The sequence below is a fragment of the Uloborus diversus genome, chromosome 3, assembly GCF_026930045.1.
Source record: "Uloborus diversus isolate 005 chromosome 3, Udiv.v.3.1, whole genome shotgun sequence".
Taxonomy (NCBI): domain Eukaryota; kingdom Metazoa; phylum Arthropoda; class Arachnida; order Araneae; family Uloboridae; genus Uloborus; species Uloborus diversus.
The window spans coordinates 69,724,308-69,868,486 of NC_072733.1; the positions used below are offsets into that span (position 1 = coordinate 69,724,308).

A 144,179-nucleotide genomic window follows, 5' to 3' on the forward strand; every position below is an offset into this window, starting at 1 on the left:
CCAAGTTTTTTAAATGAACAAAGTCGTTCAAATGAACGAATTCAATGCTCTCTGAAAAACGAATCATTGAAAAGAACGATATTGCTCATCTCTACTGGCAAATCTATTTGTGCAGTTTGTTTCCCGTAAAAATGTCAATTTTTCCGTGGAATGATCTTTATTCTGTTTTTTTAAAAAAATCTACCTATTATTTACGTTATTGATGCGTTAAATAATTACCAAAGTGCTTAATAATAGCTGTAAATAGTTTTTCACCTCGAATTTCATCATGAAGTGGAAAACTTAATTTAATTTTTTCCTTCACGATCCGTACGTGAATGGAAAGCTACCCACGTAAGCAAGCGGAAGGCAAGTGTCATATCATGAGCGATTAAACATTTTGGACCATTTTTGAGCTTAGTTGAAACATTTTCCGTTCGATCAAACTTATGATGAATCTTGTAAAATAGTGTGCCTCTTTTATTTTTTATGAACACATGAAGTGGCATAGATGCATAAATAAATATGGCTTGGTAATGTTATTGAAAAGATTTGCTTTGAAACAATAAATAGCCCGTAATAGATGCAAGTAGTTTTTTTTTTTTAGAAAATTTCAACATGAAACGGATAACCCAATTTAGTTTTATCCTTCACGATCTTTACCCGAACAGAAAACTACCCACTAAGGGGAAGAGTAAGGCAAGTTTCATATCATGAGTGATTAAACTTTTGGGCAAACCTTTGAAAGCTTTAAACTCAGATGAAATATTTTCAGTTCGATGGAACTGATGATGAAGCTAGTAAAAACGTATGTCCCTTTAATTTGTTATACATGTAACGCATGAAGTAGTATGAATGCATAAATTAATATGGCTTAGTATTATTGAAAATTTTATATTTTGAAACACAAAAGTCTTTTTTCCTACTTCTCTTCTCCTTTTTAGCAATAAATTTCACCATGGGTCAAATTCACTGGTTTATCTTTTGCTGTAAGCATGTCTCAAGTATATGATTTAGGTTTTTTGTTTTAAAATGAATGATAAAATATCTTTGTAACTATTGTAAAAACATTTCCTAAATACACGGTGTCTTTTAATTAACCTACAACTTTATACTGAAATAACACAAGAATCATAGCAGATAGAACTGTAAAACCTTTTTTTTATTGAAATGAACATCGAATAGGAAATCATAACAGAATATTTTCGAAATCAGAACTTTCAGAAGCGATACAGTGGCGTAACCTAGTCACGAAGTCATCAGTACCTCCTTTAAGTTTTCTCTTTTAACACTTGCAAATGAATCAGATATGGACGCCTTGAGGCTATTGAGGTCAGTTGACTTCTTCATGTGCACTAAGTCCTTCATGTGATCCCAAAGATAGAAGTCGTACGGATTCATACTCGGTGAATACGGTGGCCAATGCAATGCATCAGGATGGTTGTTGGGGTATTGGTAAGCAATAAGCCTGGTTCCAAACACACTGTTATAGTTGTCAAACACTCAACCACAGAAATACCAGTTTTTAACAAAGAATATACAGTCTTCGGTTCAATATCGCACTTTGGGAAGCATACTCGTAATGGCGTGAAACCAACGTGAAGCAGTTTCCTTTTATACTTTCCGCCACTGCATTAACCAGCAGTGTCATGTAATGAGTCTCTGTGAAGTCATTTCATATTAAAGTCGTAAGTTAATTAAAAGACACCATATATGTATATATATATATATATATATATATATATATATATATATATATATATATATATATATATATATATATATATATATATATATATATATATATATATATATATATAGAGGGTGTCTCAGTTAAATGTTTCAGAACTTTTAAGAGGGGTAGAATGCAATCCAGTCAACTCGAAATCATATAGCAATACACGGTCGGAAATGTTTTCGCGACCCGAGAAATTTGAGATATGCCAAGAGTATTCCAGACTGTTCGGAGTTCCATGCGCTGAAGATGTGAGGTGTTCATTCAAGTAGATTGAAAAAACTTCGAACACTTACTTGGACCGACGCACCTTTTGCTTTTTTACACGTAGTAGAGATTTTTTTTCTTACGGTCACTTTTCTTTATGGTGCTTCTGTGTACATCACCGCTTCATGAAAGGCATTTATGACACCGCATTGCTACATGATTTGAGTCTTCGGGATGCACCCTAGCACTAATAATAGTTCTAAAACGATTAACTGTAACACCCTGTCTAATGCAATACGCAGCTTGCACATCTTTTGGTATCTCCTCTCGCTTATATATAACTCATCAAAACTAAACATTCGTTAAAAGAAAAAAAAAAAAAAAAGGCAACCAATACATGTTAATCTGCTTTTTTTTAATGGTACTTGAACCAAGCTCAAAAATGCAGTAAATGTGAAAGTAAGGTTTCAAGTTTTACTTTTTTCAAAACCTATTTCAGAAATAATAATATTTATGAAATGCTAAATGATTTGATGTGATTAGTATTCCTACAGCATTTATAAATATAAGGCATTGGTGACGGAACTGCGTTCCACACTTTTTTAAGCATGTCTCTATAATTTCATTAAATCTTTTGTTAATATTTAAAAGCCCCCCCCCCCCCCCCACCCGCCGTTTTTACTTTTAGCATTACTATAGTGACACAAAAGCAAAAGCAAAGGCATAATTATTTTATGAGGTATTTAGTTTTTGCTCAAGTTTTGAATATTTTTTATAATTATATCACTTTTAAATAAAAACTGCGGAAATCGTTTAATATTTCTATCTTATTGAACATTGTGGCAAAAAATCATGAAAAAGAATAAAATGCCAAAAAACAAAAACAAAATAGCAAGTTCTCTGATGATGCCTCATAACATTATCGTGCTCTGTCACGCGAAGCAAAAAGAGGGATCATTTTTGCTTCTCTGGTGGTATTCGAAAATATGGTCTCCTGATTCCGTTCTATTTTGACATTGAAACATCAATTTCTTTTTACACATAAGAGAATCACGATTTTATTATCTACATCTATTTTCCAGATCTTGATACAAGATGGCGCTGCGAAGCGCAAACGCTACGGCGATTGCAATAAAAAACCCATTGTTACTATTATGTCACCGCCCATGGCGGGTTATCTGAGTATTAAAAAGATGAGGTTATTGAATTATTCGTTCAGATTTCGTTTCACATTTTCATCAGGTCAATAGTCCTGCTGAGTCTTGGACATAGCGCTTTTTTGCAGCTGTCATAGAGGATACTGAAGCAACTTGTGGACGTAATTTACAAAATACTTTAAATTTGGTGAGTAAAATCTTTAGATTATATTGTAAATGCATTATATTAAACTATGTATTATTTTGTATAAGATTGAAATTAAAGTTACTGGATATACTGGTGCATAAATTGTAAATTAAAGTGGCTGGATATATTAATGCATCAGTTGCAAATTGTACTTACGCGGAAAATTCAGCAATATTATTAAAATCTATTTCTTTCGGAATCAGTAAAATAAATGTGATATAATCGAAAGGTGTTTTTGTTTTTGATCGAAACATTTTAAACTTACAATAAGAAAACGGTGCAATTGTTAAGAAATAATATGAGGAGCAATGTTTGACAATAGAACAATTATTATTATAATTATAATTATTATTAGTATTTCAAAGTACTGCCAATATCTGAAATAGAGAAACCTGATTAAGTAACACGCTCTATAATGACTTGCTTTTATTGGAATTCACGATGTTTTTCGAGATTTTGAAACGACAATCAACCCATACAAAACATATTACGTAAAAATTTGGTAGAGTCGGAAGTGTAGCAAGTCTTATGTATATGTTTGATATTTAAAAATAACGATGGGCATGGAACACGGATTAAAAATTATATATATAGAGAGAGCGAGATATACATATAATAAAAAAAAAAACAAGGAGTTTAATATGTTACTAATATCACCTTGCGAGTAAGGTATATACTATAAATTTGTGACTATTTTTTAAAAAGTGTTGTAGGTTTTTTAACCATGTAAGCTGTACAAATTTTTAGGGATAAATAAATAATTTAATACATTAGGTTTGTTTAATAATAGCAGTGGAAAAAGCATTATTCCTGAATGTTACATAGATTGGCTGTTTTAATGCACAGTGCGGGCAGCTTGAGGTATTTTTCTCACGGTTCATTTGACCTTCAAGTTTCTTTCGTGAAATATCATCTTGGATTTCTCCTGTGCATTTCAATGTATGAACAAATAAATAAATGCATCCCTTACTAAACTGAAGTAATAACTCTTCAACTGGAGTACCACAGTAATATTTCTATACGATGAAAGGACATATATAAAATTAAACCTAATATTTACTTTTGTTCTTAACTTATCCTATAATATATGGAACGCAAAACCAATCTAATGCGAATAAGTAGTATTTTAACCTTCTCTGTATTCCTCTCATTTAAATCATTGCTTTCAGGCAACAATTTATTTAGAAGCACTTAGATGGCTATAAGAAATGCGTGGATTTTCTAATCTCTACTGTCTTGACAGCTAATATTAAACGTTCAACGTAAAGAGATTTGCGAGGTTATAAACACACTATAACTCTTAGAAATGTAAAAATGGCCACATGTAAATCAGCACACAAAAGTTAAAAAATTTCGGTTTTATGCATATTTTAATATTTGCGAATTTTGTCCTGCCTTCGTATATTTTTCTCCGCGGATTGTATACATAAAGTCAATTTATTACCTATTAGAATAAAAAATAAATGCATTATTTGTAACAAAGAGATCGTACAGTGTTTAAAATTTAAAATCCTTCTTCTGTCTGCATGTGTTGCAATAAATACATAAAATTGTGCGGTTTTGAGATGTACTTAAAATGATTTAATTGCTTCAGTGTCATGTACAATATTTTTATTTGAAAATGTATTAATCTAAGCATACAAGGGATTGATATTTCATGAAATTTAACAATTAATAAAATATTAAGTCAGTGCTTTATAAATCCGGCGTAATTGAAGCCCTTATGCTAAACAGGTGAAAGATGAAATATATAAAATATTTAAATATAATATGTTATCGTGAATTCATTTTTATAAGAATGTTCTTTTTATAAGTATTTATATCCTATAAAACCTGAAAAAATACCATTAACGTAAGTCACAAGTTTTCGTTAGAAATATACTTTTTTTAGCGATTGAGTTAAACTGTAAAAAAAAATCCGAAAAGTTTCTAGAAAATAATGGACAGCTAATGTGCATAATTTCAATCAGTAACATATCTGGCAAAAACCAGGAAAGTTTCAAGCGAAAAAGTTAGACATCTTCCTAAAATTAACCTGGAATCTTTCTGAAAAAATCAGAAACCTTTCCAATCAAAGCCAGTCATGTTTCTGGAATAATTCGGGAACCTTCAGGGAAAACTTGTATATGTATATAGTAATAGGAAGTCTTCTACAGCAAATATGGCAGAAGCTAAGGCGGAATTTCAAGCAATTCCTTCAAAGCTACAATATCCAAGGACTGGCACATCGCCCCTTGACTGGGGCTTAGTCAATCCAGGGGAATCGTAACGAAGTTGAAGGAGAAACATCTAATAAATAATAATAATAATAATAATAATAATAATAATTTTACATTGGTAGATGAAAATGTTTTTCATGACAGCGTAAAATCGGCATTCATGGAGCTTGTTGCGATAAGGATGAGTTGTTTTTTGCTTGTTTTACAAAGAATGAATAGTGTAAAATATAATAAAAGAATCGCACTATTCATGGCATGTTTTATTTTTAACTAAAAAATATCGCATCATAAAATATATATCAAAAAATAAAAATTTTTGATTTTCGTCAAACTGGGAGTTTTAGTGTAACTGGTCCTTTTCTAACAACATTTTATTATTTTGAAAAACGGAATGGAATGTTAAGTAAGAATGGGGGAAGGGGGTTGAAAACTCTTACATACCCTTACATGGGAAAGGAGGGGGGGGGGGTCAAAAATTGCCAAAATCATCCTTTCGTAATTAATGAATGGCCCCTTACTTACTATTATTATATGAATATTTTATATCTGTGCACATGCGTATACTTAAGTTGCAAAAGTGATTTTATAATCATCTTACTTAAATTTACCAGTAACTGATAACTTGTATATATCTATGAAAATATATTTCCTTCCCTTTATTTAAAATAAACTTTTAAACAAGAACATGATTATCGCAGCAGAAGTCTAGGGACAGCTTGAAGACGACAAAATAAATAAATAAATAAATAAATGAATAAATAAATAAAATAATAAATAAATATTTAAAATAATAAATAAATATTTAAAATAATAAATAAATAGATAAAATAATAAATATAAAAAAATAAATATAAATAAATAAATAAATAAAATGATAAATAAATAAACAAATAAATAAAAGTTTAAGAGTCGCTTTACTTTAGATATTTTTTTTTTTATATTTTGAATACGTACACTTTCTCACTATACATATTCAAAATATAATTCCATCCTTTGAGTTTTACTTGCAGCCGCATTTTTTTTTTTTTTTTTTTTTTGAGCTTGTTGCGATTCAGGAAACTTTTTCGCATAAAAACTTGTTTTTCACAGGAAACTGGTGTAAACCCTTGAAATTTTGGAACATTACCGGGAAGTAATCAGTGATGTTTCGTTTTTTTATAGAGCATGATTGATTTATTTTCTCCATTATAAGTTTTTAAATTGCACGTATTAAAGTTTTTAAAAATTATGCACTACATATCAAGGTTATGTATTATGATTTTTAAGAAAATGGTATTGAAGATTATGTAAAAGGGATACAACTTGTTTTGCTCACATTCATATGCTTCATATGAGTTACACAAAATATTGGAGATCTTGATTTCTAAATTTTCTAATTTGTTTTCCAAATGTTAACAAATTTTGTGTTACAACTTACAATGTTAACTAAAATGTGTATGTCAGATGAAAACCGAGAATAGAAATCTACTTTTGTGCATGCGATGTTAAAACTCTAAAATTTTTACTGAGAAGTTAGCAACGAAATCTATGAAAACATTGTTGACTTTTAATAGATATTTCATTATTATTATTATTACTGTTATTGTTATTATTATTATTATTTATTGTTATTATTATAATTCGTATCAGTATTAGTATTATTAATTTTAATTGCTATTGTTTTTCAAAGATTTTTTTAATGTAAACTTATGGTTATATTTTATTTTCATTACATAACTTTTTTATCTTGAAGAAAGCTTTTCACGATGCTTAGACACTTCTAAATATTGAAACTATTGATACTGTCTTAAATGAAAAGTAATAAACGTATTTTCATCTATAATATTTTTAAGCTTAAAATTTTACTTTGATTACTGTATAAAATTTTCTATCTATAAAATATTAGTTCTATAAAAAATAACACACTTTCGCTCAAGTGCATTTAAAATGTATTTCAACATTTGATAACCAGACACTGCTAAGCAATTTAAGTTGCAGTTCTAATTATCTAACACATTTTAAAACTTTACAAAAACATTGCTTAGTGTTTACTCTTACTACATTCTGAAATAAAGTATCCTTTAATTGCACAACACTTACTACAAATCATTACGTTTTTAGTATTCTTTCTATTTAACTGTGTTTTTCATAGTAAAAAGTAATTCATTATGACAGGCAACTAGTGTTTTCAAAGTTACATTATTTTATGTTTTTGCACTTCGTTCTTAATTACTTCACTCAAACTTTAAGCCGTATGATAACACTATGCATATGCTCTTATTGTTATGCAATTTCAAATAATTAAAACATTTTGCTCTTTTACGAACTCCTTAGTAGTTCGTTTATTTTTAAATCACTAAAAAAACATCAAAAACGATGCTCAATGTTAATTTTATGTACTATATTTTGAAATAAAATATCATTTATCTGAGTCCCATTTACTTCAGTTCAAATCATTAGGGTTTTAGCATTTTAATAATGTTCAATTGTGTTTTTCTTAGGAAAAAGTAATTATGAAAGGTGCCAAATGTTTTCAATATTACATTATTTTGTGTTTGTGCACCTTCGTTTTTAATTAATTCAATTAAAATATGTGCTGCATGATGACAGTTAGATAATTACAAACATTTCGAGCTTTTTGCCCTTATATGAACAAATTCATTGAAAAGGACTGAGTATATTATGTTATTCTATCTACTTATACGCCTCATCTACTATTAGTGAAATATATTGGACTATCGTAGTAATTTAATTGCTTGAATATAATATTACAGCGCTGTAACATCTTAGGCATAATGTATAACATTGCCTTTACTTTGATGTTAAAAACTTAGTTCCTTGGAAGCTTTACTGTAGTAGTGCAATTTTTATGACTAAAAACATTTTTTTCCCTATAAAATCAGTAACTGGTTATAAGAATCCTATTAATTTTCAATCAGTTTTAATATTTAGATATTTACGCTGCGCTCCTTTTTTTTTTATAGTTAAAAGAGCAGTACAGTCGAGTCCCGACTTACGCGAGGGATGCGTTCCAAGACACCTCGCGTAAGTCGGAATTTCGCGTTGTGGAACAAGGTATGTTTAGTAATTTTTTATAAGCATACCCGATTGTTTCAGACGTTTGTAAACACCTCTCATATTGTTTCAAACCATTTATTAACTATATATTGCAGTATCTTTTACAAAGAAACGACTTTTTCTGTATTTTAGAAAAAGCGTTGTAATTTGACATAAAATTCTGTAATTTAGCTCAAAATCAATGATTAATGGGGGAGAGAAACTTAACATAAAGCGGTATGGTACTTACAGTATGTACACTACAGCATTATTATAGCACTTAACAGTATAGATATAGTATATATATTTTTAATTTAACAACTGAAGGAGAAGGTTTATGTAACTCGATCAGAATGTTATCAGAATGTATTTTATCAACGTTCATATGTAAATGAAAAACAGAAGTTACGAATCGGAGCGGTTATTTGCATAAACTAAAGCAAAGCGTTGTTTAGACTAATACAGTGTGTGACTTCCGCTTTCAGTGATGCTAAAGGGATGAAAGTCCATTCACAAAACCAATATTTTTAGTGTCAACGAAGCCCATTCTAACCGAGGCCTCGTTCTAACTCTCCGCTCGCTCCGCCGCTCTTTTCCGAAAAATTTCAATTGCAGGCGAGTAATTTGTGTCCGCACTAAAAAAATCATTACTCATGAAAAACTCGCGTTATAGTCATATCGCGTAAGTCGGATCGCGTTGTAGCGGGATCCGACTGTATTATATAAACTTTTTTCACCTTTCTATGAACATTAACAACGGGAAGCAACCAGGTTTTGCTTCAGCTTTGCATGTATTTCGCAAAACGAATAATTAGCGGTTACAGTGCTAAAGTTGAATCATGTAATAAGCTAACAAACGAAGTAAAAATCTATATTCTAATGACGTACTTCTAGCAATGGAATTTCGCCCAATTTTTATTATTTATCTAAACGTTTTATATATTTTAATTAAAAAGGAAAAACTAAGTTCGTAGTCTGTGTGACAGTGGCGGTTTTACGGAAATGGAAATGGTGGTAATTGGGGTTGATAGGGAGGGGGGGGGGGGAGTTCAGTTTTAAAAACGCAATTTTAGACTTTTTTTGGTGATGTTGGGGGTGGGGGGATGTACAGGGATCTCAGCGGAAATTTGTAGAACTTAAAATCATGAAAAGGCAATTATAGGTCATGTTACTGGCGTTAGGTTAAGGGATGGAGTTCAGGGACTAATTCCGATCGATTAAAAAAGAAAAAAAAAGATCGAAATCAATTCCTACTCCTAGCTCCGATTTTTCGAAATCGAAGTGCCAAAAACGCAATTGTAATCAAACTTTTAAAACTTTACGGGAAGGGGGGCTCTGGCGCTCTCAACTGGAAAATTTTTCAAAATTTTGGTCTGAAAGCTTAAGCAATATTCTATGCTATTAGAAGGTAGGGTTCAGGGACTATTCCACTTAAATGTTTTGTAAGTGTAGTTTAAAGAACTAGATTTTTTATGATATTAGAGAAAGGAGGCTCGGGGGGCCTTGCCCAAATATTTTCTCAAATTCAAGTCTTAATAGAAAAAGTCTTAAATTCAATTTCCAAAAACGTAATTTTAAACGATTTTCGATGTTGTACTTTCCAGTAGAAATTTTGGGAAATTGAAGATTTGGAAACGATATTTCAGATGCTCCATAATGCTTTCGGTATGTGTGTGCGAGGGATGGAGGATTTTCGGAGGAGTTGCTTTTTAAAGACTTTCTTATTTTCAGACGAACTAGAAAAAAAAGAGAAATTAAATAGGGCCGGAGGGGGGCGGGGATTTAACTGACCAATAAGTTGCAATAATTGAATATTTTTAATTCAAAGATTTCATGTTTTCCACTACCATTGTTAGTTTTTCCTGAGAAATCACTTTGTTTGCCCAAGACGAGTTCTTCTCTTCAACTATAAAGAACAGTTTTGAAAAGCATTCAACTCGGCATTCTGGGGGGAGGGGGGAGAGCACGGGCCATGTGAGCTCCTCCCCTCTAGTTGCGCCATTTCTGCGGGATTCTTCTCTCTGACACTTAAACTAATGCTAATCTTTTCCAAACGAAACATATTTTAACTGGAAGCAATCATAAATTTCTGACGGAAATATCAGTCATATATGACATATTTCCATATATTAGACGTCTTTTGTTAGGGGCCATTCAATAACTACGTAAGGGTCCCAAGGGGGAGGGAGGTTACACAAATCTCTACATACCCTAACTTTAAGGGAGGTAGGGGTCAAACCTATTATTATGTAATATTTCCCATGTCGATATTTTATATTAGAAATCGCGCGGTAAAGTGGTTTTGAAGAGATTATATTTCATTTGCTTCTGGAAGGTAAAAAAGGTATAAGGATGAGTTGTTTTTTGCTTGTTTTACAAAGAATGAATAGTGTAAAATATAATAAAAGAATCGCACTATTCATGGCATGTTTTATTTTTAACTAAAAAATATCGCATCATAAAATATATATCAAAAAATAAAAATTTTTGATTTTCGTCAAACTGGGAGTTTTAGTGTAACTGGTCCTTTTCTAACAACATTTTATTATTTTGAAAAACGGAATGGAATGTTAAGTAAGAATGGGGGAAGGGGGTTGAAAACTCTTACATACCCTTACATGGGAAAGGAGGGGGGGGGGGTCAAAAATTGCCAAAATCATCCTTTCGTAATTAATGAATGGCCCCTTACTTACTATTATTATATGAATATTTTATATCTGTGCACATGCGTATACTTAAGTTGCAAAAGTGATTTTATAATTATCTTACTTAAATTTACCAGTAACTGATAACTTGTATATATCTATGAAAATATATTTCCTTCCCTTTATTTAAAATAAACTTTTAAACAAGAACATGATTATCGCAGCAGAAGTCTAGGGACAGCTTGAAGACGACAAAATAAATAAATAAATAAATAAATAAATAAATGAATAAATAAATAAAATAATAAATAAATATTTAAAATAATAAATAAATAGATAAAATAATAAATATAAAAAAATAAATATAAATAAATAAATAAATAAAATGATAAATAAATAAACAAATAAATAAAAGTTTAAGAGTCGCTTTACTTTAGATATTTTTTTTTTTATATTTTGAATACGTACACTTTCTCACTATACATATTCAAAATATAATTCCATCCTTTGAGTTTTACTTGCAGCCGCATTTTTTTTTTTTTTTTTTTTTTTTTGAATTAGGAAACCATAAAATTTTAAAAGTAGCCCAACATTTTTTCAGTATGAAGGAACTGTTTTATTTCTTAACATGAAGTTTTCATTGCAAAACAACTCCAGATCTTTTAATGTTTGTACTTATTATACTATTTTTGAAAAAAAGAAAAATACACTACAGCTTTCCCATTTTGCATCGATAAATGTTGTCAGATCAAATAGTGAAACTTTCCGAGTTGGTCGTCTTTTTTGTGGGGTGAAAATGTATGTACATCATAATTCAAAATTCTTACTAATAAGGCCTTTAACCGATTCGTAAGTTTAAATTGATAATTTTAGGATAACTCGTTTTTTTTCAAAACATGTCTTAAAAAATTCTCTTCCGCAACAATTCAGCAGTTAATTCTTCAAAATTTTTGATTTAATTAATAATTATATCCTATAGGTAAGCAGTAAAACTACTATCTAAACAATAAAATGAATACAGAAAAACACATCGATCACATTTATACACAAGAAACATAGGCTTAGAGTGTAGCAATGCACTACATCCAGTAAAGCACGTCTATCTAAAACATATCGATAAGGTTTATCATCTAAGGTAAGTGAGCCAAAGATGGTCACTCTTAAGCTGTACGATTTTTCATAGATTTCTGGTGAGGTGCATTTGGGTGATTTTTTTATGGTGAATTTTACACTTATCTGTTACATATTACAGGGGTAATTTTTTTATAAGATAAAAATTAACAATTTATGTAATACAATTTCAAAACTAGTTTATGGGTCACCATTGCGTTGGAGCAAACTGTTCCGAAGGTTTCCCATGTGTTGAAATGCCTTTTTAAATGTGAAAAAAAAATATCAGCAAGATATTTTTACTCCTGGAAGAGTAATTAGATGTTCAATTCAAAGAAAAAATAGTAACTACTAGAAAATTACAAGGAAACGAGCTGATGTGTGCACCACATGACTTCCTTTTACTCCAATGTAATGTCATTTCCCCATTATTGGCAATTTTAATGTGATTCAATTGTTTACTCTCTAAATATCATCAACAGTGTCCAAATTGAAACCAAATTTTAAATTTAAAAAAAAAAAATTGCAAATTTATCGCCAAGTTGGCGACAAAACTTGGTGTCCAAAACACTGGCGATATTTCGCCAAGTATCCGACAAATTATAACACCACTTGAGTTTACATCGAAATTAACAATGATTTCAACCCAAAAAGGGGCGAAAGATCCCCTCAGGAACATCCGAATGCAACCAAAAGGAAACATGCACAACTAGGTCCCACTGGGATTCTATGTACCAAATTTCAACTTTCTAGGACATACCGTTTTTGAGCTATGAGAGATACATACACACATACGCACATGTATACACTGTAAAAAAAATCCGGAAACGTTTCTGAGTATATCGTGCAGCTGTGGTTCATGAAAGTTTCAAAAACGTTTCTGAGTATTTCGGAATCCTCTTTCTGTAATGTCCAGAAACGTGTCTGAGTATTTCGGAATCCTCTTTCTGTAATTTTCAGAAACGTTTCTGAGTATTTCGGAATCCTCTTTCTGTAATGTCCAGTAACGTGTCTGAGTATTTCGGAATCCTATTTCTGTAATTTTCAGAAACGTTTCTGAGTATTTCGGAATCCTCTTTCCGTAATTTCCAGAAATGTTTCTGAGTATTCTGTGCAGCTGTGGTTCATGAAAGTTTCGAAAACGTTTCCGAGTATTTCGGAATTCTCCAAACAATTTTCAAAAACGTTTCCGAGAATATCGGAATCCTTTTTCCGTGATTTTTTCTAAAATATAATTCTTTATTATAGTATTGCATACCATATCAGTTTCAATTCTTTCATATCTAAGAGCAATAATAATTTTAGAATCATTCGTGGATTTTTTTTTTTTTTTTTTTTGGAATTTCTAATGACAAATAGCATGGTTAACAGCATAACATATGCACAGTTATAAATTTTTGAAAAATTATGAAATAATCTAGTAGTTTCATTCCTAATCACAAAATCGTCGGGGAATTGGAGTGGGGGTACCTTCTGAAAAGTGGGGATTGTTTGTTAAACAATCTTAAACTTCAGTTTTTCTCTCAATATTTTCAAGACAAAACTATCAACATATTGTATTTTTAATGCAGAACTTAAAAACATATCTTGTATCAAACTTGATAGCTTTTATCTTCGGATAAAATTTGACAGGACTTACCCACCCTTCGCGTTCCTAAATTCGTTCACCTCAAGTCAATTTCTCTGACAAACAAAGTGTAGCGAAAAGTACCAACAGAGAAATTGATGAATTTAAATATGACACCAAGTCCCCCTGCTGGAACCATTCGGGTTGATTCTTCTGTTCTTGCCCTTTTCCAGCTCATCACAAATATAAATACTTATTCAAAATAGGTTACTGATTTTATTTTTACAGTGTGCGCAAAATGCATTATATATTTTATTTATTAAAACATTGAACTCTATTACATGATTATTCCATTTTATATATACGAGAATACCCCCCCCCCCACCATAAGAGTGATGGTGCACCCATAAAATGCTATGAAGCGCCCACCCCCCCCTTGAAAAAGCAACATCATATACATTATAAATCAAAGTATCATATAAATTATAAGTCAAATACTTTAATATGGTGTAAAAATACAAAATTATTTTATTAAGTCTTTTTTTTTTTTTTTTTGCTTTTGGTAAAATTGAGGCTCGTAAAACGAAAAAAATGAAGACACTTTTAAATACATATATGTATCTATTTGTTAAAAAAATTAATACACATTTAACTAATTTAAAGCGTTTCGCTAATGCAAATATTTAAAGAGATATCGTCATTTAGATAATACTGAAGCACTATGTTCCTAATTACAAGAGATAGTTTTTTTTTTTTTACTTCATACAATCTAGCTTGTTTACAAGAGAATGAAAACATGCAACCTTAAAGACGAACTATCAAACCTGACAATTTGCATATTATAACATTTAATTCATAATGCTTGATACATAAATGTTCAGCCAAATATTAACTGAGATTGACACATAAAAACAAAGTACACAATAACACTTATTTAAATTTTTTTATAATCTTCAATTCATAAATTTTACAGAATAAAACTAGACACACTTGTACTTTAAATATGTGTTCTATGTAATGTAAAATATTTTCAAATTGCAATAGTTCACAACGAAAAAATGATACTGAAGAAAATAGTTTTTTTTAACGAGATTTATATGAACTAAATCTCTTTAAAGTAATAGAGTTGCAAAGCGACTTACCTATTCGTCGGTGGTGGTCTTTTGCAGGCTTTGGTCACCAAAAAGGTGATTTTTATGACAGAATAAAATTCTGCCAACAAAAATTACCCATTTGGTATAGAAAGAAGAAAAGTATCCAAGAAAAAAGTAAATTACCTACACAAGTTATGCGACGCAATGAATTTAGATGGCGTCCTCTCGGCAGTTATTTGGTTTTTAATTTCAGTTTGTATTCCTTCCGCGAGCATGCGTCGAGAATTTGCACTTCGTACTTAAAAATAAGTGACATAGCTTCAAATTCAATCTCATGACGATACATATGCAAGAAAATATAAGACTTTAAAATTATCTTCAGTGAATTCATGCGAGGAACAAAACTTCTACTAATCCCCTTGATGAGTGTTACTTCGCATACATGAGTCAGCACTTGTTTTCATTGCGTGCTTTCGAAAGTTTCAGTTTAGATTTACTGCTGGACTATAAAATTGCCGCGTGAGCTGCGCATGCGTCGACTCTTACTTTCTTGCTAAACGAGAAACGTTTTTGATTATAGCAGAAACCTGCGGAGGGCGTACGAATCTGTGTATTACGGAAAACTTTTTTGTATATTCAGAGAGTTTTCTGAGATTTTTTACAGTGTACGTACATACGGACGTCACGAGAAAATTCGTTGTAATTAACTCGGGGGTCGTCAAAATGGATATTTCGGGTGTCTGTAGGTTCCCAGGCATATATCCACGCGTGGTCGGGTCGAAAAAAAAAACTCAACATTCATTCGAGGGTGAGAAAAATGGAAATTAAGGCCGATTTTTGAGTGAAAATTTTTTCGCGAATACAATACGAATACAATATTTTTGTAAAAGAAAGTAAAATAAGTTGGAAAAGTGTTTCTTCGATGCTGCACTCTGTCATGGCTTCATTTCCTCTGGGGGAAAAAAAACAAGCAAAAAAATAAAAAGAAAAAACGATAGTAGAACGATATGTAGTGTTAAAAATAATATAATACAGTGGAGCTTCAAAAATGACCGTATTATATTAGTTCAAAAATTTTTTTTCTCATTGTGGCTACCTTGGAACAATCATATCGTCCCCATTTGTATGATGTAGAACTGTTCATTTGTTAAATTTATTAGAGTTAAATTCTCTTGAACTCCCCCATCCGAACCTGTGTTAAGTACTCCAAATATTAAAATTAATACATTTTATTTTTCACAATTTTCAATATAGGTATGATAAACTAATAAGCTCAGATAAACAATAGATGGAGAATACTTTATTTTTAGCTTAAGTAAGATATTTCTTTGTCCACATGCACGATTTTAGTAAATATAAAAATACGACCGACAGCAACATAGAACATCTGATGAAATGAAGTCAAGCATGATATTATTTATCATGACCTTTTAACGCGATCCTAAATACTTGGAAAAGTTTCGGAATTGGCCCAATCGGATATCCATTATTTAAGTTTGCTGCATTTGATCTATTTTAGTATTAATTTCTATTGACCTCAGTGGGAAAAGCAACAGAAGCTGCTTTGGTGAGAAATTCTTTCAAAAAACTGCTGATATATATATATATATATATATATATATATATATATATATATATTGAAATTTAAGTATGTGTGTAGTAATCTTTGATGCGAAATTTTGAAGGTTTTTTTTTCGTTTCTCCCCCCTCCCCTATCCACATCTTAGACAGGAATTATGTTGAGCAAAACCATTAGTCGAAAAAAAAAAAAAAAAAAGAAATAAAGAGAACGCTAGAGAATGCAGATGACATAATCGAACTATTTATTATGGCTTGTTATTTTTTACTGTTATTTTCATTGCTTTTTAAATGAAAAATACACGTCTGCTGTGATTTATACAGCTATTTATTGATCATTTCTTCGATAATTATTTATTTATATAAAGTATTATAATTTGCTTTTAGCTATTTTTTTTAGAGAAAAACAACCAATTAATATCATTCACTAATCGAGTGAAACCAATTACCTACTTAATTCAAAAATTGTGCGCAGTTTACCTCCAGGGATTTCTTTTTACTTCCATCTATTTCGTAAGTTTTAAAAACTAACTTTCAGGCACTAATTTTGGTATATATTTTAAGCTGCACGTACTGCAATTTCGGTGATGATAAATTTTGAATTTTCTATTTAAAAAAAAGATTTTAAAGTTATGGTAAATATTTCTGATGATTTAATTTGAATTTTTCCAATGAACTCATTCGTTTTTAATCGATAATCGAGTGAGTGGTTCATTTTTCTATATTTTTTGGTGTGTTTCTACTAGTTTCTGATATCAAAACAAATATTTTTTTCGCAGGATCAGTTTTATGCAGTGTCATCCTTTAACAAAGAATAACGATAATAACGACAACAGGATTTAATTACCGTTATAAATTCAGGATAAGCTTACGAAACCAAAAAGATTAATGCTGGTTTTAAAGCAATAACACCTTTCAAAGCTTCCATAACTTTAAACATCAACCATTTTCATCTAAGTTAGGTCATGATAAAAGCACGAAATACATCTTTTGTTATAAAATATGTTTCTCTCCCGTCACACAAGATACCAGAACATAATAGAGCAATAACCTAGAGAAAATTATTGATGTTGTTTATTTACTTTTGTACTACGAACCAGCGTTGTGTGATTCAACAGGATGTGTTTTGTTCCCTTCGCCACTTCCCGGAAACTATGTGACAGAGACACTAGTGTCACTAGTGTTTAGTTAAAAAATGCATTTGTGCTCGATGTTCTTACTGCAGCTAAAAGCACTGGAAGCGATTCAGATGTAAATGTCGTCAAAAGTGCTGAAAGTTTACGCGATAAAAGAATCATACCGGTTCAGGCATTATGAATTATTTCCCATTTTGGGAACATGAATCTCTGAACTCTTTACATCATCGTACTTTTATGCGCTTTTATTGTGTCCAATATTTAAGGAAACTCAGATTGGGGCTTTGGAGTTACTTTGGATAGGTTTTTTTTCCCCTGAACTAAAGTTAATTTTTATTTCATGCTATTAAAATTTGTCAAAGCTGATTAAAAAAAAATCCTGGAAAGCCCATACTACTAACACAGAAGCTAACTTCGGGAACTGAAAAGGTAAAGTATTTTTGCTGGTATATTTTTTTTTTTTTCTTTTGACTTCTCATCTATAAGATGCTTAAAGAGTCTAAAGAGAATGTCTTATTGGGAAGAAAAATTATGGAGTCTATATGGCGTTGCATACACATTATCTATATGATACAATAACATAGATTGTAGCAATTGTTTTAGAGTCTCTTCTAAAAATCATATTACTAATGCATATGGATTCTATGGAAAATTGCTTACACAATGTTTGTCTTATGCTGCCGCGGGAAGATAACGAAAAGTAACTGCATTTTTGTTTCTTTTTTTTTTAATTGCATTTTTGTCATTTATTTTTATTTATTTTTTTCTTTGCTTTTTTATTCAATCTTGCTTATTTAGTTTGCGCTCAAAATAGAGCACAAAACAAAGCGTGAAATTCCAACATTTCTCTATTGTTAGTATAAAATCGAAAACGCGTTTCTTCCAAATGTCTCAAAAACGTATTTCTGCAGATACTGCGCTTTATGATCCCACGGCAGTATACTTTTGAGATTAGTAACGATATTTACAGCCATTTTCTGCAATTTCTGTAATCTCTACAATGCAAATCTGAGAAAAATCATAGGGAAATTTGTCTATTTAATCGAACATGTACAAAGATCTTAAAAAGATGGTCTTAATTATGAAAATATATGCTAGAAGTCTGCGTCGTATATTTTCAACTTCTAGGTTATGCACCACACTTGATTGTGTGATATGTTTGTAGTCCATTTTATGTCAACAAAGTTATAGCACTAATATTTATACAATCTGTGGAAGTTTAAGCGTATAGATAATGTTTGTAGATCCGGTACAAGTAGATTGAAAAGTTCGAAGGCAATTTGTGTTTTCTTCTGTGTGCAATGCAAGTTTGAGTAAATCTGGAGGAATGACCTTGAAATTTGTTTATAGAGTTTATGAGAATATCTTTATGTCTTTGAATAATTAGCAGAAGTTGCGGGTTTTGTTTGAAGTCAGTCAATCATTTCTGCAAATTTATTTATGTACATAGTTTATGGCTGACTCTTCGCAAAATCTATAAAGTATTCCCGCAGAGTTTAAAGAGATTCGTAAGCAAATTTATTTCAAATGATTTGTGCTTGAGTCTACGAATGCTTATCTCTTGGAACGTCTAGCGTTTTAGAGAACAATTATAAATAATACTTTAGGAGAACACACAGATGGAAATGAGGATGCGAAATGAAATAAACTTCCAAATTTTTTTAATAAACATAATAAAAATAAACTCCAAAATTTTTAACTTTAAAAATTTTGTCGATAAATTAATTAGGTTTTGAAAGTTTTAATCTTGAAAGAAGATGTGAAAATATAAATTATTAAACAAGATGATAACGAAATTTACTCTTTTGATAAGAACAATAACTATGTTTAGCTTTCTTTATGGAGGAAAAAAAAATACCGAAGAAGGGCGTGGGACGGAAACTTGATTTTGTTTTAAAAGAAGGGGATGATGAAATTAAACTCTTAAAATAGGCAATGAAAAAAATGATAATTCTTAAAATGGGCCGATGAAGAGTTTCATTTTTTTTAAACCTGGACACTTTTGATAGTTGATGTCTTCAATTTTCGTAAAAATTTCAGGATGTGTTAGTGATACTATGATAAGGAAAAGTGGAGTTTCTTTTTCTAAAAAAGAGATTTGTTTGTCCTTGAGCAGGGATCAAAGTTTAAGGTGTGAAAAAAAAAAGAACTAAATATATGATTGCTTTGCTTCAAAAACAATGAGTTCAAATACTTTTAAATGTGGATATTACTTGATACTAGGTACATGCTAGCATAAATACTTTCGTGGCTCACTCATGACTTTGAGGGCTAAGGTCAATTAAAACTGCTACTTTCTTAAACTTTTTTTTGCCATGTTTAGTCCCGGATATCTGCTAAAGCCGTGAGTAACCCTCGAAAATAACTACTACATGATTAACTACTCACCACAGTATAGAAGAAAAATATAACGCAGCTTTTGTTTCTCTTGACTTTAGTAGTTAAACGGTCTCAAAGTCGATGATTTTTTTTTAAATGCCCAAGTTTAGAGATCAATAACTTTCATCGCGACGGGTCAACAACTTTCGGACACAGCGGTAGTTATAGTCCGAGTGGCGTAGTTTTAGATCCAGGTTATAAATCCATGGCAACTAATCAACTTTTCTAATTACGTGGTCTCAAAGTTGATAATTTGAAGCAAAAAGAATCACAACTTTAGGTCAATTGCTCTAAAACGCCTGAATCAATATCTTTGAGCAAGAGCTGTAATTATGGTCTACGTGGTGTAGTTTTAGGCTCATGTCACAAAACCATGAGATCTAATCATTTTACTTAATTAAACGGTTTAAAAAATGATTTCAGTAGAAAAGAGTGTTTTTTCACAAGTTTATATACGTGCTACTCAAAATCTTATGAGCTCAAACTCGCATAAATACTAGAACGAATCAACAGCCTTTTGTACTTTAAGCTCCTAAAATTTCATGCTTCCAGTGTAATAAAATTTTCTGTAACCTTGACCACAACATGGTAATTCTTCTCACAAAGCTGATCCGCACAATTTTGGAGCACTATATATTGGAGATCCTAGATCCTCAGAATTCGGCTCTCGGAAGCTGAAAATCAGCATCAGGTTAGTTTCAAAGACATCTCTACGTCTATTCAAAATTTCATCCCATTCGGGGATTATCGAGCTGGGACAGTTTGAAAAATCAGGTCAGTTGACGTGGAATTATTCTGACATAATCATTTTGCACATTTCACCTGCATCTTCTGTTATTCTCTAACAAAAGCCTATGTTTTTTCTTTCTTTTCTTTTCTTTTTTTGACGTTATATTCATATTTTTACTTTTGAGTCTTATTTAATAAATTTGTTTATTTATAAAAGTTTATTACTAAGTAGTGTATATGCAAATTCTGCTGTAATTATGAACTCAATCTCTTACCTAATTGCAATCCTCTTCCTAAAATAAAGCATTGATTAATGAACATTATAAAGTTAAAAATAACAAAAGATGCATGTGAATTGTCACAATGTTATATCAGGCAGATTCCACGTCAACTGACCTAAATTTCTCAAATTGAGCCTGCTCGATCATTCCCGAACGGGATGAAATTTTATAGAGGTGAAGAGATGTCCTTGATCCGAATCTCGAGTATCTAAGATCTCCAAAATGTAGTCACTAAAATGGCGGATTAGCTTTGTGAGAAGAATTGCCATGTTGCGGTCAAGGTTACAGAAAATTTTATAACACTGGAAGCATGAAATTTTGAGAGCTTAAAGTACATTTGGCTGTTGATTCGTTCTGGTATTTATGTTAGTTTGAACTCACAAGATTTTGAGTAGCCCGCATATAAACTCGTGAAAAAACGTTCTTTTATACTGAAATCATCATTTTTGAGACCATTTAATTAAGTAAGATGATTAGATCTCATGGTTTTTCTGACATGAGTCTAAAACTACACCACGGAGAGCATAATTACAGCTCTTGCTCAATATTTTTGACTCGGGCGTTTTAGAGTAATTGACCTAAAACTGTGATTCTTTTTGTTTCAAATTATCAATTTTGAGACCGCGTAATTAAAAAAGTTGATTAGTTGTTATGGGTTCATAACCTTGACCTTAAACTACACCACTTGGACTATAATTACAGCTGTGTCCCAAAGTTGTTGACCCGTCGCGATGAAAGTTATTGACCTCTAAACTTGGGCATTTTTAAAAAATCACCGACTTTGAGACAGCTTAACTACTAACGTCAAGAGAAACGAAAGCTGTTTTATATTTTTCTTAGTACTACACTATGATGAGTAGTTAATCATATACTTATTTCCGAGGGTTACTCACGGCTTCAGCAGATATGCGGGCATAAACAAGGCAACAATAGTAAAAAAAAATTAACAGTTTCAATTGCCCTTTTCCCTCAAAGTCATGAGTGAGCCACCAAAATATTTATGCTAGCATGTACCTAGTATCAAGTAGTATCCACATTTAAAGGAATTGCCTTGGTTCACTCATTGCTTTTGAAGCAAAGCAATCATATATTTAGCTCTTTTTTCTCACGATCTTAAAATTTGACCTCCACTCGGGGACAAACAATTCAAATTAGAGAGGAAAGAAGCTTCACTTTTTCTTATCACAATACTAGTAAAATATCCTGAAAGTTTCAGGAAAATTGAAGGTGTCAACTATCAGGTCCCCATTCACTTTGTCCAGCTTAAAAAAAAAAGACTCTTAAAGTAGAATTGGGCTTCTTTGCATCTTTTCCCCCTCTATGTATGGGCTTTTCTTTTGTAGGTTTCTTTAAGAAAAAAAGAATATCGAAGAACGGCGTGGGATAGAAACTTGATTATGTTCCTAACTGATGGGAATGAAGAAATTAAATTCTTAAAATAGCCAGTGAAAAAAATGTTAAGTCTTAAAATGGAACAATGAAGATATTAGGGTTACAATGACGAGTAGTTCACAATCAAGAAGCACCACAATAAAGTAGCAAAACACGCTACTTCATTATAGCAAACATAGGCTGAAATTGTGATATAGCCCCAAAATGGCGGACGGTTGCTAAATAAGCTACGATCCAAGGCTTTAGGAGCTAATACCCCTGGTAAGTGTTTCTACACACAGGGCCGATCCTAGCAGGTGTGCAGAGTGTGCGCCGCACAAGGGCGGCCAAAGCAAGGGGCGGCCGCAGGCCGCATCATATAGTTCTTATAATCAAGCAAAATTCCTCAAGATATTCTCACAAGATAACTTATAATAAGTAGAATAAATATGCTGATTTTTAAATGTTCAATTGTCAAAATATATGTCGATTTCCCGACAGCATAGCATAGTTTAAGAAAAATAGAATGTTAGGGAACATTGTGTTAGTTCATTGTCCATTAATATCTACTCTTAACACACATGCTTCGTTTGGTTGCAAAGTTTGTGACAGAACCGGTAATCAGGCACGGATACAGGGGAGGGGAAAGGCCCCCTTCTGAAGCATGAAATGGTGGCGTCTAAAAGGAGCACCGAGGGCGGCCACTAATGTTTAACCCCCCCAAGCTTTTATAGACCTAAACAATGAAGACATATTTTATTTATTTAAAAAAAGGCTATACTGATTAGATACTCTCGCAAAAGCCTTTCAAACCACAAACTATGTAATAAACTCTGTTTAACAATCGTGGATGCGTGGAGAGAAAGTGGAAAATTGCGACTCCCTTGAGTAACATATATGAATGACGAACTAAAAGTTGTACTTTTCCCCCTTTACGACAGTTTTTCTGATTAAAATCTTGAATAAACTTCCCGGTTTCAGATCAGGTAGAAGGACAGGACCCTTGCCCCGGGAAGCAAATTTAAATGTAGCTCCAAAACGAAGATCCAAAAGGATGCCATGACCTCCTTGACGAAACTAAAGAAGGCTTGAAATTGCGTTTCTAGGACTTGACTTTCGGAAAACTTCGCTGGTTGAACCATCGATCTTAAGGACCCAATTAAGTCTCTGATTCACCTCTTCCACAATAACTTAATCAAATGTAGCCTAAAAAGATTGGCTCGAAAATCCAAAACGTGTTTCCAGACGACAGCCCTTCCTACCATCAAACGTCATATAAAATTGCTTTGGCATTTTTCGAAATCTTTGTAGTGGAGGACCCCGAAATCCATTCACGAACATTACTACAAAAGACAGTCTCAATTAGCGTCTTTAGAGAAGCCCCTAATTCCACCCCCTCTCACTTAACGTATTGAAAAATAAACTAAAATTGCGTTTTTCAAAATCAGTTTCAAGAACTTTTGGGGAAAGACCCCGGATCCCCCTTTTCTCTAACGCAATCATTATACCAGAAAATTTCATTTTTAGACGGTTCCGTGGAGCCACAGCTTCCTGCCAAAACTAGCCTGAAATTGACTTCAGTTTCAAAAACGCAGTTCGTGAGGGCACACTGAACCCCCGCCCGCTCTTAGTCCCATCGTTATCAAACAATGCTTAAAATACGATTGTGGGACTTATATTTCTAAAGAATTCCGGAGGAGAACTGCCAGGCTTATGTAACTTTTTACGGCGCTAGGGCATATCTATTAATCGTCGAGGTGAGGTGGACAAAAGTCTATAGTTATATTTTTCAGATATTAATGTTGAAAAACATCCGAAAGATCCGTAGAAGCTTCCCAATTTTGTTAACGTCACCAAAGATAATATAAAATTGCGATTTTAGAAATATCCGCTTAAGAGCTCCAAAATCCTTTCTTCCCAAAAATAGCCTATAAATGGATTTCAGTTTCGAAAAATATTTTGATTCGGAATATTTTTACGTTTCCCCTATTGTTTTCAACTCTAGCCAAAAACGGGTTTTTGAAAAAATAGTGCCGAGAAATTACCGGAGGATAGCCGCCAGATCCCGTACCGTCATCAAAGACGGCATAAATTTGCGTTTTAATCTTATATTTCGGAATCTTTCGATGGAAGACGATTGAATCTCCCTCCCTCTTGCAACGTCAACAAAGGTAACCCAAAATTGCGGGTTTAAAATTTCAGTTGCGGAGATTTTTCGGGAAGAACGCCGATCCTTCCTAAGCTACGGTCTTAAAAAAATAGTTTCAAATTGATTTCAATTTTGAAAGAATTTTAGGAAAGAACTGCAACATTACTTTCACCTAAAGTCTCGAAAAAGTTCCTAAAATTGCTATATTTAACGTCAATTTCGAAAATTTCTCCACGCACCTTGAATATACTTGACTCTTTTGTCCTTGCAACCAAACACAACTAAAGATTAACTAAAAATATTTTTCATACGCCGATTTCGATAATTTTCTTGGAGCAATCCTCCTCCCCTGAACCCCTGACACCTCCCCCCACGCTTCCCCCTTCCTCCGTCCCTTTTCTGATGTCACCGAAGAAAGACTATAAAATGCGAAAAGTAACAACGTATAAAAAGCACAAATTCGCAGATGGTAATCTGCCAAATTTGTGCTTTTTATACGTTGTTACTTTTCGTTTCTTTACAACAGCACAAAGGTATTTATTTATCTTACTATAAAATGCGTTTTTACGACTAGTAAATTTTGGTATCTATTACTTTCTTCAAAGATATAAATTGTACCTAAGGAGTTTCTTACTATAAAAATTTCTTCCTTTTTATAAGATCATTCTAAAGTCCCCCCCCCCCTTTTTAAATTCGAACTTGGCATAGAAATTTAAAGAAAGATTTACATAGACGTTAAAGATTAGTCAAAATATGCGAATTGCTCTTGAGGGGCGGCACATTAGGTCTTTGCACACGGGCGGCCGACACCCTAGGATCGGCCCTGTCTACACAGCATGATTGAGAAAAACGTTTCAATGAGGGCCTACACAGAGTTTGAACTTTGCTCGCGGTTCACACAAACCTTTGAAAAGTGCTTTCATCCCTTTGCTTATCACTGCCTCGTATGCACATTTTTACGTAGATTCCTTTAACACTTACAGCTGAATTTCTTATAGCATGTAACAATTTAATAAGTAGACAGTCGAAGAAATGAGCTTTTCCCGGATTACCGTAGTGAGAAATAAATATGCTTATTTTATTAAAAATGATAATTTGAAACAGTGATTTTTTTCAGAGCGTTGAAATTGTTTTCCATCGATCCCTGATTCGGAGACCTATACAAAGATTTGAATTAAGGAAAGGAATCCGAGCTATGATATATGTAAGTACTATTTTCAGATACAGATATTCTGAGGGCAATTGAGAGAATAAGTAAGATTTGATTTTTTATATTGGGACAAATGTTATGCTGTGGAGGAGTTACTTTTATCACCGAGTAAGTAAAATATTTTATATTTGCTATTGCAGAAACCGTTTGACCTCAGTTGTCTAGCAATAAAACAGTAAGTAATTATCTGCTGCTTTCTGATGTATGGAACCTATTGGTTCTAGAAGAAGTCATTATGCATACTGTCGAAAAAAGAACATACCAGCTTATCAGATCCAGCAAAACATGGCTGGCTTTTAGGGGAAGTCATACTTCCACCAAGATACTATAATATAATCTCAAAAGAAACTTACAATGACATTTCTGATGAAAAAACGGCTCAACCAATGCCAATATCTCACCCGTTGTGTTTAGTTCAATTATAGTATTTCCTGCTATCGAAAATATTTTTTTTCGATGAACTTATACTACTGATAGTTTTGATAGTTTTCATTTATTAGCGACACTGTATAATTGCTACATGTAACCATCACCAAACTATTGTCGACAATATCCAAAAACGTTATTATGTTGGATGTGAGGAAACGTTACACAGACGATAATAACGTAAAAAATAAAGAAGAATTCAAATGAAACAATAGTGAAAACTTGGAGTAGCCAAAGAATGTTCATTTGTGATACCAGTGCTATTACCTTTAACATGATTGGAAACCAAGACCTTCCCAAGATTTGAAAGAAGTTTTTTTAATTCTTGTATGGCAAACTACAGGATTCATTGAAAGTAAGCATTTGTAGGTCAGCCATTTAGGGGATCAGAGGTGTAAATTGTCCCCTGGATTTTATAACCATTATATTTTGCTATTCATCCCTATAAAATATATTCAGGATACCCCCCCCCCCCCCCAGAAAACTTTAAAATGACGGGTCTGAGCACTAAAACTTAAAAACATGATCTGTTGACTTGATAGGCAGTCTTAAACATGAATCATGATGACATTAAATCTTATCAGAGATCAACTTTTTCATTATTCTGTGTTCAAGGCTTTGATACACGTATCATACGGACAAGCAGAACCTCATTAGCAGTAAAAAAAAAAAAAAAAAGACTGAAATTAAAATGCATGGAAAACTTTCTTTTTGAAATAGGAACACTTGATTGTGATACGAAAACATTAAATCTTTAAATATTTTATTTGTCACACTCATTGATGTGTGGTTTCTTGATGTGATACTTTCGTTCCTGTGATGGAATAAGTAAAATTTAATATTTTAATGATTTTGGACAATTAGTGCGATGGACATGTATTCTAGTACAGATGTACAAAAAGGTCGTTATATTAAAATATCATTTTGCTGCGCACCAAAAAATAATCAAACATTTCAAGTGCTACCCAGAACTTCGGCATGTGATTAAGTCTGCCTCTGTAGTTTTTAATAATCAAAATACTGCAAGTTCGCGATTTACCATAGACGCAATGAAAAAATAATAATAAACTGAAAATTAAAGATATTTCGGTTTGAGCAGCTGTGGATTCAAGACTGACGTTGTGCGCATCAGGACTGCCGAAGAAAAGGTAGCAGGGACACACACAATCCCCAGGACTCGAACCACTCGAGTCCACTCCTCTTTTAGTAGACAGTTGAGGCAGTATTAAGACTGCATGATTGATGCGAAGAAGGCAGCGATTTCTTTGTTTTTTTTTTTTTAAATGTTTTCCTCTTGTGCATTTGGTAGTACCAATGCAACATGAAAAACTGATTGCGGGAATAAAACCTTCTTCCGTTTTCCTTTGCAAAATCTGGGATTGGTGAAAGAATGGTTAATCCAAAAAAGACGTCCAAAATTATGAATACATGCATAAGTGTGACTAGATATTTATGGAGTAGGTGATGGCAGGAAGGCGAAAATATCAGTATTTTCTCTGGGTCCAGTTTAATTCTTTCGTGCCTTGCGCACTGGCGCTCAAATTATACCCCCAAAATATTGAATGAAATATACTTGAGTTTCAGTAGAAAAATCTTCTTAATGCAACATTTAAAATGTGATATATATGCAACATTTAAAAATATTTGGCATGTTTATAGATTCGTCTGGCCATGGCTGCAAACATTTCTTTTCTTGCTTTAGTTCAACAAATCTCAAACAAATTTTCCCTGGAATATTTAATGATAAATTCTTGCATAAAGAAAGGTATTAGAAAGGAATTAGAAAGACGGAATTAGAAAGGATTAGAAAGAATCGAAGGTATTAGAAAGTATCTTACCGAGAAAGGGAATAAACACATCGATAATTGATTAAGAATTATTTACTGATAAAAGATTTTGTCCTGAAAGTATAATTACATACAGGGCTTATGTAATTCGGAAAGTTCTCTTACCCCAAAAAATAGCATTTTGATCTTAAAGAACAAACAAACTAAACATGTGTTTCTCTGCTAAGTGATCATATCTCTAAATTTAGTTAAATAAAATTTGAAAGTCACAACACTTTACTCTTATGTATTTAATGACAATCTAACCTCATTCAGATCAAAAATATTGAAATCTTTGCTTATTTTTCCAAAGAAGATTCAGTTTCGCATTGAGTTGGAGCCATATTTTCATTCAAATCATATTCGTGTGAACGACCTAACCGCAGCTCTTCCGCAAGTCAAAAGGCTGCAAACCATAACCTGAATCGCAAAAAAAGGATCACATTTTATCTGCGTCCGGTCGTAAAATCACACGTTATAAGTCCGTTATGTTCGTACAGAGGAATGGCCTTTGATATAACGGATGACGCGTTTTAACATTTCACGGTTAATCAAAAAAGGAAAGGGAAGACAAAAGCTTACTATAATATGTCTTTTGTGGTAAAACACTTTCCGATGAAAATTTAATTAAAGCACAGTAACGAGTAGAATAAATTAATGGGAGAATTTAGAGTAACATTACTTTCTAGATGAGTATTTTCCCGCTATCTTTAGAAAATGTGTTTATGCTGCAACAACGTGAGGTCAGATCGGTTAATTACGAATACGTGATGGCATGTGGTTATTGGAAAATGCAATAGGGTGTGAAATTCTGTGTGTGAAGTATCATCTAATGGCGAAAGGACAGTGTGGTGTTGAGGATTTTAAAATATCCATAAAATGCTTGAGAAAGATGAAATATATGACAAGCGTCACTTATCTAAGACATTTTTAAACCATAGAGAAAACATGATTAGAAATTTTATTCAAAACTAAAATGTCACGTTAACGCAGTATACGTTAATGTAATGAGCTGTATGAGCAAGAAAAAAAAAGTGATTAAAAATTATGATAAATATGATAATATTAAGTATAGAAGTGCACTCACAAAATTTAAAAAAAATAAAGCGACTTCAAACTAATAACTTAGATCGCAAAACAAATTGTTTTTATTAATTGCTTACATTAATTACTTTTTAAAAACTCTAAAAACTTTCTTGAAAATAATTACAGTGCTAAATTAGCCCTAAGCATTAAAAACGTTTATTTTCTATTAAAAATTAAACTTCTTTAATTAACTGATTTCTTTAGTATCACGTACATTTTTTTAACTTATTTGTATTGAGGAATAAAACCTTGAAATATAACATATTTTTAAACAAATTTTGATGCATATTACCGATTCAAAGGTAGTTCTACAATCACGGCAAAGTTGAAGTGCTTCCGTACGAAATGCTACTGATCTGAAATTTATGGGTCGGGGGAAAAAAACCAGAAAAAATAATTGGGACAAGAAATCAGATTTAATAGTTCGGTATTGTTTCGAGGGAAGAAATGAAAGAATTATTCGACTTTAGTGAAATGGATACAAAAGTGATATTCAATAACAGCACACATAAATTATTAAATTTAAGTGCGTTATTATTGTTTGTTTTTCTTGTGTTATGTATGTTTTTTTCGAAGGCAAGTGCTGGGTTCAAATTATTTTGTTTACTGTCGTGTTTTTAAATTAATTAGTCCATAAAAGTATTTCTTTTGTTTTGGTTTCATTATATGGCGTTAAATACTATATAAGAACACGGGGATGAATAATACCATCGTCATGCTTGCTGAATCAACTGAATCGGGTTAAGCCAAGAGTTTTGTACGCCTTAGTAAATATTAAACTGAAATTCCTCTTAAAACATAAAAAGTTCTCATGTTTTTGCTGAGATGTCCGCAAAATGGACGGTTTGTTTTATTCAAAAATAACCATAAAATTATAAGATAAATGAAATTTTTTTAAAAATTTCAAGCAAATAATTACCATCTCAACTTAGTGTTGCGGTGTGTAGTTAAAGTCAATACACCGCAAAAGCTTAAAATCAATGGCAGGTTTATTTGTTATGATTTTTATTAATTATGAACTTGAAATGAGTCGATGAAGTTTTACTTGAAAAAAAAAAAAAAAACTACCGTTTAGGTTTTAGAACTTGCATTCGTGTTTCAATTAGTATTATTGATATATGAATACTTTTTATTTGTTTATTGTTATTTTCTTTCACAGATTAATACAATGGCAATGTTTCGCATCTTCACCGCGTGGATTTTGACTTGCGTTATAGTTTCGTCACGATACTTAGCATCCGAAGCCCAGATTCGGCCTCTGACATTTGCAATGCGAAAATTGGCATTTTCCACGAACCAGTTTGGAATTGATCTGTACAGAGCTTTGAAAGTACCGAAAAATGAAGGAGTTGCTTTCTGTCCTTTTTGCATCAGTACATCTTTGGCGATGGTCCTTCTTGGAGCACAAGGGAGATCAGCGAATGCTTTGCAACAGGCCCTTTATTTATGGGGCGTAAGACAAGAAGACGTTCACATTGCCTTCCATGACTTGTTAATTCATCTTCGGGACAATCTTCAAGTAACTCCTGGTCATCACATTGCAGATCATATGGCAAGTGGCAACGGAGGTTACCGTCAAGAATATGGTGTTCAAGACTTCGAGATATTACTTTTCAACAGCATCTATGTGCAACGAGAATACAGCATTTTGTATCACTATCAGAAATACTTACATAGCTTTTATAATACATCTGTTCATCCTCTAGATTTTAGCATGTATGGAGAAGAAAGCAGATTACATATAAACGCTATTGTTGAAAAACAAACGAAGAGTAACATCAAGAACATACTGTCTCAACCTTTGCCAAAAACAACAAGTGTTCTTCTACTAAACGCTTTATCCTTTGATGGTGTGTTAGACATGACTGGTTCAACAGTAAATCCTGCACCAGAAGATATTCACAGAAATTCTCAGTACAATCCATTTGGACCTCCAGGACCTTTCGCACCAAACGGACATCACTCTTTTGGTTTAAACCACGCTTTCCAACCTACCCACAGCAGGCTACCCCCTATGAATGGCCCAGCTTCTTACTATGCCCCTTCATTTGCTCAGGTGATGCCATATGCTGCTGCAACACCATACAACTCTCACAATTTCATAACAGCTCCAACAAGAACAAGACAAGGAGGTCTCCGACATGGAACTTATGATTATCTCGGATGTACTGGTGTAGAGGTTCCATTTAGAAGTGGTATGCTTTCTTTGGTTCTTTTGATCCCCTCTGATACCAGCAGTATCAACATGCTAGAGACCAGACTAAATGCTCAACACATTACAGATATTTTGGGAACAATGCAGTCAAAGCATGTCATACTGGAAGTAAGTCAATTTATTATCTTATGAAAATTAATTACATTTTTAAACTTCACAAAACCGTGCTAATTACTTAAAACTATTTACATTGATCTTGCACTGTAGAAAATTTAAATGTTTGAAAATATTAGCTTTATCATTCGTACTCTCTATGAAATTAATAAATAACTGAAACCTTGAAAGATAAAAGCGCCTTTGAAAGCTTGAAAAGTAATCAAAGTAATCATTGCACCTTTAAAAGTAATCAAACTATTACGCGTGCTTAAATAAATTATTATAATCATTTTAAATATACAAATTTTATATTAAATCATGTGAAACTTAAATAAATGTAAGTAAATGTTAAAAAACATTTTCATATTTTATTCTCGTTAACGCCTAAGCGCAACAGAACACTGTAATCTGAGATCAAATGGTTTACATTCATATTTCAACGGTAAGGCACAAAAAGAATGATCTTAAGTTTTAAAAATGACAAGAAGAAACAAACATTGAGAAATTATCTTACCTTATGACTACAGCCATTTTTGGAAGCATTCAGCGATATTTTTAAAGTTGATTTATCGCATTTTTATGTTGAAAACAAACTTTTACTACAAGAAAAATATCTCTACCCTGCAAAAGAAAAAAAAATGTTTTTACAGTATAATAGTGGCAGCAGAGGTTTCAAAGAAAAACTGTAAAATTTACAGTTCTAAACTGTAAAATTTGCAGTAATATACTGTCTTATAACAGAATTTTACTGTGAAATTTACAGTGATAAACTGTGAAATGACTGTACTGTTTTTTAATGGAACTATCCTGTAAAATTTATAGTATCAAACTGTAAAATTAGCTGTAATATACTGTTTTATGAAGGACTTGACCTGTTAACTTAACAGCGATAATATGTAGAATTAGCAGTAATATACTGTTTTTTAATGGAACTGTTCTGTAAAATTAACAGTATCTTACCATAAAGTTCGCAGTTATATGCTGTGAAATCAGCTGTACTGCGCCATAAAAGTAGCAGTAGTATACGGTTTTATAAATGATTTGTACAGTAAAACTAACAGCAGTAAACTATAAATTAAACAGTTATCAATTTTTATGCAAAAGGTTTTTTCCCCTATCGTCGCCTCTTTTCACAACCGAAATCACTGCTTTTACAGCTGAAGAATAATATAGAAAATTAAAGCAGTTGATTCTGTATGTAGAAATCAGCCTACATACAAAATCTCTCTCTCTGTGTTCTTTTTCTAACGTTTTTCAACAACAAAAATAATGTTTTAGGCTATGAAAAGAAACAAGGAAAGAACTATAAAAGCCTTTGACGTAAAAATAATTAACTGCTGCTAAATGTATGTTTTATTGATATTAATTTCATTGTACACAAAATAAATCAATGCTATCTCTATATTTCATACGCACCTGTTAAAAGAGAAAAAGAGGCGCTTTTTCATTTCGATAAAAACTTTTAGCTCTATTGCAAACCTAAAAATTTAAACAGAAGTAAATTCAAAAAATGGTCTAAAGCTTTATTTTAAGAACAATTATAGCCTTTTCATAAATCAAAACTTTTTGATCCATAATGGTACCTAAAAACGAGAAGGTTTTTCATTTATAACTGAAAATACTACATCGTATCTTCACTAAAAGTTTTTTTTTTTCCCATTCCAGCATTGTGTTGCTAAAATGCGCAGCATAATGCGGGTCATGTTTTGCAGTATGCAATCCATTGTACCTTTAAGTTTATTATAACTTTATACATGCAATTCTGTGCATTTTTTTTTCCTTTTTTGGTAAAACAATTTATTTTCGTGGTTTTCTTCTTTCTTTGATATTATAAGTTGCACTTGGACCTACCTTATTTGAGAAATACTACTGACAAACTAACTTGGATGCCACATCATTTGTGCGTGATTCAGCATTTAGACTGCACAGAATGGTTTTAATTGCAAACTGAATATTATTATGGATTACATAATACTTTATACTATTAACCCTTTAAAGTTGACATAGATGAAAACAATAAATATATGATGGTTCAAAATTTAAGAGCTACTAAACAGAAACAATTTTCCACTCGGTATAGTAAAATCTGTCAGGTTTATGAGTACTAGTAATAGAAGTTAAAAAATGGTTTTACTACTACAAAAATTATATAACTTTATATTATGTTATACTATTTTCATGAGAAAAAACGAAACATTCACACCATTAAAAACTGCCAAATTATTTTATTTTGTATACATTATTTATAAATATAGATTAGTTTTTACAGTGATATTGCAGAAATTCATTTAAAATCGAATGCTAATATTTTCAAGGTCAACATTTTTACATCATGAACTTGATTCTCCTTTGTGACATCTTTGCTGACTTGGGTGCCATCATTAGGGCTCATATTATGAAGCGTCAGTCAAAATAAAAATCGTTAGAATCTTATAAAACTTGTGGACACCAAAAACATGCATTGGAAAATCAAATTACGTAGGCATAAAAATACGCCCTAAAATGATTAAAGTTATGACTCTGAATGATCTGAAATTAAGGTTGCCTTGGGAGTTGTTTTTATTTTGAAACCGTTTAACATGTACCTAAATTGTAATTGAACCGTTTATTTCAGGAACTAGTTAAGCGCTAAATAACAGTTGTTTTTAAGGTTTAAAAAAAAACTGTTTCGCAGTCAACTGCAAACTACGCATTTGTAACGGTGTTTACTAATGTCTAATTAAAGTAGACCTAATCTGGATACTTTACATAAGAACTCAAGAAAGAAAAAAGAAACATAATGCCTTACATTTTATCTTCCATGCAAAGAAATGCACATGTACTGGTTTCTGAAGTACAATTATAAAAAAAAAAAAAAAAAAAAAAAACCTTGTAATTTTCAGTATTTTTGAAGGATTTTGTAATACATACTAGATTGTTGATTAAGAACAATGCTTATTTTTTCGATCAAATAACTGAAGTGATCGGGTGAATAACTACTTCTATAAGTCAAAAATTCCAAAAAAAAAAAAAAAAAAAAAAAAAAAAGCAGCGGAAAGTTGTCCAAAATGTTAAAGCTAATATCTTAACCTAAAGAAAAATTAAGATGTTTTAAAGATAATAAAACTTGAAATTAGTTTGTTCTTAGAATAGACTTTAGATTATCGGATTGCAATATGTTTACTTCAAAACAATAATTAGGATGAGATAGAGAAATATTTTTTTTTTAGAAAATGGAGTAAGGTCGACGTTTAAGACAACCAATTGGAAAATATTAGGGTATTCATTTAAACAATGAATGTTGCCTCATTTAGTCCCCCCCCCCCCCCCGAGTTGATATAGTACACTGAAGGCCGGAAACGTTTTTTCTTTTTTGTAATCCATATTCCTTTCCAACACTTGTTAAACAGTTCGAGCTATGTTCAACTGATACCAGCTTCATCTATTTTTCTTTGACAGCTCCCCATTATTAGAAATCTGAATATAAAACAAAGTGTGACGTAAAATATTTAGAAATCTGTCTGTACTTAATATAAAATATTTTACTTATAATTTTTTATTTTTTTTTCATATATTTTATTCCACAATTGTGTTATTATATTGTTAAAAATTAATTTGTTGGGGCTTTTTTCTTAAATGCTAATCAACCACATAAATGAGACATTTGCGTTGAAATAAAATAATATTGTAACGGATTCGGTGAGGCTTCCAACTTCTCGAAAGGATGACACAGTTCTTGATAAAAACACAGGAGCTTTATTTACACTATGTACAGGAGAAATCGTTAACAACTGCTAAATTATTCATCAGCAATTAAGCAACTATCACACAACACCGTAAACTCAACGTTTACACACGTATTTACTTCCAAATACGAAAACAACACAGCGAAATGCCTCGCAATAAACAGAGCAAAAACGCTCTCAGTCCGAAATCTCAATCGAAACTCCCCACTTGTTATCACGCAGGACGCTTTTATAAACATCGAAGAAGTTTCCACAACATTCTTACTGCTTCTCGAAATGCGAGACCGTTATCAAATTTTATCAATGAAAAGAAAAGGAAATAGGGGTCGCATACTTCAGCCGAATGAAAAGGGGTTGTATATTCATTACGGGAAACTATTTACAGGTTACGTTACTACAATAATTACTATTTACAGAATTTGTAACATTGCCCCCTTCCCAAGGACTGCACGTCCCGGGCAGTACAATCCCCAGAAAGGGTGCAAACTTCTATCACAAGTTCACAAATACACACATTAAATAATAACCAATAATGCATAGGAAACACAGTAATAACAAGAAATATTACTAAACATTAAAAGCAAAAATTATCTACAACTTTTATGTTATCAACCATTGTTGTTTACGTAATACTCATGAACTATGGCCATAGTATGGGGCTAACCGATCATAATGTACAACCCTAGGTTTTGCATTAGGTGATTTTTGGATCCTCACTACGACGTCATTTAGTCGGTTAAGGACTTTGTAGGGTCCATCCCAATGCGACTGCAATTTGGGTGACAGACCTTTCCGTCGGATTTGATTCCATAACCAAACCTTGTCGCCTTCGTTGAATTCATGTCCAGTAGACCTTGTGTCGTATCGGGTCTTCATCTTCTCCGCCGCGATTTTGATTCGCTCTCGTGCGAAGTTATGAACGTCTTCCAACCGGGCCTGGAGATCCTGGATGTACTCCTCAGGCGATGCAGGCGCATCCGGAGGACGACCGAAGACGAGATCACAAGGTAGCCTTAGCTCTCGTCCGAAGAGCATCTGAGATGGGGCATATCCGGTAGTCTCGTGGACAGCACTGCGGTAGGCCAGCAGGAACAAAGGTAGCTTCTTGTCCCAATCCTGTTGATTTCTGGATACCATAAGCGAGAGATTATTTAGGATTGTGCGGTTAAATCTCTCCACCATGCCGTCCGATTGTGGGTGTAGTGGTGTTGTCCTAGTTTTCTCAATTCCGAAAATTTGACATAGGCCCTTAAACACAGCAGAGATGAAATTCCTCCCTTGATCGGAATGAATCTGCAAAGGTGTTCCATATCTCGAGATCCAATGTTGGACTAGAGTCTCTGCTACGGTGGTAGCTTCTTGATCTGGAATGGGATACGCTTCGGGCCATTTGGTGAAATAGTCGATGGAAACGAGAATGTATTTGTTCCCATCAGCAGTTCTTGGTAGAGGACCCAGGATGTCCATCCCAATTCGTTCGAAAGGAGCTCCAACGTTGTACAGATGTAGCTTCCCTCTGCTTCTCTTCTTCGGTCCTTTACGAGCAGCACAGGCGTCACAAGAATGGCACCACTTCTCCACGTCATCCTTCGCCTTGCTCCAGAAGAAGCGCTCCCGAACTTTATTGAGGGTTTTCAAGACACCAAAATGTCCTCCAGTCGCACTACTATGTATTTCTTTCAGAACATCTGAAATCCTTGATCGGGGAAGTAGTAACTGCCACCTAGATGTTTTGCCGTCGTCAGATTCCCATTTTCGGTGTAGCACGCCGTTCCGTAAATGGAGCGAGTTCCATAAAGCCCAGTATCTTTTTGTTGCAGGATTGAAGATGGAAACGTCCTGCCAGCTAGGTCGCCGACTGTCACTTTCCATGAACTCCAAAATTGGTTTTATGTCGGGGTCTTCAAGTTGATCTTTTCGAACTTGGTCGTCACTCCATGGATCAGGTTCTGATGATATTGGAGTCACTGTCACCTGATAGGCGGTAGGGCTAGTCGTTCCATACTGTTTCTCGATTCGGGAACAATAACTGCAGTTCTCAGGACAGGGTCTCCTTGATAAAGCGTCTGCATTACCGTGAGACAACCCTTTTCGGTGCTTGATCTCCATGTCATATTCCTGGAGCCGCTGTATCCACCTGGCTATCTGGCCTTCTGGATCCCTGAAGTTCAAAAGCCAAGTTAACGAGGCATGATCTGTCCGAAACAGAAACTTTCGGCCGTAGAGGTAATGATGGAAGTGTTCTACAGCTTTCACTATGGCCAGTAACTCCTTTCTGGTGACGCAGTAATTTCGCTCCGACTTTGATAAGCATTTGCTCCAGTAAGCGATGACATGTTCATTGCCGCCAATTTCTTGGGATAAAACAGCTCCGATGCCCTCGTTGCTCGCATCAGTGTCCAGGATGAAGGATTTTTCAGGCTGAGGATAGGCGAGGATAGGCGCTGATGTTAAAGCCTCCTTCAGTCGTAGAAATGCATCTTCGCATTCTTTGGACCATTCAAACTTTTGCTTGCTCTCCGTCAGCTTATGCAAAGGTCGTGCGATGTTGGAAAAACCCTTTACAAACTTCTTGTAGTAGGTGCAGAGCCCCAGGAAACTTCGCAGCTGATGGATGTTTTCGGGACGACTCCAACTCTTGACTGCAGATACCTTTTCTGGATCGGTTTGTACACCTTCAGAAGAGATGATGTGACCAAGGTAGTTCACTTCCCGGCGGAACAAATTACATTTGGACGGGCTTAACTTCAGATTGGCTTCCTTAAGCTTCTGCAGCACCTTCCTAAGATTTGCCAGATGTTCTTCGAAACTGCGTCCCACGATGATGATATCGTCTAAGTAGACCAGACAGGATTCGTAGGAAAGTCCTCTTAACACTGTCTCCATAAGACGCTCGAATGTAGCTGGTGCATTGCAGAGGCCGAAGGGCATCACTTTGAACTGCCATAAGCCTTGTCCAGTTGTAAACGCTGTCTTCTCTCGGTCATCAGGGTGTATCTCAACCTGCCAGTAGCCGCTCTTCAAGTCCAGGGTCGAAAACCACTTGTGTCCGGGAAGAGTGTCCAAGGTGTCGTCTATCCGTGGAAGAGGGTAACTGTCTTTCTTGGTGATTTCATTCAGCCGTCGGTAATCGACACAAAATCTGGTGGAGCCATCTTTCTTTCGGACCAAGACGATGGGAGACGCCCAAGGACTGGATGAAGGTTCGATTACATCGTTCTCCTTCATCTCTTTCAGGAGGGTTTCAACCTCTTCCTTCTTGGCGAACGGTAGTCGTCCTGGATGCTGTTTAATAGGGAGGTGTTCTCCAGTGTAGATCCTATGCTGCGTTAAATTCGTCCTGCCCACATCCTCCGATGTAGAGGAAAACAGATGCTTGAAGTCCTCCACCAATTGTTCCGCAGCAATTCTTTGATCTTTCGATAATGGCGCACTCCCAATTAACTTCGATGTCAAGGACGCAGAAGACACAGTCTCGGGAGAATTGATTCTTCTAATGATGCAGTTTACTGGAGTACAAGTTGCCAACACTTCACCTTTCCAGATATTCCTTGGCCTTTCACTCACGTTGGCGACTCTCACGGGAATTACATCCTTCGAAAGGTCCACAAGCGTAGATGCTACCAGCACTCCTTTTAGGTTATTGTTTAGGTTAGGGTATTCAATGAGGCCGAATCTAAAGCTATTGCTTTCTTCAATGGAGCCAGGTATTAATGATTCTGACCTTGAGGGAATCGATAAATCTGTTTGGGCTATTATTTGATGAGCGGATTTTACATCATTTTCAACGTTGAAGATGGCTATGTCTTCTCTCATCGAGTGCAGTTCATTAGTCTTGAAGTCAAGGGTGAAGTCGTATCGCTTTAAAAAGTCCAATCCGAGAATGAAGGGGTCCGTGATATCCGCAACGAATGCCGTATGATGGTAGGTGGCATTCCCAAACACTATTTCCAAGTCCACTTTACCCTAAATCTCAATTTTGTCGCCTGTCACAGTCTGGAGACTTACGCGTGGCGATGTCCACAACAGTTTCAATCCAAATTCACGAGCCACGTCTGTCCTAACGATTGTCACATTGGCTCCAGTGTCGACAATCAGTTTGCAAGGATTCCCATTTACATGGGCGTAAATGAAAAGTCCATCACTGCCACTACTAGAAGAGGAAATCTGCAGAGCTCTGGTGGTGGTGATTTCCTTCCCTCGCGTAGCTTGGCGAACCGGACAACTCCTTCGCAGGTGTCCTTCACTACCGCATTTCCAGCACTTCTGCTCTTGTTTCTTTTGGGCTCTTATGCTGCTCAGATGTCTTGTCAAGTCACCGAGTTGTCTCTCAAGTTCAGCGAGGTGGGACGACCTGGAATCAGACTCATCAGCTTCCTGAGTCCGGATTAGATGGCGATCCACACGGGTTGTTTCTTGGGCGGCCTCGTATCTCATCGCATACACAACAGCAGAATTCAGGTCTTTGACATCCGCCATCCGTAGAGCTTTCTGGATTTCCGGATCTCGAACCCCGTCGATGTAATAGTTGAGTGCCAGGTTGTCTCGAACATCCGCAGGACAGTCGCAAAAAGCAAGATGAGACAGTCTCTCGATGTCCGCCGCTAGCTCTTGCAGGGTTTCCCCGGTTTTCTGGAAACGGGACTTCAACTGGAGCCGGCTGAAATCTTTCTGGCACTTCTCACCGAAGCGAAGCTCCAACGCAGATGTGAGGGCGGCGAAATCCAGGCGCTGGCTGTCCGGAAGGGTCTGGAGAATGTCCGCTGCGTCACCTCTCAGGGATGCTGCAAGATGACAGGCCTTGGTAGCAGAGTCCCATCCGTTCGCTTCCGCCACTATCATGAATTGGGTCTTGTACACCTGCCACGAACTTTTCCCATCAAATGTGGCCAGTTTAATGGACGGTCGAGCAACAGATGTGGGAGCGCAAAACTGTACAGAGCTGCTTTCCGCGGTCGCCAATCTCCTTTCCATGTCTTTAATTATTTCTTCCTTAAATGAAGTAAATTTCTTGTCTTCTTCTTCCAACTTATTTTCCACATTGGCGATACGCTCTTCCACAGTATCAAATTTTTCTTCCAGAGCATCAACTTTATCTCACATGGCGGTTAGTTGATTCTCCACCATGGTTTTCATCGACGTTAGGTCACTTTTTATTTCATCTTGACTTGTAGTAATTTTAGCAGTTAAATCACTATTTAACTGTTCTTGGTTAGTCGCCAAACTTTCAGTCAAGTCGCTTTTCACAGCATTAATTGCTTCCAGAAGTTGTTTTAATTGGTCATTAATTGCGCGAGTAATCACCATAAAAACAAAGTCTATAAATTAAACAGTCTTTATGAAAAAAAAAAGTCCAAAGTCACACTTACTGCAAGAAAGTCCTGAAGTAGCCCCACGTTGGGCGCCAAATTGTAACGGATTCGGTGAGGCTTCCAACTTCTCGAAAGGACGACACAGTTCTTGATAAAAACACAGGAGCTTTATTTACACTATGTACATGAGAAATCGTTAACAACTGCTAAATTATTCATCAGCAATTAAGCAACTATCACACAACACCGTAAACTCAACGTTTACACACGTATTTACTTCCAAATACGAAAACAACACAGCGAAATGCCTCGCAATAAACAGAGCAAAAACGCTCTCAGTTCGAAATCTCAATCGAAACTCCCTACTTGTTATCACGCAGGACGCTTTTATAAACATCGAAGAAGTTTCCACAACATTCTTACTGCTTCTCGAAATGCGAGACCGTTATCAAATTTTATCAATGAAAAGAAAAGGAAATAGGGGGTCGCATACTTCAGCCGAATGAAAAGGGGCTGTATATTCATTTCGGGAAACTATTTACAGGTTACGTTACTACAATAATTACTATTTACAGAATGTGTAACAATATCTTAAAAATGTTTCTATCTTATATTTGTGTTAATATTGACACAAAATTTAAGATATTTCATTTATATTCTATGTCGTTCAAAATGAAGCCCCCCCCCCATTTTGAACAATTATCGATGTCCCCATTTAAGCCGCCAGCTACTTTTTTACTTCCTTTTACAAAAAAGGAAGTATTGTATTCGCGAAAAAAATTTCACTCAAAAATCGACCTTAATTTCCATTTTGCTCACCCCCGAATGAATGTCGAGTTTAATTTTCAACCCGACCACACGTGGATATATGCCTAGGAACGTACAGACACCCAAAATATCCATTTTGACGATCCCCGAGTTAACTACAACGAGTTTTCTCGTGACGTCTGTATGTACGTATGTATATGTGTATGTATGTCGCATAACTCAAGAACGGAATGTCCTAGAAAGTTTAAATTTGGTACCTAGACTCCAAGTGGGGTCTAGTTGTGCACCACTCTTTTGGTTGCATTCAGATGCTCGAAAGGGGGTCTTTTGCCCCTTTTGGGGGGGGGGGAAATCATTGTTAATTTCGATGTAAACTCAAATGGTGTTATAATTTGGCAGACACTTGGCAATATATCGCCAGTCTTTTGGTCATCAAGTTTTGTCGCCAATCTGGCGACAAATTTGGCGATTTAAATTTTTTTTTTTTTAAATTTGGTTTCAATTTGGCCACTGTTGGTGATATTTAGAGAGTAAACTATTAAATCACATTAAAACAGCCAATAATGAGAAAATGACATTAAATTGGAGTAAAATGAAGTCATGTGATGCACACATCAGCTCGTTTTTTTAAGTGGCGCTTCTTTTGAGAGGATTTAGACAATTTATTTTTAAGTTTTTCAGAATTTACCTAAACTCTGAAAGAAACAATTCTATATTTCCAAAATCAAGATGGCTTAGTGAAAGTAAATTCAGTAAAAAATGAAAATTGGACAGAAAAGTTGAAAGGTTTTAGCAAAAGAATAAATCGTCAAACATGTCAACAAACAGATTAAATCTGGCAGTGCCAGTTCCAATCATTTAGAAACTGTTAGTCCACATCTGACCCGCCGTCCTTGTTGTCAACAATTCTACCCTTCTTGATAATGCATGCCAGAAGACCGCACCACTTTTAACTATAGATTTCAACATGCTCACATTTGCAAAATAACTGCTTTTTATTTACATTACAATAAAAATAATGTATAATTTTGTTTGATAAGTGTCACACAAGTCTGAATGTGCGAGGAAAGTTTCATACGCTGTATTACATTGTACTTTAAACTTTAATCTTTACTGTGACTCTCATTATGAAGTTGGCTTTAAATTTTGTTCCAATTAATTTTTATAAAAATATGTACAATAAATAATAAAGTACTCAGCATTCTGTTTTGAATCCTTCAATCTTAATAACATGTAAAAACGAATAATCAGTGTTCCAAAATTTACTGGAAAATTATTTTAAAAACTATTAAATGAAAGAAATGTGCATTCAATTAGCTCTAGTAACAGAAATTTCTATATTCCGGTGATCCTTGAAGGGATAACATTCAACTACCAGTAAAAACTAATATTGAATTACAAATTTAAAAAACTTAGACTTAAATTAATCGTATGACCGATCACATTTCAAATAAAACAAAATAAAATTTAGTTTATCTTGTTCCAATACATAGTTCTTGATTGTAACATAGAACTTGACAACGAGCCACAAAATGCAGCTTCAGGTGCCTAATATGGCAGGCAGACCGTATAGGACAGGCTTCAGTGGCTAAGAACGCTCTAAAACTCGTAAGCATTTATAGTTACAAATTACATTCGAAAACACAAAAATATAAATGAAAAGAGATACTAATAAACTTCCGTTTTCCGTTGACGGCATTCATGTCACTAAGTGAATCATCGCAACATCGTTCAGACTAGAAGCTTCTTTGAAATTCCACGCTGAACACAACCGCGAACTGCCATCTTGAACGAGCCACCCATTATTCCATTCAATTCAGGTTATATCCAGGTCACAAGTTACATTGTTCTTAACATTTGCATACCACTAAACTCAAAGAAATATTATTTCATTTGTGAATTAATCCAAAAAAGGTAAATGCAGGCGGCTAGAATAAAATTTATGGTTTAATTTTTTTCCGAAATACCTAACTACAACCATATCACCGGGGACAAATTCAAAATGAAATCAAATTTTTTTCCTCTGTGTGCTGGAGGGACAGGAACAAAATATTCGCTAACAATTTCCCGCCTTCTTAGCACGCCAGCACACGGAAAAAAGGAAATACCTTTTAAGACACGAATAAAAAATATATTACAGGCCATACTATTTGTGTGCACAAATTATAACTTAAACATAATGCAATAATTAAAACATTTCAAGAAAAAAAAAAACTCTAGAAAAATATGTCATTGCAATTCTAAAGAATTACAAGCTTTACGTAAATTTCCCCTAAAGAAAGGTTTTGTAAAACAATGAGCTAAATTATTTTTACTTTCAACAAATTTAATTCCAAATTCATTTTTATCAATCAAATCTCTTAGAAAATGGTACCCCATATCAATCTTAGTTCTGCAAATTTTTATTGCAGAACTAGAAAAATCGATCGCAACTAGATTGTCGCAGTACAAATTACTATTAATCAATCTAAATTCTTTTCGTGGCCAATTCATTTAAAATTCTTTTGATTCACATAACTTCCTTAGATTTTTCACTAATTGAAATATACTCTGCTTCCATCGTTGACATTGCTACGCATTTTTGTTTGAATGTACCACCATATTATTCGCACCCTATCCAAAAACACTACAAGGCTCCCCCCCCCCTCCCACCGCCATAAAAATCTGGTCCTCGTGATTCAAGGCGTAATCTGAAGCAGAATAGGCACTTATTGTGACATTTTCTATGGCCCCCTAAGTTTAGTTTATAGTCTTTGGTATATTTTAAGTACCCAATTAACTGAAGCAATGTGTACTTTTGTACACATAAATACAATTGCACCAATTAAGCTTCTTAAATTGTAATTTCTCACAAACTCCGCCAATTTCACAGAACCAATTACGGCCGTATTGGTGCAATCCGTACATTGATTTATTCAATGTACAGGCAAAATTTAGATTTCAGGGATCGACAAAACCTTCAAGTTGTTTCATAAATCTCCTCTTTTAAATCCGCATATAGAACTACATTGCAAACATCTACTTGGAAATGGACCCAATGTATTGCGCGGCTCTGAGAAGTTGAGCTCCGACTCTGACAATGTTTACCTCTGTTTCGGAAAATAGGGAGGGGTAATTAACGCCAAGTTGACTTGAGAAACTTTCTTAGTAGTTTTTCAAAAACATTCCAACTAAAATCCGAGCCAATAACGCGTCTATTTTTCACTAAACTCCACCAAAACAGGTAAACAGAGTCAAAGTCACAGCTCAACTAACCAGAGCTGCACTATAGCTTATACACAAAAATTGAAAAGAAAGCTTCAATCAAAGCAAAGTATCCCCATGCCTGTTGGTTACCTAAAATTGCCAGTCTGGCCAGCGAATTATTTCATTCTGCTCATTTGTTTTTTAATCAAAAACCCCATCCCTTTTTTCTTTCTAATATTTTCAGGCAGTGGAACCAATTCGTAAACGTTTCATTCTCAGATCGCCTCAATATCTTGAGCCATTGCATTTTGCCAATCTTCACTTTCTGGCGTTCTCAAACTTTGTTTCAAATTCGAAGGAATTACAGCTTCAAAAATGTTAGCTTCTAGCTTAACTGAATTATCCCCCTTTTCTTCATCCGAATCTGATATTTTTCTCGAATTATCATCACAAGTGAAATCAAAATATTTTGAGTCATATTCAACGTTATTTTCAGAACAATGAACCTCGGCATTTAATTTCACTACATGGTATTTTATTATTTTCAGGATATTCTTCGATTTCTTCCTCTACATCAGATTTACTCAGTTTGGTGAAATAAAACTGTATCCCTCTGTTTCCCGTTCCTGGGCTTTTTTTTTCTTTCGCCCAGAATTTATTTCATCGAATTTAACATTCAGCGTTTCTATTACTTCGCGATTTTCAGGATCCCAAATTCTATAACCTTATGTATGAAACACATATCGCCCCATGACTAGCTCTCATATCCAATTTGTTTATTTTCTGTTTTGGAAGTCTAATATACGAAATACAGCCAAAAACACGGAAGTGTTTAATAGATAGCTTTCTTCGACTAAATAGCTTAAAAGAGGATTTGGTTTTTCCTTTTGAAACCATTCTATTCCGTAAGTAGTGGAAGCACATAGTAGCTGCTTCAGCTCAAAACTGCTGAGGCAAACCCGATTCATTTAAAAGTGTCCTAATTGCGCTCTTTAATGTTGAGTTAAAGTGTTCTATGACGCTACTTTGTTAACTGGAGGATTTGGTTTTTTCGTTTCTTATGCCTTGGTCGTTTAGGCAAATTTCAAACCGGGAGTTCAGAAATTCCTTTCCGTTATCGGATCGGATTGCTTTTATTTTCTTTCCCGCAAATCTGTTCTAGAAGAAGAAATAAACTGAAGACTTTCTTGAAAAATCGTTTATTATTGTGAAAATACTCCCCCCCCCCCTAAGGACTCAACTGCTAAGGAACCCATCGCATTTAAATGCAAAAGAGCTTACCCGGCTTTGGCTTCAATCTCCGTTACATGTTTAAACGAAATTCTCCAATTTTTCGCTACTTTACGCGGATAACAGTTTGACATATTTTTACTTTTTATATGCAGTGAAAGACAGTGAAGTACAGAATCACACTTTTCAGTATTTATAACATAGTTTTTGTCTTTATCATAAACACGTTGATGCCAAACTTCAAGACTCAAAGAACTCGATGGGCTGTGGGTTGGGAGAAACGATGGTTGGGAAATACACACCCACGCACATTAAACTAAGTAATCCTCTTTTTATGCCAATAGTTTAAAAGTTAAAATGTAAGGAAATTGACGAGTTCAAGGTTACAAGAGTTTCAAATAATTAAAGTTCTACTGTAGTTCTCGAGCATCTACTTTTCTAAATGAGCATGATGACAAACAATGTATAATTATGTAAAGATTCTATTTAAAATTAAAAAGCTGTAATTTTGACGGGAACGCAGCACTGCCAGATCAGAAATGAAAAGCTGAAAAATTTAAATTATAGCCAGGCGCGGCCCGAACTTAAATATTTTGGGAAGGCGCATAATCTCAATTTGTGGAGTGGAACTTACATATTTACCGATTAATAAAATACTGGTGCATGCACTCATTAAGTACGCACAATTAAGTACAATGTCTAATGAAATTTGAACATTCGAGCATTCAAAAATTGCAACATTACAATTATGTCCACAAATTTGCCGAATCGGCAGACAAAATTTGCCCTACACATGGCAATTTTTGGGGGGTCATAGAGACTTCCCGCAACCTCCCATCGAGTGTCTTCGTGAATGTAGTTTCTAAAATTATTTTTACGTTCACAAGTTTCAATGGTACTAGTGCATTTTTCCTTAAGAAAAACTTTGATTTCTTGCTGACGCAAATATAAAACTTTTAAAAGACAAACGTTTCGTGTTTGTATCTTAAGATGCTTATTTTTTATCAGGTATTGTGGAGTGCTACATTGATGATTTTTTAAAATTATTATCATAGTTTTGATCGATAAGTATGAAAGCTGGCTACAGAGTTTAGAGATTTGTGAGTCGTTCAGACATCAGAATATTATTTTTCCAGAGTGGCAAATTCTTCAGCAAAAAAATCAGTAAACTTGATATTGTTTGAATGTCCCTCGCTCACGTTGTTATTTTATTCATTTACATTTTATTCATCGAATTATGTACAGTATATAAAAGTTACTGACGCTATAACGTAAAGTTTATCATTAAAATGGTCAAATGCAAATTGTTAAAGAATTTAAAACTGAACATAAGAGAGAAAAAAAAAGAAAGAAGTCAATCGTGATACGTTTCAAATTTACTAGAAAACATAAGGATTTAAATGTTAAGTACTGACATCCTTAGAACACAAAATATAATTGTAAACAAAGTCCAATGTTCTAATAACTATAAATACGATCAAGAAAGGAATTTATTTCTTTTTAAATCTAATTTGAGTTTCAGAAAATGTTTTAAACTCTCATACGCACAGTAAAATGTTCAGAATCACAACAACTACTCGGATTTTTGCTATTAAGCAATGGCTACAACTTACCAAATAAAAGAAATTGCAAAGTCAACATGAACGAATATTGGAATACGAATTATGATTTCAAAATAAACATTAGTTTTTTACATACATTCTTGACGATAAAGAAAACTACATTTTGAGGAAAAAGGAATGAATATTATCACTAGCACTTACCTTTAACTTCAATTACGGGTGAGCAATCCTGCCTCAACACACCCGAAAAATCAACAAACATAGCTGTCGAAACCTTGAATTCATTAGTTTCTCTTTGAAACTTCCCGTATGAAAAGAAACGCCTTATGCGCATCGTTATGCGCAATCTAAAACAGTTTTACAGTTTTTCTCTGTTATTTAGCACAGAGAGCAGTATTAAACTGTAGGAGATACCAGTTATATTACTATAAAAACGAGCTGATGTGTGCATCACATGACTTCTTTTTACTCCAATTTAATGTCATTTCCGCATTACTGGCAATTTTAATGTGATTCAATAGTTTACTCTCTAAATATCACCAACAGTGACTAAATTGAAACCAGATTTAAAAAAAAAAATCGCCAAATTTGTCGCCAAGTTGGCGACAAAACTTGGCGACGAAAAAATGGCGATATATCGCCAAGTGTCCGCCAAATTACAACACCACTTGAGTTTACATCGAAATTAACAATGATTTCTCCCCAAAAAGGGGCAAAAGACCCCTTTAGAAACGACCGAATGCAAGGGGAGGTACACAACTAGACCCCAGTAGGAGTCTGCGTACCAAATTTCAACTTTCTAGGACATACCGCTCTTGAGTTATACGACATACATACGCACATACATACATACGTACATACAGACGTCACCAGAAAACTTGTTGTAATTAACTCGGGAATCGTAAAAATGGATATTTCGCGTGTCTATACGCTCTTAGGCACCTATCCACGTGTGGTCGAGTCGAAAAAAAAGCCTCAACATTCATTAGGAGGTGAGTAAAATGGAAATTAAGGTCGATTTTTGAGTGAAAATTTTTCGCCAATACAATACTTTCTTTTTTGTAAAAGGAAATAACAACAATTATTTTTTTCGATGTAGTTCATAATATGGCTGAAAATGCAAAAAAAAAAGAAAAAAAAAGGCGTAGCTCAGTGATAATCAATTCAAAAATACAAAATGTTTTATGAAATCTATATCATTGGTTAAATTTTCTGCAAGATTCAATTCGAATTAGCGAATCTGACCTAATATTGTGGTGCACTTTGCCCGACATTGCGTCTCTTGTCAACCTGATTTTCTTTCTTAATCAAGCACAAGAAACAGTTTTAATTTTTATTGACATGAGTACTTTGTTAAAATTTCGAGTACAGATAGATTTAATTTTACTGTTTTAATAATTGTCCATGTAACTGTTCTTTATTGTTAATAACTTAAACTTTAAAAGCTCATTTTGCAGAAACAAATCAGTAATATTACTCGGTGTTTTTTAAAGAGAAATTTATCTTCATTTTTATTTTATTAAGACCTATAGTTTTATTTATTTGTTTTTCTATGTCATACCATCTAGAATGAATTGAACAATATTTACCCCCAAGCAACTGTTATAAAATTAATTTGTACTATTTTACTGCTAAAATTAAAGCAAGCCAAATAGCACTTTTGATATGCATTCAGAATGATATATTTGGTGATTAAGAGGTTTGGTATACGTTAAATGTAAGTGAATAGAAGTTGAGATAAATGAATAAATTGGACTTGCATAGAGTAGTTTTTTTAACTTCAGAGCTAATGTTCGTAAAATTAATAATCAAATTTACATTTATCATATCGGCGACGATATGGCAAGATAAATAATCGATACTTTCAAACGAATAAAAAAAATTAAAACTAAAACAATAATTCCTTTTCGTTAGTTCAACTGCCAGTTTTTAATAAATATAATTTTATTGTATAGAAAGTGTTTGTAAATAAACCACTATTGTTAATTCAATCACCGAAACAGAAATGGAAAAGAAGTGCCCAGCTCACAATACGCTAAAAGGATTTTTTGATCAACTTTTCAGTTGAGTTTTGGAGTAACATAGATTCCTCTACAGGAATTCAATACTAACAACAGGAAAGGCGTGAAAGAAACTTTCGTGCCTCCCCCTGTTTTTCGGTGTCATTTCTTTTTATTGAGTTCTCAATGCTATCATTGATCATATCGATCAGCAGTTACGTAAAAATTCAGCTATCAATGTTCCGTTTGAGGTCAATACCCGCCCATAAACGCCACCACAATGAGATGACCAAGCATTGTGATATTTTTCAATTTCTTTTCTTTTTTACTTCCGGACATCTTTTTTATGCTTTTACGCTACAGAAGAGCTGCCCCAATTTGAAATTCAATTGATCGTAAAACGGAGATATTACCGTGATAATTATGCTTCATGTTGACATCCTTTACTTTTTTACAGTGTTGATTATAGAATTTAAATTTAAAGCAGGTTGAGCAAATATATATATATATATATATATATATATATATATATATATATATATATATATATATATATATATATATATATATATATATATATATATATATATATATATATATATATATATATATATATATATATATATATATATATATATATATATATATATATATATATTATTACTGCAATTGTCCAAAGGATTTTTATCATAATTCTCTTTAATCTCTTGAAATACACAGATTAATTCTCATGAAAGTTGACGTAAATAAGTGATTCATCAAATTATAGCTCCAGTGGCGGATTGGTTGAAAAAATCGGAGATGTTGCGACCCATATCTCTTATAGATATTTATTTTTACCTAACTATTGGGATATCACTTAAATATGAAGAAATTATTGTTAACAACTAAACATCTTTTATTTAAAAAAAAATTAACAGATAGGAACACTTCCTGCGCTTTAATCGTGAACAAATTGATACAGTATTAGCTAAACCTGATTTTGGAGGAAAATTGTGATTGTAATTGTCCATTTAAGTATTTTTATAATGCCCGTAACTTGATTGAATATTTCTGTAATGATAACACTGCTTGGCTAGTATGTCCTCTTCCTTGTATGTCCTTATGTTTGTGATGGGTCCTTCGACACAAACATACATTACTGGGCCCTGTCATAAACAGTTCCTTTTTGATACTGCCATACTCAGACTCGATACGAGGTCAAAAACCTGGTTGGAGGGGTCGGGTGCGAGTTTGGCAGCCCCTTAATTTTTTTTTCAACCGCATGTATCAATACAAAGAGAGAGTGGACTTAGCTTTCTGGCTTCTGGGAGTCATTAAGGTATTAGCAATATAAACTTAATGGAAAGATTAACATTGAGTCTGAAATAGGAATGTCCGGGGGGTCTCTCCCCCGGAAATTTTTTTGAAATTGTATTCTTTAAAACTCAATTTTTGACAATATTTGGTGATGTTAGGGGAACGTAGGTTCTTGGTTTCTCCTGCTGCAGTTTTTCGGAAGTGGGAATCCAAGAACAGAATTTTGAATTATCTTCGAGTATATGCTATGAGCCTTTTTTGGTTAAGACTAGGGCAATTACTCGAAAGTTAAGTTCCAAAAACGAAATTTCTGCTGAGCTTCAGTGATGTTAGGAAATGGAGTTTTCAGGAGGCTCACCCCGGAAAGTTTTCGAAATTGAAGCACTAAAAACGAGATTTAAAACGTTCTTCATTAATGATGTCGAGAGAAAATAGGGGACGGGGCACTTTCCCAGAAAATTTTTGATACTGTTAATTTAAAAACACAGTTTTAGAACATCTTTGGGAATGTTAAAAAAATGGGAGAGGTTCGAGTGCTTTCCTCCAGAAAATTTTTGAAACTGGAATTCCATGTTATGACGGGAGTGGATTCAGCTGTTCTCTTATGAAGTTATTCAAAATTGAAACCCAAAAATTTAAATTTACACGATCTTCGATGATATGAGGAGGGGGGGAGGTTCTGGGGAGCACCGGAATTCTTTCGACATTGGTTTTTATCAACTTATTTTCTTTTTAAACTGAGGAGCCCGAAACCGTGAGTTTGTACAGCGTGCAGAATACTTCATGTTTCGTCAAAAAATGTTTGAAACTCACATTTCAGCGACCTTTGGCCTTTGATTTGATAATCTTAATAATGTAGTCTTTCATGCTCCTCAATGGTATTTTAAAATTGCATTTTTAAAAATAATTTTACGGAAAAAAATATTTTGTCACTTTTATTCCAATTGTTATAAACAAGGTCGCCGAGAACAAAAGGGGAAAAAAATGACATAGGTCAATTTTTTTCACAGGCCCCTTTCTACACCTTTCACCGTTAGGATATTTTACCTTCTGCACGAGTTCAATTCCGAGCCGGACCCCTATTCTCCAACTAAGCTGACATGACCTCACGTCGGCCCTTGTTGTAAGTTGCATTTTAGAGCAGTTGTGAATTGTCATTTATAAATAAAAGCGTCAAAGAAACCAAAAGTATTTTAACATTTTGCGACCGCTAAGGTTTCCCTGTTTTTTTTTTTTTTTTTTTTTTTTTAATTACTTCACTAAAAATATATTGGCAGCCCCAGGGCCCGACTAACTAAAAGTGAGGCTCTAGGCCCACATTAATTTGGAGGCCCCCTGAAGACTATGCAGTGTTTGATTTACATTTTTAAAGCACGAATGCACTTTTGGAGGCCTCTTTGTCTAATCACACAACTATGTATAAATGACATATGTGCATTTATGAATCCTTTGGGCCCCCTCATAATCGTGACCAAGGAAATTTGTTACTGGCAGAATGATTAAAAATTCCCCTTTAAAGAAGTTTTTTTTTCCAATTAATAAGTCATAATTTTTAATTTTTTTAAAAATACTTGTATTTTTCATATCGTTGAAAAGCTATGCACAATTCTTTGAAAAATTTGGGGCCCCTTAGGAACATGGGGTCTCAGGCCTGGGCAAAGTCAGCCTGTGTGGTAATCAGGCCCTGGGTAGCCCCATTTCAGAAATCCCTTGCCCCCTTGGTGACGGCCCTTCCTCCCTCCACCCGCAAACTTTAGCCCATGCGTAAAGAGGAGCTGAGAGTGTGTTGTGCGAATGTGCGTTATTCTAAACACATGCGCGCAAAATTTACATTTTGCTGTTAGTAGACAGGCCCGAAAGACTTTGCTGTTAGTTGATCGGCCCGAAGCATGACCGGCCCACCGGGCAAATGCCCGGTTGCCCGCCGGCTGTATCCGCCACTGAATAGCTCAAATAATCTCTCGTACTTAATATTATAATGCTTTTGCTCATACCCTGAAGTAATGATTTTTTTTCTGTTACACAGCATGGTTCATACTTCATACGTAGTCCCTTTTTTAACACGCTTTTATTAGCTTCATTTGTATGTTTGTGAGTAATAAGAACTAGTGGCTTATTACTATCTTTTAAAACTTGAAATGACAAACTCAGACTCGATGATAATGCAATATTCTATAATCAAATTAATTTATTAACGATAAGTTATTAGTTTATTCTAATTAACACGCTTTTATTAGCTTAACTTGTATGTTTGCGAGTTATGTTTGTGGGTCCAACTTTCCTTTGGACAAATAGCCAGTGGCTTATTAGAATTACTTAAAACGTATAAATCAGAGCTGCGGAGTTTGTGAATGCGGAGTTTTGGATCAATGTTTGCACATGAATTTACCAGAAAGCATTCAAAATGTCTGATGCAAATAATAAGATACATTCCATTATAAGTAAAATAATAGTTCAAAAAACTTAAAAAACACCCTTTTGTAGCAAAATGAACTAAAAAGTAAAAAATAAAATAATAGTTTAAAAAACTAAAAAACACGCTTTAGTAGCGAAATGAACTAAAAAGTTAAAAATAATCTTTGGATAACAAGTATATAAAGTAATTGCCCAAACACTTAATTTTACTGTAATAAGAAAAAAAAGCGTGGGGGCTGCCTATTTACATTTTTGCATGGATAACAAGTGGGAGAAATTTATGACAACTGATAAGAAGTTCCCCACGCTTTTTTTTATTACAGTAAAAGTAAGTGTTTGGTCAATTACTTTATACACTTGTCATGCAAAGATTATTTTTAACTTTTTAGTTCATTTTACTGCTAAAGCGTGTTTTTTTAGTTTTTTAAACTATTATTTTTTTGCAGTAGCTTCGTGTTTCATTCTGTCATGGTGTTTGTGCAACTAACACTGAAACGAAAGGGACTTTAAAAGGAGTTTCAGTGAAATTATTAGAATTACATCATAACATTATCTTCAATCTCTTAGATTATCTTGTAATAAAATGCAATCCTTGTAAATGAGGACTTAAAATATGTAGATTAGCTTGTCATAAAACGCGATCGTCGTAAAAGCAGGCTTGAAGAAGCCAGGCCCATTTTTGATAAATTGTCTTTGTGCTTACAGTTTAGTACTATCGATTATATTCTAAACTGTTCATAATTATTTGCTATACAGCATACCTTTTATAAACCCTGAAACAAAAATAACTGCTTTTAGTGACATAATTTCGCATGCACTATATTCTTTTTATAATCTTAAGATGAAGATATGACGGTTACAAAGCATGATTCTTCTTTAACCATTAAGAGAAAAGTTAGGCTATTGTAAACTGTTTACGCACTGCAATTGGTTGAGCATTTACACAAGAACATTTTCCTCAATTTATTGATGCATAGATTTTTTTGTCACAAAAAGTCACTTATATGCAAATGCTTATTAGATTAGTATACTTTCCAATTTATATACGAGGGTCGATTCAAAAGTAAGGTTCCCATCAATTTTACAAATATACAGCACTGTCTATTCTCAATGAAATTTACATCGTTGGAAAGAAAAACGTTTCTCTATTTTATACATAATCGTCATCTTTTACTGTGTCGACGATGCTTTAACTTCTGTATCGAGTGTCACAGAATTCCACCGCCAAAGTGGGACATGACAGTTAACAAATCACTACGTTCTTGATTGCAATCCGAAACTTGAGTCTAGTGATTACCACTTGTTTCCTAAGTTTGAGGAACATTTTGATAGCCAACGTTTCCGGAGCGACGGCGAAGTCAAAAAAAGGAGTGAAATGCTTTCTCAACGGGTTGGCGGTGCACTTCTGTGACACTCGATACAGAAGTTATGGCATCGTCGACAATAATGCACAGAAAAAGATGGCGATTATATATAAAAATAGAGACATTTTTTTTCCCCTTTCTAACGATGTAAACTTCAATGACAATAGACAATGCTGTATATTTGTAAAATTGATGGGAATCTTACGTTTGATCGACCCTCGTATGATTATGACATTAAATACTCATCGCAGGATTCAAAGTAAAAGTTCATGTGACATAAAGTTTCTCGTAATTGAGCAAATATAACTTTCTTGAGTTTTATTTACGAAAACTGAAATACTAAAAGATACAAAAAAAAAAAAAAAAAACTGCTGTAATTTTTCAAGAATTTTGCACAATGTATTATTATTTCTCTATATAAGGATGAAAAGAAGTGATCATCTCACTTTTACGCATTTACATAAACGAGCAACTGGTATATAATTTAGGCCTTAAGAATCTTTATTTTTAATCTTTATTTTTAATTAACCCCGATAAATATTTCGTGAAAAAAATAGCATGGCGTTTTTAATTTTCTCAAGATATAGAGAGTACAGATCCTGATAGTTATTAAAAAGTTTTCACGCATAAAGTAAGATCAACGCAAATGCTCCTAGAATTCTGGCGGAAAAAAAAATCTTATTTTTTACTCAAAATTTTTCGATTCATACTACTAATATAGTATTTATGAATCTGTAACATAACAAAATGCATGCTACCAATATAATAACAAAGCTGTAGACATTTCTAGGCAGATATTTTTAAGATGTTTGTGTGTGTGGCGCGCTTCGCGGAAAAGCGTTTAACTCTAGAGACATGAAATTTGATATACAGATGTGGCTCTTGCCAACGGTGTGGATCTCGGAGCCAGATTTTTGACAAAGTGGAAATAACGTTATCTAAGAGTCATTTTTTTTTAAAGATGGACACTTTTGATATTTGATGTCTTCAAATTTCGTAAAACTTTCAGGATGTGTTAGTGGTACTATGATAAGAAAAAGTTAAGTTTCTTTTTCTAAAAAACTGATTTGTTTGTCCTTGAGTAGGGGTCAAAAAATTAAGGTCTTGGGGAAAAAAAAACGAGCTAAATATATGATTGCTTTGCTTCGAGAGCAATGAGTGAACCAAGCCAATTCTTTTAAATGTGGATACTGCATGATACTAGGTACATGCTAGCATAATTATTTTGGTGGCTCACTCATGGCTTTGAGGGAAAAGGGCAATTGTAACTGCTACTTTTTTTAATTTTTTTGCCTTTTTTGGACCTGGATATCAACTAAAGCCGTGAGTAACCCTCGGACATAAGTATATGATTAACTACTCACCACAGTATAGTACTAAAAAAGTATAAAATAGCTTTCGTGTCTCTTGGTTTTAGTAGTTAAACGGTCTCAAAGTCGATGATTTTTTTTTAAAATGCCCAAGTTTAGAGGTCAATAACTTTGATCCTGACGGGTCAACAACTTTGGGACACCGCTGTAGTTATAGTCCGAGTGATGTAGTTTAAGGTCCAGGTTAGAAACCCATGGCCCGGAAAATCAACTTTTTTAATTACGCGGTCTCAAAGTTGATAATTTGAAACAAAAATAATCAGTTTTGGGTCAGTTGCTCTAAAACGTCCGAGTCAATAACTTTGAGCAAGAGCTGTAATTACTTTATTAAATGGTCTCAAAAATGATGATTTCAGCATAAAAGAGCGTTTTTTCACGAGTTTATATAAGTGCTACTAAAAATCTTATGAGCTCAAACTCGCATAAATAGTAGAACGAATCAAAAGCCAAATGTACTTTAAGCTCCCAAACTTTCATGCTTCCAGAGTATAAAATTTTCTGTAACCTTGACCACAACATCGCAATTCTTCTCACAATCCACCATTTTGGAGCACTGTATTTTGGAGATCCTAGATCCTCAGAATTCGGATCTCGGAAGCTAAAAATTAACATCAGGTTAGTTTCAAAGACATCTCTACGCCCCTATAAAAAATTTCATCCCATTCGGGGATGATCGAGCGGGGACAGTTTGAAAAATCAGGTCAGTTGACATGGAATCATTCTGATATAATCATAATGCACATTTCACCTGCATCTTTTGTTATTGGCTAGCAAATCTGGTTTTTTTTTCCTTTACTTTTTTTTTTGTCGATATATTTATATTTTTACTTTTGAGCCTTATTTAATATATTTGTTTATTTAAAAAAGTTTATTACTAAGTAGTGTATATGCAAATTCTACTGTAATTATGAAATCAATCTATTACCCAATTGCAATCCTCTTCCTAAAATATAGCATTGATTTATGACCATTATAAAGTCAAAAATAACAAAAGATGCATGTGAATTGTCAATGTTATATCAGGGTCAGCCACGTATTCCACGTCAACTGATCTAAATTTCTCAAATTGTCTCTGCTCGATCATCCCCGAATGGGATGAACTTTTATAGAGGTGTAGAGATGTCTTTGAAACTAACCTATGCAAATTTTCAGCTTCCGAGATCCGAATCCTGAGTATCTAGGATCTCTAAAATATAGTGCTCCAAAATGGCTGATCAGCTTTGTGAGAAAAATTGCCATGTTGTGGTCAAGGTTACAGAAAATTTTATAAAACTGGAAGCATAAAATTTTGGGAGCTTAAAGTACATTTGGCTGTTGATTGATTCTAACATTTATGCGAGTTTGAGCTCATAAGATTTTGAATAGCACGCATATAAACTCGTGAAAAAAACGCTCTTTTATACTGAAATCATCATTTTTGAGACCGTTTAAACAAGTAAGATGATTAGATCTCATGGTTTTCTGACATGAGTCTAAACCTACACCACGTTGAGCATAATTATAGGTCTTACTCAAAGTTATTGACTCATGCGTTTTGGAATAATTGACCTAAAATTGCAATTATTTTTTTTCGAATTATGAACTTTGAGACAGTGTGATTAAAAAAGTTGATTAGTTGTCATGGATTTCTAACCTGAACCTTAAACTACACCACTCGGACTATAACTACAGCTGTGTCCCAAAGTTGATGACTCATCGCGATCAAAGTTATTGACCTCTAAACTTGGGCATTTTAAAAAAATCATCGTTTTTGAGTCCGTTTAACTACTTAAGCCAAGAGAAACGAAAGCTATTTTATATTTTTCTTAAAACTATACTGTGGTGAGTAGTTCTTCATGTACTTATTTCCAAGGATTACTCAAGCTTTAGCAGATATCCAGGCCTAAACAAGGCAAAAAAAAAGTAAAAAAAGTAGCAGTTTCAATTGACCTTTGCCCTCAAAGCCATGAGTGAGCCACCAAAATAGTTATGTTAGCATGTACCTAGTATCAAGTAGTATCCTTATTTAAAAGAATTGGCTTGGCTCGCTCATTGCTTTTGAATCAAAGCAATCATATATTTAGCTCTTTTTTCTCACGATCTTGAACTTTGACCTCTACTCGGAGGCAAACGAGTCAAATTAGAGAGGAAAGAATCTTCACTATTTCTTATCACAATACTATAAAATATCCTAAAAGTTTCAGGAAAATTGAAGGTGTCAACTATCAGGCCCGCATTAACTTTGTCCGGCTTTCAAAAAAAATGACTCTTAATGATTTATGTGAGGTTTTTTTTTTTTTTTTTTTTTGCACTTTTTATCTAATTTAGGTCAGAACTGATTTTTGTGCAAATGCATTATTGTAAATAACAAAACGCAATTTTAATCTTTCTATTAAGAAGCTATAACAATGACATTTTCTCCAAAATGTCAGTTAAGGGCTTGAAATAAATAAAGATTGCTTTGAGTTGTGCAACATATCTATCAATGCAAAAATATTTTTAAAAAATTCGAAAATTTTCACTCGTAAAAAGTGTGATATGTATGGAGAGAGATAGATAATTACTGAGATAGATAGATATGAATAAACGTACGAGGCATAGATATTGGTAAAAGGTATTTTTATACCATCGCCAATATTGTTTAAAATTCACCAAAGACTGAAATCTTAGCTAAAAAAAGTGAACAGCAGAAAAAGTGAATTACTTACGCAAAAAGGAGAACCATCTTGAATCGAACGTGCCTTCGGCGGCTAAGATAGGATCGTGAAAAATGTAAATTTAGTAGAGTTTAACTATTTCCTTGCTACAGATATCTCGAATACTAGCGGAGTTAATCATAAATTTGCAAAACAATTGTGTTAACATGTTTTGCCTTCTCTCTCTCTCTCTCTCTCTCTCAAAGAAAGCAAGCGAAACAGTTAGTTAATCTAGCTAAAAAAGAAATCATATTGAAAAAACAACACAAATACATTAAGAAGGAGAAATATTCAAAAGCAGAACAAAACACGATACATGAAAAAAAAAAATGTTCATTTTCATGCATTGAATTATTTTAGTTTTACGTTCCTCGATAAATTAACTTTTTCCTTCCTTGAAATAGATCGAAATTTTCTGTTTTAACACCTTTTTTTTCGAAATAACGTCAAATCGCACTTCAGTCAATACAGTCAGTTCAGTCAATACTAGCTTTAGTAATTGCATGTGGGTTGGAGGGGGGGGGGGGGGCGGGACGAAACACTGCTCCCCGAAATACTTAATTTTTGATTGTAAAATATAATGTAAATGTAGGATAAATTGGTTTCGAACAAACTTCTCTCTTTTTTTTTTTTTTTTGTGTACTCCCAAACACCAAGATGAGTTTCCCCGAATGTTTTTTACCAACTACAGCACTGACTTCAATGAAGTCATAATAAACATATGAGGCAGTGAGCAGCAAAGAGATGTAATAGCCAAAAATTAAAAATTTGGACATAACCAGTACAAATGGTAGGTGAACCTCTCCTTTGACTTGACTTGGGACAAGAGATAGTACAAGTAGTCCTGGTTGTGGTGCTGTTATACAGCATGATTTAGAAAAACATACTCAATGAACACCTACCTATGACCTTATCTTTAAACGCGTTTTGCTCTAAACTTAAAAATGTCCCTTTTACATTGCTTCTCCTATAATGAAAAACACCTTCGCCTGAATCTCCTTCTTCCTGTATTTGTCCTCCTTTAAAACGCGCCTTTATCTCACACAATGGCATCAATGGTATTGATGACCTGCAAATAACAATGAAAATTAATGTTTAGCAGGATGTTGCACGAGTTAAACCTAATTTATTTTTTTCTAGATGCCACATATTTCGGTTGAAGATAGCCCAAAGAATCTAACACAGGCTCTCTTCCGAAGTGGGCTAGTCGATCTTTTCACGCCTGGCTTTGCAGAACTTCTTGGGATGAGTGATTTCCGCTGGCTTCACATCACCAACCTGATCCACAAGATAAACGTCAATGTAAAGAATGGCAACGGAATGAATCAGCAGCAACCCGCTCCACCCAGTGGCCAAGAAACGATTCACATGAACATCCAAGACAAACCTTTCCTCTTCTTTATCATCGACAACATCTCTGGATTAGCCTTGGTGATGGGCAAAATGGCTAGTCGAAGGTTATAGACTAGATGCTATTCAATTTTGGGTTACTGATTGCTGAATATGCATTATAGTTTCCTTTCTTCTTTTCCTTTGAACGGGATTCAGAACTTTATATGCCCACCAGCTTGTTGACTATTAAATTGTGCATTCACTTATTTATGCTTAGCGAGAATCGATGTTCATTTTTCCATTTACGGCACTCTAATGAAATAGGTAGATTCACAAAAGATGGCCAGATGCTTCTCCATTTTCAGCATTTGATTATGGACAAAACACGACTTCATAAAATTTAGAGGTGTGCACGAGGTGTATTTATACTGCATTATGTTCCTGTCCCGTATTCATTTGTAAAGCTCATTGAATTCACATCATAACATGGAATGACAACATAGAAAGCATTTTGTTCAAAAAATTTTTAGAACAAAATAAATCAAAAATGAAAAATGTGAAACACTGGAACCATTATGATTTGTATCTGGTTTGTTTATGGGATTCGTTTCCTATTGTTTTAGAGTAAAATTCACTTATGAGGATAGGCATTCATTTCAATGTCATTATTTATAAATGTTATTTGTTTGCAAAATGTCTGTATATGATGCACATTCGTTGAGAAATCAATGTTAAAAATAAAGTTTTGGAAAGAAGATGTTCTTTTGTTTTTTCTTTCACTTTCTTTTCTTTTTCCTTTTTTTTCCAATAATGCTTTCCAAACAAAGAGGAACTTTCACATTTTTGACTTAAAAGATTCGAATATTTTTTTCTAACCATTTGATGTACATATAATTTAGTCCTAAATAGAGATGTAAAATTTCCGGAAATTTTGAAGGGGTGGAAAAAAAAAACGTTTTTTACCGGGTTTTTTTCTGGAAAAATTGACGTTTTTATAAATAAAACTATGGTTTCTTAATAGCTCTGTTTCTTGGAACATATAAAGTGTGAAGCATTGAAAAATATATGCAATCCCCACATCCTCTTTTTCTGATTGACAGAAATACGCATGAAGGTAAGTTTAATTAGGAAAAAAAAAACTTTTTGTTTTGTAACTGAGAGCTTTCTAGGTCAAACACCAGAAATAAGTCGTTGTTCAATAATATTGCGTAAGATGTGTCTCGTCATAACAATTACATTTTCTGTTTTAGATTGCCTTTGAAACTTGAAATAATAATTGTAATTTTTGACTTTCAAACGTGATTGATAGTATTCGTAAAATACATCGCCAGCTCAGTCATACCATCCGAGGGCTGCGAGTTCGAGCTTTTTAGCACTCATCAGCCCGGAATAGGAAGTAAGGAGCTGGAGACAGAAAACCTCTTGAAGGAGCCAAGAAAAAACTGGACTACCAAATTGGTAGCCAATGTAGAATTAGCACACCAGACAAATGACCGCAGCAATGGTGCTGTTCAACTCAAAGATTGAAGGCAAAGCTAGGTATTTTGCAGTAAGTTACCGCCCTAAGCCAAGTCTAAGGCTGGCGCCTGGGGCGGCATTTCATCACTTCTTTTGGGGGGTCGAGTTTTTTAAATATGAGTTTCCTCATTATGGTATTGTGCGTTCATGAGGAGAAGAGACTTCGGAACGCCTTCCCGAAAGCAAAGCTAAGTTTAGAGCGGGGGTGATCGCTACCGCTTTCAATTGAGACAACCCTAAATTTGGCGGGCATTTAAATTTGTAAAAATGTCTTTGTGTTCTTTCCTTTCGTTTCTAGCTTCGCGTAATTGTCGTCTACGGGGAATCTATACTTTTTAAACTGAAAATTTCAGAACAAAAATATTGTATTTACAAAAAAAGTAAGGTATTTTGTTTTCCGAATGAAATATTTCTATTAAGGATAGGCTTTCTGAATTTTGAACGATATCCTTTTAAACACTAACGTCCTATATTCGAAATTGCAAGTGCGCTGATGAAAAAAAAGGGGGAGGGGACAGGAAAACTTCATTGCCACACAGACTGTGGCATTGAAATGCTTAAGGGTTGCGTTCGTTTTGAAGACTTAATATCTCTCCATCTCCCTCTCCCTTTTCTTGAGGGGGGGGGGGGGGGGTGACTCAGTAGCTCTTATGGGTTGGGTCTTTTTGATGCATCTGTATGGATTGTACAAAATTTCAGATCATATAGAGCGGATATACAGTCAGTAGATCCACAGTAGCAGTTATTTTTGAAAAATGATGAAAACATTATTCGAACAAAAGTTGCCCCCCCCCTCCCCCCCCCCCCCCCCCAAAAAAAAAAAACTTGGTTGAACTAAAGGCGAGGACTGGGCAATTGTTCCAGAAAGGATTTACATGTGAGAAATAAAAGTAAATGAGAAAACAATAAAAAATCAATCCGAAATATTTAAAACAATTGACTATTAAAATCAAGGCTATTTCTCTAAGTATTGCATGAATATTAATGTTTAGAAATATGTAATAATTTGCGATGCGTTATAAAAAGTGTCTTTGGTTTGAATACTGTTTTAAAATTATAGGTTCATCGGTTGGGCCGGCTTAAGAGATGACGACTACCCCCAGGGCGAGTATTTTCATGGCGGGGGGGGGGGGTGCAGAAACGAAGTTAGTTATAACACTTCAGTACACAGTAGCCTAACGTAAACACGGATTGTCCATAAAGGACGTTACACTTCACCTTAGCCTCTCCCCTCGTTACATCTCACGCAATGTTCGATGAACATATTGCTATAACGAACGCTTTTATTTGGACCAAAATATGTGAAGTCATATTTCTTATAATCCCCTCCTTCCCCCTTGAGACTAACTGTCCGAAGTTCATGAACCCCGAACCCTCTCTCCCTACCCCTTTCAAGCGTGACATCATTTGTGAACGACTCCTTAGGTTTGCTCTAAGTCACCAAAATCGCAGTAACAATTGTTTTAAGGGAAAAGACCGCCCCCCCCCCCCCTCCGGCAAGGAAAGTGACACAATTCAAAATCTGGGAAAACCGTACCGGCTATTGATTTAAAATCTAAATTTAGTGCTTTTTCTCGACACAAAAACCGCAAAGTTAGCTCACCTAAATGGTGCGGGGGGGGGGGGGGGGGGCGTAGAAACGATTTCATCAATAATGACACATCATTAAAATTTCATAATTTGGAAGAATATTTTTCGAGCTTAAAGTATGCATTATGTATCTATACTTCAAAAACTAATTAATAAACATCACATAATAAGTTGACTGCGCATATTGTAATGTTTGAGACTAAATCACTTAAAATAACTATTGCGTCAAACCTTAATTTTCTCCATTGCTGTTTTTTTTCTTGTGGTTGAGTCAGTTTCCTTGCCAGTGTGGGATATGTTGAATAACTGAATAGGTTGACTATAGCAACGTTTCTTGATAAAAATAACGCATTTTATATTCAGAGCCAAGGACGGATCCAGAAACTATTCAAGGAGGGGGCGATTGATTTCACACCCTTACCCTTTTATAAATTCGCAAACCTCCGCCCCCCATTCCAAACACCATGAAAGATCGTCTCATTTCAGTTATTTTGGGAAGGGGAGGGACTTCCTTTTCTACAAAATTGCGGAGGAGTGTACCAAACCCCATCCCTTACCTTAACGCCATCAAAGGTGTCCCATTAAAGTTCCTCTTTTTTTTTGGGGGGGGGGGGGGAGACTTCAGTTTTCCAAACTTTCCTGAGAAGAGCCCTTGAACCCTATAACCCTATTTAATATCATCTAAAATCTTCTAAAATTGAGTTTTTGGAACTTTGAAATTCTTCCTATACAAAGTTAAGATCTCTGTAATGTGTTAAGAATAAGATAATGTGCTACACTTTCATTTTCCAGACAGCAAGAGCTTCGTCAAACTATTGAAGATAGACTAAAACAATTTTCAACTTCAGTATCAAAGACATGCCGTGGAAGAGTTCTGCATCTCGACTCAAGGAAGGGGCGGTCGCCCCATCGCCCCTCCCTTGTGTCCGTCCTTGTTCGGATCTGTATTAGAATACGGGCAACAAACTTTTGCCTATTTTATGATCCCCACACGTAACGCTATTCCGTAAAAGTACTGGAAGCACTGAATTACTTTTAGAGTAATCAAAAAAACTTGAATAAAAAAAGCATGTATATTTTTTCGTATTTACAAAAATAAATAGGTTAAAACAGTAACATAAAACGTTGTTTCAGGCACTTGTTCAATTATTCTGTAGATAACCATATTGGGATGTGAAAAGCTTTAATTTTTGTTTTGTTCCTTTTTTCATTTCTGAAGAATAAAAGCCATATTGGAAAAAAAAATAGTACTAAAGTATTGAAATGTGTCACACAGAGTGCAACTTACCTACTGAGGCTTCCAAAATTGCTCGTAGGCTTTAAATGTGTATGGTTAAAAATGAAGTGCCTAGGAATCGAAATAGTAGTTCAATACTTTTTCATACTGTCTCTACATGATTACATCAATTCAACATTTTTTTTTAAACAAAATATTGACTGTTTGAAATGGGCCAAAAATGAGGTGACAGAGAAATATTTTCAGAAAAATTTGAAATTAAAGTTATCGTCTGTCGTTTTCTTTCTTTCTTTTTTTGTTATTTTTTCAATGCGGTGATAGTTAAAAAATCTTTTGGCGTTAATTTTTGCTTGTTCCCTTTACAAATCTACGTATTATTTTAAAAATGACTCGTATTCGCAAAGTAACAACAAACACAATTCGAAAACGCATTAATTCTTCATTATATTCGAAGTAAAACAGTTCGAAATATTGCAAAAGTAGTTCATTTATCCTTAAGCACTGTGTAATATTTAATAAACGCTTTAAAGAAGAAAATCGGATCGAAAATAAGGTGAGAAATGGTTGACCAGCAAAGTTAACAATATGCGATTAGAGGTTTATAATTAGAATACCTATGAAAAACCCACTTTTGAGAGCTGTGAAAGTTTCAGCAGAATAGAAGGAAAAATTTTCCTTCCAATTTCACCTGCAACTGTTCACCGTGTTTTCAGAAAATGTTTACTTAGCGTAAAAGACAGAAAGTTTAGGATTTCCTTCGCAAAATCAATGATAAATTAACCCAAAACGTATAGAAATACACTGCAAATCTTAAAATACTTTTAAGTCGAACAATTGTCTTAGTATCACACCTTTTTTTCGGGAAAGAAGGTGGGAGGTAATTTCTTAGAAAATTATAGAACACTCGTCTTCTTACAGCGCGATAACGATGGCCAATTGCAACCTTTCTCAGTGTTGGTCTGAAGCCTCATCCCCAAAAGACGCATATAGAGTCTTCCGATACCACGTGTTGGGGGCGTGGCCAAGTCTCAACTAGTGAAAAACGGACAATACAAAGCAAAACATATACTGGTTACCAGGACGTGGTCATAAAACGGGTCTAATATCAAACAAAAATAGTGTTTAAAAACATGATAACTTATTATAAAATGAATTAAAATTTATGACAAAATTTAAATTCATTTTACATAAAACACCCTACATAAGTGATCTTTGAAATAACGGAAAACATTTGCTTGTGCCTGGAAATGTGTCGAGTTTCATCAACTATAATTGAAAATTAGAGAGATTTTTGATAATCATTGGTTTACGATTTACAAAAGTTGAATTTACCCATTTTTTATCATTCTGCTCAAAAAATTTGGGGGTGCGACCACCCCCTCTCGCCTCTTCTATTTGCCGCCCCTGGCTTGCGGTGTATTTTATGAATTTCTGCCTTAACCCTGGCTTAGGGCGGTAACTTATTGCAAAATGATTGATATTGTTTGAAAGAAAAATAAGTATAATTTCCCTTCCTTGCAATGTAACTTTACTGTCTGAAAATGAAAGCAATTGAGTTATGATTTTTTCTAATCCAGTCTAAGTCCAAATCAAAATTAAATTGTTTTTTTTTTCTTTCCAACAGAAACCCCAAACTAAAACTGCGTAATGGTATCTAAAGCTGAGCCAAAACTTATACTGGAGTTTCAGTTAACTAAACAGCAGTGTTAAGCACAGTAGTAAAAGTAGTCATACCTGCACTTTTGAACAAAATTGAGTTATTATAACCAAGTTGTTCTTTGTTTCGTATTAATGTTTTAGGGTCATTTGATCAAGAACTATTTTTTTGAAAAATTCTGAAAAAAAAAGACATCTGAATCAAATACAAGAAAGAGCCAAACTTTAAAACAAGTTATCTAAACTTGAGCTCAACTGCAGATTCCACGTTTGTGCTTAGCACGGCAGTATACAGGGTGCGGCAAAAAAAAAAAAAAAAAAAAAAAATTGGACAAAGTTTGCAGCATCGAATGGAAGTAAAGTAGTTTCATTTTAATGATTGTCTTTTATTTTTGCCTCTCACTTTATTAGAAAATAATTTACAATATATCTCCTACACTGCAAATAATCAAACACTTTTTGAACACTATTTGCACACGTACACTTGTCCCCTTTTATAGAACACTTCCAGAAACACTGTTCGGAACATGTATATCCTTTTTATCGCACTTTTTAGACATTTCATGGATAGTGTAAGAGAATGGTTTTTGAACACTTGCGCTAAACATTTTGTGGCACACGTTTTAGTACAGTTTTTAGGATATGTTTCGGAACAATTACCGATCACTAATATCCTCTCGGAATGTGTGCTACCCAAGTATAAAAGAAGCTTATAAAAAGAAAAAATACTCACTAAATTCATTTTTGTTGAGACTGCAGGCTTGATGATGGGTTTAGGCTTTGAGTGAATATGATTATTAATCTGCATTATTAGTATGAAAATTTAAAATCTAATGGCATCTCAAAACCAATGGAATAGTTTACAGCCAAATAACAAACGACCAAAAAAAGTAGCAAAGTCAAAAGTAGTACAAAACCATATTTACTACAGAAATGCCAACTAAATTTGAAATATAAATTTCCATGAGCAAGTTTTCAAAGCCAATCAATAATGTAAAAAATAAACAAAAATGTGTCAAAAACAAATGGTTACATAAATTAATTTAAAAAAAAATTCCTCAAGAACAAAAACTTTTTTATTACTGTCTATAAATCTAATTTGTTTACGTTCCTACTATATTTAGCTACTGAGTAGTCTACTGCTCGGTTTATGATCAATGACCATTAAAAATTAGTATTCTTTTATACCATTAAAATGCAATGAAATTCTTTAATAACTAATCATTTCTGTGAAAGTTCACTGCAAAGATGGAATTACCAATTAGTTAGAATTTAGTTTTTCTTCCTTGTGCAAAGTACAGGAGTAAATGCATTAAATAAAAAAAAAAAAACAATTTCATATGAATTAGGTAAAAAGATTCCATTTAATTCAGATGTATGTTTAGTGTTTTCGACCCGTCTGCAAGTGCATATGTACGGGCAATCAAAATGCCCATTTTTGATAATTACTGAATTCATTATCACGAGTTTTCTCGTGACGTCAGTAAGTACGTATGTATCAGAGGTGATTTCGTAAATGTCCCAGTACCAGAAACGCTAATGATAAATGATTTAATAACGATTTTTAGCCAGTTTTGTGTGAAAGCGGAATTATTTTTCTTGAAAAGTAACGGCGTTCCAGTAAGACCAGGCACGAATTCACCCCTGGTTTTAATGTATTTCACATAACTGAAAAACTGTATGCCGTGATAAGTTAAAATTTTGTATGTAGACTGAGTGGAGTCTGGTTGTGCATCTCCGTTTTTGGTGTACACAGAGGTTCCAAAAGAAGCGTTTACACTTTTTCTTTTTTTGAGTCAAATCGATATAGTTTTCAATAACGACTAAGAAGCATATTTTTCTCGATTATATTCGATTCGATCGAATTCTATCTACCAGTCACGTAGCGAGACATTTTCTTATGGGTGGAGTAAAGGAAATTTCTGGCTTCACTTTTGGTTGATAGAATTCGTTCGAATCGAATCATCAATTATGTTAGGTTGAATGTGCCCCTGAAATGATGTTATAAATGGACGCCCACTTGGTGAAAAATCGAGTGACAAATATTTCACTAGGTACTGTTTCTAAATTGTTATTTCAGTATGATTTTTTGGAAAAATTACTTCTGGAATAAAATTTTGTGAAAATCTGATTATTAGGTTGATCGAAAGTTTTTAAATGTAACTTGCTTTTTTTTTTAAATGGCGCATTCATCTCGATTGTGTTCAATTCGATGGAATGCTATCTACCAGTAGTGTAGTGAGAAATTTGACCTGGATGAGGCAATGCAAATTTTTGACTGTGCTATTGGTAGATACAATCTTATTCGATTGGATCGAATTAAGTTTGAGTGTAATGGGCCACTTCAACTTTAAAAGTTTCAGTTGTACTTGAATTTTTTCAATAGTGCGATTTTCCTTAAACAAAAACGCGAGTTTTCAGAAATTTCTGATCAAACTCGCTTAATTATACTTTGAAATACAGAGTGCTGTTTAAAAAGTTAAATTGTCTCAAGAAAGAAATAAGTTCCCTAATGCAACTAAAAATTAAAACACGTATTGAATTTACATTTTAAACTGATGTACTACGAACCTCTGAACTTCTACTTTGCAGTTTACTAAACACATCTTAGTAGGGAATATGTGGGCATTCTGCGCCAAAAGGGGGATTGGGGATCATGCATCAAACAATTCGGCTGCACCTCCCAATCCCCCTCTGACCTTGGGTTGATCCCCCTCTGATCTCATGGCTACACTAGAGTCCCTATATGAAAACGTAGTTTTCAGAGTTGCGACAATAGCTACGCTCGGAAAACGCAACCGGTTACAGGGGGAAGATAGGGTTGCCGCCGAGCTGCAAGATTGGCTCCTTGTTCGCTTTCGAGTTTCGTTACAAAAAATAGTCACAAGCGGGAGCGGGAAGAGTGGCTGAAACGGGTTCTGAAGGATGTAAAAGCACGCGGATTCGAAAATGCATGCAGTCAATCAATGAAACGCTCGATTTTGATTCAAACATTAAAAAAAGACAAAATGGCCCTATGTTAGCAAAATTAAGAGCAGATTTTTTTTCCTTAAACCTTATTCTCTTAATACGATCAATTTTAAATTAATCAAAAGATTCCGAGACAACGAAAAATTATATTATAATTTTAATTGATTCAAAATGAATGAAAGAATAAAAACTGATTATGAAAATTAAAATAAATAAATAAACAACAAATAATGAACATAAAAAATTGCTTGTTTTTGCTACATTAAATTAAGCTTTATAAAGATTTTTGAACATAGAAATATTTCTTGTATTGATATCAAAAGCATTACTTATTTTTTTTCTATAAAAGGAAAAATATACACTTTTCTGATTTAAATGGAACAAAGTTTAGCATTAGCTTAAAAATTCCGAAAGGAAATATATGCCTAGGGTGCCCACTTACGGGGGGGGGGCGGGGGGTGCTGTTAGGGGTGTTACACCCATGTATATGCAAAGGAAAGTTTGAAAGAGTAATAAAAGAAATATGTAGAAGCTTAAAACAAGGTATCCTATCCAGGCCAGGATCTATACATTTTAGGCCTCCCTGCAACAAAATCTGTATAGCCCCTCCCCAGAGGCCATCAGTGTATATTTGTAACGTTAAATAAGTCTTAGTGCTAGGTTTTTTCAATTTTTTTCTTTAATTTCAGAGGCCGTTGAACCCCGTAAGACGTGGGGCACCCCACGCTGCTGGGATCCTATCTCGCCCCAACTCACTCCAAAAATAAAAAAAAGAGATTAAGAACCTCTGAATATTTTAATGGTTTAGTGGGCACACCTAGTTAATAGATTAATTTGTATAAAGTTGAAAACTGAAATTATATTAATCAGAGGTCATTTTTATCTGAAACTAGATGCAGATAGAAATATTCAGAAATAAATTGGGAAGTTAAGGAGGGGGGGGGGGGGTGTATTTTGACATATTTTTTCAACATTCTTATATGCATAAGAAACAGATGTCTCCATTATTTTATATTTATTTCTTGAAAGTACACTATCTATTATTTAAAATTTTCAACAATATTTTTATACCAAAACAATACTAGAATGAAAGGTAGTTAGATAGTAGACATTTTTTTAAATGAAACAAAATTAAAACAATTCAGAGCACTAAAAAAGGACTTGTACTTATTTTGAATTTTTATGACAAAGCAAAAACTAAAAACTGAAAACAATTTAGCATGAGTAAAACTCATTTATTTCATGCAAGTTTTCAGATCAATAGCATGATCTTATTGTTGTAATCTTGTTGTTGTTGTAAACAACATAGATCTCTGTTGTTCAATTTACTTTTTGGTGTTACTGTATCTATAAACTTTATTTAAAACACAAAATTTTCAGCATTTTCATTCGAAAAAGAAAACATTAGTTTAATTAAAAACTTCAGTCACTAATGGGCTAATCTTCAAAAAGTGCAACTTTGCTGTCACATGCCTTTTACAGTTAAAACAAAGGAATAATTTATTATTTTTTAATTTCAGCAAAAATATATTCATTTAAATCTGCCGATAGTTTTTTTTTTGTAATAATTTTTATTTCTTTTTTTTGGTTCGCAGCATGTGAATTCTCACCTCCATGTGTTACAATTTAATTGATTCAAAATAAATAAAGAGATAAAAAAAGGTAAGAAAATGAAAATAAATAAATGAACGACAGATAATGGACATTAGAAATTGCTTGTTTTTGTTTCGGAAAGGCAAACGTTGTAAAGAGTTTTAAATCTAAAAATATTTCCTGTAACCATCTAAAAAACAATATCACTAATTAAAATGGCTTGCTATTAAAAAAAATGCTAATTAAAATTGAATGTTTAAGTTTATGCTGTACAATTTTCTGATTTAAATGTGATTAAGTTAAACATTAAATTAAAAATTTGAAAGAAAAATATGCAAAGGAAAATTTGAAAGTTCAATACTAGAAATAGGTAGATGGTCAAAACGAGGTAACAGCCCCCCCCCCCAAAAAAAAGAAAGAAACAATACCAAGAACCTCTAAATATTTTAGTGGTTCAGTAGGCACTCTTGGTTAAAATATTAATTTGAATAAAGTTGAAAATTATTACTTTAATTTGATGTAGATAGAAATATTCAGAAATATATTGAGGAGTTGAGGGGGTGTAATTTGAAACATGACTTATTTTCAACTCATAGGAATAAGAAACAAATGTATCTATTGTTATTTATTTATTTCTCTGCATCACATCATGCATCTATTACCTACATTATGAACAATATTTTCAAATCAAAACAATATTATAAAGAAAAGAAAGTAGACAGTTTCTTAATGAAACAAAGGAAAAAATCATTCCCAGCACCAGTAGAGGACTTGTACTTATTTTCAATGTTTGTGGAAAAGCAATGTTTACATTTAATTTTGACAGAGATTTTAAATACAACTTAGCATGAAGAAAACTCATTCATTCCATACTAACAGTTCAGGTCATTACCACATAAAGATTACAACAGAAGTCTCTAATGTTCAATTTATTTTTTGATGTGGTTACATCTGTAAACTTTATTACAAATATAGAATTTCTAACATTTTTGTGTTTTCTGAAATGCAACGTAACTTTAAGATATTCACATGTTCAAAATGTGGTTATTATTATCAAATTTTTCAAAATTATTTACTCCAAAGTATCATTTCCTAAAACTAATAACTATGGACAAAACACAAGTTTAATAAAAAAATTTCAGTCGTTTATAAGCATAGAAAAATAAAGAAAATAAATTTTGTTATAGGCTTTACTCCCATCTACTCAATTAGGGAGTTTCGATTAGACAGGGCAAAATATACTGATGCTTGTAATTTATTTTCTTTTATACTATTTGTGAAGTGAATGTTTGTGGAAAAAAAAACCTTGATTGAAATAAATTGAATTTTTGTTCAGATTTTTTCATATAGATTGCAATTCCATTCATTACCCTGTATCATGGATGGATGACTATGACCTATATTCCAACATGCTGAAAAATGCTTCCAGAATTTAGTCAGAAACAGAGAAGGTGCATTGACAGTCGGAAGTGGACTAAGATAACAGTTGCTACCTATCCTTTCCAAAATTGGAGTTATTTGCAGTTATTCAAATCCTGTCCTGTAGTTTAAGTGGGGAGAAAAATCTCTTCTTGAGAGAGGGGGGGGGGGATTTCTGGATAACTACACAAAGAGAATAAGCATCAATGAACTGTTCATTTAATGCTGAAATAAACAAACCTAAATATATCTTTCATAATTTTATGTATACCTGAATTTTTTAGCCTTGCATTGAATACCGAAAAATTTATTAAAAATCTAAATTGAAAACAATATTTTTACATGACAAACAAGCATAAACCTTAATGCATTTGTTTTACAAAACAAATTCAAAACTCTAAATTTAGAGACTCAAAACAGAATTCCAGCTATTTCTCAATTTCTGTTGCAAAATTATTGTTTGTTTTACCTCTTTACATTTCAATATTATTATACAAATGAATGATAATAAATATGATAATAAGCGTGACAAATCAGAAATACAGCACTGTTTGTATGAAGAAGATCAAAATTTCATTTAATTACACTATTTAGCATTTAAACACAGAATTTTTGTTGGTTTGCATGTCATTGCGGAAAGTCCAAAGACCATTTTAGCAACAAATTTCCTGAAGTCATCAGCATAATAAGAAGCATAACAAACATGAATGGCATATTATGTATGGAAGTTCATTATTTTTTTTAAACAACTTCATTAGTTTTGATAAAGCTGTCACGCTAAGAAAACTTGGAAAATGATTTCTGGACATCCTTGTAAACTAAATATTGGAGATCATCCTATTATACAATTCTTTAAGCGAACAGTACAATACTATCATGAGTTTTCTAGAACATCTGCATCAGGGCTATAGTTCAGCTAGTAGTTCAGCTTTCTTCAAGTTGCAGAATATCTGGAAGAAACTTAAAAAAACATTAAGGGTAAATAAATTTAAAAGCAGAAGTAAAACTCTTCAAATGTGCTAAATCATCAATATAGCTGAACACAAATTGGCAGGAATGTTTTTTTAAACTAGTTCATAAAATTATAACTGGAAAATAAATAAACACACTTTAATTGAAATAGAGCTGTATTTCAACTACTTTGCATTAAGTGTTTTGTAAAATTTAATTTCAAATAACGGGGTGTGTTTTAAAAACACATATTACAGGGGAATATTTTACATAATTCATCAGTCTCTTTTGACTAGCATAGATTGTTTTTCATTTAATTATGTATATAAAATTATGTACATATTTGTTACTGTGCATCATCTTTGCCTTTAAGAAGAGAAATCATCAGTTTATGATGACTAAAATAAGTAATGAACGTTCGTGATTCTAAATTTTTTAGGAAACGTGAGAAAACTTGCTTGTTTTTTCTGCACCTCACTTAGGAATATTCACAACAAAATTGTAGAGGGAGGTGGGGCACGTTGGACAAAGGGACATGTTGTACGGGTTCCAATTATTTGAATAATATTAATATTTTTATTTTATTTTTTGATCAACAAATAGCTCCTATGGTCCTACAAATCCTATAATGAAATCACATGGTACAGTTATATTGAACAAATTTTATTCCAGAAAGTGCTATTTCAGCAGTCCGGAGTACTTTTCAGAAAACTATGAATTAATTTTTTTGATGGTTTTAGTCAAGATTGCGGGGGAAAAAAATTGAACTCCTGTCTTAAACTTTTACGTGAATGCTACTACCTCATCAAAGCGCTTACTTGTGATTGTGATTGAAAAAATGTGAGTGCATACGAAAGAAATTAATTATAAACTGTTTTTGTTTGTTTTTAATATATAAATTTAAGTGAAGAAAAAATATAGAGAATGCAATATACTGATGCTTGAATTTAAATTCTTTAAAATAAAGCCACATTTTTTAGTAAATTCATTTATCTATACCTGATATTTCAGCTGGCCACATGAGTCAGTTTTGAAAGCCACCACTGTTTTAGAGCATTTGAATTCCCCTTTATTTCAATGTTCTATTTCCTGACAAAAGTATTGATTTTCTAAAGACTTCAACAAATTAAGATAAGCTCTGATAAATTGAATATTTATTTATTTATATATTTATTTTTATGAGTGGTTGAAATGAACTCGGATGCAATTGAATTACTTTTTGAGTGGGTGAGGCAAAATAATGAACATGTAATAAATGAATATAAATAATGAAAGAAAAATTACTTTTAAAGTTGATGCATTATAATAATAATATAAGAAAATAAATAACTCTGATTTAAGGAAGCAGTTACTAAACACTTTATTTTGCATTGGTTGAAAACATCGGATGAATATCAAAATATCCAATATACAGTCGACTCCCGCTACAAAGCAATCCGACTTACGCGAAATGGCTATAACGCGATTTTTTCAACAGTAAAGAATTTTTGAGCTAGAGCGAATTCCTCGCCCGCAACATGAAAATTTTCGGAAAGGAACTGCGGTGAGTAAGTTCTTTTCGTGAACGGACCTTCATCCCTTTAGAATCACTGAGAACAGAAGTACCCACACTGTACTAGTCTTTTATCGCTTATATAAATAACTACTTCTCATTTTCCATTATTTTTTTTTTTCATTCTAAATGCGAAATTTAACGAAATATAACGACACCTAGGAGCGCTGCTTTATCTAAAGTTGGTGAAAATAGAAAGAAAAGAGAACGTTTCTGACAATTAAAGAAAAGGTAAAGCTTCTTGAAAAGCTGAAGCTGAACCAAAAAATGCTTCGAAGGGTAGCACAACAATTAGGTATGATGGTATGAGTGAATCTTCCATACGTACAATTAAAGGTCAAGAAAAGGAAATCCATAAAAGTTCACCGAGTAATAGTATCCAAGCAAAATGCAAAAATTATGAAAATGGAAGCTGTTTTTTATTGTAAATTAAAGAAACCAGGAAGAGGGGTAATGCCATAGATGGAAACTTTATAAAAGAACCAATGAAGCAACTGTATTTAAAAATATATTAGAATAATTGCAGCATAAATCATCATTTTCACTTTTTTTAAGTTACAAAAATCATTACTGAATCAACTGTACAGTACAACTATAGGGCATTTGTTCTCCTTACTACATGCCATACGTACAGTACTGGTTAATTTTATGTCTTTCTTTCCCATTGATCATTGTTTTTGTGCATCATAGCAGTATTTTATGTTGAATAAAACGGCTTTTTTTTAAATACAAATACAAATTTAGTTCTTTATGTAAGAAACAGTAAGGTATGGTTAAGAAAAGGTTTTTAACTGTTTAAGGTTGTGTTTACACGTGTCTAAAATGATTGGTTATGTTAATAAAAGTTTTTACACATACCTTTTTCCACAACGCGAAATTTCGACTTACGCGAGGTGTCTTGGAACGGATCCCTCGCGTAAGTCGGGACTCGACTGTATATCAAAATATCGGATATTTTCGAACCCTGATCTTTACAGATAATCTCAAAACCCCACGATGAGTCTTTATTTTAAAATGCAATTATACACTAATTAAAATTTAACTCCACATTAATTGAGATAGGATTATTTAAAAATCATTTTCCCACCAAATATCGAAATTTTTACGAACTTAATGTGGGGTGAGAGCTTCATGTACTTTATTTTTCTGCTGATCTAGAAGAGTAGAATTCTTCTAAAGTTTGATTCCAAGAAACAGGTTGTGTCATAATGACACACGATAGACGTGAAACATTTTAACTATTCATCAAATACTTTTGAACAGATTGTGTTTCTTATTCATATTTTTACATAAAATTATATACATGTGTCCACTGATAATGATCATCTTCTTCCTTCTTAAGAAGAGAAATGATCTGTTTACGACAAATGTACATATTGATCTCCGTGCTGCCTGAACGCAGTACATGCAACCATACAAAATGAAAAAGGAAGCGAGAAGAGTGTAATGTCTCACTTTTCTCCAATACCTGACCAAGCCACTGCTTTCCTTCTAACCGACATTGCTTATCCCCACCACTTTTCGTCACACAAAAAGATTGGATCATAACTTCAAAGCCCTTGCATAAAAAGTTTCACTTAAAAAATCTTTGATTCAGCATTTTATCATAAAAGTATTGATATTTCAACATGCAAAACTTTAAATATACCTAATTTCTGACAAACAAGAGCTGTGGCTGGGAGGACTTTTACAATCTCAAAAGCCCATGATAACGGTCCTGATCTCAAAGGTAATTCAACCCTTGTTAAAACTTAATTATGTATCAATCATGGCCATAATTATTTAAAAATCATTTTCTCAATAAAAATAGAAATTTTTACTAACCTGAAGTGGGGTGATAGCATGCACTTTATTCTTCAGGTGATAAAGAAAGAGTAGCATGTAAAGGAAATAACAAGGCAACCTAAAAATTAGTAACCCTAATTAGAGCATAATAAAAAGTACCAACACACTACTTGAAACGAACTTAGAACATCTCGGTTTTCTGTTTATGATGGAACACACAGAGAGTGACATGCTTGTTGAATAAAAAAGAGTAAATTACCAAAATAACCAAAACTGCCTACAATTCATTAAATTTTTAATAAAATAGTACATTTTAAATTGGCTCGCTCAACCTAAAAAATCGATAAAAACTGCCGTGTGTCAAGCAAGTGTTCTACTTCATATCCACCTCAAACGCTTTTGCAAATTCATGTGGTGACATTAATTTCATAATTGAATTGACATTTTTTTTAACAATTTTTAACTAATAAATATTTGGCAGAAAATGATAACAAATCGTTTTTCCTTAAATCTAAATGTTATTACAAGATACTGCCAGCAAGCATTGAAAGTTCTATAATTTATAAGCATTTTACTTCCTCTGCATCTCCTTTCAAAAAACAAAAATTTGACACTGTAAATACTTACATTGCATAAAGAGAAGATTTAACTTGGAGTTTTATAGCTTGAAGGAATATTAAAAACGATACATAAGTCAATTTTTGTCAATGATCGGCAAAAATAAAAGCCCTAACATTAAAACATAAGTTAAAATGGGTTTTAATATCAAGTCACATTTATTTAAAAAAAAAAAAAAATCTGCAACATACAGCATTTATAATACAAATCACATGCTAAGACATCCTCACGTACATCACAAGTGTGTGTTTTGTTTACTTCCACTCGTCGCCAAGCACGAAATTGATCGCGCCAAACCGAATACAGAGATCCATCGTTAAAAAAATTTAATTTACACAATTTAAACTTTTGCCTTGTCTTAAAATGTTGTTTTTCAATCACGTTGTGATTGGAATAATCGATTTAACAGGGAAACTAACTATAAAAGACCCAAATATAGTGTCAGAAGGGAATTTTAGCACACCGGAACACATGTTCTTGATATAATTACGCATTAGGTAAAGAAATAGGAATGGACTCACTCAAGTAAAGCTACATACGTATAATTTGAACATTATAGAACAGTAATATGAGCATTAAAATCTTGGACTCACCTTTAATTTTCCAGATTCTGGGTTTTTCCACAGCAATGTCATACGCTCCATGTTAATCCTACGGGAGAAGAAGAAACACTGCCTCAGGCGGTCTTCGACCAATAGGAAAATGATGCCGTGTTGTCGCAACTCTGAAAACTACGTTTTCATATAGGGACTCTAGGCTACACCTCCGTGTAATCTTTGTAGAAGATTACGGGGGTATTTTCGCGATTTTTCCCCCCGCGTTTTTGGACTTTGTCGTTTTTAGCCGTGAAAGAAGACTAGGAGTAGTTTACGTACGCCTTTTTTTTATTTTTCTTTTTTTCCCCCGCGTTTTTGGACTTCGTCACCTTTTTCTCATAATCTTTTATGAGGATATTTTCGCACGTTTTTAGATATTTTCCTGTGAATTTTATTTATTTACGGTCATACTGGACTTAGTCGTTTTTTCTCACAAACTTTTACGAGGATATATTCACGCGTTTTGATTTATTTTCAAGAATTTTAGAGTTCGCGGATTATTTTACCATTTTAGTCTTAGACGATTCTAAAGTCTTTTAATCTTTGATTATTTTCTCACATTTTTAGTCTTTCACTATTTTTAATCATTTCAGACTTTGAATATTTTTCACAAGTTAGATTTTTTTTTTCATACATTTCTGGACTAGAAATTTTTTTCACATCCATACATTTAGGATTTCGATTATTTTTTTTTTCTAGTTAGGTCTCAGACTATTTTAAAGCTCTTTTGTCTATTTTTAGCAATTTGTAGACTTAATTTATTTTTATACCTTTTGATTTTTAATTATTTTTGCATCTTTTATTTATTTACAAGTGTACTCGACTTTATCATTTTTCCAACATTAACTATTTTCGTTCATTTAGGAGTTCAATTGTATTTCCATACATATTTACACTTAAAATATTTTTCGAATTTTGATTTTTTTTTCATACATTTCATACTTTATCATTTTTACAACTTAGATTATTTGCATGCCTTTCGAACTTTACAGTTTTTCTTACTAAGTTTATTTTCAATTATTTTCTCACATTTTTAGTCTTTAACTAATTTTAACCATTTCAGACTTAGATCATTTTTTCGCGATTTCGATTTTTTTTAGTATATTTTAGAGTTTGATAATTTTCTCGCTTGTTTTTAACTTTATCGTTTTTTTTCCCGATATTTTTAAACTTAGAAATTTTTCACAATTAGTGACAGGAATCGAAGCCTCAAATTTTTCGAAACATTATCATGTCTTCAATTTTCATCCAACCAAATTAATTTAAAAACTTGCAATCAATTTACTCTTAGTAGTAACTAACACTTATCATTAACAAATTTTCACGGATTTTAAAAAAATCAACTTAATTAATTTTTTTTCAGTAAGCAAATTTCGCACTCAAGTTACATTTCATCACTACATATGCTTTTCAAGAGTTTCATTTAATTTATCACATTTTATTTAATCAACTCTAATAATTATTTATTGATTAGTATTTAACTTAGTCATTTCATCGCATAGTACTTTATTATTTACTTTACATACTTTATTATTTTTTTTCATACAAGCACTCTTGTTAGAATAAAACAAAATTTTCATGAAGTATAGTCACTTTGACTATTTCATTTTCACAATAATATTTTATTTTGCTTAACCATATTCTCACGTGTTTTACTATTTTTCATACATTTAGGAGTTCAATTGTATTTTTTATACATGTTTACACTTAAAATATATTTCAAACTTTGATTTTTTTCATGCATTTCATACTTTATCATTTTTTTTCTCGACTTAGATTTTTTTTTCATACATTTTGGACTAGTTATATTTTTTCACATTCATACATTTAGGATTTCGATTATTTTTTTCCATTTAGGTCTTAGACTATTTTAAAGCTCTTTTGCTTATTTTTAGCAATTTGTAGACTTAGTTTATTTTTATACCTTTTAATCATTAAATATTTTTGTATCTTTTATTTATTTACAAGTATACTCAACTTTATCATTTTTCCTGACTTTAACTATGTTCATTAATTTAGGAATCCAATGTTTTTATGCATATTTACACTTGAAATATTTTTCGAGCTTTATCATTTTTACAACTTAGATTATTTGAACACCTTTCAAACTTCATAGTGTTTCTGACATAGTTTATTTTCAATTATTTCGAATTTTATCATTCTTTCATACATTTTGTACTTTAACGTTTTTTTCCCGTCACTAAGCATTTTGATTATTTTTCACTATTTTCGGCTTAGATTCTATTCATGAGTTTAATTATTTTCTCGCTTGTTTTGACTTTATCGTTTTTTTCCCACACATTTTAGAGCTTAGAAATTTTTTTCACAATTAGTGACAGGAATCGAACCCTCAAATTTTTCGAAACATTATCAGGTCTACAATTTTCATCCAACCAATTTAATTTAAAAACTTGCAATCAATTTACTCACAGTACTAATTAACAAACATCATTAAATGAATTTCAACATATATTTAAATTTACCATTATTAATATTTTCTATAATAACGAAGTTTTCACTTAAGTAAAGATTTATTTAAATGTAACCCATTCGCGATTTAGATTTAATTCAATGATTAACTATTTCAAAGTAATTAATTCTGATTACCATTTTTCATCATCAGTTTACTTGTTCACATAATCAAGGGCTTTATTATTTTCACATATTTATGCAATTAATTTTATTCTACTATTTATCATTTTAGAACGAAACATTTTAAAGGTCAGTTATACATTTAATTAAGAAACTTAATCTAAAATTTCTCAAAATTAAGTTATAACTAAATACCGAGTAAAATTAAGTACTAAAGAAACTAACCTTCATTAGTTGAATCCACAGTCACAGGCATGTGATGATATTCAAAAACAATGAATGAACTTGTAATAAGTGGATTGTTAATTATAATTCAATCGCACAAATTACAACAACACCCATGTTTTTATTTAAAGTCACACGATAGACTCTCCACGGACGGAAAGCACAGGTAATCCCCTAATATACATCTCCACAAAGCGATGAAGAATTCTCCTTCTTTCGGGAATAGTGTAGCTGGTAGATCCATAATAAACAGCGTCTTACTCCATCAAATTTCAGAGAAGAAATAACCCTTATCTACTTTTCGTTATCAGAAAGGGAATGACTCAAACTCCAATCCTTTGAACACCCCAAATGATGATTAATTCTTCGAACAACTAAAAATCACGTGATCTTACTATCTACGTCAGGGGCGCCGACTTGGAAAAATTATTGAGGGGGCTGGGCCAGACATCACCGGGGGTTTATGGGGTTATGTAACCCCGCGGAGGTTACCCCCCCCCCCCAAAGAAAGGTCGTTTTTTGTGCCTTGAAAATGCCAATTTACATACTTTCTGGTGTGTATAATTTAAACAAACAAACAGTATGTGACATGGCGTTTTCAAAGTAAAACAATCCAAAAATTGGTATACAAATTTTTCTGGTTCAACTAGATCATGCCACTTGTCTTAGTAAGAGACATTTTTTTTGTTCTATTTTATGGGGAGTCATGCAGTGCCGTAGCTAGGCATGGAAAAGGTACGGCGCTTGACTTGCATTGAAGGGCACTCCCAGAAACTCGGACTTAAAAAATATTGGGGGGAGGGGGCATGCCGCAGGAAATTTTCTAAATCTGAGATGAAAAATAGTGAGTTTTAAAGTTTTTTTAAAGCATTTTAAAGTCATATAATCAACAATAGAACCCCGAAAAGTCGACAAGCCCGACACATATTTTTTGGCTTTGAAAAAAGGAAAAAATAAATACGAACACACACAGTATTTTTGTAAAAAGGTAATTTAATTTAAGCATGCTTTTTAAGACCAGTTGTTTTTTCATTAGTAATATCGGCTAACATATTCAAGCGTAAACGCAGTCTCTCAATGTCTAGGTCACTTTTGAAAAACTCAGTTGATTTTTCAAAATGTTTCACCTTTGTTTAATAAAAGCAAGCACTCTTGTTCAACTGCAATGACCTGTGTGCGTCCAGTTGATGTAAATCGCCCAACAATGCAAAATTGCACCATTTTACAAACCTCAATGTATATTGCCTTGTAGTACACTCGAGTCCCGACCTACGCGAGGGATGCATTCCAAGACCCCTCGCGTAAGTCGAAATTTTGCGTTGTGGAAAAAGGTATGTGTAAAATTTTTTATAAACGTACCCATTTATTTTAGACACTTGTAAACACCCCGTCAAACTGTTAAAAACCATCTCTTAACTCTACTCTAACTTTACATTCCTGTTTCTTACATAAAGAACTGAATGTTACTTGTTTTTTAAAAATACCATTTTATTCAACATAAAATACTGCTACGATGTACAAAATCAATGATCAATGGGAAAGAAAGAAAAAATAAACCGGTATACGGTAAGCACAGTATATAGTAAGAAAAGCAAATGCATCTTTAGTTGTACTGAACAGTCGATCCATTAATGATATTTGTACACAATACATGAGCAGTTTCCATTTTCATAAATATTTGCATTTTACTAAGACACTACTCGGTGAATTTTTACGGATTTCCTTTTCTTGACTTGTAATTGTATGTATGGAAGATTCACTCATATCTAATTCTCGTGCTACCTTCAACGCATTTTTTAGTTGAGCTTCAGTTTTTCAAGAAGCTCTAGCTTTTCTTTAATTGTCAGAAACTTTCTCCTTTTATCTTCACAAACTTTAAATGAAACAGCGCTCTTAGGTGTCATTATATTTCATTAACTTTCGCATTTAAAATGAAAAAGGAACTTCCACTCTCAGCGATGCTAAAAGGAAAAAGATCCATTCATGAAAAAAAAAAAAAAAATTAGTAGCCAAAGCCGATACGAACACACCACGATTCCTTCCCGAGAATTTTCGTGTTGCGGGTGCGGAATTCGCGTTAGGTCTGAATACTGGAGAAAAAATCGCGTTAGTTATAGCCATTTCGCAAAAGTAGCTGGAGTCAACTGTATTCCTTTTGGATTTTGAAAGTGTGCGGTGAGCTGCCTTCGTTGTTTTCACTTCTTTGGTATACGTCGATTCCGAGGAAGGGAAGGATCATCATTTTGTGAAGGTTTTCTTTTAAACACAATTCCTAAAAGTATTCAAAATTATCACGCCTCCCATTTTATATACAAATCATGCTCTCATATGTTTTTTCCGGGTCAGCAACACTTAGGTGAGCGCGCCGCAGCGCTGCCCACCGGCAACAGACTTGACCCGTAATTCGCGCACTATGACAATTTTTTACAGTACTCGCAGCACTGTTACACTATCATTATTCACACCACTCGTTTTCAGTTAACCTGCTTACACAACCGTAATAATTATTTGTTTTAACTCATTACTGAATGTATTTTACAAGGTAAACTATCTTCAAATAAGGAAAATAAAAGATAAATTTATGAGTTTAAAAAGCGTAATGTAATTAATAATTTTTTTGATTTATTGGGGGGGCTCTGCCCCCTCAAAAATATTTTTGAGGGGGCTCGGGCCCCCTCAGGCCCCATGGAGTCGGCGCCACTGATCTACGTCTTACAAAGCTTACTGCAATGAAATCAAACACACACGCTTTGTAGTATGCGATAAAATAATGCGGTTACCAAAAACTCATTAATTAAAAAAATAATCGTAGAATTTTAATTAATCGATTTAACATGGATAAATTTTTCTTTTCGCTCATCAAATGACATAATTTTTTCTAAATATATTTATGCAAACTAACAATCAAATTATTTTTTGAACTTAAAAAACTCCTGTTTAAAAAAAATAAATAAATAGTTTTAACCAATCGTTTCTCTCTCACACACACTTAAAGATTTGATTTTTTTTATTCGCAATCATTCCACCATTACATTTCGTGTTTTCAAAAAGATCATAGTTATTACTTTTTTTAAACTTAGTTGTTTTTCAATGATTATTTCACTGTAGAGATTATTTTCAAAGCGTTCTTATTCTTTTAATAGTTTTCATCAATTAAGCATTACAATTATTTATTCTTCCAAAAACATAGTGATTTTCACATTTCTAAAAATATTTCTAGTGATTTTATTTTTTCAACAGCGAATTCAATTTCCTTTGAAATTTTCGAATGTATTTTGTCATATTAAAACGAATGCAATATTCAAGTTATACATATGTACATGATGTAGTAATCAACCTTGAACGAATAATTTCAAGTCTTAATCGAGTTATTCACATGTAGTCTATTTCCAAATCGATGCTTTAATTCCTTTTTCTTTTCAAACTTATTTTTTAAAACTCATCTTATAAGAATATTTTTTTTCAAAAAAACATTTTTTTTCCCATAATACTTATAAAAAAAATAATAATTTTCTAATATGTTTTTTACTTCCTTTTACAAAAAAGGAAGTATTGTATTCGCGAAAAAATTTTCACTCAAAAATCGCCCTTAATTTCCATTTTGCTCACCCCCAAATGAATGTTGAGTTTTTTTTTCGATTCGACCACATGCGGAAAAGTGCCTAAGAATGTATAGACACGCGAAATATCCATTTTGACCATCACCGAGGTAATTACAACGACTTTTCTCGTGACGTCTGTATGTATGTGCGTATGTGTGTATGTGCGTATGTGCGTATGTGCGTATGTGCGTATGTATCTCGCATAACTCAAAAATGGTATGTCCTAGAAAGTTGAAATTTGGTACATAGACTCGTAGTGGGGTCTAGTTGTGCACCTCCCCTTTTGGTTGCTTTCGGATGTTCCTAAGGGGGTCTTTTGCACCTTTTTGGGGGGAAATCATTGTTAATATCAATGCAAACTTAAGTGGTGTTATAATTTGGTAAACACTTGGTGACGTATCGCCAAGCTTTTGGTCGCCAAGTTTTTTCGCCAACTTGGCGACGATTATTTTTTTTTTATTTTAATCTGGTTTCAATTTGGCCACTGTTGGTGATATTTAGAGAGTAAACTATTGAATCATATTAAAACTGCCAATAATGAGAAAATGACATTAAATTGGAGTAAAAGGAAGTCATGTGATGCACACATCAGCTCGTTTTTTTTTTCTTTTCAATCTTTTTTCGCAAAAACTTTTTTTTTTTTTTTTTTTTTTGTTTCAAAATTTTTTTTTTAACTTACAAAAATAAATTTCCTTTACTGAATCTTCAAACACAATGATTTAATTAATTTTAAAACTAGCAATCACTTTACTCTTTGTATTAATAACGAATATCGCTAATCCATTTACTCTTTGCACTCTCAGTATTAATTAGCATACACGTATTACAAATAATAATAATAATAATGTTTAAGATACTTATAAATCATTCACTCAAGCTTTCAAATATCCAATTATCATGTTATTGTTCAATCATGTGAGGGAACTTGTAATGAAACTTTACTCATCAATCGAAATTATAAGCGAAAATATCACATTTTTAGCAATTAATATAATCATGCAATTAACTTTGAATTTAAGAAAAAATTAAAAACTATTACACACTCAGTAACACATCGGTCGAAATGGTTTACGAACAGGTAAGTGTCTTTTATCAATTGAGAGAACAACATAGTTGAGAAAGAGCGCTCACATTTCATATTAGAATTTATAAGTCTTTAAGGTTTTTCTCCAATATCGAGTCCAGTATTGATACGTATGAATTTCAGCATGTGAATGTGACTGTATATTATTTTTCAATCCATTAACTTGTTTAAGGTTTACTATCATAATTTTCAACTTTTTATAAAAATCATTGTATTGTGTCAGTGCATTATGTTTTTTTACATCATTCATTAAAACATTATATACAGTTTAACCTTAAATTATTTGACAAAAAATTCCCAGCAGATTCCATCGTTATTTCCATTTGAAACTGCATTTGAGGAAAAATCTCAGCAATTTGACGCAGTAAAAAATATTTATCGCCGCTTGAATTTTCATAACGTTTCATAACGAAACTACCGTTCTTGCCACTCTAATCTCTCTCAAACCGGTCTCCGTGCTTGGTCATGGCGGCCAATGGAAGCAGTATACGAGTCGTTCCTCTACCCTATTATAGAACTCTTTGGTACAAACAAGAACGTTTTCGCAGTAGTCAACGGTTGCGATAGTTGAAAATAAATGGGAAATACAAAATACAACCTAGCTTTCTTTTACGCATTTTCTGTTTTTTCGTGAGAAATTTGGTTAGTAGAACTATCAGTAAATAATTATCTTTGTGATCGATGCTTCCTTCCGGAGATGGAGTGTTGAAATGTATGTTTGTATTATTAAATAAAAAACCGTGATCTTCCATCATAATATATTTATATATTTGTTCTTTTTTTTAAACGAAACGTTTCAGAGAGAATCTGCTTTTTCAACGGAACAAGTATCTGTAACATCAACAAATTTTTACTTCCTTTTACAAAAAAGGAAGTATTGTATTCGCGAAAAAATTTTCACTCAAAAATCGCCCTTAATTTCCATTTTGCTCACCCCCAAATGAATGTTGAGTTTTTTTTTCGATTCGACCACATGCGGAAAAGTGCCTAAGAATGTATAGACACGCGAAATATCCATTTTGACCATCACCGAGGTAATTACAACGACTTTTCTCGTGACGTCTGTATGTATGTGCGTATGTGTGTATGTGCGTATGTGCGTATGTGCGTATGTATCTCGCATAACTCAAAAATGGTATGTCCTAGAAAGTTGAAATTTGGTACATAGACTCGTAGTGGGGTCTAGTTGTGCACCTCCTATTTTGGTTGCATTCGGGTGTTTCTAAAGGGGTCTTTTGCACCTTTTTGGGGGGAAATCATTGTTAATTTCGATGCAAACTCAAGTGGTGTTATAATTTGGCGGTCACTTGGCGATATATCGCCAGTCTTTTGGTTGCCAAGTTTTGTCGCCAACTTGGCGAAAAATTTGGCGATTTTTTATTTTTTTTTTAAATCTGCTTTCAATGTGGCCATTGCTAGTGATATTTAAAGAGTTAGAGAGAGAATCCCATTAAAATTGCAATAATAGGGAAATAGCATTAAATTGGTGTAAAAGGAAGTCATGTGATGCACACATCAGCTCGTTACAATCAAATTTGGTCCTTTGTAACATCAATCACTGTATATTCATTATATTTTAAAGTTGTGAAATTGAGATAAATTATTTGTGGTAAAATTATATAAACAAATCAAGTTTCAATTTACATGACTTTGGTAGAATTCCACTTTTAAAATTTTTGGACCCATAACAATATCGTCACTTTTCTCCAGAAATTCACAAACACCGAAAACTCGACCTGTAGCGAGGTACAGACAGACATTTATTTATTTATATTGGGGTTTTGAATTGAATTTTTCAGTGAATCCAAGTGTGAATCCAAATGGATTCGTATTCACAGATGTAAATCAGAAATGATTTGGATTCATAGGTTTGAATCTGAATAGATTCAGATTCGGATTCATAGGTATGAATCCGAATTTCGTATTCGGATTCACACTTGTGAATACGAACGTATTCGTATTCGGATTGACACGTTAAGGTGCTGTGAATCAAATTCGGATTCGGATTTACGAATACGAATCTGCCCATCTCTAGTCCACTTTAACACTAAATCCTCTTGGATAATATTTTTCTAGAATTAGACCCCACCCCCTCTCCTCCCTTCCCTTTTATCATCAAATATAGCTGAAATGTTTTTAAGATTTGAATTTTTTTTTTTCTTTTGAGCAATCACGATTGCTTATTGTCTCACTTGACCGCCTTTGGCGTTGTGGTTCCTTTTTCAGCTTGGACCAGGGGCCTCTGCAGCACCACCGCCCGCCGTCCTCCAGGCGCGGCTGTCCCCCGGTCCTGAGCTATCCGCTTCTCCTGGTCGGAGACGTCCATGTCCTACACACACACGCACGCTCACACACATACAAACACACGACTTCACACACATACACTACGCACACTCCTACGTGCATACACACAGGTCTACGCACACACACAAGCCTACACACACACACACAACTATGCACACGTAACCGCCCAGGAGGAGGGGCATGCTTGGGGGGGGGGGGACAGGAGCCGTTTTCTAGAAAGAATAACTCCAATGAGTATTGTCCTGTCGTTATTGCGAAAAAGATAATTTGAATTCAAAATTTCAGAATTCAAATTATTATTTTTTTTTTAATTTACAGCGAGATTCTCCGAGTCTCCTTCTTCTAACGTCTTCAAGTTCAGCTTAAAACTATACTTTTAAAATTAAATTTTGAAACATTGAGGTTGGATATCCCCTGAAGTCCCCTAAAAATGTTCTTAATTCTTCACCTCTGAATCGTTTTTGGAGGGGATCATTCATGGAAACTCTTACCCTTATTGTTTACTAAAGACCAATCTAAAATTGCAATTTTAAAACTCCAGTTTAATTCATTTTTCTAGAACCCCCCCCCCCCCCCCCCCCCTCTCGTTTTCTCACCTTTACATCACCCAAAGACAGCTTAATCGTTATTTTCAAAACATCAGATTCAACAAATATCTCGAGAAGGTATCCCTACACCTTTGCCCGACCATTAAAAATATGGCCTAGAATTGCGTTATTAAAGCTAAAATTAGAATTTTTTAATTAAAAGCCCTGAAAATTCCAAGTATTCCAGACTGTGGCCCCCTGAGCCTCTCTTTTATATAGAGTTTTAGTTTGCATGAAATATATGTATAATGTTGAAATATTTCTTTTATATCTGCAACAGAATGAACTTCTTACTTATCCAATAATTACACGTTTTTCATCAAAATTTTCATCATGAGTTATTTAATTTTAGTTCATGAAGTTGTTTATTTTTCTTAAATAGGACATGGTCATTTCTCAAAACATAAAATTTTTTATTAACGTGTAGAACAACAAATTGAAAAATTGATTTAAATAAGACAAAAAAAAGGTAAATTTCTCAGAATTATCTTCTAAACCGGTGATTTTAAACATTTTGTTTCCCAGTCCTTTTTTTGAACAATTCCAGGCCCGATATATGTACTGAGACACACATACATTTATACAAGCCTATATAAGCTTTAGTAGTTTCAGAAATCAGATCAACATAGCTGACATAGCTTTTTGCATATATTTCGAGCTCAGAGTAGAAATTGAAACATCATTTTTTTTTTTTTTTTTTTGCTTTACTATGCATTTGTTAAATTTAAATTGTGAGACTCGAATTTCGGAAAGTTAGAAAGTGTAACAAAAGACAATAAAGGTTAGGGATCCTTGTTCCAAGCATAACCAATGGTCAAACATCTGGATTACAATTGTATAATTTTTAAATTTAGTTTTTTAGATTCTTCTACAACTTAAACAGTATGATGAATAAAAGTTTATTTAAAACAAAATGTGAATGCTCAGAAATGTACAAGTGCTTAATGTACAAATGCTAACTCATAATGTACACAAAATATGGAGCTCAACGATCTGCGAGTGCTAAATCAATTTTCAAATGTTTAAGCATAATGTAATGAATAGTAATAGAAATAAGTAACTTGCGTTAAACGATTCCAAACCAGACCAAAACAGTTTCAGATGAAAATTCTGAAATCGACATCAATGTTTACTAATACTTTCTGCGTAGCTTCGCAGAATTTGGCACACGTGATGAAATACCTCACAATTTCGTAGCACAAAGTTCTTTCAATTAACTTTTTGAGTGAGGGTATTGAAAAAAATGTAACAAAATTTACAGTAAAAATAACGTCATTTAATTTAATAGTGTATACATACAGTATATAGTACAACCAACCAATCTTCATCTAGCCATTCTCATTGGAGCAAAGAAAGCAATGATTTTACAAGTGTGCCCAAATGTGACCAAACATGTTTTCAAATGTGTTGACGAACCATCTGCTGCCTGGACTCGTGTGTTGCCACTAGAGGTTCAGTATCCAGAACATATTCGGAACACTTTCCTTCTGACAGAGCTTATTCAGAATACTTCATAGCGCTCATTCACATATTAGGATCACTTTTTCTGAACCAAAGTGTTCCAAATTGTGCAGGTTTATTTGCAGTGTAGTTAATGTATTGTTTTTCGATTTTTTTACAATTTTAATTAAAGACCTGCTATTTTAAAGTTGTTTAACCAAGTACAACGACAGTTCGTTTGCTTGTTGTGCCTCGGCAAACAGTATTTCATGCGGTATACCGCTTCAAGTGGCTTGGAAATAATAGTCGATGTCCAGGAAGTGTACAAAAACGAACAGTGGACATTTCAGTTAATCGCCAGGTCATCCAAAAGTGAGTTCAATGAAATCCTTAAGTTTACACGAGAGAAATCGTTCGTGAGATGGGGAATTTGTGACCGATGAGTTCGACTAAGGGGAAAAACAGCTCAAACAGAAGCTTTACGAGTTACAAAAAGCTCAGGCATTCATATGACTCCAAACATGCCGGAAACGTTTGAGACGGTCGGCAAGTCCATGCTGGAAGAAATACCATTCACTGATTTAACGTTCAACCAGCTCTTAAGCCGCAGAACAATAGGATTTAGTCTGTAGACACTCCAAGCACCTTAAAAAGTGTTAAAGATCACCAAAATCCGAAGTCAGGCTTTGTCTGATGGAATTAGCACAAGAGACAAAAAAATCTCTGGCTTTTTGTGGACGAGGGCCATAAAATGAATCAAAAAGTGTAGCAGAAGAACATTTTAGAAGCTGTTGTACTTCTGTGGACCTAAGAGCACTTCAGCACAGCAATACGAGTAGAGTAGACATTTCAATTTGACTTCACACCAGTTTATACGGCCAAAATGACAGGAGTGGTGCAAGGCGTATTGTTTTTGACATGGTATTATCTTTAGAGTGGACGTTTTACTCGCTAGACCACAATCCCATTTATTACACTGTATAGCCTGTTTTAGAGTCAAAGGTCTACCCTAAACTCAGGGCCGGATTAAGCCAGCGCGGGGCCCATAGCAAATGTTTCCAAGGGGCCCTCGTTTTCGAATGATATAGTAAACAATATAGCACTTCTTCATGGAGACGGGGGATGTACTTATAACATGCGTGAATATATAAATGTGGATATAGTTTTAGAGCGTTACGATGGTTATGCTCCCCTTCTATTGCCCCTCATCTTCCTGTTACTACATGTTTTTAACTTTTAATTCCAAAAACGCAATTTTTGGACGATATAAAGGAAGGGGCGTCCAGGGGTTTACCCCCGGAAAATTTCCGATATTTCAATTCTAAAAACTCAATTCTAACGACACCTGATCATATTACGAAGAAAAGATTCGGATGTCATTATTTAGAGAAACTGTAGTCAAAGAACGCGATTGCATCCTATCTTAGGTAAGATCAAAGGAAAAAATTTGGGTTCAAAGCGACTCTTCAGGCCGTTTTTAAAATTGAAGTCTTAAATAAAACTGTAGATTATCCTTAATGATGTTGTAGAGAGAGGAGAGAGTGGTGTTCAAGAAGGTCCCATTGGAAAACTTTTGAATTGATTATTTGTTACTAATCTAAAAACAATTTTAAGCAAAAAGTATTGAAATTATATACTCTAAAATGGTGTTTTTTTACGTTCTTTCGTGATTTTGGGGCGGAGTTCGCGAAAGCCATCCTCTGGAAATTTCTCGAAAGTGAAGTTGTTGAAAACGTGATAGATAGGCCATCGCGGGTTACGTTTCGTTATGGGATGGGGTTCAGGCACTCTCCGAGGCAACCCGGAAAATTTTCGAAGTTTAAGTCTTAAAAGTACATTTTAGACCATTGTTAACAATGTTGGAGGGGGAGAGGTATATTCCCATTGGGGGGGGGGGGAATTTTTCGAAATTATAGTCCAAAATACGCATTTGTAGGCCACTTTATTACAAGACGTTATAGGACGGGATCGGACTCGAGATTACACCCATGGAAATTTTTCGAAACTGAAGTTCCAGAAAGCAGTTTTAGCGGGTTTTCGATTATGTTAAACAATTTTCTTCCTAAATATTTCTGAATTTCAAGTTCGAATAAAAAAAGTTTTCGGCTACCTTTGGTGATGCAAAAGAAAGGAGTTAAGTTCGGGGCATGGGTGGCAGTTTTTTAGTTCCCTCCCACTCGGAGGAAAAAATTAAAAACGATATTTAAAGTTTTTCTTCTACACATAATTATTTTAGTTCATCAAAAAATAATATTCTTTTAACAATTCATTTATTTGGCTCAGAATAAGTGTGCAGTCTCAAAACCTTTTTCTTTTCTTCTATCATTATCTCTTAATTTTGCTCATTGTTGTTTACAGTGCCGGATCTACGGGTCATGTCACGGGCGGAAAATTTTGAGGGTGATAAATTGACATTAAGTTAAGTAACCAAAAAGAGTTTAGGATGACTAATAATTATCTTTTCAGAGCTCCAATTTCGAAAGCTTTAAGAAGCAAGCACTTTTAAACAATTTCTGGATGGTAACCCTTTTCCCTCTCTTGTCTAACATCACCAAAGAGAGTCTTAAAATGTAGTTTTAGGATTTGTGCTTTAAGAATTTCAGCATCCTCCTTCTCCTGCTATCAACAAAAATTGCTTGAATTTGAGTTTTTAGAGCCGGAGAAAACCCTTAAATTTTTTAAAATTTCAAAAAAATTCAAAGGAGAATACCCACCTACTTCCCTAGTTTCTCAACATTCGGGGGGAAAGGCTCCAAAGCATCACTCTTTACCTAAAGTTAGAACTAAAAATAGCCTGCGTCTTGAAGATTTCAGTTTCTAACATTTTGCGAAGCAAACCCATGTCTCCCCCCCCCCCTCCCGATAACGTTTCAGTGATAATCTAAAACCACGGTTTGAAACTTGAAGTCAAAATTGTTTCTCGGGGAGTTCAGACCCTCATCCCTTTCTATAATCTTCCCACATAGCTTGAAATTTTTTTTCAGATGCACCATGGGTCGATCCCTCAAACCCTTTCTTCCCAAAGATAGCCTAACATTGACTTCAGTTTTGAACACAATTTCAGGAAAGAACCCTTTCCCCCTTTCCTCTATTGTTATGAAACAACCAAAACTTTTTTTTTTTTTTTTAAAGGCTTGAATAGTTGAAAGTTTTAGGACCCTAACTCCCTTAAATTTCCTATGATACCTTAAAATTGACTTCATTTTGAAAAAAAGAAAAAACAAAAAATCCAGAGAAAACCCCATTCTCCGTTCTCCAAACTTTTCCTAAAATTGTAATTTTTAGGTCAGTTTTGAAACTTTTCTGACCCAACGGAGTTTTTTCTCCTTCCACTAAGAAAGATTAAAACTAAGAAAGACTAAAATTGCGTTTTTAAGACTTCAATTGGGAGAAATTTCTGCAAAGCAATCTATCGAAAAAAAAGGATTTTTAATTTACCTGAGCATTTAGAAAGGCTAAATATAAATAAAAAGAGAATGGTAGAGAGAAATTTAAACGGGTTAAAATACGGAAAGTAGTTTTTTTTCTGGATTTTTTTCTCACGGCGCGGGGCCCGTAGCATTTGCTACTTCTGCTCTATGGCTAATCCGGCCCTGCCTAAACTACACAAAAGCTTGGACTCTCTAAAATAATTGCTTTATTGGGAATAGGATTGATTAAAGGAGTTGCGGCCCTTGAATGAAAATTTGAATAAGCAGATGCACCTGTGTATTACTGCGAAAAGCGGCCAGTTTGAAACCAATTAATTTATTGATTGCTAAAGGTCTTCTCATACTATGTTTTTTTTTTTGTTAATTCATTTATTTTTAATAAAGTTACATGGAAAATTGCTTGTCCGGATTTTTTTGTCGCACCCTATACATTTGGTACACATAGTCAGTAGAAGCAGTTATGTGATTAAAATTATGCTTGTTTGTTTTATGAAGAAGGAAAAAAAAATATGCGTATATATTCTTCACTAAATACATTGGTTTAATTTTCTTTGCAAAAAGCATTAAAAGTTTTTTGATACATATGCAAATTATATTATTATACAGCAACTTGCATTAACAAAGTTAGACAGTATTTTAACATTAAGGAGGGTGTGGGGGGAGTTAATTGCATTGAAATTTAAGTGTGAGAAATTTCTAATCACTTTTTGCTGAAAATTTCAGTTAAAACTTCCTGAAAAGTTTTTTAAAAAATCGTTTTTTTCAATTTTTCCGGAGGGGAAATTAACCCCTTCGAAAAAAAAGGTTTTTTCCGTTTTTTTCGAAAATTCCCTTTTTTCCCCCCGACTGTTTCCATCTCTAGTCCTAAACATACGTAGTAGCTTTTATTAACGCAGATATACTTAATTTGGCCTTATGAAAATCGTATATTTTATCTCCTTCTGGACACTTATAACAAGGTAAATGAAATGTTTATTTATTGCTTGCATTACATTTCAACAAGACTACAAACCTATCCTGGAAGAAGTGAACAAACTAGAGTTTCAGAGACACATTATTCATCAATGGTCACAGAACTTCCGCAGGGATTGTTTGACCATCTGTCTTAAGTTCTCGTCTTCTCTGCTGCTTAGAAATAATTGTAATACACCCGTAAATGCTTCTTGGGTGTTCCCCCCCCCCCTGCAATTTTTTTTTTTCGAAAACAGTGATTTTTCATAATAGCGCGTATTTGAAGTGCCGTTAAAAATTCCCTCCTTAACCTTAGCTTCAATATACCATGGAAATTTCCCCCTAAGGTATTAAAAAAACCGTCTTTTTTCACAGCGTTCACGAAGTTCTTCATTATTCCCGGCAGAATGACCATTAGTCCAGTATAAATAGCGTTAGGTGTCAAACAAATTGCAACAGAAACGATTCTTGTGGGAAATGGTAGGAAACATGCTTCTAATAAACATACTAAAAATGTTCTTTGGCCGCCATACTAAAAAATCATTAAAAAACATTTTAATTTAAAAAATCTTTTGTGGGACCAAATGATAGAAAATTTTAAGCTAAAAAGGAACAAAATATGAGATATTAAAAGTGAAGAGAACATACTAAAAATATTCAAAGTACTATCGCAAAAAATGGTGTAAATTAGCCACCATCTTGAAAAGTCCTGAAAAAAATTTAAAAATAAGAAAAAATCATGTGTGGTATCAAATGAAAGGAAATTTCAAGCTGAAAAGGAATATAGGACGAGATATTTAAAGTGAAGTGAACATAGTAAAAATATACGTCAGTGCTATCGCAAAACAGTGGGGGGTTTTTTTTTCAGCAACCATCTTGAAAAATCATGAACCATTTCCAAAATTTAAAAAAAAAAAAAGAAAAAAAAAGTCATGGGGGGTGTCAAATAAAAATAAATTTGACACTGAAAAAGGGTATTAATCAGCTTTTTGAAGCGAAGTGTTTTTAAAGAGGAAATAGGTAGAAAATGGTAAAACAATAATATGCTTAAATAAAACGCAAGTGCTAATGCAATTCTTCATAGACCATAATCCATTTGCTATTCTTTCAAGTGGTTTATGGAACACTTAACGGAATGATGGATAGCAAAAACAAAGTTATTGCAGAAAATTCTGATGCCATTGGAAGAAATACCTAAAATAAGCTCACCGTCAAAAGCCTTATTAACAATGAAATCAAACCAAACAGCAACGATGAGTAACGCGAGTACTGAAAAAAGATTATCATTGCTGGTGAGACTCACTACGTAAATTCACGCCCTTTAACACAGAGGATGCTTAGACAAGAACGCTCAAGATGCTAGTAAATTTTTAAATTACGCGTTATCTACTCTACCAACTATACAATTTGACCATAGTACTCAGCAAATGAGGAAAACAGATAAATCTTCAAAAGCGAAATCATTAGATACCTTGAATGTTAATACAATATAGCTGCATGAGAGTATTTCCTACTTTTTTGATGGTGGCGCATTGGTTCATCAGTTACCATGATCCACGTCTAAAATATTTGGAGATGTGAAAGTCAACACGAAGCATATGAAAGCAAAAGATGTGGAAAAGAGACCATAGTATTCAATGGGTGTAAGAAACCAAATATAAATGGTAGCTACCTCTAAAAATTATTCAATTTTTATTTTTAAGATATGTGATTTTTCTTAACCAAAGGAACAAAATGAGAGGGTGCCTCATAAAAAAAAAACATGTTTGAGAACCCTAATATATATATATATATATATATATATATATATATACTAGCTGACCCAGCCACGCGTTGCTGTGGCGCAGTAGTTGGATTAAAAAAATCTTTTACTCATTATTTTGATAAAATCAAATGAATATTTTTAATAAAGTTCAAAATTGTTTAGCCCATTTTAAAACATAATAACATTAAGTAAATTAAAAATATATAAAAAATGAGGTAGATAACATTTATTTCGGATAACTGAAAACAATCTAAGCATTAAGTTGTGCGCAATATTCTTGCTTAACCTGTCTTTTGCTAACACGAATAAGTATGATAACTTTCCCACTCGTGAGTAGGTGATAGATAGTTTTCCCAGGAGATAAATATGTATATTTCAAGTACAAACCGCAAATAGACATTGTTTTGTCTTAAGATATTGATAGGGTGATTGAAAAAGCTAAACGCTTTGAAAGTTGAAGCCTTCTAAATGTGTTTCAAAATTATGACGCTATTAATGGAAGAACGTGGCAACACAAAAAATTTTTTTTTAAACTTTCCCGTCGAAATTGTTGACTTTTGATGAATAAACGTGTACCGTTGCATACTCTAGGTGGGTTTAAATTGTGAAAAAAAATACTTGGTGAACCATTTTTTAACCAGAACGCATATATTGGCATTCTTGGTATATCCAGAGAATTTAAAAATTCCAATGGAATGCATACCACTTTGTTTTCATCAACAACTGTATTGCCTTGTTCAGTATCAACGGAGAGCATAATCTGACTATGAATATTTTTTTATTCAGCTGTCAGTTGGCTCATTTTTCGCAATGATTGTAGTTAAGACAGCGTCATTGCACTTTTCTCGTTGCAAATAAGTGTTCACTAAGTCAGTCGCCAATCTATCAGGTGATAGCACACCATAACGACTTAATAACAAATTTGAAATTAAAATGCGTAAGTCTTCAATCAGCACTAAAGCTTCATTATACATCTCTGGTGTAAAATCTAAATTTGGACATCGTTGTGTTTGTTTAACTGTATGGAGTATGTCTTCATACATAAAATTTATTTAGTTTCCACGAAGAAATGATGATTGCGTTGGATATAATCTGGTCAAAATTACTTGAAACAGTTGACGAATACTGTTTGTCGTTATGTCAAAGCTGCATTAGAAAGATTGTACTCCCAATGATTGTATGCCACCAATAATTACAATTCGCGACATACATCGTGATATGTATTAAACACTCGACAATTAACGGTCCACAATTATTCCTGACTGTCTGGGAATGTTTACCGAAAACAAATGCAAAAAAAAAAAAATTACTTTTTTTCAGACGCAAATTTTTGTTTTGGATACGGTTTTGGTCCCAATGTCTTGGCCCTAATTATAACTGGTACTGATGAATGTTGTATTCTTTGTTTACGTGACTTCCAGAATTCCTGATTTTATTCAACACTGTAAAAACAAATAAGAATCATCCTGAAAAATTATGGGCAGGTAATACGCCCAATGTCTGCCGATAACATGTCTTGAAAAAATAGGAACGTTTAACACTAAAAGTCAGAAACCTTCCTAAAACTATCCTAAAGTCTCTCTGAAGAATTCAGAAACCTCTCCGAATAGAGACAATTTTTTCACTGAAACCCTCAGTGAGAACCTATGTAAGTTTAAAAGAAATAGCTTGACACATTTCTTGACTTATCAAGAAAGTACCAAAAGCATTATCGCAACCACAGCCACTGCTAAGACGGGTTTGCAAGCATGCAAAAAGAATTCTACTTGCTTCTTACTCTTGGGAAGTTACGAAATACAGAAACTCACTTGCTCCCATTGGGAGTTAAGTCATTCTGGACGGGCCATGACAACGGTAGTGAAGTTAATTCATGAATAAAATTCACTAACCTTCTTGAACTTATCCTGGAATATTTCTCAAGAATTCAGTAATCTCTCCGGTTCAAGCCAGTCGTGTCTCTGGACCTTCAGAGAAAACCTTAGGCAAGTTTAATGTAACACCTTAGCACCTGCCTACTTTCGCAACAAAGATTCAAAAGCACTTCTGCAACCATAGCAAAAGCTAAGACAAAGTTTCAAGCAAATACCATGAACTTAATTCACCTGCAAGGCTATAAAAAGCCGAGCTCATTCACTGGCACTTAGAGCTTATCCCTTGCAGACAATATGTACTCATACTGAAATCTATACACTCAGTAATAAATACGCTCAGTAAATCTTTAAACTGGGAATTAAAATATTTTTCACAATAGTGAAAAGTCTGCATTTATGATACTTGTAGTAATTCAGTAAACGTTTTGACACAGATACTTGATTTTCGCAGGAAATTAGTGAGAACCTATAAAAACCGACATGTTACTCGGAAATAATCAGTGACATTTCGTATTTGTTTACAATGCATTTAAAATAGCTTGAAACATTGGTATATAGGTATATAACTTGATTTTTGCGAATCGGCTGACCACATAAGATTTTTGACACTATGTAAAAAGATCAGTGTCGTTTTTGGTGGTTCAAGGTCTCTGCGTAGAAGATTTATTTGGAAAAATATACTCGTTGACCGTTTTCGCGATGTACTGCAAGATGCTGGACAGATGGGTCTCTTTCGTGGATAGGGAAACTAAATTATGCCCGATAGTTTCTCGTTGCTACTTATCTATCTTCTCATTTCTTATCTTGTTATTTCGTCATTTTAGCCTATTTTTCGCACTTCAAATGCGACCTAATAAGGAACTTCAATAACGTATTTGAAAAACATATCTTATTTCAGCTAATTGCAAATTTCGACATTAATATAAGCCTCATACATTTTTAAAAGCAATGGTGAGTATGGAACTACCCGCCGCTTATAAATTTTAACTTAATTTGTAGAATTTGGCATTTACATTGAAAAATATGGCCTCTATCATCATCGTTTCTACGGCGATACAATTGATAACCATCGATATCCGTAACATAGAATAATTTGTGAATTTTAATCAGCTTAAGAGTAAAACTTTTTGAGGATGATTTATTTTACATGATACTTAATGATGTAAAAAACATCTAGCAAAATAATAATAATAATAATAATAATAAAATTGAAAGAAATAAATTTAAAAAAAAAAAAAACGAAATCCTTTCTGCTTAAATTTAGTAATCTTCTAGAAATTATCCTGGACCATTTCTGAATTATTCAATGATCTTCCCGCTTAATGCCAATCGTGTCTCTGGCCCTTTCACGGAAAGCTTAAGCGAGCGTACAACAACTGCTTAGCACCTTCCTGCTACGCCAAGAAAGCTTCTAAAAGCATAAACACATGGCCACATCTAAGTCAGCACAGCAAAGAAGTACCATGAATCTAACTAACGCCAAATCTGACAATGCAATGGAACCTAGCAATATACTCGCCCGCATTGGGAGTTTTGCCAATATGGACGGATCATGATCGAGATGAAGCCGATACACTTATTAAATTCGGCCAGCTAATCTTTATACTGGTGGCAAAAAATATTTTTAACAACAGTGAGAAGTCTGCATTTGTGAACTTGTAGCAATTCAGTACATTTTCGACGAATATACTTGATTTTCGCAGGAAGTGGATAAAAACCTGTAAAATCCCGAAACATTCTTTGGAAATAATCAGTAACGTTTTGACAGTGTAGATGTCAAACGATGATAACCTTGTATCGCTTAATTAACTTACACCGCCATCTAATAAGAATTTTTAGAACTAAACAATTAATTCATACTATTATTGTATAATGAATGTCTAATTTGCAATAAAAAATTATAAAAACTATCCTATCTTTTAAGTTGGACCAAATGACACATAGGTATGAAATTTGATAATAATAGGTTGAGTAGTTTCGTAGTTTATCCCGAACAAACATCGTGACACGAGATTTTTATATATATAGATATATCAGCCTGTGCTGATTCTGCTGATTCCACCTCATACCATCCAACCATCTCGTCAGTTTCGTGACCTTTCACGAACAAATGCGGGGTTACTTCGAGTTGCCCCTGTTCCTCCATACCAGAACACGTCTGGTGTCACACTCCAGACTGAATCGGGACTCGTCTGTAAACAGCACTTGGCTTCAACCATGTTGCTCTCAATCTCAATGTTCAGCAGCCCATCTTTCGGGTCGCACGGTGGCGTGGGGTCAACGGAATTCAGACCTTTGGCCTACGTGCATAAAGCCCCCCCCCCCCTGAAGTCGATTATGTACTGTTTGACGGGTTCGCTTCCTGGTAAGCTTTAAATTATGGATGATTCATTTTATGTTACTTATTGGTATACATCTTTGCGTAATTTTGTTAAAACCATGTGCTCCCCTAATTGTTTTGAGCAGTGTATTTTGAACATTTTTTTTAAATAATCCAATATGTATTTCAGGAATTCAATAAACTATTAAATTCAGCTTAAAAAGAACAAAAAGCTAGGGGAAAAGATCTTTTGAATAATAAATATTTTGCGTTGAATCGTTCAACATTCCTGCTGGTTTTCTTTGAGAATACCTGTCAGTTAACCGTGGCAATGTCCATACATAAATTGTATTGTACTTCATACTTATTATTACATACGTATAAGTATGCATCATATACAGAAAACTACATGATACCAAACTAATGAATGCTTTGAATGCAAATATGTCAGCTGTTAAAAATTACAGCTTTTGCATCAACACTCGTTAAAGTCTATATTTATGAGAAAAAAATCATCTTTTAGATTTTTTTCTCTGAAAAATTGTTATAAATAAAAAATATTTTTGTTCCAGGTATTTTGATTTAGCGGAACATGTATGTAACCGTGTTCTGTTAACTAACATTAATATCTAGACTAAAGACAACATCAAAAAAAAAAAAAAAAAATCACATGAAACAGACACGTATAATGAAAAAAAAAAGCGACGATTGGAATCAAATAGGAGCATAAGGGCGATTTCAAACCACTATTGTTCTTTGTCCAGTATTCTTTTATTTGCGCGCATCATGCGTTTTGCAGCGCTTCAAAGCACATGAATGGTTAATATAAGCTACAATACTCATTCTACTTGGTGTTAGTATAAAAGATCGGAACTCTGTAAAACTTGATTGTTTTTTTTTCTTTTTTCAATTTCAATTTCAATTCAATTTAAAAAGAAAACAAGATCATATTCTTCATTTCCGTCTTGATCAGGGACAATGCTTTTTTATTCATTTTTTACGTGGAGCGCCAGAACTTTCACGATGTATACTCAGCTGAAAAGCATTAGAAAATGCGATATCGCCCTCAAACCGCTTCCCAAATTTATCATGTATTTTTCACTCTATTTGTTTTCAATTGAAAATAAAAGATAGCGCTGAGCGCGAACAGACAGTAAAAACCAATTTTCCATCTTTCAGAGGTTTCATAACTGACAAAGGAGCCTCAACTGATGTCCCAGCTAATACAAGCTAAATGTATGTGAACAGGACACGACCCTGTATGAAACATAGAGGAATGCTAGACATGGTGGGTACAAGTGAGAAACTAGTGCCCTATAAACCGATTCTCAGAGCAATACATTTTTCAGGGGTTTCATAAATGACAAAGGAGTCTTAACTTATATCCCAGCTAATACCAGCTAGATTTATGTGAACTGGACACATTCCTGTATGAAACATATAAGGGCGCTAGACATGGTGGGTACAAGGGAGAAACTAGTGCCCTAAACGCGATTTCCTGAGCAATGAGCATTTTTCAGGGGTTTCATAACTGACAAAGGAGCTTCAACTTATTTTCCAGCTAATATCAGCTAGATTTATGCGACCTGCGTTTCTGTATGTATCTTGTGTGAAACATATAGGAACGCTAGACATGGTGGGTACTAGTGAGTAAACTAGTTCCATAAAGACCGATTCTTAGAAGCAATACATTTTTTCAGGGGTTTCATTACTGAGTGACCGTTGAGTATACGGCGTTAATTGATATTTGCTTGTTGCTGATGATTGATTTAGCAGTTGTAACTACATTTCCTGTACATAGCTGTAAATAAATCTCCTGTGCTTTTCTCAAGAACTGTGTCGTCATTGAAAGAAAGTTTGAAGTTGCATCCAACGCGTAACAATATACATGCTGTATAATATTATAATACGGGGCTCCACCCGGGATGGCTCAATGCCGTCTGCTGTGGGTAACAGTTGATAATTCAAATGATTTTACCCCTGGAGAGTGATGGGTCCTCAGGACATCCTCTGACTGGATGTTGGAGGAGATAGGGTTAAAGGCACACACGCACACACACACACACAGACAGACGCGCACAAGTTTTAATAGTATAGATAATTATCAGGTGCTATCATCATAATTCAACTTTATTTATTTTTTTTAGCAAACTGACGTTATTATTTTAGCAGCATTATTACTAATCCCAATATTCAAAGCAATCTTTGAAGGGGGGGGGGGACTGTCCGCTTTGATGGTATCTTAAGCTAACGAAATGGGGTAGTTTCTAGTATACATGACTAACAAAAGAGGGCAGCACTGCGTTCTCCCTTGCCTGAAGAAAACGATGATTTTTTGTTTTTGTTTTTTTTTTTTTGCAAGCGTCAAACAAAATAATTTTTTTCATCGCGTACGTTTCATTTAGAAAATTTTACAGCGTGCAAAAGTGTGCATACCATAAGGTAAATAAATATACCTTTATTAATTTGCTCTAAATGTTTGATCACTTTCTCGTTAAAAATATGAGCTGTGAGAACATGAGATTCAAACTTTGCAGATACTGAATTTTGAAAAGTTCTATAGCGAAATGAAATGGAAAGTGGGAAAGTCAACACTTATGAACAGTGGTAAAGAAACGTATGCGAAGATTTCTGTTTAAATCCCTTTACTAATTACACATTCTTGATCCTGGTAATTCATGATCGAAATATGTATAGTAGAGGTGCGACATCGATGGCAAAACATCGATGTTCGAAAGTAAAACATCGATGACATTGATACATCGACCAAAAAACATCGATCTTTTTATCAATATATAATATACATTTTTGAATGTACTACACTACAATTTACATACATGATAGTCTCTAATAAAATTTTCTTAGTGGATCAGTGAATTATTTTTTGGTATTGCGTCAATTCATTAAATTATAGCTATTATTTCAGAAATTTCTAAGTAAACCCAAAAGTAAACTACACATATACATATATACGATTTCCGCAGATGAAAAACAAAACTTCACTCCAGTGATAGAGAACTATATATACTAAGTTTAATGAGTACTTACTTCAATATACATGCACAATGTGTATAAGGAAAACATGAATTAACTTAGTGTTAATAAAAAAGAGCTGCTTATGTTATTCTTTTAGCATTCAATAAAAATGTTTTCTTCTGTAGTTCTTTGTGGGGCATTGATGCTTCCATCGCTAAATTATTCCGTCACTAATAAATCAAAAAGATCATTTGACATTGTCAAGATATGTCTCAAAATTTTCAGTGTGAAAGCTTTTGGTTGTGTGTCATCGATGTCGATATCCTCGCTGGTTTCGTTCCCCTTTATCACTTCTAAAAGCTCTTCTTCCAGTGAGCTCTGAATTGTGAGAGTTGAATAACTTTACTTCTCGAAAGAGCTTCGGAACTATTCACAAAAAATGTCTACAGTGGCCCAAGCTCGCTTGTTAGCATGCCAAAATGTAGTTTATTGCTTGTTATGTGCAATCTAATCATTTTGAAAGGAAAAAAAAATATATCTGTTTGCGATGCCACGTCTGCGTAAAGTAAAATAAAAGTGTCAAATCTTAAATCGCGTATAATCGAATCCACGTAAAATAAGCCCGCGTAAAACGAGGGTCTACTGTATTCTCTAATGTCTAAAAATCAATTAAGTACAACACCACATTTCGCAAGTCAACAGAAAACAAAAAAAAACAAAACAAATTGGACCAGAGGAAGCTTTCGCCGTTTATGCTCATAATAAATACATTGAAAAAAATCCCTATGTTTATTTAGAATGAATTCATTTTCTACTCCGTTAAAGCTTAAATGGGTATGGGAAATTCCAGGTAATCTATACTTTATTTGACTTTTTTCAAAGCAATGATTCTAAGCAATTTGATTCTTTTCTGATTATGTTCCAAGCAATGAGGTCCTCATTGTGCGGATTCAGTATGTATCTGAGCCAACCTTGGAGAAACAATTTGAGGAGCATCTGTGGTGATTTTTAGAAGCATTTTGAAATTTTGCTGATCAGCTCCGTATTTTACGTAAAATTCAATTACAAAATCCAAAACCAACTACCTAAAATTGTTTTTGAGCCTAGATAATCATTTTAAGCAATAGCATAAAAATAAAGAACAGCTTTAAATACTGGGTCATGCTTGAAAATGCTCGGCCGGGATATGCGGAGAAAAAAAAAAAAATTTTGCGGAGCTCAGGAGTTTCGCAAATTTGCGAAGCAACTCCGCAAGATGCGGAGCTGTTGGCAACCCTGTTTGTGCGTATTTTGCATGGTAGCTAACAGGGGCTCAGCTCGTGCACTTTTGAAATTTAGACGATGTAGATGTTTCCGAGAGTTCAATGTTTTTGCATCAATTTACAGATACCATCGTTTTTTTTTTTTTTTTTTTTTTTTTTTTTTTTTCATTTTGAAGATCGATGCTTTTTAATCGAAGTCGCTTCTATTCCTATTCAGAGTCACAACTGACTACAACTGTATTTACGTCGAGGACTGCATACTAAGTGCCTTGCCTCCATTATTTTATATACCGATAGATGGCAGCACCATCACCGGATCGAACAGTTAATGAGAGTTTAGAACTAGTCCAGGAGCTAATAGCTACCTGGTGCTAGCACCCCCAGAGGTATCGTTTCACTTGGAGGACATTGAGACCACGAGCATATTTGACGTCGCCCAGTCCCCTTTAATGACGACGATGGGTCTCCGACCATCGAGGTTCGAACTCGGGACCCTCCGGCCCCGAATCCGACACTCTACCGATCGGGCTACCACGGCCCCAAGTCGCTTCTCTGTGAGAAATTTTATTATAATTTTCAATTAAAATACAAAGACATCCAGGGGTGTCCGCAGGGGGGGGGATTATGGCGCAACTTGCGCCATCAGAATTTTTTGGGGGAATTTTAATTTTTTTTTTAATTTATATAAGTATTTAAATTTATTTATTGATTTATTTTTAAATCAAATTATTTATTTTATTTTATTTTACTCTGTTCATATTTTATTTCATTTATTAATTAGCTGCTGTGTGTGTATGTGTGTATGTTATTGGTGCAGCTCAGAAATTTCTAATAAAATAATAATATTAATTAAAAATAAATAAATAAATAAAATTAAAAAATGAATAAATAATTTTTTTGAATTTAATTTAATAAAAATATTTTAAAAAGTAAATCAAATAAAAAAGAGAGATAAAAAGAAAAAATAGAAAAGGGAAAGAGGGTTGAGAAAAATGGGGGGGGGGGGGGATTTGCTCCATTGAACTTGAAATTTCTTTTTTCTCAGTGCACACTGTTAAAAATTCAGGAAGATTTTCTGGTAAATGTCACTGTAAAATGGCGGATTTAACGCATCGCTGATTTTTACGGTAATTTATACCGGAAAAATAAGCGATCCCAGCTCCAATTGGTTGCTGTGGCCTACCGAGGAAACCGTAAAATTTTACAGTAATATTTGATTTTTACGGTAAATTTACCGTAAATTGTTACTGGCAACATGGATGTCAGTAACAATTACTGTACATTTTCCGGAAAATTTTTAACAGTGCACTACAATATATTCAGTTCGAACCTTTTTACTTTCTACTTTATTCATCACGAGGGTACCCGCACGGCTTTGCACGTAATAGAAAAATTAAAAGGTCTTTTGGTTCGCCTGTATATTTACAAATAATGTATGTTGGATTTTCTCGCCAACATTGAGCCTTTCTTGCCCTCCAAAACAATGTTAGCGGTTAATATAATGCGCCTTTCTCCCGCAAAGTAAAATAATACGTCTAAAACTAAGGAATTTTTTTTAAAAAAAGGAGGGGCGGGGCTTTTTTTGCAAAAATTGTTACGTGTAGGGGGAAAACGGAGATCATATTCGGATTCAGGAGGTCAATTTGCAGAAGAATCAGCCGGAATAGCCTCTAGTCTAAGATCCGGCTGCAGAATTCTTCACTCATCGAGTATAAAGTCAAAATCAAATTTTTATATTACATTATGAAAGGGGTGATATGTTTTTCTAGGTTACTTAGCAAGAAGTGCCCGCAACAACTTTTTACCATTTTAATAATGTTTGACATTTTGGGGTAAAAATGATGCATTTGTTATTGAAATAAACTATACTTCAAAGAAATATACCTAAAGAACTTGAAAAGCTATATGGTTGCCGTTGCGCAACTGGCCGCAACCTGTTCGCAGCCACATGTAAACTGATACTATTGGTGCGCATTTATGCACTCATAAAGTATAGTCATCATTTATCTATCAAGTTAAAGCTCATTTTTTTCTGAACGTGATAAATTAAGATAACTTATTTTGGGAAATTTGGAGTTCCATTCGGCCTATTGAGAGTTTCCATCCTGGTAAAATTTTAAGTTCGGAGAGCACCTGAAAAGTCCCACCATTTGGGAAGTTAGAAGACTGGTTTTTAGCCCCTCTCCCCCCACCTTTTTTATTTCAAGATTTTGGAAGCAATGAAATTCTAAAATGAGTGCGATATTAACCCAACTAAACACCAATTACTTTCCCTTTTCTATGAGCTCCCAAAGAAGATGTATACACTTTCAAACTCAGAAACAAGTTACTACATATGAACTCTTTGATAAATTTAGAAATTAAAACAACAGTCAATTTAACTTTATTTTATTTAAATTCTTTTTTTTTTTTTTTGAAATTGGGAAAGGGGGAGCTGACCAACCTTGCCCCCCTCTGAATACGACATGCATAGAGCTGGCTATCGCCATCTCTATCGAACGAATATTGTAAAGCGCTAACTCTTTCATTCTACGGAATCTTTAACACTTGGCAACCCCCACTTGCAACCATTTTTGCATAGACAACCTTAGTTTATCACGTTCAGAAAAAAAATAGCTTTAATTTGATATATATATGATGACTATACTTTATGAGTGCATAAATGTGCACCAATAGTACCCGTTTACATGTGGCTGCTGCGAATAGGTTGCGGCCAGTTGCGCAACGGCAACCATAACTTTTCAAGCTCTTTAGGTATATTTCTTTGGAAAAGAGTATAGTTTATTTCAATTACAAATGCGTCATTTTTATCCCAAAATTTCAAACAATATTAATTTGATAAAGAATGCTTGCGGGCACTTCTTGCTAGGCAACCTAACCAAAACACATTTCCCCTTGCATAATGTAATATAAAATTTTGATTTTGACTTTATACTCGATGGGTCCAGAATTTTGCTGCGGGATCTCGTACTATAAAGAAGATTTTTCTTTAACCGTTGCGGTTCTTCACTTGCAATTTTCCCATGTATCCCTTTGCAATGTTTTTTGTAACTTGTTTGGTCTTAACGAAACTTATTCCTAAAAGTACCCTTTATAACTTTTCAGGCGATTCTTTTGTTTTCTATAACATCCCTTCTATCAACTACCATCTATTAGACTTTAATTTTAACTTACTTGGCGACTTTCAAATGGCTTAATTTTGCATTATATTTCCATTATCCAGAGGTTTTAAATAAGGATTATTATTGTCTAATTTTTCCCCCATTTAAAAAAGTGTTTGTGTGTGTATTTTTTTCTGTTTTTATTGGTACTGTGAAATAATTTTGAAGCTCCCTAACATTTAGGCGAGACTTTTTTTTTGAATTTAATTATCCAGTACTCCGGCTGAGCTACCAATTTATTTGTTTTTACTTTTTTCGTTATACCTATTGGTAATACTATATGTATGTATACAGTAATGTAGCTGAGAAATTTTTTTTGAAAGATCGCACCTCTTTCTTTTGAGCAGATGTAATGGTTGACAAATGTTTGTTTTGGGGTCAAAAAACGTCAGTTTCGACAACTTATGCCAGTTTTTAAGTAAAACGCATACGTTTTATGATTATAGTACTTTTATTAAGTTTATATTTTTTAAGGTACATACACTCCAATTTGAAAATTGCAACACCACGAAGGACTTACGCGAGTGAGCTGAAAATTGCAGGAAATGTAAAGTAGGGCATGATATGCAAATGATTAGAATTGCAGATCGATAGCGCATGCGTATGCTGAGCCTCATCCTTTGAACGGCGGCTCGAACCGAATATAAATAGACGGCTGTAGCTAGGCGTATATGATTATCGGTGGTTATATGCTAGAGTAAACGTTAACTGAATCTTTGCTATGTCTCTTCGACGAAAGAAAGCGAAATTTGAGCAAATTTCGGAGTTTGAACGGGGCAGAATTGTCGTCCTTCGTGAAGCTGGATTGTCTTATCGTGCAGTAGCCGCTCGTGTGCAGCGTAACAGCAGCACAATCATGCGTGTTTGGAAGCAGTGAACGGACGAGGGTCGGACAGCTCGGAAATCCGGGAGTGGACCCCGAAATGTGACGTCAGCTCACGATGACAGACACCTGGTGCATATGGCGCTGACGGACCGCACAGCTTCTTCTAGACAACTGGCAGCATAGTGGTCAACAGCTACAGGTGTTTCATAGTGTGCTTCATCAATTCGGAGACGTCTGCTGCAGCGTGGTCTGCGCGCAAGGATTCCTTTATACAGGATTCCTCTCACGCAAAACCATCGCCACCAGCGGCTACAGTGGGCCAATTTGCATAGGAGCTGGCGTGCTGATTGGCAGCAGGTCGTCTTTTCTGACGAATCTCGCTGCAATTTGTAGCACCATGATGGCCGAATTCGTGTCAGACGCTATGCTGGTGAACGGCACATTCCGGAGTGCATTATCGAACGCCACAGTGGACGAACACCCGGAGTTATGGTCTGGGGTGCCATAGCATATTATGGAAGATCACAATTGCTACCAATTTTGGGCAATTTGAACATTACCCGATACATAAACGAAGTTTTACAGCCCCAAGCTATTCCTTTCCCGCAAGAATTGCCTAGGGCTGTATTCCAGCAGAATAATGCCCGTCCACATGTCGCCAGGACTGTCAAATCCTACCTTGATTCGCAGCAGGTACAGCTTCTTCCTTGGCCTGCATAATCCCCGGATATGTCACCGATTGAACATGTGTGGGATTTCGTTGGGCGGCGTCTCGCTCGTGATCCTCGTCCTGTTGCTTCGACAGACGAACTTTGGTTTGCGCATACAAACAATATGGAATACTCTTCCGCAGGCAGATATTCAAACTTTGTTTCACTCCATGCCGAGTCATGTAGCAGCTCTTATTGCGACGCGTGGTGGTCACACAAAATATGTGGGAGTATTATGCAGTTCCTTGTCGGTAACCTTCCCCTATATGAGGATTCTCGTGTTTAATATTGTAGCCTGTTTCTTACTTTTTTTTTCTTTTGTGTAGTTTTCTCTGATATTTATTTCGTTACTTACATTTTTTTAATTGTAACCTGAAGTACAGTTTAAAAATTATTTTTTGTTTATTTTTATCTGTGACCATACTACGCTTAAAGAAATGATATTTCTGTTTAGAAATTGTGTACTACTTCACGTAAGTTCAATTTTGCAAATCTTCCATTGTAACAAACAGTTAATTTTATTATATAGTAAAATTTAATAACATAACTTTTTGACGTGCTGAAATGGAACCTGCGATTTTTGGAATGAAAAACAAATCTTACCATTCGGCAACTGAGAAATATTTTACAAAACGAACTTGAATTGCTTTATACATCTAAACCTGAATCAAGATTTTTTTATTCATTTTTCATAGCGATATTTTCCTATTTTTAGGTGACTTTAGTTATTTTTCCGTCAAAGAATATTTCTGATCTAATGAAACATTTTGAATGTACGTGAGTATGTTGTGCAGAGAGATTATTTGTAATGTTTTAAATGAACGAAGTCATTCAAATGAACAAGTTAAATGAGGGGTTCCCAACCTGTGGGTCATGACTCCCAAGGGGGTCGCGAAGCACTTTTTAGGGGATCACGACATTATTCCTATCATTTCATTGCGTAGTTGAAAAATTGAAATACATAGGGGGAAGTAGCATCATTTCAGAGTAACATCAATCCTTGAGCACATTGTTGAATCCAGAGGAGGAGCAATGAGGTTACAACCCCCCCCCTTCCCGCCCCTTCTCATGCTAGAGAACCTGATCCCCTAACGTCCTCTAAGATTATTTTGTTTAAGGACTTCAATCTCTACAAATTCCGAGAAACGAGTCCCAAATTCACTCCCTCTAACATCATCCAAAATCATTTTTGGAACTTCAATTTCAAATAATTTATGTGGGATATTCTTTAAACCCCGAAGAGTCCTTCTCCCCATCCCGTCCCTTAACTTCGTGAAAAGAAGACAAGAAATGGGCTTTTAGCATTTTGATTTCGAATAAAAATTCGAGGGGGGGGGGGGGGCGTCTGCTGTCGCTAACATAATTAAAGGTCGTATAAAATTTCGTTTTTAGGGCTTAAATTTCAAAAAAAATTCAGGAGGAGGGTCTTTGAACATATCCACTTCTCATGAAAGATAACCTACTATTCTGCTTTTTGGACTTAAATTTAGAAAAAATTCCTTATAAGTACCCGAAATCCCATCTCCCCCCCACATCATTAAAACTCATTTAATGATGTGGTTCATTTTAACTTTGTTTTTGGAACTTATTCCGAAAAAATTCCTGGGGAGGGGAGGCTTCTAATCCAAACATTTTCTTTAATGTTTACAAATATGGCCTATAATCGCATTTTCAGAATCTCAAATTCAAAAATTTTTCAGAGGATAGGGGACCTAAACCCTTTTTCTTCCTTTAACTGTAACAAAGATTGCCTACAACTAAGCTTATTTAGGACATATCATTTTCATTTTCGAAAAATTAGAGAGCATCTCCGATCTATCTCCCCTTTTCCGGTATACGCCCAAAATGTCGCGGCCAAAATGTCGCGGGACAAAATGTCGCGGCCAAAATGTCGCCGGCTCAAAATGTCGCCAGTCCAAAATGTCGTCGGTCCACAATGTCGCCGGCCCGAAATGTCGCCAGTCCAAAATGTCGCCGGTCCAAAATGTCGCCAGTACAAAATGTCGCCGTCCCAAAATGTCGCCGGTCCAAAATGTCGCCGGCCCAAAATGTCGCCAGTCCAAAATGTCGCCGGTCCAAAATGTCGCCGGTCCAAAATGTCGCCGTCCCAAAATGTTGCCGCCCCAAAATGTCGCCGGTCCAAAATGTCACCGGTCCAAAATGTCGCCGGTCCAAAATGTCGCCGGTCCAAAATGTTGCCGGTCCAAAATGTCGCCGGTCCAAAATGTCGCCGGTCCAAAATGTCGCCAGCCTAAAATTCGCTAGTTCAATTTGTACGAAAAATTTAAATGTACGTCGATGCTTTCCAGCATAAAAGTTGCGAAAGAATATTAATTGCCTTTCAAAGTAAGTTCCTTCAAAAATTCCAAACGTTTTCTCCTGTCTTAATTCGTAAACATCAGATTAATTCCAGAAAATTAATAGTTTTCAGAAAAACATTCGTTTTTCTGTATACTATTACAAACGTAAACATGTGAAAGGCTACTGCAACGGAATTCTCTTTCTCGTTTAATCTGATTAATAATAATACTCAAGATGTAACATAAAGGATCAAGATGTAACGCAAGGATTCAGACAAAAAATTGGAATGAAAGTAAAACTAAACTGTTCTAAACGGCGAATGAAAGAATAGTGAGGCGCAATTTGAATATGGCAAGAGAATATTTCTATTTCTATTTCTATTTAAGAGTCACAACTGACTACAACTGTATTTATGTCGAGGTCTGCATACTAGTGCCTTGCCTCCATTATTTTATATACCGATAGATGGCAGCACCATCACCGGACGGCAAGAGAATAGGGGGTTTGTATTTTTTGGCGTAATGAAGTAAAAACAAATAACTCCTTCACTCTAGCATATTATTACGGTAGCGACAGATCAGTCATTTAGGGGATCAGGCGGAATGGCCCTCGACTTAGAATTTTTTTTATATACAAGTGGAAGTGGTTTTTATAGCAATCCTATGAAATTTGCATTGGTTATACATACGCCCGTTATCCTCCCTCTCCCCTTTCACTGGAAAAATTCGAAATCACGGGCCAGGGTGGAAATAAAGTAGAAAAGTATCTTAATGAAATTTAATTTTCTCACAGATTTATCAACATTACCCTAAGAACTGTAAAAAAAATAATTAAAAAAAACTACGTTTTCAGTGACATATACGTTGGTTAAAGTAAGATCAAAACTGCCGTGGGAACTCCCATCTCTTATGAGTAAAATTCTGAAATTACGTCGAAATGTTCACCGTCAAATCTTTTGAAATCAATAAAACCCGTAACTGCTAAAACAGGTGTCTTTCACTCAGATTTTTGAAAAACGACTCTACGCGATGACAAATATTTTCAATTCTCAACATTCATGAAATTTATATATTCGATAGAACATCAAGGGAAAATTTCGGAACAGCTATTTTATTGAAGGTTTTCAAGAGGATACTTTCATGCATGCGAAGTAGCGCTTGTCAGCTAATCACATTTTCCAATTTTAAATAGAAAAGAAAAAATTTCATAATGTAGGGTGAAATAACTGATATCAATGAGATTATTCAGATCAATTTTGACCTAGACTTATTTTTAAAATGAGTTTCAAAAAGTAATAGTTCCAGCTCAATATAGCTTGGTAATTCAGAAAGAAAAGAATATTGATAATAATAATAATAAACAAATAAGTTTTTCTCTCTCAGAAAAAAATGCTGTTTTAATTAGTGAATTTTTACTACGCAAATTATTTAAGAATGCAAACTCAGTTTTTATTTAACACTCACTCTAGTTAAAGTGCTACAAAAATGAGAGGAATACACGGCTAATTTAGATTTTATTGATATCATGCTCAACCTGTCATATATAAATTCAGTATATTTTTCATTGTTTATTTAATTACACTGACTCACGTAAACGATTACGAAACTCAACTTAGAACGAAAATAAGGCTTGTTTTCGTTTAATTTCACTTGTATACTACATTTTTGTATGAATCCTCGCATTACTTCTTGAGATATAGCAGTCACATAAAACGATAAAAATTATTTTGTGATCCATCCTTTTGGGATGACTGAAGCCAAAAATAAATGAGCAACTCGCCCTTTAAGATATACCTGTAGACCAAATTTTGTCTTAACCCTTGTACAGTAGACCCTCGTTTTACGCGGGGGTTATGTTCCACGGAAATGCTGCGTAAATCGAAACCGCGTAAATTGAGATCTAATATTAGTGTCAAAATAGGAATTAGGTTCCGTAGATTAAAAAAAATACTTCATTCTAGTGATGACTAATTGTATAATAAGTTTAATGTGTACTTATATCAATTTTTATGCACAATATGCATAAAGAAAACAAACTAATTTCGTGTTCTGTTTATGAAGAAGAGCTGACTATGATAGTTTTTTGGTAGTCATTAAGAATTTTTCCTCCAATTATTTGCTTAGCATTAACTCATCCATGATCACTTGCGTCATTTCCATGATAGAATCTTCTTTCACTAACAAATCAGAAAGATCATTCCTATTGTCTACGGATGGTTCGAAAATTTTCAATGTGAGCGTTTTTGGTTGTGTGTCACCGGAGTCGGTATCCGCGTTGGTTTTGACCTCCTTTGTCACTCCTAAAAGCTCTTCTTCCAGTGAGTTCTGAACTGTGTGAGTTTAATCACTTTACTTCTGATGGAAAAGATTGAAGAAAAGTTTAAAATAATTTAGCGAACGTCAGAACTGAACGCCGTCAGAACGTTTTACAGTTGGTAGAGAGCGAGTCACAAGAAATAAGATAACGTAACGCTTGTATTCTATTTGTTTGCTGAAAAACAGCCGAGAGTTGCGAATCAAAACGGAATAATCTTTTTAGAATTTATCATGAAACTCAGTTAGTCCAGTCCCATTTTTAACGGAGACATTCATTAAAGGCAGTAACCATTTATTCTGCAAATTTGGTGTGAAACATCATTTTTGTACATTTAAATTTTTCTTACCAACTGAATAAACGAATTTTGGATCTACGACATTTTGGACAGGCGACATTTTGGCCCGACGACATTTTGGACAGGCGACGTTTTAGCCCGGCGACATTTTGGATCGGCAATATTTTGGCCCGGCGACATTTTGGGCCGGCGACATTTTGGGCCGGCGACATTTTGGCCCGGCGACATTTTGGACCGACGACATTTTGGACAGGCGACATTTTGGACAGGCGACATTTCGGACAGGCGACATTTTGAACCGGCGACATTTTGGATCGGCGACATTTTGGACCGGCGACATTTTGGACCGGCGACATTTTGGACCGGCGACATTTCGGTCCGGCGACATTTTGGGCCGGCGACATTTTGGGCCGGCGACATTTTGGACCAGCGACATTTTGGACAGGCGACATTTTGGCCCGGCGACATTTTGGAATGGCGACATTTTGGCCGCGACATTTTGTCCCGCGACATTTCGGTGGCGACATTTTGACCCCAAACCAATCAATGGTCTGTTGAGCTTAGTGGGCGGGCAGTTGAGCCAATCCAAGGTCGGTTGAGCTAAGTGGTCGTGCAGTTGATCCAATCAAAGGTCGGTTGTGCTAAGTGGGCGGGCAGTTGAGTCAATCAATGGTCCGTTCAGATTAGTGGGCGGGCAGTTGAGCCAATCAATGGTCGGTTGAACTTAGTGGGTGGGCAGTTGAGCCAATCAATGGTCTGTTGAGCTTAATGGGCGGGCTGTTGAGCCAATCAATGGTCGGTGGAGATTAATGGGCGGTGAGTTGAGCGAATCAATGGTCGGTTGAGCTTAGTGGGCTTGCAGTTGAGCGTACCCAAGGTAGGTTGAGCTTAGTGGGCGGGCAGTTGAGCCAATCAGTGGTCGGTTGAGCTTAGTGGGCGGGCAGTTGAGCCAATCAATGGTCGGTTGAGCTTAGTGGGCCGGCAGTTGAGCCAATCAATGGTCGGTTGAGCTTAGTGGGCGGGCAGTTGAGCCAGTCAATGGTCGGTTGAGCTTAGTGGGCGGGCAGTTGAGACAATCAATGGTCGGTTGATCTTAGTGGGCAGGCAGTTGAGTCAACCATTGGTCTGTTGAACTTAGTGGGCGGGCTGTTGAGCTAATCAATTGTCGGTTGAGCTTAGTGGGCGGGCAGTTGAGCCAGTCAATGGTCGGTTGAGCTTAGTGGGCGGGCAGTTGAGCCAATCAATGGTCGGTTGATCTTAGTGGGCCGGCAGTTGAGTCAATCATTGGTCTGTTGAACTTAGTGGGCGGGCTGTTGAGCCAATCAATGGTCGGTTGAGCTTAGTGGTCGGGTAGTTGAAATAATGAATGGTCGGTTGAGCTTATTGGGCGGTCAGTTGAGCCAATAAATAGTCGGTTGAAATTAGTGGGCGGGCAGTTAAGCCAATTACTGGTCGGTTGAGCTTAGTGGGCGGTCAGTTGAGTCAATCAATGTTCCGTTAAGCTAAGATGGGCGGGCATTTGAGCCAATCATTGGTCGGTAGAGCTTAGATGGGCGGGCATTTGAGCCTATCAGTGGTCGGTTGAGCTTAGTGGGCGGGCAGTTGAGTCAATCAATGGTAGGTTGAGCTTAATGGGCTGTCAGTTGAGCCAATCAATGGTCGGTTGAGCTTAGTGGGCGGGCAGTTGATCCAATCAAAGGTCGGTTGAGCTAAGTGGGCGGGCAGTTGAGTCAATCAATGGTCCGTTCAGATTAGTGGGCGGGCAGTTGAGCCAATCAATGGTCGGTTGAGCTTAGTGGGCGGGCAGTTGAGCCAATCAATGGTCTGTTGAGCTTAATGGGCGGGCTGTTGAGCCAATCAATGGTCGGTGGAGCTTAATGGGCGGTGAGTTGAGCGAATCAATGGTCGGTTGAGCTTAGTGGGCGGTCAGGTGTGCCAATCAGTGGTCGGTTGAGCTTAGTGGGCGGTCAGTTCAGCCAATCAAAGGTCGGTTGAGCTTAGTGGGCGGTCAGTTGAGCCAATCAGTGGTCGGTTGAGCTTCGTGGACGGGCAGTTGAGCCAATCAATGGTCGGTTGAAATTAGTGGGCGGGCAGTTAAGCCAATTACTGGTCGGTTGAGCTTAGTGGGCGGTCAGTTGAGTCAATCAATGTTCCGTTAAGCTTAGATGGGCGGGCATTTGAGTCAATCATTGGTCGGTTGAGCTTAGATGGGCGGGCATTTGAGCCTATCAGTGGTCGGTTGAGCTTAGTGGGCGGGCAGTTGAACCAATCAATGGTAGGTTGAGCTTAATGGGCGGTCAGTTGAGCCAATCAATGGTCGGTTGAGCTTAGTGGGCGGGCAGTTGAGCCAATCCAAGGTAGGTTGAGCTAAGTGGTCGTGCAATTGATCCAATCAAAGGTCGGTTGAGCTAAGTGGGCGGGCAGTTGAGTCAATCAATGGTCTGTTGAGCTCAGTGGGTGGGCCGATGAGTCAATCAGTGGTCGGTTGAGCTTAGTGGTCGGGTAGTTAAAATAATGAATGGTCGGTTGAGCTTATTTGGCGGTCAGTTGAGCCAATGAATACTCGGTTGAGCTTAGTGGTCGGGCAGTTGAGCCAATCAAAGGTCGGGTGAGCTTAGTGGGCGGGCAGATGAGCCAATCAAAGGTCGGTTGAGCTTAGTGGGCAGGCAGTTGAGCCAAACAAAGGCCGGTTTAGCTTAGTGGGCGGGCAGTTGAGCCAATCAAAGGTCGGTTGAGCTTAGTGGGCGGTCAATGGAGCCAATCAATGGTCGGTTGAGCTTAGTGGGCGGGCTGTTGAGCCAATCAATGGTCGGTTGAGCTTAGTGGGCAGGCAGTTGAGCCAAACAAAGGCCTGTTGAGCTTAGTGGGCGTTCAGTTGAGCTAATCCAAGGTCGGTTGAGCTTAGTGGGCTCGCAGTTGAGCCACTCAATGGTCGGTTGAGCTTAGTGGGCTCGCAGTTGAGCCACTCAATGGTCGGTTGAGCTTAGTGGGCGGGCAGTTGAGCCAATTAATGGTCGGTTGAGCTTAGTGGGCGGGCAGTTGAGCCAATCAATGGTCGGTTGAGCTTAGTGGGCGTGCAGTTGAGCCAATCAATGGTCGGTTGAGCTTAGTGGGCGGGCAGTTGAGCCAATCAATTGTCTGTTCAGCTTAGTGGGCGGGCTGTTGAGCCAATCAAAGGTAGGTTGAGCTTAGTGGGCGGTCAATGGAGCCAATCAGTGGTCGGTTGAGCTTAGTGGGCGGTCAGTGGAGCCAATCAATGGTCGGTTGAGATTAGTGGGCGGGCAGTTGAGCATAACAATGGTCGGTTGAGCTTCGTGGACGGGCAGTTGAGCCAATCAATGGTCGGTTGAAATTAGTGGGCGGTCAGTTCAGCCAATTACTGGTCGGTTGAGCTTAGTGGGGGGTCAGTTGAGTCAATCAATGGTCGGTTTAGCTTAGTGGGCGGGCAGTTGAGCCAATTAATGGTAGGTTGAGCGTAGTGGGCGGTCAGTGGAGCCAATCAATGGTCGTTTGAGCTTAGTGGGCGGGCAGTTGAGCCAATCAATGGTCTGTTGAGCTTAGTGGGCGGGCCGTTGAGCCAATCAATGGTCGGTTGAGCTTAGTGGTCGGGTAGTTGAAATAATGAATGGTCGGTTGAGCTTATTGGTCGGTCAGTTGAGACAATCAATACTCGGTTGAGCTTAGTGGTCGGGCAGTTGAGCCAATCAAAGGTCGGGTGAGCTTAGTGGGCGGGCAGTTGAGCCAATCAAAGGTCGGTTGAGCTTAGTGGGCAGGCAGTTGAGCCAAACAAATGCCGGTGTAGCTTAGTGGGCGGGCAGTTGAGCCAATGAATGGTCGGTTGAGCTTAGTGGGCGGGCAGTTGAGCCAATCCAAGGTCGGTTGAGCTTAGTGGTCGTGCAGTTGATCCAATCAAAGGTCGGTTGAGCTAAGTGGGCGGGCAGTTGAGTCAATCAATGGTCCGTTCAGATTAGTGGACGGGCAGTTGAGCCAATCAATGGTCGGTTGAAATTAGTGGACGGGCAGTTGAGCCAATCAATGGTCTGTTAAGCTCAGTGGGCGGTCAGTGGAGCCAATCAGTGGTCGGTTGAGCTTAGTGGGCCGTCAGTTCAGCCAATCAAAGGTCGGTTGAGCTTAGTGGGCGGTCAGTTGAGCCAATCAATGGTCGGTTGAGCTTCGTGGACGGGAAGTTGAGCCAATCAATGGTCGGTTGAAATTAGTGGGCGGGCAGTTAAGCCAATTACTGGTCGTTTGAGCTTAGTGGGCGGGCAGTTGAGCCAATCAATTGTCTGTTCAGCTTAGTTGGCGGGCTGTTGAGCCAATCAATGGTCGGTTAAGCTTAGTGGTCGGGTAGGTGAAATAATGAATGGTCGGTTAAACTTAATGGTCGGTCAGTTGAGCCAATCAATAGTCGGTTGAGCTTAGTGGGCGGGCAGTTGAGCCAATCAATGGTCGGTTGAGCTTAGTGGGCGGGCAGTTGAGCCAATCAGTGGTCGGTTGAGCTTAGTGGGCGGTCAGTTCAGCCAATCAAAGGTCGGTTGAGCTTAGTGGGCGGTCAGTTGAGCCAATCAATGGTCGGTTGAGCTTCGTGGACGGGAAGTTGAGCCAATCAATGGTCGGTTGAAATTAGTGGGCGGGCAGTTAAGCCAATTACTGGTCGGTTGAGCTTAGTGGGCGGTCAGTTGAGTCAATCAATGTTCCGTTAAGCTTAGATGGGCGGGCATTTGAGCCAATCATTGGTCGGTTGAGCTTAGATGGGCGGGCATTTGAGCCTATCAGTGGTCGGTTGAGCTTAGTGGGCGGGCAGTTGAGTCAATCAATGGTAGGTTGAACTTAATGGGAGGTCAGTTGAGCCAATTAATGGTCGGTTGAGCTTAGTGGGCGGGCAGTTGAGCCAATCCAAGGTCGGTTGAGCTAAGTGGTCGTGCAGTTGATCCAATCAAAGGTCGGTTGAGCTAAGTGGGCGGGCAGTTGAGTCAATCAATGGTCCGTTCAGATTAGTGGGCGGGCAGTTGAGCCAATCAATGGTCGGTTGAGCTTAGTGGGCGGGCAGTTGAGCCAATCAATGGTTTGTTGAGCTTAATGGGCGGGCTGTTGAGCCAATCAATGGTCGGTGGAGCTTAATGGGCGGAGAGTTGAGTGAATCAATGGTCGGTTGAGCTTAGTGGGCGGGCAGTTGTAATCCAAGGTCGGTTGAGCTTAGTGGGCGTGCAGTTGAGCCAACCCAAGGTAGGTTGAGCTTAGTGGGCGGGCAGTTGAGCCAATCAATGGTCGGTTGAGCTTATTGGGCGGGCAGCTGAGCCAATCAATGGTCGGTTGAGCTTAGTGGGCGGGCAGTTGAGCCAATCAATGGTCGGTTGAGCTTAGTGGGCGGGCAGCTGAGCCAGTCAATGGTCGGTTGAGCTTAGTGGGCGGGCGGGTGAGCCAATCCATTGTCGGTTGATCTTATTGGGCAGGCAGTTGAGCCAATCAATGGTCGGTTGAGCTTAGTGGGCGGTCAGTAGAGCCAATCAATGGTCGGTTGAGCTTAGTGGGTGGGCAGTTGAGCATACAATGGTCGGTTGAGCTTAGTGGGCGGTCAGTTGAGTCAATCAATGGTCGGTTGAGCTTAGTGGGCGGTTAGTTGAGCAAATCAATGGTCGGTGGAGCTCAATGGGCGGTGAGTTGAGCAAATCAATGGTCGGATGAGCTTAGTGGGTGGGCAGTTGAGCTAATGCAAGGTCGGTTGAGCTTAGTGGGCGGGCAGTTGAGCCACTCAATGGTCGGTTGAGCTTAGTGGGCGGGCAGTTGAGCCAATTAATGGTCGGTTGAGCTTAGTGGGCGGGCAGTTGAGCCAATCAATGGTCGGTTGAGCTTAGTGGGCGGGCAGTTGAGCCAATCAATGGTCGGTTGAGCTTAGTGGGCGGGCAGTTGAGCCAATCAATGGTCGGTTGAGCTTAGTGGGCGGGCAGTTGAGCCAATCAATTGTCTGTTCAGCTTAGTGGGCGGGCTGTTGAGCCAATAAAAGGTAGGTTGAGCTTAGTGGGCGGTCAATGGAGCCAATCAGTGGTCGGTTGAGCTTTGTGGGCGGTCAGTGGAGCCAATCAATGGTCGGTTGAGATTAGTGGGCGGGCAGTTGAGCATAACAATGGTCGGTTGAGCTTCGTGGACGGGCAGTTGAGCCAATCAATGGTCGGTTGAAAATAGTGGGCGGTCAGTTCAGCCAATTACTGGTCGGTTGAGCTTAGTGGGCGGTCAGTTGAGTCAATCAATGGTCGGTTGAGCTTAGTGGGCGGGCAGTTGAGCCAATTAATGGTAGGTTGAGCGTAGTGGGCGGTCAGTGGAGCCAATCAATGGTCGTTTGAGCGTAGTGGGCGGGCAGTTGAGACAATCAATACTCGGTTGAGCTTAGTGGTCGGGCAGTTGAGCCAATCAAAGGTCGGGTGAGCTTAGTGGGCGGGCAGTTGAGCCAATCAAAGGTCGGTTGAGCTTAGTGGGCAGGCAGTTGAGCCAAACAAATGCCGGTGTAGCTTAGTGGGCGGGCAGTTGAGCCAATCAATGGTCGGTTGAGCTTAGTGGGCGGGCAGTTGAGCCAATCCAAGGTCGGTTGAGCTTAGTGGTCGTGCAGTTGATCCAATCAAAGGTCGGTTGAGCTAAGTGGGCGGGCAGTTGAGTCAATCAATGGTCCGTTCAGATTAGTGGACGGGCAGTTGAGCCAATCAATGGTCGGTTGAAATTAGTGGACGGGCAGTTGAGCCAATCAATGGTCTGTTAAGCTCAGTGGGCGGTCAGTGGAGCCAATCAATGGTCGTTTGAGCTTAGTGGGCGGGCAGTTGAGCCAATCAATTGTCTGTTCAGCTTAGTGGGCGGGCTGTTGAGCCAATCAATGGTCGGTTAAGTTTAGTGGTCGGATAGTTGAAATAATGAATGGTCGGTTAAACTTAATGGTCGGTCAGTTGAGCCAATCAATAGTCGGTTGAGCTTAGTGGGCGGGCAGTTGAGCCAATCAATGGTCGGTTGAGCTTAGTGGGCGGGCAGTTGAGCCAATCAGTGGTCGGTTGAGCTTAGTGGGCGGTCAGTTCAGCCAATCAAAGGTCGGTTGAGCTTAGTGGGCGGGCAGTTAAGCCAATTACTGGTCGGTTGAGCTTAGTGGGCGGTCAGTTGAGTCAATCAATGTTCCGTTAAGCTTAGATGGGCGGGCATTTGAGCCAATCATTGGTCGGTTGAGCTTAGATGGGCGGGCATTTGAGCCTATCAGTGGTCGGTTGAGCTTAGTGGGCGGGCAGTTGAGTCAATCAATGGTAGGTTGAGCTTAATGGGCGGTCAGTTGAGCCAATCAATGGTCGGTTGAGCTTAGTGGGCGGGCAGTTGATCCAATCAAAGGTCGGTTGAGCTAAGTGGGCGGGCAGTTGAGTCAATCAATGGTCCGTTCAGATTAGTGGGCGGGCAGTTGAGCCAATCAATGGTCGGTTGAGCTTAGTGGTCGGGTAGTTGAAATAATGAATGGTCGGTTGAGCTTATTGGGCGGTCAGTTGAGCCAATAAATAGTCGGTTGAAATTAGTGGGCGGGCAGTTAAGCCAATTACTGGTCGGTTGAGCTTAGTGGGCGGGCAGTTGAGTCAATCAATGTTCCGTTAAGCTAAGATGGGCGGGCATTTGAGCCAATCATTGGTCGGTAGAGCTTAGATGGGCGGGCATTTGAGCCTATCAGTGGTCGGTTGAGCTTAGTGGGCGGGCAGTTGAGTCAATCAATGGTAGGTTGAGCTTAATGGGCGGTCAGTTGAGCCAATCAATGGTCGGTTGAGCTTAGTGGGCGGGCAGTTGATCCAATCAAAGGTCGGTTGAGCTAAGTGGGCGGGTAGTTGAGTCAATCAATGGTCCGTTCAGATTAGTGGGCGGGCAGTTGAGCCAATCAATGGTCGGTTGAGCTTAGTGGGCGGGCAGTTGAGCCAATCAATGGTCTGTTGAGCTTAATGGGCGGGCTGTTGAGCCAATCAATGGTCGGTGGAGCTTAATGGGCGGTGAGTTGAGCGAATCAATGGTCGGTTGAGCTTAGTGGGCGGTCAGTTGTGCCAATCAGTGGTCGGTTGAGCTTAGTGGGCGGTCAGTTCAGCCAATCAAAGGTCGGTTGAGCTTAGTGGGCGGTCAGTTGAGCCAATCAGTGGTCGGTTGAGCTTCGTGGACGGGCAGTTGAGCCAATCAATGGTCGGTTGAAATTAGTGGGCGGGCAGTTAAGCCAATTACTGGTCGGTTGAGCTTAGTGGGCGGTCAGTTGAGTCAATCAATGTTCCGTTAAGCTTAGATGGGCGGGCATTTGAGACAATCATTGGTCAGTTGAGCTTAGATGGGCGGGCATTTGAGCCTATCAGTGGTCGGTTGAGCTTAGTGGGCGGGCAGTTGAACCAATCAATGGTAGGTTGAGCTTAATGGGCGGTCAGTTGAGCCAATCAATGGTCGGTTGAGCTTAGTGGGCGGGCAGTTGAGCCAATCCAAGGTCGGTTGAGCTAAGTGGTCGTGCAATTGATCCAATCAAAGGTCGGTTGAGCTAAGTGGGCGGGCAGTTGAGTCAATCAATGGTCCGTTGAGCTCAGTGGGTGGGCCGATGAGTCAATCAGTGGTCGGTTGAGCTTAGTGGTCGGGTAGTTAAAATAATGAATGGTCGGTTGAGCTTATTTGGCGGTCAGTTGAGCCAATCAATACTCGGTTGAGCTTAGTGGTCGGGCAGTTGAGCCAATCAAAGGTCGGGTGAGCTTAGTGGGCGGGCAGTTGAGCCAATCAATTGTCTGTTCAGCTTAGTGGGCGGGCTGTTGAGCCAATCAAAGGTAGGTTGAGCTTAGTGGGCGGTCAATGGAGCCAATCAGTGGTCGGTTGAGCTTAGTGGGCGGTCAGTGGAGCCAATCAATGGTCGGTTGAGATCAGTGGGCGGGCAGTTGAGCATAACAATGGTCGGTTGAGCTTCGTGGACGGGCAGTTGAGCCAATCAATGGTCGGTTGAAATTAGTGGGCGGTCAGTTCAGCCAATTACTGGTCGGTTGAGCTTAGTGGGCGGTCAGTTGAGTCAATCAATGGTCGGTTGAGCTTAGTGGGCGGGCAGTTGAGCCAATTAATGGTAGGTTGAGCGTAGTGGGCGGTCAGTGGAGCCAATCAATGGTCGTTTGAGCGTAGTGGGCGGGCAGTTGAGACAATCAATACTCGGTTGAGCTTAGTGGTCGGGCAGTTGAGCCAATCAAAGGTCGGGTGAGCTTAGTGGGCGGGCAGTTGAGCCAATCAAAGGTCGGTTGAGCTTAGTGGGCAGGCAGTTGAGCCAAACAAATGCCGGTGTAGCTTAGTGGGCGGGCAGTTGAGCCAATCAATGGTCGGTTGAGCTTAGTGGGCGGGCAGTTGAGCCAATCCAAGGTCGGTTGAGCTTAGTGGTCGTGCAGTTGATCCAATCAAAGGTCGGTTGAGCTAAGTGGGCGGGCAGTTGAGTCAATCAATGGTCCGTTCAGATTAGTGGACGGGCAGTTGAGCCAATCAATGGTCGGTTGAAATTAGTGGACGGGCAGTTGAGCCAATCAATGGTCTGTTAAGCTCAGTGGGCGGTCAGTGGAGCCAATCAATGGTCGTTTGAGCTTAGTGGGCGGGCAGTTGAGCCAATCAATTGTCTGTTCAGCTTAGTGGGCGGGCTGTTGAGCCAATCAATGGTCGGTTAAGCTTAGTGGTCGGGTAGTTGAAATAATGAATGGTCGGTTAAACTTAATGGTCGGTCAGTTGAGCCAATCAATAGTCGGTTGAGCTTAGTGGGCGGGCAGTTGAGCCAATCAATGGTCGGTTGAGCTTAGTGGGCGGGCAGTTGAGCCAATCAGTGGTCGGTTGAGCTTAGTGGGCGGTCAGTTCAGCCAATCAAAGGTCGGTTGAGCTTAGTGGGCGGTCAGTTGAGCCAATCAATGGTCGGTTGAGCTTCGTGGACGGGAAGTTGAGCCAATCAATGGTCGGTTGAAATTAGTGGGCGGGCAGTTAAGCCAATTACTGGTCGGTTGAGCTTAGTGGGCGGTCAGTTGAGTCAATCAATGTTCCGTTAAGCTTAGATGGGCGGGCATTTGAGCCAATCATTGGTCGGTTGAGCTTAGATGGGCGGGCATTTGAGCCTATCAGTGGTCGGTTGAGCTTAGTGGGCGGGCAGTTGAGTCAATCAATGGTAGGTTGAGCTTAGTGGGCGGGCAGTTGATCCAATCAAAGGTCGGTTGAGCTAAGTGGGCGGGCAGTTGAGTCAATCAATGGTCCGTTCAGATTAGTGGGCGGGCAGTTGAGCCAATCAATGGTCGGTTGAGCTTAGTGGTCGGGTAGTTGAAATAATGAATGGTCGGTTGAGCTTATTGGGCGGTCAGTTGAGCCAATAAATAGTCGGTTGAAATTAGTGGGCGGGCAGTTAAGCCAATTACTGGTCGGTTGAGCTTAGTGGGCGGGCAGTTGAGTCAATCAATGTTCCGTTAAGCTAAGATGGGCGGGCATTTGAGCCAATCATTGGTCGGTAGAGCTTAGATGGGCGGGCATTTGAGCCTATCAGTGGTCGGTTGAGCTTAGTGGGCGGGCAGTTGAGTCAATCAATGGTAGGTTGAGCTTAATGGGCGGTCAGTTGAGCCAATCAATGGTCGGTTGAGCTTAGTGGGCGGGCAGTTGATCCAATCAAAGGTCGGTTGAGCTAAGTGGGCGGGCAGTTGAGTCAATCAATGGTCCGTTCAGATTAGTGGGCGGGCAGTTGAGCCAATCAATGGTCGGTTGAGCTTAGTGGGCGGGCAGTTGAGCCAATCAATGGTCTGTTGAGCTTAATGGGCGGGCTGTTGAGCCAATCAATGGTCGGTGGAGCTTAATGGGCGGTGAGTTGAGCGAATCAATGGTCGGTTGAGCTTAGTGGGCGGTCAGTTGTGCCAATCAGTGGTCGGTTGAGCTTAGTGGGCGGTCAGTTCAGCCAATCAAAGGTCGGTTGAGCTTAGTGGGCGTTCAGTTGAGCCAATCAGTGGTCGGTTGAGCTTCGTGGACGGGCAGTTGAGCCAATCAATGGTCGGTTGAAATTAGTGGGCGGGCAGTTAAGCCAATTACTGGTCGGTTGAGCTTAGTGGGCGGTCAGTTGAGTCAATCAATGTTCCGTTAAGCTTAGATGGGCGGGCATTTGAGTCAATCATTGGTCGGTTGAGCTTAGATGGGCGGGCATTTGAGCCTATCAGTGGTCGGTTGAGCTTAGTGGGCGGGCAGTTGAACCAATCAATGGTAGGTTGAGCTTAATGGGCGGTCAGTTGAGCCAATCAATGGTCGGTTGAGCTTAGTGGGCGGGCAGTTGAGCCAATCCAAGGTCGGTTGAGCTAAGTGGTCGTGCAATTGATCCAATCAAAGGTCGGTTGAGCTAAGTGGGCGGGCAGTTGAGTCAATCAATGGTCTGTTGAGCTCAGTGGGTGGGCCGATGAGTCAATCAGTGGTCGGTTGAGCTTAGTGGTCGGGTAGTTAAAATAATGAATGGTCGGTTGAGCTTATTTGGCGGTCAGTTGAGCCAATCAATACTCGGTTGAGCTTAGTGGTCGGGCAGTTGAGCCAATCAAAGGTCGGGTGAGCTTAGTGGGCGGGCAGTTGAGCCAATCAAAGGTCGGTTGAGCTTAGTGGGCAGGCAGTTGAGCCAAACAAAGGCCGGTTTAGCTTAGTGGGCGGGCATTTGAGCCAATCAAAGGTCGGTTGAGCTTAGTGGGCGGTCAATGGAGCCAATCAATGGTCGGTTGAGCTTAGTGGGCGGGCTGTTGAGTCAATCAATGGTCGGTTGAGCTTAGTGGGCAGGCAGTTGAGCCAAACAAAGGCCTGTTGAGCTTAGTGGGCGTTCAGTTGAGCTAATCCAAGGTCGGTTGAGCTTAGTGGGCGGGCAGTTGAGCCACTCAATGGTCGGTTGAGCTTAGTGGGCGGGCAGTTGAGCCAATTAATGGTCGGTTGAGCTTAGTGGGCGGGCAGTTGAGCCAATCAATGGTCGGTTGAGCTTAGTGGGCGTGCAGTTGAGCCAATCAATGGTCGGTTGAGCTTAGTGGTCGTGCAGTTGATCCAATCAAAGGTCGGTTGAGCTAAGTGGGCGGGCAGTTGAGTCAATCAATGGTCCGTTCAGATTAGTGGACGGGCAGTTGAGCCAATCAATGGTCGGTTGAAATTAGTGGACGGGCAGTTGAGCCAATCAATGGTCTGTTAAGCTCAGTGGGCGGTCAGTGGAGCCAATCAATGGTCGTTTGAGCTTAGTGGGCGGGCAGTTGAGCCAATCAATTGTCTGTTCAGCTTAGTGGGCGGGCTGTTGAGCCAATCAATGGTCGGTTAAGCTTAGTGGTCGGGTAGTTGAAATAATGAATGGTCGGTTAAACTTAATGGTCGGTCAGTTGAGCCAATCAATAGTCGGTTGAGCTTAGTGGGCGGGCAGTTGAGCCAATCAATGGTCGGTTGAGCTTAGTGGGCGGGCAGTTGAGCCAATCAGTGGTCGGTTGAGCTTAGTGGGCGGTCAGTTCAGCCAATCAAAGGTCGGTTGAGCTTAGTGGGCGGTCAGTTGAGCCAATCAATGGTCGGTTGAGCTTCGTGGACGGGAAGTTGAGCCAATCAATGGTCGGTTGAAATTAGTGGGCGGGCAGTTAAGCCAATTACTGGTCGGTTGAGCTTAGTGGGCGGTCAGTTGAGTCAATCAATGTTCCGTTAAGCTTAAATGGGCGGGCATTTGAGCCAATCATTGGTCGGTTGAGCTTAGATGGGCGGGCATTTGAGCCTATCAGTGGTCGGTTGAGCTTAGTGGGCGGGCAGTTGAGTCAATCAATGGTAGGTTGAGCTTAATGGGCGGTCAGTTGAGCCAATCAATGGTCGGTTGAGCTTAGTGGGCGGGCAGTTGATCCAATCAAAGGTCGGTTGAGCTAAGTGGGCGGGCAGTTGAGTCAATCAATGGTCCGTTCAAATTAGTGGGCGGGCAGTTGAGCCAATCAATGGTCGGTTGAGCTTAGTGGTCGGGTAGTTGAAATAATGAATGGTCGGTTGAGCTTATTGGGCGGTCAGTTGAGCCAATAAATAGTCGGTTGAAATAAGTGGGCGGGCAGTTAAGCCAATTACTGGTCGGTTGAGCTTCGTGGACGGGCAGTTGAGCCAATCAATGGTCGGTTGAAATTAGTGGGCGGGCAGTTAAGCCAATTACTGGTCAGTTGAGCTTAGTGGGCGGTCAGTTGAGTCAATCAATGTTCCGTTAAGCTTAGATGGGCGGGCATTTGAGTCAATCATTGGTCGGTTGAGCTTAGATGGGCGGGCATTTGAGCCTATCAGTGGTCGGTTGAGCTTAGTGGGCGGGCAGTTGAACCAATCAATGGTAGGTTGAGCTTAATGGGCGGTCAGTTGAGCCAATCAATGGTCGGTTGAGCTTAGTGGGCGGGCAGTTGAGCCAATCCAAGGTCGGTTGAGCTAAGTGGTCGTGCAATTGATCCAATCAAAGGTCGGTTGAGCTAAGTGGGCGGGCAGTTGAGTCAATCAATGGTCCGTTGAGCTCAGTGGGTGGGCCGATGAGTCAATCAGTGGTCGGTTGAGCTTAGTGGTCGGGTAGTTAAAATAATGAATGGTCGGTTGAGCTTATTTGGCGGTCAGTTGAGCCAATCAATACTCGGTTGAGCTTAGTGGTCGGGCAGTTGAGCCAATCAAAGGTCGGGTGAGCTTAGTGGGCGGGCAGTTGAGCCAATCAATTGTCTGTTCAGCTTAGTGGGCGGGCTGTTGAGCCAATCAAAGGTAGGTTGAGCTTAGTGGGCGGTCAATGGAGCCAATCAGTGGTCGGTTGAGCTTAGTGGGCGGTCAGTGGAGCCAATCAATGGTCGGTTGAGATTAGTGGGCGGGCAGTTGAGCATAACAATGGTCGGTTGAGCTTCGTGGACGGGCAGTTGAGCCAATCAATGGTCGGTTGAAATTAGTGGGCGGTCAGTTCAGCCAATTACTGGTCGGTTGAGCTTAGTGGGCGGTCAGTTGAGTCAATCAATGGTCGGTTGAGCTTAGTGGGCGGGCAGTTGAGCCAATTAATGGTAGGTTGAGCGTAGTGGGCGGTCAGTGGAGCCAATCAATGGTCGTTTGAGCGTAGTGGGCGGGCAGTTGAGACAATCAATACTCGGTTGAGCTTAGTGGTCGGGCAGTTGAGCCAATCAAAGGTCGGGTGAGCTTAGTGGGCGGGCAGTTGAGCCAATCAAAGGTCGGTTGAGCTTAGTGGGCAGGCAGTTGAGCCAAACAAATGCCGGTGTAGCTTAGTGGGCGGGCAGTTGAGCCAATCAATGGTCGGTTGAGCTTAGTGGGCGGGCAGTTGAGCCAATCCAAGGTCGGTTGAGCTTAGTGATCGTGCAGTTGATCCAATCAAAGGTCGGTTGAGCTAAGTGGGCGGGCAGTTGAGTCAATCAATGGTCCGTTCAGATTAGTGGACGGGCAGTTGAGCCAATCAATGGTCGGTTGAAATTAGTGGACGGGCAGTTGAGCCAATCAATGGTCTGTTAAGCTCAGTGGGCGGTCAGTGGAGCCAATCAATGGTCGTTTGAGCTTAGTGGGCGGGCAGTTGAGCCAATCAATTGTCTGTTCAGCTTAGTGGGCGAGCTGTTGAGCCAATCAATGGTCGGTTAAGCTTAGTGGTCGGGTAGTTGAAATAATGAATGGTCGGTTAAACTTAATGGTCGGTCAGTTGAGCCAATCAATAGTCGGTTGAGCTTAGTGGGCGGGCAGTTGAGCCAATCAATGGTCGGTTGAGCTTAGTGGGCGGGCAGTTGAGCCAATCAGTGGTCGGTTGAGCTTAGTGGGCGGTCAGTTCAGCCAATCAAAGGTCGGTTGAGCTTAGTGGGCGGTCAGTTGAGCCAATCAATGGTCGGTTGAGCTTCGTGGACGGGAAGTTGAGCCAATCAATGGTCGGTTGAAATTAGTGGGCGGGCAGTTAAGCCAATTACTGGTCGGTTGAGCTTAGTGGGCGGTCAGTTGAGTCAATCAATGTTCCGTTAAGCTTAGATGGGCGGGCATTTGAGCCAATCATTGGTCGGTTGAGCTTAGATGGGCGGGCATTTGAGCCTATCAGTGGTCGGTTGAGCTTAGTGGGCGGGCAGTTGAGTCAATCAATGGTAGGTTGAGCTTAATGGGCGGTCAGTTGAGCCAATCAATGGTCGGTTGAGCTTAGTGGGCGGGCAGTTGATCCAATCAAAGGTCGGTTGAGCTAAGTGGGCGGGCAGTTGAGTCAATCAATGGTCCGTTCAGATTAGTGGGCGGGCAGTTGAGCCAATCAATGGTCGGTTGAGCTTAGTGGTCGGGTAGTTGAAATAATGAATGGTCGGTTGAGCTTATTGGGCGGTCAGTTGAGCCAATAAATAGTCGGTTGAAATTAGTGGGCGGGCAGTTAAGCCAATTACTGGTCGGTTGAGCTTAGTGGGCGGGAGTTGAGTCAATCAATGTTCCGTTAAGCTAAGATGGGCGGGCATTTGAGCCAATCATTGGTCGGTAGAGCTTAGATGGGCGGGCATTTGAGCCTATCAGTGGTCGGTTGAGCTTAGTGGGCGGGCAGTTGAGTCAATCAATGGTAGGTTGAGCTTAATGGGCGGTCAGTTGAGCCAATCAATGGTCGGTTGAGCTTAGTGGGCGGGCAGTTGATCCAATCAAAGGTCGGTTGAGCTTAATGGGCGGGCAGTTGAGCCAATCAATGGTCCGTTCAGATTAGTGGGCGGGCAGTTGAGCCAATCAATGGTCGGTTGAGCTTAGTGGTCGGGTAGTTGAAATAATGAATGGTCGGTTGAGCTTATTGGGCGGTCAGTTGAGCCAATAAATAGTCGGTTGAAATTAGTGGGCGGGCAGTTAAGCCAATTACTGGTCGGTTGAGCTTAGTGGGCGGGAGTTGAGTCAATCAATGTTCCGTTAAGCTAAGATGGGCGGGCATTTGAGCCAATCATTGGTCGGTAGAGCTTAGATGGGCGGGCATTTGAGCCTATCAGTGGTCGGTTGAGCTTAGTGGGCGGGCAGTTGAGTCAATCAATGGTCCGTTCAGATTAGTGGGCGGGCAGTTGAGCCAATCAATGGTCGGTTGAGCTTAGTGGGCGGGCAGTTGAGCCAATCAATGGTCTGTTGAGCTTAATGGGCGGGCTGTTGAGCCAATCAATGGTCGGTGGAGCTTAATGGGCGGTGAGTTGAGCGAATCAATGGTCGGTTGAGCTTAGTGGGCGGTCAGTTGTGCCAATCAGTGGTCGGTTGAGCTTAGTGGGCGGTCAGTTCAGCCAATCAAAGGTCGGTTGAGCTTAGTGGGCGGTCAGTTGAGCCAATCAGTGGTCGGTTGAGCTTCGTGGACGGGCAGTTGAGCCAATCAATGGTCGGTTGAAATTAGTGGGCGGGCAGTTAAGCCAATTACTGGTCGGTTGAGCTTAGTGGGCGGTCAGTTGAGTCAATCAATGTTCCGTTAAGCTTAGATGGGCGGGCATTTGAGTCAATCATTGGTCGGTTGAGCTTAGATGGGCGGGCATTTGAGCCTATCAGTGGTCGGTTGAGCTTAGTGGGCGGGCAGTTGAACCAATCAATGGTAGGTTGAGCTTAATGGGCGGTCAGTTGAGCCAATCAATGGTCGGTTGAGCTTAGTGGGCGGGCAGTTGAGCCAATCCAAGGTCGGTTGAGCTAAGTGGTCGTGCAATTGATCCAATCAAAGGTCGGTTGAGCTAAGTGGGCGGGCAGTTGAGTCAATCAATGGTCTGTTGAGCTCAGTGGGTGGGCCGATGAGTCAATCAGTGGTCGGTTGAGCTTAGTGGTCGGGTAGTTAAAATAATGAATGGTCGGTTGAGCTTATTTGGCGGTCAGTTGAGCCAATCAATACTCGGTTGAGCTTAGTGGTCGGGCAGTTGAGCCAATCAAAGGTCGGGTGAGCTTAGTGGGCGGGCAGTTGAGCCAATCAAAGGTCGGTTGAGCTTAGTGGGCAGGCAGTTGAGCCAAACAAAGGCCGGTTTAGCTTAGTGGGCGGGCATTTGAGCCAATCAAAGGTCGGTTGAGCTTAGTGGGCGGTCAATGGAGCCAATCAATGGTCGGTTGAGCTTAGTGGGCGGGCTGTTGAGTCAATCAATGGTCGGTTGAGCTTAGTGGGCAGGCAGTTGAGCCAAACAAAGGCCTGTTGAGCTTAGTGGGCGTTCAGTTGAGCTAATCCAAGGTCGGTTGAGCTTAGTGGGCGGGCAGTTGAGCCACTCAATGGTCGGTTGAGCTTAGTGGGCGGGCAGTTGAGCCAATTAATGGTCGGTTGAGCTTAGTGGGCGGGCAGTTGAGCCAATCAATGGTCGGTTGAGCTTAGTGGGCGTGCAGTTGAGCCAATCAATGGTCGGTTGAGCTTAGTGGTCGTGCAGTTGATCCAATCAAAGGTCGGTTGAGCTAAGTGGGCGGGCAGTTGAGTCAATCAATGGTCCGTTCAGATTAGTGGACGGGCAGTTGAGCCAATCAATGGTCGGTTGAAATTAGTGGACGGGCAGTTGAGCCAATCAATGGTCTGTTAAGCTCAGTGGGCGGTCAGTGGAGCCAATCAATGGTCGTTTGAGCTTAGTGGGCGGGCAGTTGAGCCAATCAATTGTCTGTTCAGCTTAGTGGGCGGGCTGTTGAGCCAATCAATGGTCGGTTAAGCTTAGTGGTCGGGTAGTTGAAATAATGAATGGTCGGTTAAACTTAATGGTCGGTCAGTTGAGCCAATCAATAGTCGGTTGAGCTTAGTGGGCGGGCAGTTGAGCCAATCAATGGTCGGTTGAGCTTAGTGGGCGGGCAGTTGAGCCAATCAGTGGTCGGTTGAGCTTAGTGGGCGGTCAGTTCAGCCAATCAAAGGTCGGTTGAGCTTAGTGGGCGGTCAGTTGAGCCAATCAATGGTCGGTTGAGCTTCGTGGACGGGAAGTTGAGCCAATCAATGGTCGGTTGAAATTAGTGGGCGGGCAGTTAAGCCAATTACTGGTCGGTTGAGCTTAGTGGGCGGTCAGTTGAGTCAATCAATGTTCCGTTAAGCTTAGATGGGCGGGCATTTGAGCCAATCATTGGTCGGTTGAGCTTAGATGGGCGGGCATTTGAGCCTATCAGTGGTCGGTTGAGCTTAGTGGGCGGGCAGTTGAGTCAATCAATGGTAGGTTGAGCTTAATGGGCGGTCAGTTGAGCCAATCAATGGTCGGTTGAGCTTAGTGGGCGGGCAGTTGATCCAATCAAAGGTCGGTTGAGCTAAGTGGGCGGGCAGTTGAGTCAATCAATGGTCCGTTCAGATTAGTGGGCGGGCAGTTGAGCCAATCAATGGTCGGTTGAGCTTAGTGGTCGGGTAGTTGAAATAATGAATGGTCGGTTGAGCTTATTGGGCGGTCAGTTGAGCCAATAAATAGTCGGTTGAAATTAGTGGGCGGGCAGTTAAGCCAATTAATGGTCGGTTGAGCTTAGTGGGCGGGCAGTTGAGTCAATCAATGTTCCGTTAAGCTAAGATGGGCGGGCATTTGAGCCAATCATTGGTCGGTAGAGCTTAGATGGGCGGGCATTTGAGCCTATCAGTGGTCGGTTGAGCTTAGTGGGCGGGCAGTTGAGTCAATCAATGGTAGGTTGAGCTTAATGGGCGGTCAGTTGAGCCAATCAATGGTCGGTTGAGCTTAGTGGGCGGGCAGTTGATCCAATCAAAGGTCGGTTGAGCTAAGTGGGCGGGCAGTTGAGTCAATCAATGGTCCGTTCAGATTAGTGGGCGGGCAGTTGAGCCAATCAATGGTCGGTTGAGCTTAGTGGGCGGGCAGTTGAGCCAATCAATGGTCTGTTGAGCTTAATGGGCGGGCTGTTGAGCCAATCAATGGTCGGTGGAGCTTAATGGGCGGTGAGTTGAGCGAATCAATGGTCGGTTGAGCTTAGTGGGCGGTCAGTTGTGCCAATCAGTGGTCGGTTGAGCTTAGTGGGCGGTCAGTTCAGCCAATCAAAGGTCGGTTGAGCTTAGTGGGCGGTCAGTTGAGCCAATCAGTGGTCGGTTGAGCTTCGTGGACGGGCAGTTGAGCCAATCAATGGTCGGTTGAAATTAGTGGGCGGGCAGTTAAGCCAATTACTGGTCGGTTGAGCTTAGTGGGCGGTCAGTTGAGTCAATCAATGTTCCGTTAAGCTTAGATGGGCGGGCATTTGAGTCAATCATTGGTCGGTTGAGCTTAGATGGGCGGGCATTTGAGCCTATCAGTGGTCGGTTGAGCTTAGTGGGCGGGCAGTTGAACCAATCAATGGTAGGTTGAGCTTAATGGGCGGTCAGTTGAGCCAATCAATGGTCGGTTGAGCTTAGTGGGCGGGCAGTTGAGCCAATCCAAGGTCGGTTGAGCTAAGTGGTCGTGCAATTGATCCAATCAAAGGTCGGTTGAGCTAAGTGGGCGGGCAGTTGAGTCAATCAATGGTCTGTTGAGCTCAGTGGGTGGGCCGATGAGTCAATCAGTGGTCGGTTGAGCTTAGTGGTCGGGTAGTTAAAATAATGAATGGTCGGTTGAGCTTATTTGGCGGTCAGTTGAGCCAATCAATACTCGGTTGAGCTTAGTGGTCGGGCAGTTGAGCCAATCAAAGGTCGGGTGAGCTTAGTGGGCGGGCAGTTGAGCCAATCAAAGGTCGGATGAGCTTAGTGGGCAGGCAGTTGAGCCAAACAAAGGCCGGTTTAGCTTAGTGGGCGGGCATTTGAGCCAATCAAAGGTCGGTTGAGCTTAGTGGGCGGTCAATGGAGCCAATCAATGGTCGGTTGAGCTTAGTGGGCGGGCTGTTGAGTCAATCAATGGTCGGTTGAGCTTAGTGGGCAGGCAGTTGAGCCAAACAAAGGCCTGTTGAGCTTAGTGGGCGTTCAGTTGAGCTAATCCAAGGTCGGTTGAGCTTAGTGGGCGGGCAGTTGAGCCACTCAATGGTCGGTTGAGCTTAGTGGGCGGGCAGTTGAGCCAATTAATGGTCGGTTGAGCTTAGTGGGCGGGCAGTTGAGCCAATCAATGGTCGGTTGAGCTTAGTGGGCGTGCAGTTGAGCCAATCAATGGTCGGTTGAGCTTAGTGGGCGGGCAGTTGAGCCAATCAATTGTCTGTTCAGCTTAGTGGGCGGGCTGTTGAGCCAATCAAAGGTAGGTTGAGCTTAGTGGGCGGTCAATGGAGCCAATCAGTGGTCGGTTGAGCTTAGTGGGCGGTCAGTGGAGCCAATCAATGGTCGGTTGAGATTAGTGGGCGGGCAGTTGAGCATAACAATGGTCGGTTGAGCTTTGTGGACGGGCAGTTGAGCCAATCAATGGTCGGTTGAAATTAGTGGGCGGTCAGTTCAGCCAATTACTGGTCGGTTGAGCTTAGTGGGCGGTCAGTTGAGTCAATCAATGGTCGGTTGAGCTTAGTGGGCGGGCAGTTGAGCCAATTAATGGTAGGTTGAGCGTAGTGGGCGGTCAGTGGAGCCAATCAATGGTCGTTTGAGCTTAGTGGGCGGGCAGTTGAGCCAATCAATGGTCTGTTGAGCTTAGTGGGCGGGCCGTTGAGCCAATCAATGGTCGGTTGAGCTTAGTTGAAATAATGAATGGTCGGTTGAGCTTATTGGTCGGTCAGTTGAGACAATCAATACTCGGTTGAGCTTAGTGGTCGGGCAGTTGAGCCAATCAAAGGTCGGGTGAGCTTAGTGGGCGGGCAGTTGAGCCAATCAAAGGTCGGTTGAGCTTAGTGGGCAGGCAGTTGAGCCAAACAAATGCCGGTGTAGCTTAGTGGGCGGGCAGTTGAGCCAATCAATGGTCGGTTGAGCTTAGTGGGCGGGCAGTTGAGCCAATCCAAGGTCGGTTGAGCTTAGTGGTCGTGCAGTTGATCCAATCAAAGGTCGGTTGAGCTAAGTGGGCGGGCAGTTGAGTCAATCAATGGTCCGTTCAGATTAGTGGACGGGCAGTTGAGCCAATCAATGGTCTGTTAAGCTCAGTGGGCGGTCAGTGGAGCCAATCAATGGTCGTTTGAGCTTAGTGGGCGGGCAGTTGAGCCAATCAATTGTCGGTTCAGCTTAGTGGGCGGGCTGTTGAGCCAATCAATGGTCGGTTAAGCTTAGTGGTCGGGTAGGTGAAATAATGAATGGTCGGTTAAACTTAATGGTCGGTCAGCTGAGCCAATCAATAGTCGGTTGAGCTTAGTGGGCGGGCAGTTGAGCCAATCAATGGTCGGTTGAGCTTAGTGGGCGGGCAGTTGAGCCAATCAGTGGTCGGTTGAGCTTAGTGGGCGGTCAGTTCAGCCAATCAAAGGTCGGTTGAGCTTAGTGGGCGGTCAGTTGAGCCAATCAATGGTCGGTTGAGCTTCGTGGACGGGAAGTTGAGCCAATCAATGGTCGGTTGAAATTAGTGGGCGGGCAGTTAAGCCAATTACTGGTCGGTTGAGCTTAGTGGGCGGTCAGTTGAGTCAATCAATGTTCCGTTAAGCTTAGATGGGCGGGCATTTGAGCCAATCATTGGTCGGTTGAGCTTAGATGGGCGGGCATTTGAGCCTATCAGTGGTCGGTTGAGCTTAGTGGGCGGCCAGTTGAGTCAATCAATGGTAGGTTGAACTTAATGGGAGGTCAGTTGAGCCAATTAATGGTCGGTTGAGCTTAGTGGGCGGGCAGTTGAGCCAATCCAAGGTCGGTTGAGCTAAGTGGTAGTGCAGTTGATCCAATCAAAGGTCGGTTGAGCTAAGTGGGCGGGCAGTTGAGTCAATCAATGGTCCGTTCAGATTAGTGGGCGGGCAGTTGAGCCAATCAATGGTCGGTTGAGCTTAGTGGGTGGGCAGTTGAGCCAATCAATGGTCTGTTGAGCTTAATGGGCGGGCTGTTGAGCCAATCAATGGTCGGTGGAGCTTAATGGGCGGAGAGTTGAGTGAATCAATGGTCGGTTGAGCTTAGTGGGCGGGCAGTTGTAATCCAAGGTCGGTTGAGCTTAGTGGGCGTGCAGTTGAGCCAACCCAAGGTAGGTTGAGCTTAGTGGGCGGGCAGTTGAGCCAATCAATGGTCGGTTGAGCTTATTGGGCGGGCAGCTGAGCCAATCAATGGTCGGTTGAGCTTAGTGGGCGGGCAGTTGAGCCAATCAATGGTCGGTTGAGCTTAGTGGGCGGGCAGTTGAGCCAGTCAATGGTCGGTTGAGCTTAGTGGGCGGGCGGGTGAGCCAATCCATGGTCGGTTGATCTTATTGGGCAGGCAGTTGAGCCAATCAATGGTGGGTTGAGCTTAGTGGGCGGTCAGTAGAGCCAATCAATGGTCGGTTGAGCTTAGTGGGTGGGCAGTTGAGCATACAATGGTCGGTTGAGCTTAGTTGGCGGTCAGTTGAGTCAATCAATGGTCGGTTGAGCTTAGTGGGCGGTTAGTTGAGCAAATCAATGGTCGGTGGAGCTCAATGGGCGGTGAGTTGAGCAAATCAATGGTCGGATGAGCTTAGTGGGTGGGCAGTTGAGCTAATGCAAGGTCGGTTGAGCTTAGTGGGCGGGCAGTTGAGCCACTCAATGGTCGGTTGAGCTTAGTGGGCGGGCAGTTGAGCCAATTAATGGTCGGTTGAGCTTAGTGGGCGGGCAGTTGAGCCAATCAATGGTCGGTTGAGCTTAGTGGGCGGGCAGTTGAGCCAATCACTGGTCGGTTGAGCTTAGTGGGCGGGCAGTTGAGCCAATCAATTGTCTGTTCAGCTTAGTGGGCTTGCTGTTGAGCCAATCAAAGGTAGGTTGAGCTTAGTGGGCGGTCAATGGAGCCAATCAGTGGTCGGTTGAGCTTAGTGGGCGGTCAGTGGAGCCAATCAATGGTCGGTTGAGATTAGTGGGCGGGCAGTTGAGCATAACAATGGTCGGTTGAGCTTCGTGGACGGGCAGTTGAGCCAATCAATGGTCGGTTGAAATTAGTGGGCGGTCAGTTCAGCCAATTACTGGTCGGTTGAGCTTAGTGGGCGGTCAGTTGAGTCAATCAATGGTCGGTTGAGCTTAGTGGGCGGGCAGTTGAGCCAATTAATGGTAGGTTGAGCGTAGTGGGCGGTCAGTGGAGCCAATCAATGGTCGTTTGAGCGTAGTGGGCGGGCAGTTGAGACAATCAATACTCGGTTGAGCTTAGTGGTCGGGCAGTTGAGCCAATCAAAGGTCGGGTGAGCTTAGTGGGCGGGCAGTTGAGCCAATCAAAGGTCGGTTGAGCTTAGTGGGCAGGCAGTTGAGCCAAACAAATGCCGGTGTAGCTTAGTGGGCGGGCAGTTGAGCCAATCAATGGTCGGTTGAGTTTAGTGGGCGGGCAGTTGAGCCAATCCAAGGTCGGTTGAGCTTAGTGGTCGTGCAGTTGATCCAATCAAAGGTCGGTTGAGCTAAGTGGGCGGGCAGTTGAGTCAATCAATGGTCCGTTCAGATTAGTGGACGGGCAGTTGAGCCAATCAATGGTCGGTTGAAATTAGTGGACGGGCAGTTGAGCCAATCAATGGTCTGTTAAGCTCAGTGGGCGGTCAGTGGAGCCAATCAATGGTCGTTTGAGCTTAGTGGGCGGGCAGTTGAGCCAATCAATTGTCTGTTCAGCTTAGTGGGCGGGCTGTTGAGCCAATCAATGGTCGGTTAAGCTTAGTGGTCGGGTAGTTGAAATAATGAATGGTCGGTTAAACTTAATGGTCGGTCAGTTGAGCCAATCAATAGTCGGTTGAGCTTATGGTCGGTTGAAATTAGTGGCGGGCAGTTGAGCCAATCAATGGTCGGTTGAGCTTAGTGGGCGGGCAGTTGAGCAATCAATGGTCGGTTAAGCTTAGTGGTCGGAAATTGAAGCTTAATGGTCGGTCAGTTGAGCCAATCAATAGTCGCTTAGTGGGCGGGCAGTTGAGCCAATCAATGGTCGGTTGAGCAGTGGGCGGGCAGTTCAAGTGGTCGGTTGAGCTTAGTGGGCGGTCAGTTGAGTCGGTTGAGCTTAGTGGGCGGTCAGTTGAGCCAATCAATGGTCGGTTGAGCTTCGTGGACGGGAAGTTGAGCCAATCAATGGTCGGTTGAAATTAGTGGGCGGGCAGTTAAGCCAATTACTGGTCGGATGAGCTTAGTGGGCGGTCAGTTGAGTCAATCAATGTTCCGTTAAGCTTAGATGGGCGGGCATTTGAGCCAATCATTGGTCGGTTGAGCTTAGATGGGCGGGCATTTGAGCCTATCAGTGGTCGGTTGAGCTTAGTGGGCGGGCAGTTGAGTCAATCAATAGTAGGTTGAACTTAATGGGAGGTCAGTTGAGCCAATTAATGGTCGGTTGAGCTTAGTGGGCGGGCAGTTGAGCCAATCCAAGGTCGGTTGAGCTAAGTGGTCGTGCAGTTGATCCAATCAAAGGTCGGTTGAGCTAAGTGGGCGGGCAGTTGAGTCAATCAATGGTCCGTTCAGATTAGTGGGCGGGCAGTTGAGCCAATCAATGGTCGGTTGAGCTTAGTAGGCGGGCAGTTGAGCCAATCAATGGTCTGTTGAGCTTAATGGGCGGGCTGTTGAGCCAATCAATGGTCGGTGGAGCTTAATGGGCGGTGAGTTGAGTGAATCAATGGTCGGTTGAGCTTAGTGGGCGGGCAGTTGTAATCCAAGGTCGGTTGAGCTTAGTGAGCGTGCAGTTGAGCCAACCCAAGGTAGGTTGAGCTTAGTGGGCGGGCAGTTGAGCCAATCAATGGGCGGTTGAGCTTATTGGGCAGGCAGCTGAGCCAACCAATGGTCGGTTGAGCTTAGTGGGCGGGCAGTTGAGCCAGTCAATGGTCGGTTGAGCTTAGTGGGCGGGCGGGTGAGCCAATCCATGGTCGGTTGATCTTATTGGGCAGGCAGTTGAGCCAATCAATGGTCGGTTTAGCTTAGTGGGCGGTCAGTAGAGCCAATCAATGGTCGGTTGAGCTTAGTGGGTGGGCAGTTGAGCATACAATGGTCGGTTGAGCTTAGTGGGCGGTCAGTTGAGTCAATCAATGGTCGGTTGAGCTTAGTGGGCGGTTAGTTGAGCAAATCAATGGTCGGTGGAGCTCAATGGGCGGTGAGTTGAGCAAATCAATGGTCGGATGAGCTTAGTGGGTGGGCAGTTGAGCTAATGCAAGGTCGGTTGAGCTTAGTGGGCTTGCAGTTGAGCCAATCCAAGGTAGGTTGAGCTTAGTGGGCGGGCAGTTGAGCCAATCAATTGTCGGTTGAGCTTAGTGGGCCGGCAGTTGAGCCAATCAATGGTCGGTTGAGCTTAGTGGGCGGGCAGTTGAGCCAGTCAATGGTCGGTTGAGCTTAGTGGGCGGGCAGTTGAGCCAATCAATGGTCGGTTGAGCTTAATGGGCAGGCAGTTGAGCCGAACAAAGAACGATTGAGCTTAGTGGGCGGGCAGTTGAGCCAATCAAAGGTCGGTTGAGCTTAGTGGGCGGTCAGTTCAGCCAATCAAAGGTCGGTTGAGCTTAGTGGGCGGGCAGTTGAGCCAATCAAAAGTCGTTTGGCTTAGTGGGCGGTCAGTTGAGCCAATCAATGGTCGGTTGAGCTGCGTGGACGGGCAGTTGAGCCAATCAATGGTCGGTTGAAATTAGTGGGCGGGCAGTTAAGCCAATCAATGGTCGGTGGAGCTTAGTGGGCGGTCAGTTGAGTCAATCAATGGTCGGTTGAGCTTAGTGGGCGGGCTGTTGAGCCAATCAATGGTCGGTTGAGCTTAGTGGGCGATAGTTGAGCCAATCAATGGTCGGTTGAGCTTAATGGGCGGTCAGTTGAGCCAATCAATGGTCTGTTGAGCTCAGTGGGCGGTTAGTTGAGCCAATCAATGGTCGGTTGAGCTTAGTGGGCGGTAAGTTGAGCCAATCAATGGTCGGTTGAGCTTCGTGGACGGGCAGTTGAGATAATCAATGGTCGGTTGAAATTAGTGGGCGGGCAGTTAAGCCAATTACTGGTCGGTTGAGCTTAGTGGGCGGTCAGTTGAGTCAATCAATGTTCCGTTAAGCTTAGATGGGCGGGCATTTGAGCCAATCATTGGTCGGTTGAGCTTAGATGGGCGGGCATTTGAGCCAATCAATGGTCGGTTGAGCTTAGTGGGCGGGCAGTTGAGCCAATCCAAGGTCGGTTGAGCTAAGTGGTCGTGCAGTTGATCCAATCAAAGGTCGGTTGAGCTAAGTGGGCGGGCAGTTGAGTCAATCAATGGTCCGTTCAGATTAGTGGGCGGGCAGTTGAGGCAATCAATGGTCGGTTGAGCTTAGTGGGTGGGCAGTTGAGCCAATCAATGGTCTGTTGAGCTTAATGGGCGGGCTGTTGAGCCAATCAATGGTCGGTGGAGATTAATGGGCGGTGAGTTGAGCGAATCAATGGTCGGTTGAGCTTAGTGGGCGGGCAGTTGAGCTAATCCAAGGTCGGTTGAGCTTAGTGGGCGTGCAGTTGAGCCAATCCAATGTTGGTTGAGCTTAGTGGGCGGGCAGTTGAGCCAATCAATGGTCGGTTGAGCTTAGTGGGCGGGCAGTTGAGCCAATCAATGGTCGGTTGAGCTTAGTGGGCGGGCAGTTGAGCCAATCAATGGTCGGTTGAGCTTAGTGGGCGGGCAGTTGAGCCAGTCAATGGTCGGTTGAGCTTAGTGGGCGGGCAGGTGAGCCAATCCATGGTCGGTTGATCTTATTGGGCAGGCAGTTGAGCCAATCAATGGTCGGTTGGGCTTAGTGGGCGGGCAGTTGAGCCAATCAATGGTCGGTTGAGCTTAGTGGGCGGGCAGTTGAGCCAATCAATGGTCGGTTCAGCTTAGTGTGCGGTCAGTAGAGCCAATCAATGGTCGGTTGAGCTTAGTGGGCGGGCAGTTGAGCCAATCAATGGTCGGTTGAGCTTAGTGGGCGGGCAGTTGAGCCAGTCAATGGTCGGTTGAGCTTAGTGGGCGGGCAGTTGAGCCAATCAATGGTCGGTTGATCTTAGTGGGCAGGCAGTTGAGTCAATCATTGGTCTGTTGAACTTAGTGGGCGGGCTGTTGAGCCAATCAATGGTCGGTTGAGCTTAGTGGTCGGGTAGTTGAAATAATGAATGGTTGGTTGAGCTTAGTGGGCGGGCAGGTGAGCCAATCCATGGTCGGTTGATCTTATTGGGCAGGCAGTTGAGCCAATCAATGGTCGGTTGGGCTTAGTGGGCGGGCAGTTGAGCCAATCAATGGTCGGTTGAGCTTAGTGGGCGGGCAGTTGAGCCAATCAATGGTCGGTTGAGCTTAGTGTGCGGTCAGTAGAGCCAATCAATGGTCGGTTGAGCTTAGTGGGCGGGCAGTTGAGCCAATCAATGGTCGGTTGAGCTTAGTGGGCGGGCAGTTGAGCCAGTCAATGGTCGGTTGAGCTTAGTGGGCGGGCAGTTGAGCCAATCAATGGTCGGTTGATCTTAGTGGGCAGGCAGTTGAGTCAATCATTGGTCTGTTGAACTTAGTGGGCGGGCTGTTGAGCCAATCAATGGTCGGTTGAGCTTAGTGGTCGGGTAGTTGAAATAATGAATGGTTGGTTGAGCTTATTGGGCGGTCAGTTTAGCCAATCAAAGGTCGGTTGAGCTTAATGGGCAGGCAGTTGAGCCAAACAAAGGCCGGTTGAGCTTAGTGGGCGGGCATTTGAGCCAATCAAAGGTCGGTTGAATTTAGTGGGCGGTCAGTTCAGCCAATCAAAGGTCGGTTGAGCTTAGTGGGCGGGCAGTTGAGCCAATCAAAAGTCGGTTGAGCTTAGTGGGCGGGCGGGTGAGCCAATCCATGGTCGGTTGATCTTATTGGGCAGGCAGTTGAGCCAATCAATGGTCGGTTTAGCTTAGTGGGCGGTCAGTAGAGCCAATCAATGGTCGGTTGAGCTTAGTGGGTGGGCAGTTGAGCATACAATGGTCGGTTGAGCTTAGTGGTCGGGCAGTTGAGCCAATCAAAGGTCGGGTGAGCTTAGTGGGCGGGCAGTTGAGCCAATCAAAGGTCGGTTGAGCTTAGTGGGCAGGCAGTTGAGCCAAACAAATGCCGGTGTAGCTTAGTGGGCGGGCAGTTGAGCCAATCAATGGTCGGTTGAGTTTAGTGGGCGGGCAGTTGAGCCAATCCAAGGTCGGTTGAGCTTAGTGGTCGTGCAGTTGATCCAATCAAAGGTCGGTTGAGCTAAGTGGGCGGGCAGTTGAGTCAATCAATGGTCCGTTCAGATTAGTGGACGGGCAGTTGAGCCAATCAATGGTCGGTTGAAATTAGTGGACGGGCAGTTGAGCCAATCAATGGTCTGTTAAGCTCAGTGGGCGGTCAGTGGAGCCAATCAATGGTCGTTTGAGCTTAGTGGGCGGGCAGTTGAGCCAATCAATTGTCTGTTCAGCTTAGTGGGCGGGCTGTTGAGCCAATCAATGGTCGGTTAAGCTTAGTGGTCGGGTAGTTGAAATAATGAATGGTCGGTTAAACTTAATGGTCGGTCAGTTGAGCCAATCAATAGTCGGTTGAGCTTAGTGGGCGGGCAGTTGAGCCAATCAATGGTCGGTTGAGCTTAGTGGGCGGGCAGTTGAGCCAATCAGTGGTCGGTTGAGCTTAGTGGGCGGTCAGTTCAGCCAATCAAAGGTCGGTTGAGCTTAGTGGGCGGTCAGTTGAGCCAATCAATGGTCGGTTGAGCTTCGTGGACGGGAAGTTGAGCCAATCAATGGTCGGTTGAAATTAGTGGGCGGGCAGTTAAGCCAATTACTGGTCGGATGAGCTTAGTGGGCGGTCAGTTGAGTCAATCAATGTTCCGTTAAGCTTAGATGGGCGGGCATTTGAGCCAATCATTGGTCGGTTGAGCTTAGATGGGCGGGCATTTGAGCCTATCAGTGGTCGGTTGAGCTTAGTGGGCGGGCAGTTGAGTCAATCAATAGTAGGTTGAACTTAATGGGAGGTCAGTTGAGCCAATTAATGGTCGGTTGAGTTTAGTGGGCGGGCAGTTGAGCCAATCCAAGGTCGGTTGAGCTAAGTGGTCGTGCAGTTGATCCAATCAAAGGTCGGTTGAGCTAAGTGGGCGGGCAGTTGAGTCAATCAATGGTCCGTTCAGATTAGTGGGCGGGCAGTTGAGCCAATCAATGGTCGGTTGAGCTTAGTAGGCGGGCAGTTGAGCCAATCAATGGTCTGTTGAGCTTAATGGGCGGGCTGTTGAGCCAATCAATGGTCGGTGGAGCTTAATGGGCGGTGAGTTGAGTGAATCAATGGTCGGTTGAGCTTAGTGGGCGGGCAGTTGTAATCCAAGGTCGGTTGAGCTTAGTGGGCGTGCAGTTGAGCCAACCCAAGGTAGGTTGAGCTTAGTGGGCGGGCAGTTGAGCCAATCAATGGGCGGTTGAGCTTATTGGGCAGGCAGCTGAGCCAACCAATGGTCGGTTGAGCTTAGTGGGCGGGCAGTTGAGCCAGTCAATGGTCGGTTGAGCTTAGTGGGCGGGCGGGTGAGCCAATCCATGGTCGGTTGATCTTATTGGGCAGGCAGTTGAGCCAATCAATGGTCGGTTTAGCTTAGTGGGCGGTCAGTAGAGCCAATCAATGGTCGGTTGAGCTTAGTGGGTGGGCAGTTGAGCATACAATGGTCGGTTGAGCTTAGTGGGCGGTCAGTTGAGTCAATCAATGGTCGGTTGAGCTTAGTGGGCGGTTAGTTGAGCAAATCAATGGTCGGTGGAGCTCAATGGGCGGTGAGTTGAGCAAATCAATGGTCGGATGAGCTTAGTGGGTGGGCAGTTGAGCTAATGCAAGGTCGGTTGAGCTTAGTGGGCTTGCAGTTGAACCAATCCAAGGTAGGTTGAGCTTAGTGGGCGGGCAGTTGAGCCAATCAATGGTCGGTTGAGCTTAGTGGGCCGGCAGTTGAGCCAATCAATTGTCGGTTGAGCTTAGTGGGCGGGCAGTTGAGCCAGTCAATGGTCGGTTGAGCTTAGTGGGCGGGCAGTTGAGCCAATCAATGGTCGGTTGAGCTTAATGGGCAGGCAGTTGAGCCGAACAAAGAACGATTGAGCTTAGTGGGCGGGCAGTTGAGCCAATCAAAGGTCGGTTGAGCTTAGTGGGCGGTCAGTTCAGCCAATCAAAGGTCGGTTGAGCTTAGTGGGCGGGCAGTTGAGCCAATCAAAAGTCGTTTGGCTTAGTGGGCGGTCAGTTGAGCCAATCAATGGTCGGTTGAGCTGCGTGGACGGGCAGTTGAGCCAATCAATGGTCGGTTGAAATTAGTGGGCGGGCAGTTAAGCCAATCAATGGTCGGTGGAGCTTAGTGGGCGGTCAGTTGAGTCAATCAATGGTCGGTTGAGCTTAGTGGGCGGGCTGTTGAGCCAATCAATGGTCGGTTGAGCTTAGTGGGCGATAGTTGAGCCAATCAATGGTCGGTTGAGCTTAATGGGCGGTCAGTTGAGCCAATCAATGGTCTGTTGAGCTCAGTGGGCGGTTAGTTGAGCCAATCAATGGTCGGTTGAGCTTAGTGGGCGGTAAGTTGAGCCAATCAATGGTCGGTTGAGCTTCGTGGACGGGCAGTTGAGATAATCAATGGTCGGTTGAAATTAGTGGGCGGGCAGTTAAGCCAATTACTGGTCGGTTGAGCTTAGTGGGCGGTCAGTTGAGTCAATCAATGTTCCGTTAAGCTTAGATGGGCGGGCATTTGAGCCAATCATTGGTCGGTTGAGCTTAGATGGGCGGGCATTTGAGCCAATCAATGGTCGGTTGAGCTTAGTGGGCGGGCAGTTGAGCCAATCCAAGGTCGGTTGAGCTAAGTGGTCGTGCAGTTGATCCAATCAAAGGTCGGTTGAGCTAAGTGGGCGGGCAGTTGAGTCAATCAATGGTCCGTTCAGATTAGTGGGCGGGCAGTTGAGGCAATCAATGGTCGGTTGAGCTTAGTGGGTGGGCAGTTGAGCCAATCAATGGTCTGTTGAGCTTAATGGGCGGGCTGTTGAGCCAATCAATGGTCGGTGGAGATTAATGGGCGGTGAGTTGAGCGAATCAATGGTCGGTTGAGCTTAGTGGGCGGGCAGTTGAGCTAATCCAAGGTCGGTTGAGCTTAGTGGGCGTGCAGTTGAGCCAATCCAATGTTGGTTGAGCTTAGTGGGCGGGCAGTTGAGCCAATCAATGGTCGGTTGAGCTTAGTGGGCGGGCAGTTGAGCCAATCAATGGTCGGTTGAGCTTAGTGGGCGGGCAGTTGAGCCAATCAATGGTCGGTTGAGCTTAGTGGGCGGGCAGT

At 37.8% G+C, this 144,179-nt stretch overlaps 1 protein-coding gene across 1 annotated transcript; it reads left to right on the plus strand.

Annotated features, from left to right (window-relative positions):
- Positions 1-3,230: 3,230 nt before the first annotated feature.
- LOC129219280 (intracellular coagulation inhibitor 1-like) lies at positions 3,231-59,788 on the plus strand. Its single transcript, XM_054853614.1, has 4 exons — positions 3,231-3,265; positions 25,677-25,763; positions 30,267-31,430; positions 59,465-59,788. The coding sequence occupies exons 2-4, from the start codon at positions 25,755-25,757 to the stop codon at positions 59,786-59,788; spliced, it is 1,497 nt and encodes a 498-aa protein (XP_054709589.1). The 5' UTR covers positions 3,231-3,265; positions 25,677-25,754.
- The last annotated feature ends 84,391 nt before the right edge of the window (positions 59,789-144,179 follow it).

Coding starts and splice junctions, on each gene's coding strand:
- LOC129219280 (XM_054853614.1), top strand. Junction 31,431..59,464: donor CAAAGCATGTCATACTGGAA/GTAAGTCAATTT, acceptor ATTTTTTTCTAG/ATGCCACATATTTCGGTTGA.